This window comes from Coregonus lavaretus, assembly GCF_964263955.1.
Source record: "Coregonus lavaretus genome assembly, chromosome: 14".
NCBI lineage: Eukaryota > Metazoa > Chordata > Actinopteri > Salmoniformes > Salmonidae > Coregonus > Coregonus lavaretus.
In genome coordinates, this window is record NC_140001.1 from 8,306,338 (window position 1) to 8,450,516 (window position 144,179).

Consider the following 144,179-nt stretch of genomic DNA (forward strand, 5'->3'; position numbering starts at 1 on the left):
GGCTGATCCTGTCTGGCAGAAGGCTCTGGCTGATCCTGTCTGGCAGAAGGCTCTGGCTGATCCTGTCTGGCAGAAGGCTCTGGCTGATCCTGTCTGGCAGAAGGCTCTGGCTGATCCTGTCTGGCGGAAGGCTCTGGCTGATCCTGTCTGGCGGAAGGCTCTAGCGGCTCTGGTCTGGCGGACGGCTCTGATGGCTCATGGCAGACGGGCGGCTTTGCAGGCTTTAGGCAGACGGGCAGTTCAGGCCCCGTTGGGCAGACGGCAGACTCTGGCCGTCTGAGGCGCACCGTAGACTTAGTGCGGGTGGCCGGAACAGGCCGGACCGGGCTGGCGACGCGCACCGTAGTCTTGGTGCGGGTGGCAGGAACAGGCCGGGTCGGGCTGGCGACGCACACCGTAGTCTTGGTGCGGGTGGCAGGAACAGGCCGGACCGGGCTGGCGACGCGCACCGTAGTCTTGGTGCGGGTGGCAGGAACAGGCCGGGTCGGGCTGGCGACGCACACCGTAGTCTTGGTGCGGGTGGCAGGAACAGGCCGGACCGGGCTGGCGACGCGCACCGTAGACTTGGTGCGGGTGGCAGGAACAGGCCGGGTCGGGCTGGCGACGCGCACCGTAGTCTTGGTGCGGGTGGCAGGAACAGGCCGGGTCGGGCTGGCGACGCGCACCGTAGTCTTGGTGCGGGTGGCAGGAACAGGCCGGACCGGGCTGGCGACGCGCACCGTAGACTTGGTGCGGGTGGCAGGAACAGGCCGGACCGGGCTGTGGAGACGGATAGGAGGCCTGGAGCGAACAGCGGACACCACCCGTCCTGGCTGAATGCCTACCCTCACACACTCTGTGTGAGGCATCAGCACAGGACGTACAGGGCGGTGTACCCCTGGCCTGGTGGCCTCCTGGATACTCCCCCTTTTCTCCTCCGTCAGCCCCGTCGTCCATGCCGTGTGCCCCCCCCTAAAAAATTTCTGGGGTTGACACACGACCCTCCGACGATGGCCCTGCTGCCGCCGTTGCTCCTCTCTCGCCAGGGCCTTGATCCTTCCCCAAGGTCCCTTGCCTCCGAGCATGTCCTCCCAGGACCACGATGTGCCCACCTGGGCCATCGCCAGCCTCTCTATCTCCTTGCCCGGTGCCTCCTCCCATGTCCAGTCTCCCTGCTCCTGGACACGCTGCTTGGTCTTTCTTTGGTGGGTTATTCTGTCACGACCGTCTTCAAAGGGAGCAGACCAAAGCGCAGCGCGTTGAGTGAACATGACTTTATTTGAGTAAAGACACGAACGACAAAAACAATAAACAAAGACGGCTAGTGAAGTCCACAGTTACAAATACTGAAATACGGAACAATAACCCACAATGCCCACAGGAAAACATGCAGTATAAATATGGCTCCCAATCAGAGATAACGAGCCGACAGCTGACACTCGTTACCTCCGATTGGGAGTCAATGACCAAACCTAGAAATAAACGTGACAGAAATGCAAACATAGAAAATCACCCAAAACCCAACAAAACACAATACACCCTGGCTCAAATACAAAAGTCCCGGAGCCAGTGTGTTACACAAGTATTTGATACACTGCTGATTTTGCAGGTTTTCCTACTTACAAAGCATGTAGAGGTCTGTAATTTTTATCATAGGTACACTTCAACTGTGAGAGACGGAATCTAAAACAAAAATCCAGAAAATCACATTGTATGATTTTTAAGTAATTAATTTGCATTTTATTGCATGACATAAGTATTTGATCACCTACCAACCAGTAAGAATTTCGGCTCTCACAGAACTGTTTGTTTTTCTTTAAGAAGCCCTCCTGTTCTCCACTCATTACCTGTATTAACTGCACCTGTTTGAACTCGTTACCTGTATAAAAGACACCTGTCCACACACTCAATCAAACAGACTCCAACCTCTCCACAATGGCCAAGACCAGAGAGCTGTGTAAGGACATTAGGGATAAAATTGTAGACCTGCACAAGGCTGGGATGGGCTACAGGACAATAGGCAAGCAGCTTGGTGAGAAGGCAACAACTGTTGGCGCAATTATTAGAAAATGGAAGAAGTTCAAGATGACGGTCAATCACCCTCGGTCTGGGGCTCCATGCAAGATCTTACCTCGTGGGGCATCAATGATCATGAGGAAGGTGAGGGATCAGCCCAGAACTACACGGCAGGACCTGGTCAATGACCTGAAGAGAGCTGGGACCACAGTCTCAAAGAAAACCATTAGTAACACACTACGCCGTCATGGATTAAAATCCTGCAGCGTACGCAAGGTCCCCCTGCTCAAGCCAGCGCATGTCCAGGCCCGTCTGAAGTTTCCCAATGACCATCTGGATGATTCAGAGGAGGAATGGGAGAAGGTCATGTGGTCTGATGAGACAAAAATAGAGCTTTTTGGTCTAAACTCCACTCGCCGTGTTTGGAGGAAGAAGAAGGATGAGTACAACCCCAAGAACACCATCCCAACCGTGAAGCATGGAGGTAGAAACATCATTCTTTGGGGATGCTTTTCTGCAAAGGGGACAGGACGACTGCACCGTATTGAGGGGAGGATGGATGGGGCCATGTATCGCGAGATCTTGGGAGCTGAAAGTCTGTATTGCCCAGCGACAGCCCCGAAACCTGAAGGATCTGGAGAAGGTCTGTATGGCCAAAATCCCTGCTGCAGTGTGTGCAAACCTGGACAAGACCTACAGGAAACGTATGATCTCTGTAATTGCAAACAAAGGTTTCTGTACCAAATATTAAGTTCTGCTTTTCTGATGTATCAAATACTTATGTCATGCAATAAAATGCAAATTAATTACTTAAAAATCATACAATGTGATTTTCTGGATTTTTTTTATAGATTCTGTCTCTCACAGTTGAAGTGTACCTATGATAAAAATTACAGACCTCTACATGCTTTGTAAGTAGGAAAACCTGCAAAATCGGCAGTGTATCAAATACTTGTTCTCCCCACTGTATATATTTTTTCATACTGGCTCCCCGTGGGAATCGAACCCACAACCCGTGCTCTACCAACATCCCTGCCGGCCATTGCCTCCCCTACCCTGGACGACGCTGGGCCAATTGTGCGCCGCCCCACCCACCACTGGTGTGTGTGGCCAAAGAGCTCTACAGTGAGGGAAAAAAGTATTTGATCCCCTGCTGATTTTGTACGTTTGCCCACTGACAAAGAAATGATCAGTCTATAATTTTAATGGTAGGTTTATTTGAACAGTGAGAGACAGAATAACAACAAAAAAAATCCAGAAAAACGCATGTCAAAAATGTTATAAATTGATTTGCATTTTAATGAGGGAAATAAGTATTTGACCCCCTCTCAATCAGAAAGATTTCTGGCTCCCAGGTGTCTTTTATACAGGTAACGAGCTGAAATTAGGAGCACATTCTTAAAGGGAGTGCTCCTAATCTCAGCTTGTTACCTGTATAAAAGACACCTGTCCACAGAAGCAATCAATCAATCAGATTCCAAACTCTCCACCATGCCCAAGACCAACAGTTGATGCGATTATTCGTAAATGGAAGAAACACAAAATAACTGTCAATCTCCCTCGGCCTGGGGCTCCATGCAGGATCTCACCTTCGTGGAGTTGCAATGATCATGAGAACAGTGAGGAATCATCCTAGAACTACACGGGAGGATCTTGTCAATGATCTCAAGGCAGCTGGGACCATAGTCACCAAGAAAACAATTGGTAACACACTATGCCGTGAAGGACTGAAATCCTGCAGCGCCCGCAAGGTCCCCCTGCTCAAGAAAGCACATATACATGCCCGTCTGAAGTTTGCCAATGAACATCTGAATGATTCAGAGGAGAACTGGGTGAAAGTGTTGTGGTCAGATGAGACCAAAATCGAGCTCTTTGGCATCAACTCAACTCGCCGTGTTTGGAGGAGGAGGAATGCTGCCTATGACCCCAAGAACACCATCCCCACCGTCAAACATGGAGGTGGAAACATTATGCTTTGGGGGTGTTTTTCTGCTAAGGGGACAGGACAACTTCACCGCATCAAAGGGACGATGGACAGGGCCATGTACCTTCAAATCTTGGGTGAGAACCTCCTTCCCTCAGCCAGGGCATTGAAAATGGGTCGTGGATGGGTATTCCAGCATGACAATGACCCAAAACACATGGCCAAGGCAACAAAGGAGTGGCTCAAGAAGAAGCCCATTAAGGTCCTGGAGTGGCCTAGCCAGTCTCCAGACCTTAATCCCATAGAACATCTGTGGAGGGAGCTGAAGGTTCGAGTTGCCAAATGTCAGCCTCGAAACCTTAATGACTTGGAGAAGTTCTGCAAAGAGGAGTGGGACAAAATCCCTCCTGAGATGTGTGCAAACCTGGTGGCCAACTACAAGAAACGTCTGACCTCTGTGATTGCCAACAAGGGTTTTGCCACCAAGTACTAAGTCATGTTTTGCAGAGGGGTCAAATACTTATTTCCCTCATTAAAATGCAAATCAATTTATAACATTTTTGACATGCGTTTTTCTGGATTTTTTTGTTGTTATTCTGTCTCTCACTGTTCAAATAAACCTACCATTAAAATTATAGACTGATCATGTCTTTGTCAGTTGGCAAACGTACAAAATCAGCAGAGGATCAAATACTTTTTTCCCTCACTGTATTTCCGTGTCATCTGACTATAGCACCGGTTCCAATCCAAGTGCCAATGCCATTTAGCCAACTCCAATTGTTTTAATGTCTTGTTTGCTTTTGTGGTATCGCGTCGAATGCTGGTGGGTATTGCTGTCAATCAAGGAGTCCGCTTAGGCTGCACCGTGATTAGAGGCTTTTATTAATATCACAAGGTTACAGCATAAGTTACAAACCCGCGGTGTCTGGAGAAGCCCCGTCCCAAATTAATCTGAATGCTTCTGACTTCTCCTTTGTCTAGCTCCTACTTATAAACAATGGCAAAAATGGGTTGCTCCCTCTTTCGTCCAATCACCTATCCCCCCTGTCTCCAACACACTTCCTGTCTGTTGTATGTGGCGTTACACTAAAACATTCTCTCTTGATACCAAAATCAACGTCCTCTCTGGTTCCACTTAAAACATTAACAACGTCATAATCTTCATATACGATATTCCCCCCTTCGAGACTAAACAGTCTCGAAAACAAACAGAATAGGATTATGACAAGTGACAATTTATCTTATTGAGTATCTTTAACATTAAACCAAAAACATTCTTCTCTAGAGTGTAAATACCTTTCTATGAAATATGAATAACTGTTTATGAAGTGTGAATACATTACTATGAAATATGAACAAATCTTTATGAAGTGTGAATACATTACTATGAAATATGAACAAATCGTTATGGAGTGTGAGAGCGAAAAACTGTCCGGCAACCTTCGTTCCAAATCCATCCATCCATCAATCAAGACAGTAAAATTCTCTCACGGTCCCTCTGCCCCAGGCAACCACCTAGATACTCCAGATAAACTCATAAACCATGTAAATGCATTTGAAACTATGATGCAATTAAATACACATGTAAGCCCCTGCAAACAAAATCCTATCCAAAAAATATCCACTCTAAGGCTGGTCAACCCATTGGACCCTACAGTGGACCTCTCCCTGCCTAGACTCCCTGTCCCTAAGCATTCACGAAATAAACAAAAACATCTAAGTTCCCCACATGTATTCAATAACATCAAACATCATTCTACAAAAATTAATACCTAAGAATATGACACAATTATGTATTACACATGCAAATATGTCTATATTTCATTGCAGCCACTGGAATGTAGTCCACTACACTTCATCTCCCCGTAGTCTCGACTTCCAATGGATTGTTGATGATGGAATCGGAATCTTTCCACACCTTCTTTGTTTCATCTCCTCCAGTCATTGTCCTTTCACATTGTCCCTTCATATTGTCCTTGTTTGAGTATTTCAATCTCCACATATTCCCCCAAATGCTTCTGGAAGAAAAGAAAAGACCAAACAGTACCTTTTGCAAAACAACACTTTCAAATTAAACATCAATATCAACTAAGAATATAAAAATGATATATAAATGATATCAACTAAGAATATAAAAATGATATATAAATGATGTATGAATCACATTATCCTCTCCCCCCCTTTGATTCATAAAATCATACTAAAAATCACACTAATATTGAAAAAAATTGAAAAATGATCAAATAATCAAAAAGGATATTTATCCATTAGTACTCCATCCAGACCCCCTTGTCCATCTTCATCCAGATCAGGAACAGTCAACAACGGCATCTGAGTGTTGTCTCCAGGCATCACAACACCAACCCATCTTAATATCATAGCTTTTGCAAAGGTCAGTAACAAAGTACAAAAGCAAAACATCACACACAACACTATCAGAGCTGCAACTAAAATCTGAACCATCACTGCTCCTATTGGGCCTAACTGATCTTGCAACCAAGACTTCGCTGACCATCCAGCTCCCTCAGATCTCCCAAATGCATCCCTTATATTCTTCAACGCATCTATAACACTCGTGATATTATCGGAACTATCTGGGATCAAAGTATAACAATCATCCCCCGTCAGATTCATAGCCAAACATAAGCCACCTTGTTTTGCCAAAATATAATCAAGAGCCATGTCATGTTTCAACAGCGTCAGTCTGTGACTTCTTTGAGTATTTGACAGAAGGTTAAACCCTCTTATTGTTTCATTCGCAAACCCCTGCAACGTATATGTAATATTATCAATATGATCTGCCAAAAATGTTACACCATACCATGGAAAAAGACAGAGTCCCCACTTCTCTCCCAGACTTATTCTCCAATGGTAGGCTTCAAGATTATTAAATGTAGCCATGTCTCTTTTCACCCTATTTTCAACTGTAGTTTCAGATTGATCTGTGTTCGGTGCTACCCCTCTTTTAATGGTAAAAACCTCATATGGAAGCTTCAACGTCGACATGTAACAACATCCTTTCCATCCATAGGGTAAGAATATATATGCTTTATCACCACAAACCCACCAAATATCTCTAAAATTCCCAATAGTTACATTGACAGGCAAAAGCTGATCTTTCACCATCAAAGTCCTGCTCTTCTTACTACCTGGTACATAAAAAGTTACATTATATTTGTCCTCTCTAACCTTATGTTCGTGCTTATCCAAAGTCATCATATAATCATCACAATCTGATATTCCCATGAACATACCCTTTACATCATCTGTTTTATTAGAACAAAAACAACTTTTAGCCCTCACTGCTTTCACCTCAAATGCTTCAGGGTTCGCTGTTACCTGACTTTCTTTACCATCCAACAAATTCACATAGGGTAATTCATTTAACCAAGAACACTTATACCTAGGCTTAAACAAATGTTGTGACAACGACATTACCTTATCTGTCAATGCTCGTTGCTGATACAACAGCCATCTCAACGCATAGGACTGACACACACTTGATAGCGGTTGAGCTACCGTCTCTAAAATGGAACCCCACGTCTCTGGTGCTGGAATTCTCAACAGACATGGACCCTCAAGATTCCTCACTGATCTTACAGAATGAGTTAACTGCTGGAACCAAAGATTTCTCCCTGCCCATTGATCTTTAATCTTCAAAACAGACGAATCAAATCCATATGCTTTCCATTTAGCTTCTCTTTTCCCTAACGAGCGGTATTGATCAGATGTATCTTCTGATGTTAGGTTGAACCCAAAGAACTCATCCTGTACCTCCATGATATTATCCTGTACTATTTCAGATGAACCTATATTGTTCTCTACCACTATTTGCTGAGTCATTCCTGTTACATCGTTTAATTTCAGAAAAGTTGTTGTCGGTGTCGGTGTCATACTTCCTACATTTGTTATTGCCGTCGTACCATTAAATCCTTCCAAAGTTACCATTAAAGTAGTTGATTTAGTTGATGTATTAACCTTAATTATTTCTAGTGGGAAAGTTACCGATTTTCTCTGTGTATTATTCATTGTTGGAGTGACTACTGTGATAAACTTATCCTGAACTCCTTTGGTGACCGTGGAGGCTACAACAGACCTCAACTCTTCCATTATAATCGTCACTTTACGAATTACATAGCCTTTTAACCAATAATTCTTAACCGGAACAAATTTTAACGCTTGCACTAGATAAGTACACATATATTCTCCCTGATCTTTCTCTGTAACATTACGCAACATAAGTGAACAATCATTCACAACCCTCTTCCCCTCCATATTGTTGTACAAAATATACTTTCTTTCACTAGGGGGCACCGCTTCTACATCTGGTCCTGATAACAATACTTCTTCTCCATAATTATCTCTCCATGTGGGAGGAACGTCCCCTCCCCCACTCCATCTCTCACAGCTACACGGAAGATGAGCTGTCTCACCCCTCCTAACCTTAATAACAGTCTTTTGTTCTAAAATTGGTGCTGGAGCTATTGGTTCCCTTGTAATCGAATGCGATATATTTATGGCTTTAACAACTGTCAATGTTGAAAGAGTTAAATTGCTTCCCACTGTTGTTATAACAGACTGAAGTGTTGGTGTTATTGTTGTAACTTCATCCCTAGTTTTCGTAACGTTTTGGTCTGACTTTTCTCCTAACTGGTCTAGGCCTACTTTGTCTAACTGAATCACTAGCTTCTCCTGTAACAGAGTTGCCCTTGGTGGTCTCTGCTGCTTCACATCCCACTGAAATATTCCCTGTTGCTTCTGGGACGTATTGAAAATCAATTTCCCCAAATCCCCTTTCCTTTCCATCCCCTGCATAGTCATCTCTGGCATCATCAGAAGTGTCACCATTATCAACGTTAACCCCAACATTGACAATCTCTCCCTCTTCCTGTTCTCCCCTATCTCCATCCTCTCTCTCTGCGCGTGGCACCTCTTCTGTAGGTGCTTTAACACAATGTGACAAATGATACCACGTAGGAGACCCCTTAACCTGGACAGCTGTTCCAGTACTACGAACCACTTCAAATGGTCCTTCACGACGTTAGTTATACCACTTCCTTCTGAATACCTTTACGAATACTTTGTCTCCCGGTTGTACTGTATTCCTCTTATCCTCATCAAGCGCCTTCTGCACCTCTTCTTGTCTTTGCCTGTCAGAAACATATGTGGACAACTTTTTATGAAAATTGGCCATATATGTAACGTACGCTCTCATTTCATCTTCCAACAGAGCCAAGCTTGGACCCTTTCCGCTTGTTCGCAAACAAGGCGTAGGCATCCTTCTTCCTGTTACCAACTCATGGGGTGTCATACGTAGATCACGTAACTCACTTGAGCGACACACCATTAGTGCTAAAGGAAGCGCCGCTATCCAGTTTAGACCTGTATGTTGACAAATTTTCACAATGCGATTTTTCAAGACACTGTTCATTCTTTCACACATCCCTTGACTTTGTGGGTGATAAACTGCTCCAAGACGTTGCTTAATTCCCAATTTTTGCAACATCAATTTAACTGATTTATCCACAAATTCCCTTCCATTGTCCGAGGATATTCGATCGGGTAATCCCCACCTGCTTATGACTTCTTTACACAAGAACTTGGCAACCGACTGAGCATCCTTACGCTTGGTTGGACAAGCTTCCGTCCATCGTGAAAATCTATCTACAACCACCAACATGTATCTTTTCCCATCAACTGGTTTTATCATATCAACAAAGTCAATAACCAACTCACGCATTGGACCCCTTGGTGTAGGAATGTAACCTGGATGAACAGATATCCCTCTTCGAACATTATTTTTAAGACAGATAGTGCACCTTCCTATCATATAATCAATTTGTTCAAACAAATATGGAGCCCAAAAACCATATTCCTTTGTGATCGTTCTGTTAACCTCCACCCTTGCAACATGAGCTAACCCATGTGCTTCCTGAATCATCAGACCTAAGAGGTCTAAAGGCGCTACTATCAACCCCTCATGGTTTCTCCACAGACCAGTAGCATCTTTGACCGCTCCTCGGTCTAGCCATAGCTGTTTGTCGATCATAGAAGCAGCTTCTTGCATCAAAATTACATCCCGAAGCGTAATTTTGTCTTCTAAGTCCACTACATGAGTGACCAGAAAAACCTTTCCCAATTTATCCGCTCCTGCGACGGCTTTTGCAGCTTCATCAGCAGCTTTGTTCCCTTGTGTCACTCTTGACATATCTGTCTTGTGAGCTGCACACTTAGCTATCGCTATCTCTTTAGGCTTCATCATAGCATGCAACAGTTTCATTATTTGCGCATGATGTTGTATCGGAGAACCATCCGTTTTCTTAAACCCTCGACCTTTCCATACTGCCCCAAACAAATGACATACACTATGTGCATATGCTGAATCAGTGTATATGGTTACTCGCTTTCCTTCTGCTAACAAACATGCTTCTGTTAGCCCCACAAGTTCAGCAAGTTGTGCAGACGCAGGCTGTGGTATTACTTCAGCCTTTTCCACAACAAATCCCGTTCATCTGCCTCTAACTACTGCATAACCAGCACATAATTTATCTCCCACCCGATAGCAAGACCCATCAGTCCAATACTCCAGGTCTGTCTCACGTAATGGAAAGGCTTGTAAATCTGATCTAAGCCTCGAATATCTCTCTGCTTCTTGGACACAATCATGTGGCTCACCATCCTCTGAAGTTGGTAAACTCTCGGCTGGATTTACTGTATCACACCTCACTAGGGTGACATCTTCCTGCTCTAAGAGCCTATGATAGTCTCTGAGCCTAGGCATAGTCAATGTATATTTCCCATAGTTCAGAAGATTTCTGAGACTATGATGGGTAAGAATTGTCACTGGGTAGCCCATCGTGACCGATGATGCTTTGTCATACATTGAGTATACTCCCACCATTGCTCTGTAGCACAGTGGTAACCCTAATTCTACCTCTGAATAAGCAGTAGAGTAGTAGGAAATAGGCTGAGGATTCGTCCCCGTGCCTGTCGGTTGACAAAGAACCGCACACGCATATCTACCTCCAGTAGAAGTAGACACATATAACAAAAAGTTCTTCGAGTAATCTGGCAGTGCAAGTGCAGGTGCCTCCTGCAACCTCTGTTTGATCGTTTCAAATGCCACATGGCCTTCCTGTGTCCAGGAAAGATTGCTATGGAGTTGACCACTCTCAGTACCCCTAACCATAGCTCTCAAAGGTGCCATCAAACTAGTATAATCCTCTACCCAAGCTGAGGAATAACCAGCAATACCCAGAAATGTCATCATCTCTCTGACTGTTCTAGGCTTTGGAGCCTTACGAATAGTTTCCACTTGCCTGTCCGAAATGTTTCTGTGGCCATGAGTTATGTTTTGACCTAAATATACAACTTTCTCCTGACAATATTGCAGCTTTTTCTGTGAAACCTTATGCCCCTTTTCTGCCAATACCTGTAGTAATTTAATTGAGTCCCTATGACATGTTTCCTTATTTTGTGAGCAAACCATTATATCATCCACGTACTGAATGACAGTGCTCTGCAATATCTGATCTATCCCTACCAAATCCTCCTTCAGTACTTTATTGAAGATATGAGGCGAATGCCGGTACCCCTGTGGCATTCTACTGTACTCATAGAATTGTCCCTTATATGTGAACCCAAATAAATTCTGACTCTCTACACTAAGTGGAACACTGAAAAATGCTCCACATAAGTCTAGTACTGTAAAATGTGTCGCATCAGGAGGAACTTGGGCTAACAAGGTATGAGGGTCTGGCACTTCTGCTGGAAAGTCAGTCACTACCTCATTTACTGCTCTCAAATCATGAACTACACGATAAGTTCCATCTGGTTTTTCCACAGGCCACAAAGGCGTGTTACTCCGAGGGTTTTTTGTTGTCCTTAAAACCCCTGCTTTCGAAAGTCCTTCAATTTGTGGTTCAATCCCTTGGATTGCTTCATCTTTCAATGGATACTGATTTTTCCATGGAGGTCTGGCTCCTGGTCGAAGTTCAACTTTCACAGGTTGGGCTGATTTCACAAGTCCAATATCGGTACTATGTTGAGACCACAACCCTTCTGGAACTTGTTGCAACATCTCCTCTTTCATAGAGTCTGAATCCATCTTCATATTGCAAATAGATTCATGTGTCATTCCTACAGCCTGTGGCTCTCCTTGTCCTTGAGCCGAAATCATTATTTTAAGAAATCGTTGATCTTCACTTCTCCAGATCGCCAAATTCTCTTTCATTGGTCTGAAACTAAGTTTCTCTGCTTCTGTCATAATTTCTCCTATTTGCTTTTGCTCATAGCCTTCCGAAACCAACAAGGTAACATGTGGCACACTCTTCTCAATATCAAATTCTTTATTCAGATAGTCGTCTGTGTTTATCTTCATAGCTGCTCCTTGTGGTCCTAAAATAATGCAACTTGAGCTAAGTTGAACATTCTTCGGTTGATGACTCAACCATTCCTCTGAGTGTGGTTGGGCAGCCTTCTTGAAATACTTGAGCGTACAATGGAATGGATATTCCGGAAGCTTCGCATCCGGCATATTTGCAACAATAAATCTTTCCCATATCTTAGCCTGCTTCATAAAATCTTCACTGAGATTTCCAATCCAGAATACTGAAGACGAATCCATCTCCGTCATCATCGACAATTGGTAAACCTTTTCCTTTGGCATTTCTATCAGACAGCCGTCTGGTGTACATCTTATTGTACAGTTCAACTTACACAATGCATCTCTTCCCAATAATGCAACAGGTGTATGTTCTGATACCAGTATGGGTATTGTAATTTTCTGATCTTTATAGCAGAGCTCAATTGGTTCCGTAAGAGGAATCAGCTGTTTTACTCCCTCAAATCCGATTGTCCTAACGAGTTGATTGGACATAGGGAGATGTGTAGCATCTTCAGGTCGAACACAGGTGAACGCAGCTCCGCTATCCGCCATCACTTCCAATGGTCGGTTGTTTATTTTCACCTCAATTGTTGGATCTTTTTCCGGTCCTGATGCTACCAGCTGACACCCCCTTTTCGGATCATCTAGGCACCTCTAGAATCCTTGCTCCGGACCCCTGTAGGGGTTCACCGGTCCTCCAGATGATCTTGACTGGCCCCTGTATCTTCCTCTGAAATTCCCTCTGATGTTTCCTCCTGACCAATTGCAGTCCCTGACATAGTGACCACCCTGTCCACAATTATAACACACATCTTGAGATTGCTGGAAGTGTGGCTGAAACCTTCCTCTTCCTTCGAAGCCTTCTCGTCCTCTTCCTCTCCAATTCTGTGTCTGTCCAGAAATTGGCTGTGGATATGAAACAACTGGTGCCGCCATTAGTGGTTGGTACAATTGCGGTTGGACCGGTTCTGGTTGAAGCTGTGGCAGTGATTGTTGATTCTGCATAACCAAAGCTTGTTACTTATCCTTTTTATTCTCCCCCAGTTGTATTTGATTGAGTTTTCTGAGAGTTTCTTCGTCCTGTTCTTTTTGATTATGTTCCTTTTTCCTGTACAGATCCACTTGATGGGCTATATGATCGGTATAGACGCCTTTTGTCATGCTTCCAAGTCCAACCACTTCTGCCAGTTTGCTTCTTACTGGTGAGGGCAGTCCCATTTGCAGTTTAGCTCTCAAAATTGACTGCTCAATTTGACTCACATCTGGATCATTTCCAGTAATATTTCTCCACACTTGATGAACTCTTGACACATAGGCTCTTGGATTTTCTTGTTGTCCTAGTGGGTCAATCAGAATATTATCAGGATGCACATTTGTTGGAAATGTATCTTTCAATGCTCTCCACAGACGATTCCTACTTGCAGCCAACAATTCAGGATCGTTCACTGAAATCCCTACATATCTAATGAGTCCAGCTCTCTGAAAGACTCTCTGAAAGGAATCCCAATGAGATTAGCCAACAGTCTCTTAACGTCTCCTATGGCTGACTGTGTTCCCACCGTAATTTCTTCCAATTTCGAAATCCAAGGATAGGCCCCATTTTGAAGAATAGGCAGCTTCTCAAGTATATTTGACATATCGGTATTTTGCAACGGCTTATATTCAAAGTTTTGACCTCGAATGATAACTGGTATCATTTTGCTCGTGGTCTCTTTCCTTGGCCTTAATGCATATTTTGTCTCACCTTTTTTGGATTCTTTTTTCAGCTGTTTCTCCTTCTGTATGGTCAGCGTCTGGAGTTCTTCCTCTAGCTCTCTTACCTCTCCTGCAGTCCTCGCGTTCTCCAGTTCTGATAAGCATCGGTCTATATCTCCTTCTATTTCTTCTGTGCCAGTCTTTGCAGGATAAACTCCTTTCGAATACACAGCACCTTTAGTCTCCTCTTTATCGCTGTCTTCATCTTTGCTTTCCTCAGAACTCGAATATATTGTATCCTTCTTCTTCAAACCTTCCTCAGCCCTGGAATATCTTGTATCCTTCTTCTTCCAACCTTCCTCACCCCTTCTCTCCGTTCTGGCCAACCTCCGTTTGATCACAGGATCATATCCACCCATGATCCCCTCTAAATCACTCTGATCATCATCGTCCTCATCCAGTTCCATCCTACTTAACCTCATTCCACCCTTAGTTTTCAGACTTCTCGTTTTCTTTTTACCTTTGGAGCTTGGATGCATTTTTATGGTCGTTTCTGCTTGTCCTCTCTCTATTATTTGTTCATCTTCATCTCTGATGTAATAATCACCCTGCTGGAGGATCACTGGAAGCTGAGGATAAGCATCCCTAAGCTCTACTTCCTTCTCATAAGGTGGGGGTCTTTTCGCCGAATCCGTATGTGAGAAAGGTATACCGACTTCTACCCTTAGTTTCTCTGTCGACTTCTCTTCCTTTAGCCTTTTCTCCATACCTTTGCTTCCCTTATCGTTGGTATCTTTCATCAGTTTTTGTCCTTCATCTTCAAACAGTTTAAGAACACCCAGCTCCCTTTGTCTCTTTTCTTTACGTCGTTCCTTTTGTTTTCCCTTCTTTTGATCTGCCTTGTAAATTGACAGAAGCACTTTCATGATGTTGATGACGTCAGGGTTAAGAGTCCCTTCCACTGGCCATGGTTGTTCAATGTCAGGCCAACGTTTGTTCCATTTGCCGGATAACCTCGCAATACCCTTAACTAAAGGATTACTATGTTCAACTATATCAACCGGTGTAATAACTTTCATAGCCTTGCTGTCCTTTCTCCCCATTGTAACTACTCTTTTATATTCCTTTATTGTGAAATATTTTATTTTAGCCTATATAGCCTATGGCTTCCCCCCTTTAATTATTAATATAACCTAAACAACCCAAAACAAAAAAAATAAATCAATAAAAATATGAATATCAAAAATTCAATAAAAAATTTTATTCAAAAAATATTTTTAATTAAAAAATAAAATAAAAAATCAATCAACAAAATCAATTACAAATTTTATTCAAACATTATTTTTAATTTAAAAAAAAAAAAATCAATTAAGAAAATCAATTAAAAATCAATTAGAAATTATGAATAATTAACACCAATCTTTTATTTCTACACCTATCTTACCAATTTATCAATTAGTGGCCCACTTACCTTAACCCATCCGGAAAGTGAATACCAGTAGTCAACTTCACAGCAATCCCAAAAACAACGACTTCCAATCTACAACCTTACCACACTAATAAATTCCATTGTTTAATATGCATCCAAGTATCTTAATTTCACAGAATAATGTCAGTACCTGCTTTCCAACCGAACCCCTAATCAAGCCAAGTAATGCACAGAGACTCCAAAATGCAAATTTTATTCAAATGATCAGTCTGTTGCCAAGCGTCTGAGAAATTGTCATAACATCAAACATCCTGTAGGGGAAGATTTGTAGACAAAAAAGCACTGGCCTGATTTTGACTGATCCTCTGCCTGCGTCACACCTTGTCACGTCACGCACGTCAGCCCCTCCTCTCTCTCTCCTTTGCTCTCGTCCTATCGCCTCTCATATGACAAGGGAACAAAACGGGACAGACAAGCATTTAAAGTTTATACACTTAACCAAGTTATCCACATTCAATATTCCCCCACTCATATTCGCTATAAGACTGAACTCAGGACTAAATAGATCGCTCAAAAACATTTTTATTTTATTTTAATCCGTCATTTAATTTAATTCATTATACTCCGTCAACATATATTTAATTTATAAATTCACTACATCTCAACAAATAGTTTCATGTTCGAACAACAGTCACTTTAACGATTTAGAAGATTCGTGTCCAAATACCTCTTGTCTGTGGCTATTTCTCCCCCTGCAGTGTAACCCCACAGAAATATGACCCTTTACCCATCCCGTGTTGTAGTTTTAGCAAATCACCTCGTGTCGTAGTTTTAGCGCCGTAAAATCAAGCGCATGCGCAAATCCATTTAACCATACGATTGCCACACAATAGAACGCCAGCGTTCTACCTCAGTTCTCTATTTTACACTTATAGTCAGACAATTACACATAACAGAGCTCACATTTGCGTAGAACTCTGAATTCCACACACACACAAACAAGTTTAAGAGGCTTATCCCATCGCAATGAGACCTCTAAGGACACGTTAGCATGTAGCACGCAACACAATTAGCCTTAGCATTTAGCATTAGCCGCTATGTACAATGTAGCATGAAACCCAATCCAGCATTTAGCATTAACATTAGCCTTAGCCTTTAGCTAACTGCGGCCTACCCCACACAAATAAGCATCCCACGCTGCCCTTTTCTTTTTAACATATTTCCCTACCATTTTGTGCTACCGTGGACTTAATGACAATTCACCGAGAAATTAGACCCAACCGACCCCCCGTCGGACGAAAGTCGAGCAATAATCACAAATCAGATAAATTCCATCAAGCCCGAGTTTTTCTTTAAAAAACACACCGACTTGCACATTCTATCGTGCTAGCGGCTTTTCGGCCCATTCTAAATGGCCCACTCCGGGGTCTTTACGCGGTACAGCGCTCTAATGTATGCATATCTGTTTTAATTGTACACCTTCAATACTTAATTCCTACCGTTTTATGCTCTAAAATTCCAATTATCTGCCGTTTACCAATGGAATTACATTTTAGAATATTATTACAGACTCCTAGTCGACCGCAATACCCCACATCAACAACGACCCAAGTACTTTTAACTGTACACCTTCAATGCCCTCTCATGAATCAGCGGAATAACTAATGCCCGAATTTTGTGAGTAATCTCACCTTTAAAGCCGGCTTGGGCAGTAGTCAACTCGCGCCTCAGGAAGGGAACCAAGAACGATGCAATCAGAATCTCGGTAGGACCTCCATTTGTGGTATCGCGTCGAATGCTGGTGGGTATTGCTGTCAATCAAGGAGTCCGCTTAGGCTGCACCGTGATTAGAGGCTTTTATTAATATCACAAGGTTACAGCATAAGTTACAGACCCGCGGTGTCTGGAGAAGCCCCGTCCCAAATTAATCTGAATGCTTCTGACTTCTCCTTTGTCTAGCTCCTACTTATAAACAATGGCAAAAATGGGTTGCTCCCTCTTTCGTCCAATCACCTATCCCCCCTGTCTCCAACACACTTCCTGTCTGTTGTATGTGGCGTTACACTAAAACATTCCCTCTTGATACTAAAATCAACGTCCTCTCTGGTTCCACTTAAAACATTAACAACGTCATAATCTTCATATACGATACTTTCAATAAATGCTTGTTTTTTCTGGCAACCCTTCCAAATAGCATATTGGCATGGAGGTGTAATTGTAGATGTGGAGACTTGGTGACTTTTGTAATTCTCCAATTTTGGCCTTTTACTTTTTTTTGGCCTCCCGAACCATCTTCCTCACTGAACGTGAGGACAAGATACACTTGCGTCCAATACCAGGCAAGTTTACCGGTTTTAAACTTCTTAATTATTGTCCTAATAGTGATACGTGGTATATAGAGTATATGTTTTTTTGGTGCTATTTTTACGTACCCATTGCCTGATTTTTGAAGCCATTTATATATTTTTGTTTGTGAATTCTTTGCCGTTTCCCATGGTGAAGGATGAGAAAGGGATATTACCTCATTTTTATACTCCAGTGAAGGGCACAATACATGAAGGGCACAACACAGCTCCTTAAACTGAGTTGAACTTAAACAAGTAGAATGTTAATGCAGATTTACTTTTGTTTGATTTTATTTAGGAGAATCTTTAGGGGTGCCAATAAGTTTGACACCTATCTTTTTGAGAGAAAAAAAGTATTACTTGTGAAACAAAATCTATTTCTCTGAGCATACAATATAGCTCAATACTGTATTTGTATTATTTATTTTATACAGTCTTTTTTGCTAATCTTTATCAAGGGTGCCAATAATTATGGATGTGACTGTACGGACAGTAAGCAGGTTTTATATCAGTAAGTACTGTCAAAAACATTTTGTTAGTTTGAGGGTATACTGTAGGTTGATAAAAAAACACACACACAACAATATCTCATGATTTAAAAATGTAATATTTAATGGTCAACAGTCAAATCAAGGCTTATCATTCACAATATCTTATACACTGTATTATTCATTTTAACTGACAATGCAATCGTGGCACTATGTTGTAAACTATCAACTATCTACAATTAAAACAACATGCAAAATCCTGAGAAAAAGTGAGAGCCTTGTTCTACTGAACATTGTTTTTATTATAATCCAACCGTGGCCCACAAGTACAGAACATCCTTGACAAGTATCCTTATATTTAGGTTGAAACAATGAAACACATTCAAGAGTGACACTGAATAGCTAATGCCAATTAACACCCCTTCTCATCCCAAAAATCAGAACACTCTGCAAATATAAATGACAGGGATCACATTTTAAAATAATACATCTATAAAGCTTTACCTTTTCCGAACAAAAATAATTTAATGTTACATCACTATTTTGACAAGTGTTTTGTAAAAATCAATAATATTTCAATAAAAGGGCCCCATTGAGTGTAAAACTGTTGATCACATTATGTGATTGAATAGACAACCTATTTCCACTCATACATAATACACTTCAACCATATGCCGTAACAGTACAAAAGTGTGGCTACACAGGTCATAGACACATAGGAATGCTGTCATTGGGAAGGGGTCTCCTCAGGTCTATCAAACAAAGAGCAGATTAAATCCATGCTGAACCTATTCGTGCATTAATTCTGCGCTCGTCAGTATTTGCCAAGCTCACACTGGGCAGTGATAAAGCCATTCCAATTACCCACATGTCCTTTTTAACTATCCGCTCCAATATGTGGTCCTCTGTAGCTCAGCTGGTAGAGCACGGCGCTTGTAACGCCAAGGTAGTGGGTTCGATCCCCGGGATCACCCATACACAAAAATGTATGCACGCATGACTGTAAGTCGCTTTGGATAAAAGCGTCTGCTAAATGGCATATTATTGTATTAATATAAACAGGTTGTTTAGTTGTACAGATGTAGGATCTTAATATGATCACCATGTTGCAGGAGAATTTAAACCTTGTAGTGTATTTCAGGTATAAAAAGGCTTCTGGATTTAGTCATTTCCACTTTGAAATTCCAGGCTTGATTTTCCCATACAAAAATGTCCATTCATTATAATCAACATAATAATTTACTATTTCCTGTTGCTGCAGAATAATGTTCCTTCTGTAGCAAACTGGCTCAAATTAAGATCCCCTATATATCTAGGTATTATTTTTGCTTCTTTGCAGTTTCATGTTGACTCTATTGAAAACACTGTCATTCCAAACACAATTGTCTTCTTCAGCGCCTCAGTTGTTTTCTTGTGAGACTGTAGTTTCCTGTAGAATGTGCAGTAAGTTAAGCCATAGCACGAAGCATGATGATATTCATCAAAAGAGAAATATGAGAGGAATCCAGCACTAATATTCAAAACCTGTATTGGCCATTTGAGAAGCTTCATATCATCCAAACACAAAAACAACAATACGAAAACAAATCATTGAGGGGAGAGGTGTTGAGGTCCATACACTTATCTTATCCAACGTACTAGCGGTGTTGTAATATTGCAGACCAGACTGTGGTTTGGTCAAGATAAACTTAAGCAATTTGCGGATTTTAGATAAGCTCCCTGCTGTTGGCAAAGCACCCAGCCAGCCTGAACATTACATTCAGGCTTCCACATGCTCAATAGATTAAAAGCTGTAGCCTTGTGGAACACAGTCTCCCAGTTACACATCTATCAGCCTGTGGGAACAGATTTCTTGAATTCTTAACCTAACTACAAAATGGAACCTTACACGCTTAGGAAATACATTAAATATGTTTTAAAATACTAGGGGCTTCACTGAATTGCTGATTGTACTGGGGTGGAAATGACTTGCAGACTTCCTGCGTAATTAAACATCTGTAAACACTTGGAAGGAAAAGTAGCCTAAGAGTAAGGATGTGTGAGCAGGCAACACAACAGTTAAAGTAGCCTAAGAGTAAGGATGTGTGAGCAGGCAACACAACAGTTAAAGTAGCCTAAGAGTAAGGATGTGTGAGCAGGCAACACAACAGTTAAAGTAGCCTAAGAGTAAGGACGTGTGAGCAGGCAACACAACAGTTAAAGTAGCCTAAGAGTAAGGATGTGTGAGCAGGCAACACAACAGTTAAAGTAGCCTAAGAGTAAGGATGTGTGAGCAGGCAACACAACAGTTAAAGTAGCCTAAGAGTAGGGACGTGTGAGCAGGCAACACAACAGTTAAAGTAGCCTAAGAGTAAGGACGTGTGAGCAGGCAACACAACAGTTAAAGTAGCCTAAGAGTAAGGATGTGTGAGCAGGCAACACAACAGTTAAAGTAGCCTAAGAGTAAGGACGTGTGAGCAGGCAACACAACAGTTAAAGTAGCCTAAGAGTAAGGATGTGTGAGCAGGCAACAGAACAGTTAAAGTAGCCTAAGAGTAAGGACGTGTGAGCAGGCAACACAACAGTTAAAGTAGCCTAAGAGTAAGGATGTGTGAGCAGGCAACACAACAGTTAAAGTAGCCTAAGAGTAAGGACGTGTGAGCAGGCAACACAACAGTTAAAGTAGCCTAAGAGTAAGGATGTGTGAGCAGGCAACACAACAGTTAAAGTAGCCTAAGAGTAAGGACGTGTGAGCAGGCAACATAACAGTTAAAGTAGCTAGATGGGCCAGTTGCAAAGTCAAAATTGGCTATATTGTAAAAATGTGTGTAAGGTTAGGGTTAGTCATTAGGGTTAGCAGTGTGGTTAAGCTTAGGGTTAAGGTTAGGGTTATGTTTCAAATCAGATTGTATGACTTTGTGGCTGTGCCAGCTAATGACCACTCTGCACAGCTGCCTCCAGGGAAAGATTCATGACAATAAATGCCGACCTTCCTTTTCACCAATACATTCACAACTTGCATCAATCTCCAGTGGCTTGGGTGATATACTTATGCTCTTAGGTAAAAGGAAGTTGTGATTAGAAATAATACCTAGGGTGTTGACACTTAATAAACCACTGTTTAGAAAATTATATGATGGCTATATAAGTAGGTTTGGTAAGAGCGTTTGTTAATTTAAGAAAATAATGCTTACAGGTTGAGTCTTCTCTCCAAATGTGCTCGAGAACGTCATCTTGACAGTGTTCTTGTGCCCTGTACGCTCGTCAAAGGTCTGGCAGGTATCGAAGGGGGGGCTGTACAGGTGCAAACTGACCGAACCGTCTGTGTGACTGTCGTTCTCTACTCTGTGCAACCCAATGGAATCTAAAACAGACATACACCACACATCTACAGTGGCTTGCGAAAGTATTCACCCCCCCTTGGCATTTTCCTATTTTGTTGCCTTACAACCTGGAATTAAAATAGATTTTTTGGGGATTTGTATCATTTGATTTACACAACATGCCTACCACTTTGAAGATGCAAAATATTTTTTCTTGTGAAACAAACAACAAATAAGACAAAAAAACAGACAACTTGAGCGTGCAGAACTATTCACCCCCCAAAGTCAATACTTTGTAGAGCCACCTTTTGCAGCATTTACAGCTGCAAGTCTCTTGGGGTATGTCTCTATAAGCTTGGCACATCTAGCCACTGGGATTTTTGCCCATTCTTCAAGACAAAACTTCTCCAGCTCCTTCAAGTTGCATGGGTTCCGCTGGTGTACAGCAATCTTCAAGTCATCCCACAGATTCTCAATTGGATTGAGGTCTGGGCTTTGACTAGGCCATTCCAATACATTTAAATGTTTCCCATTAAACCACTCAAGTGTTGCTTTAGCAGTATGCTTAGGGTCATTGTCCTGCTGGAAGGTGAACCTCCGTCCTAGTCTCAAATCTCTGGAAGACTGAAACAGGTTTCCCTCAAGAATTTCCCTGTATTTAGCACTATCCATCATTCCTTCAATTCTGACCAGTTTCCCAGTCCCTGCCGATGAAAAACATCCCCACAGCATGATGCTGCCACCACCATGCTTCACTGTGGGGATGGTGTTCTCGGGGTGATCTGTACTTCTCCACAATTTTGTCCCTGACCTGTTTGGAGAGCTCCTTGGTTGTCATGGTGCCGCTTGCTTGGTGGTGCCCCTTGCTTAGTGGTGTTGCAGACTCTGGGGCCTTTCAGAACAGGTGTATATATACTGAGATAGATTGCACACATGTGGACTTTATTTAACTAATAATGTGACTTCTGAAGGTAATTGGTTGCACCAGATCTTATTTAGGGGCTTCATAGCAAAGGGGGTGAATACATATGCACGCACCACTTTTCCAGTATTTAGTTTTTTCATTTCACTTCACCAATTGGGACTATTTTGTGTATGTCCAAATAAAAATCAATTTAAATTACAGGTTGTAATGCAACAAAATAGGAAAAATGCCAAGGGGGATGAATACTTTTGCAAGGCACTGTATAAGATATGGCACTGGAAGTTGAAACGTTCAAATATCACACAGATGTTAGTTCCACTAATGGTAATTTTACACCAAACACAACACATAGAGTAATACAGTATCCATTTAGAATTTGTATAATATGTAACCATCCTTCGTAACATGTACAACTTGTTTTCAGAGAATCAAATACATGAAAGTAAAGGTATTTACTTTTAAGTGGATGTTTATAATGATATACATGCATATTATGCGTGTAAATCATATGAATAAATGCCTCCTTATGTTGTCTGACACACAATGTTGAGGAAATACTAAAATGCCTTGAATCTTACCATTGATGTAGGCACACTTGTTTTCTTTCAGGATTCTCTGAGATTTCTGAACCATGTTGCCACCGTCATGTGTTTTTTTATCGGGCCATTCAAACATCGTCTCCTTCAGTTCGCCTTTCAGTATCTTCATGAAACAGTGGGAGTTTGTGTGGTCATGGATACTGCTGCAAGTGGTGAAAAACACAGAGAGTCTTAGAATATTCCAGAACAGTGTTATTTGGGGCTCAGCCTTAGAACCTTAGAATGTTCCACAACAGTGTTTTTTGAGGCTCAGCCTTAGAATATTCCAGAACAGTGTTATTTGGGGCTCAGCCTTAGAACCTATGGTTATGTGTCTGTACAGGTTCATTAGTTCTAAAATACAAATCCTGTTTAAGGAGACATTTTCTGCCTTTTGTGTTAAATTGTATATATCATGTGGTCTACTGACATACAGTATAACTTCACCTCTCAAACTACATTAGCTACAATCTGCTATTCTGTACCTTTCTCTCTGCCTCAAGCAATGTAAGGTGACCAATTGTCCATATCTGATTGTTTCAAAGGGGCAAATTATTATATGGTTACCAAAAATGTATTTATCTTTGTAAAATGTACATAACGTTGACTTTAACAAGAACCTTGGACTCTGTTATCTCCATACACTTTCTACCAGGAGCATGTTTATTTTCATTTCACTAGACCGACATACTGATGTTTTACCTGACAAGTCACATAACACATTGTAATTACACTGGTTCTGTCAATACTATTTGACACTGGCAATACACACTCTTATAGAAATAGCACTGGAATAACCACATTCATTCTGAAGTATGAGGGCTTTCAATGGCTCAGATCAAATAACTTTCATCATGTCTAACCTGCCTTGACCCTCTCCCCAACAGAGTAAAATGAGATTGAACTTTCCGTTCCCTTTATCCACCAGGTTCCTTGTGTACCTGGAACACATTCAGAACACAAACAGAGGTGTGGGTTAGAACAAAGATAGTGTTTACACATTCAATTATTGGGAGCATTAATAGCATTTTTGCTTCCATTTAATATTACGTTAGTCAGCACCTGTCCAACTGATGCTTTTAGAACAAAGGTAGGATATCCGATGCCTTTGTTATAGCTACACTGAAATGTAGGACACTGAATCGTATGGTATAGCCACCAACTGATTTGCAACTACCCCAATACTGTACATGCTAATTATCTGGCACAAATACTTACACTAGTGCCAGAATAAAGACCAGAGGAAAAGGGTTTGGACATATGGATTGCAATGGATTTTGTTCTTAGTGGTGTGACTCATTCAGAACACTTTCAAACTATGTTCTAGCTCCAATCTAACTGAAATGTTTTATCCACCAATTTCCATAAAAAGAGCAACAAATGTTATTCCCAAATTCACCACAAAATGATTTAGGCTACTGATAAGAGGCCATTCTTTAGTGATTGACCTAAATAAATGTAATAGGAGTAATGCAAAAGGACTGTTAATATCTGATGATATAGAGATCCTTTCAAACAACCTACTATGGCCCAGTTCATGTCTCTGCTTAAATTATATATAATAGTTGATATGCTGTAAGCAACACGCGCATTAGGTGTATAAAGTAATTTGACCCCTCACATGCATGTTCCCTTGTTTTGCACGCAAGTCAATGGGTACACCTGTCATGTTTTTGGGCGCAAAGAAATTTGTCAGTGTTTTTGTAGCAGCTGCAAGGTCCAGTGTGTGATCATACCGCAAACGCACAGCACGTCCTCAAAGCAACCGGTGTGGATCTGTCTCTAATTCTGATTGGCGAATGGGTTGCCACCCTCCATTTACCCCCCACAAGAACCAAAACAGTCTCCAGTTGATGGCGCAAGCCGGGAAAAACTGTGGATATAGCATTTTATTTTCGTTGAAGCAGACAATGAAACTCACTTTGAAAGTCTCATTCTGTTGTGAACATCTTCAAATGTAACTTTTTAAAAGTTTTAAAACTGAGGGCATGCATGCTAGGCTATATTTTAAAAATATGTCATCTATTGCTTAGACTATTTTACATGGCAAAAGTTTAATTTAATCTGTTCAAATGTGTTTTGCAGTTGAACATTCAAAATGTAGGCTATATTAACAATATCATATTATTAACACAGTGAATAATTGCAAATATCCCACTGCCATTGAATCCTCTGAATAGAAGCCTATGACATGTGTTGAATGTGTAAGCCTATCCAGAGGTCTAAATCACAGGAGGCGGGCTCGTGGTAATGGCTGGAGCGGAATTAGTGGAATGGTATTAAATACATCAAACATATGGTTTCCATGTGCCGTCCTCCCCTCAGCAGCCTCCACTGGTCTAAAAGTAGTTGTTCTAAATTGTGTATATATATCTAGAGGTCTAAATTGAATGTTGCCTGCTGATCACTCATGCTACACCTTTCAAGTTAAAGTTTACACCATATAGCCAGCACCCCACCAATTTCAAGTTAATGTGGTGCTAAACATGCTGGTGTTTTTGCAATTCACTGTAATACTATTAGTTGCAGGATTTCATGATAAGGTGATAACTGCATATATATATATATATATATATATATATATATATATATATTTTTTTTTTTTTATAGATTTAAAATAACAAATAAAAATAGTATGTTTATCAGCAGGGCATAGGATATATTTTAAATTAAACAGGCCTACTCAATAACAACAACAACAACAAAACATAATAATAATAATAATAATAATAATAATAATAATAATAATAATAATAATAATAATAATAATTTCAAAATCGAAATAACAAACAGAATTCTAATATTTTTTACCTCAACGGGTCAAACTTTGCAAATTTCATCCATTCCTGTGGATTGCTGTCATATGCTTCCATTATATTGTTCACCTCAGTCACATTGATATCCTGACTTTCATAGTGTTTATGCAGCAATTTGATCAGGTCATCAAGAGTTTCTGGTTTCATCACTTCGGTTTTCTCCATGGTTAAGAACGTATTTGTTACTGCAAGCTTGCTTTCTAACTAACTAAGTAACCAAGTAGCCTACTTTTATACCCTCCCTCATCTTTTTGTGGCCAACTTTTGTTGGACTGTACCATTATGAAAAAGGGTGAACGTATTATGAGTTCAAATATGAACAACCTTTATGGGAATAACATCACTATTTCCCATAAAAGATTTGTCCTCAATTGTAAATAATAGCAGGGGTTTTATTTATAAGATCGATTTAAGGTAAAGGTGTTGTAACATTCTTAATTATTTACCCCCACATCAAGTACTTGGACCAATCCTATCCTTTGCTGCTGCTGTTAACAAAACCTCTTCATTTCCAGGATTATTTTTGCCTTGACAATCTACAGGAACCCCCTCGACAATGTACAATAACCCCCTTTGAACCTTTTGATGAGTCAGGTCTCAGGAATTTAGTCAACAATATATAAAGAGAGAGAGAGAGAGAGAGAGAGACAGAGAGACAGAGAGACAGAGAGAGAGAGAGAGAGAGAGAGAGAGAGAGAGAGAGAGAGAGGGACGTGATGGTGTGGTAACTGGAATTGAACCATGCACATGCAATCGATGACTAACATATCTGAGACTTGAAGACTTGGGTTACTTCCCTGAGCTATTGCCAAAGCTTAGCTCAGCGTCTTGCACAGTTGCAGCACACGATGACTTGGGTTCAATACCAGTCATTCAGAGAAAGAGGTTTAACTGAGATATTTTAATAGGCAGAGGCATTATTCCTGTTGAAGAATATAATTAGGTTATATAATAGTTTAGCTTATTGTTAACATTTGTCTTTATTTATTGCCATAGGCTAGATCATTTTTCACCCGCTGCTATACTTCCTGCACATCTTCACAGGATCATCCAAAAAGTAACAAGTAGTCTTCAAATCGTGTACGCTAAAGTCAAGACACCCTGTCAAGTTAAACCATGTTTATGGATGCTATTTCCCACCACAAACATATACAGTTGAAGTCGGAAGTTTACATACACTTAGGTTGGAGTCATTAAAACTCGTTTTTCAACCAATGCACAAATTTCTTGTTAACAAACTATAGTTTTGGCAAGTCGGTTAGGACATCTACTTTGTGCATGACACAAGTAATTTTTCCAAAAATTGTTTTACAGGCAGATTATTTCACTTATAATTCACTGTATCACAATTCCAGTGGGTCAGAAGTTTACATACACTAAGTTGACTGTGCCTTTAAACAGCTTGGGAAATTCCAGAAAATGATGTCATGGTTTTAGAAGCTTCTGATAGGCTAATTGACATAATTTGAGTCAATTGGAGGTGTACCTGTGGATGTATTTCAAGGCCTACCTTCAAACTCAGTGCCTCTTTGCTTGACGTCATGGGAAAATCAAAAGAAATCATTGTTGGGAGCAATTTCCAAATGCCTGAAGGTACCATATTCATCTGTGCAAACAATAGTACACAAGTATAAACACCATGGGACCACGCAGCTGTCATACCGCTCAGGAAGGAGACGCGTTCTGTCTCCTAGAGATGAACGTACTTTGGTGTGAAAGTGCAAATCAATCCCAGAACAACAGCAAAGGACCTTGTGAAGATGCTGGAGGAAACAGGTACAAACGTATCTATATCCACAGTAAAACTAGTCCTATATCGACATAACCTGAATGGCCGCTCAGCAAGGAAGAAGCCACTGCTCCAAAACCGCCATAAAAAAGCCAGACTACCGTTTGCAACTGCACATGGGGACAAAGATCGTACTTTTTGAGAAATGTCCTCTGGTCTGATGAAACAAAAATAGAACTGTTTGGCCATAATGACCATCGTTATGTTTGGAGGAAAAGGGGATGGCTTGCAAGCCGAAGAACACCATCCCAACCATGAAGCACGGGGGTGGCAGCATGATGCTGTGGGGGTGCTTTGCTGCAGGAGGGACTGGTGCACTTCACAAAATAGATGGCATCATGAGGAAGGAAAATGATGTGGATATATTGAAGCAACATCTCAAGACATCAGTCAGGAAGTTAAAGCTTGGACAATGACCCCAAGCATACTTCCAAAGTTGTGGCAAAATGGCTTAAGGACAACAAAGTCAAGGTATTGGAGTGGCCATCACAAAGCCCTGACCTCAATCCTATAGAACATTTGTGGGCAGAACTGAAAAAGCGTATGCGAGCAAGGAGGCCTACAAACCTGACTCAGTTACACCAGCTCTGTCAGGAGGAATGGGCAAAGATTCACCCAACTTATTGTGGGAAGCTTGTGGAAGGCTACTCGAAACGTTTTACCCAAGTTAAACAATTTAAAGGCAATGCTACCAAATACTAATTGAGTGTATGTAAACTTCTGACCCACTGGGAATGTGATGAAAGAAATAAAAGCTGAAATAAATAATTATCTCTACTATTATTCTGACATTTCACATTCTTAAAAGAAAGTGGTGATCCTAACTGCCCTAAGACAGGGAATTTTTACATGGATTAAATGTCAGGAATTGTGAAAAACTGAGTTTAAATGTATTTGGCTAAGGTGTATGTAAACTTCCGACTTCAACTGTAGGTTATCCAGACAGGGTGTCATTTGTTCCCAGCTACTGGAAATGAAGTGGGAAGATTGTGTTCCTTGACATGCTGCCAAATATAAGGGTATCAGGCCTGTATCCATGGTGATGTGATGATGTACATTATAGGCTGGCATATACACATGATCTCATAGATGCCAACAATTAGGTCTAGAAGGATATATCCTAGTCGGAAATATATGGAACAACTAATGATTTCTTCCTATCATTTTCATGTTTGTAAGGTAAAAAAATATTGGAAATATCAAGATTGAATTTAATGACCAATTTAATTTCTACACACTTTGGACATACAGATTTAGCGTTCCAGTGCAATTTATGTTTATTGTCATTTTATCAAAATCAATTGTGCTCTTACGCCACCTAGTGTCGTAACCCAGGTGGAACGTAATGTCCAAAATTGAAAATGATGGTACAAGTAGAGAAGTGTGGGAGTAGGCTACCCAGAAGATTGCCGTTTCCAATTTATCAGGTGAATGGGCGTATTGGGGATGTAATTCTCCCACATAGCTATGTCACTACTTTACTAAATGAAAAGACTGGACCAAAAGGGAAATGGGGACAACATAACATGTTATGGATCAGCCTGGCCTCAAAGACTAGACGTAACCTAGTAAACGTATTTCTGTGACACTCAAATTAGTCTCACAGAGTTTCTAAACCCAGAGGCGCAACATCGCGAGACTTCCGGTAACGCTTGCGAAACAGACCAAACAGACCAGGCCGGGGTTTGGTGTTTGAGAAGTCAATGAGAGAAGTGAAAAATTATTCCTTAGTTGTTAATTTTCTCGAAATGTAAAGGTACAACCCAGATTTGAGCCAATGTCTTAAGTAGTTGAACATGTTATTACTTTGTGAAGGTGACAAACTGACACATTTTCATTTTCGTCAAAAACAACTTTATATCGAAGGAGTGCCTTTGATTTGTCTGCCGTTAGACCCGATGACGTGTTTCTATGCATGACCGTAGCTAGCTAACGTTGCCATGACATCGCCTACAAGTGTGATCGGGGATTTCTATTGGAGAAGCAGTTTTAGCCTATCTTCATACTGTACTGTCTTTGCTAGTATCATATGCTACGTTTGGTATGGTTTCATAAGACAGAAGGTTACTTAAGCCAAAAACGAAAGGAGGGAGGATATAACGTGAATGTCTAGCAACCCAAAGGTTGCATGTTCAAATCACATATAACTTCAGCATTTTACAATGTTTTAGCTACTTTGCATGTTAGTAACCCTTCCCCTAACTATAACACTTAAGTCATTTAGCAGACACTCTTATCCAGAGCGACTCCCTGTGGGAATCAAACCCACAACCCTGGCATTACAAGAACCATGCTCTACCAACTGAGCCACACAGGACCACTTAACCCTAACCTTAACCTAACCTTAACCTTAACCTTAACCCTAGCTAATGTTGGCCATCTAGCTAACGTTAGCCACAACAAATTGAAATTTGTAACATATCATACGTATTGTAAATTCATAACATACTGTATGAATTGTAATTCGTAACATATCATACAAAATGGATGATGCACATCAACAAATGAATATATACCATACGAAACATATCATACTAAATAGAGGGAGAAAGTTTGCATGGGTCCAGGTTGCATGAATAGGCCCAATTATTTTATTGTTGTAGCTTTCTATAGGCTATAGCTTGGAGTTTACCCTATTGTTGTAAGAAATATGAAAACAACGTTAGACTATAGCCTATAGCCAGGTCGGGCATTTTACTTAAAAATGGAAATCAGTTACTGACTACAGATTACATGACAATAAAAATAATAAGTAACGTAATTCATTGGATTACTCGAAATGAGTAACTTTCTATTTATCCCACTCTCTCTTTCCGTCTCTCTCTCTCTCTCTCTCTCTCTCTCTTTCTGTCTCTCTCGCTTTCAATCTGTCTCTCTCTCTCTCGTGAATTGGGAGTGATCAGGTTTTCCAATAAACGTTGTTTTCATATTTCTAACAACAATAGGGAACACTCCAAGCTATAGCTTATAGATAACTACAACAACAAAAGTGGGAAGATTGTGTTCCGTTTTCTCTATTGTAAACACACATTTATATATTACAGTTTTTCTCAATTGCTAAGACACATTTCTTGAAAGCTGCTCTCCTTTTCTCTTAACTGTGAACACAAAACCCAATTTTCAAGCTACATTCACAAAACCTCAGACTCTTCTTGCAAAACCAAACTTTCACCTCAAAACAGTTCAATCTGTGCTCAAAACTGAACTATGTTGTCAAATCGTGCCCCGAGTCAATCAAAATTAAAAACACTACTGAACAGTCACTAAACACTACGTAGAAAAATAGAAAACACAATGCTCAGGACATGAAGCTGGAGAAATAAATGTTTATTGTTCACTGTAGGCTAAATGCATGTTGCAAAACAAAAAAAAACTGTGCATTTAGCACTTGTACAAAAAGACAAAACAGAAATCTTGTGCATTTACATGTAGCACTTGTAAAAACAAACAGAAATCTTATGCGTTTGCCACTTGTGTACAGTAAGCCCATGTATAAATAAAGTACAAAAATATACAAATAAGTGCATTACTCAGCCACAGCATCATGTCTCCGTACTAGGTCAGGCCACAGGACTTCATCCACATCACAGGCCACATTTTGTCTGGCCAGGCAACGGGGGAAAAAACCCCTGGCATGCCGTATCCAGGCTTTGCATGCCTCCACACCTATGTCACCACAGGCAAGTCCCATGGCTTGCAGGAGATTTACCCTGGTGTAAGGTTGGCGTTCATATACCTTCCACCGCCATGAGGAGAAGAATTCCTCAATGGGGTTTAGGAAAGGGGAGTACGGTGGAAGGCAAAGATTGATAAAACCTTGGTTCATATTGTACCACTCTCTAACCTGGAGGGCTCTGTGAAAACTCACATTGTCCCAAACAACAACATAGATGGGATGCTCATCCTGCTGCCCTAACAAAGCATATCGCATGTGATTGAGGAAAATGAGGAGCTGGTGAGTGTTGTAGGGCCCCAGGTTGGCATGATTGTGGACAACCCCATGATTGCTGATGGCAGCACATAATGTGACATTGCCACCACGCTGCCCAGGAACACCAACAATGGCCCGATGGCCAATCACATTACGGCCTCTCCTTCTCCTTTTGGTGAGATTACAGTTTTTTTTGATTGCTTAAGCACGATTTTCAAAACAGGGCCCGTGTTTTCAAAACACTACACACAATTAGCACAACCACACACCCAATTAGCAAAACACTACAGATCCTTTGCAAAATTAAACACTCTTGTAAAAACTATACACTTCTTTTTAAAAACCACACTTTGTTACCATATGAAACACACACGTTTCACATTACTATACTCTGTTTGCACGAGTTACACTCTGCTGTGATAAACCTAAAACACTTTTAGCACTTCTACTTCCCTATGATTAGAGTAGGCTACTCTCAACAAAGTACAAATATAATGTAAATTCACCAAACACTACACAAGACCAATGTTGCAGACTGAAGAAACTCATTTATTTCTCAACACGCCCAAAATGTTGACATGGAGATTCATAATACTGTAACCAAACGTCACTTTACGTATTGTAAGTTCAAAAAAATTTTAAAAAAATAACTAGACATTGTCTCTTCGCCTAGCTGGATCTGGCCAGAGAATTTCATCAACATCGCAGGCAATGTTGTCATTAGCAAGACACCTTGGAAAGAAACGTCTTGAATGACGAATCCATCCTTGCATTGCTGCTACCTCCATCTGGTCACAGGCCTCCTCCATGGCTTGGATGAGGGGTACCTCAGCCTGGAGACGGAGATCATATACCTTCCACCGCCATGCCGAGAAAAACTCTTCTATAGGGTTGAGGAATGGAGAGTATGGTGGAAGATATAGGACGGTGAAATGTGGATGTTGCTGAAACCAGTTCTGAACCAGAGCAGAGCGGTGGAAAGACACATTGTCCCAGACAACAATGTATTGCATATGATCGATTTGATTTGCTGCTGTTATGTTGTGCAATTGGTCCAAGAATGTAAGTATGAGTGCTGTGTTGTAAGGGCCCATATGGGCATGGCGGTGGAGGACCCCATTCTGTGTAATGGCTGCACAGAGTGTTATATTACCCCCACGTTGCCCTGGGACATTGACTATAGCCCTGTGGCCAATGATGTTTCTTCCCCTCCTTCGTGTTCTCGTCAGGTTGAACCCAGCCTCATCTACGTAAATGAACTCATGCTGGATCTCCTCTCCATCCATTCGTAAAACTCTCTGAAAAACAGTGTCAGGCAAAATTGTGTAGTTCAGTGTAGATCTAGTATACATATTACAGTACAGTAAAAGATTATGAGACAGTATGCAAGATCACACTGCTAAAGTGAATACATACCTCTGCATAATCATGCCGCAGTCGTTTCACCCTTTCGGAATTGCGCTCGAAAGGCACTCGATAAATTTGCTTCATTTGAATATGTTTTTTTTTTAGGATGCGTGCCAGTGTTGATGTTGAGACCTGATGGATATCGTTGAAAATGGCGTGGTTATTGACAATGTTAGCTTGGAGCTGCTTGAGTGTTATAGCATTGTTGGCCAAAACCATGTTTACTATCTCCCTCTCTTGCTGTTCTGTGAACATAGGAGGCCTTCCCCCTTGTCGTCCCTGACCCTCAATCCTATGTAGAAAAAAAAACAGTATACAATAGTACAGTAATTTCACAGGAAAAGGTAACAGAAGTGCTGATAGTGCATAGAATATAGTACTGTAAGCAGTTACTGAAACCGTGCAGATGTTTTTGATATGATGATATTTTTACAATACCTATTTTCCAGTCGAAATGTTCTCATCCCACTTGCCACTGTATATCGGCTTAGATTTGGCTGTACTCGCAGTCCAGCCTCCCTCAGCGTCAGGCCGTGGTTGACAATGTGGTCAACCAGTGTTGCGCGGATCTCATTTGTCAGATTCGGTCCTCTTTGAGCACCTTCTTGTCTTCCTCCCCTTCCTCCTCCTCCTCCTCCTCCTCCTCCTCCTCCTCGTCGTCTTACTCTTTCTCTGACTCTTTCCATTGTGCTTGAAGACCGATGAACTCACCTGCTGCTTTTTATAGTGCTTATACACCTGATTGGTGTGTCTACAATTAAGCAAACGAGTGTTTGCACACCTGATGACTGTGTTGAACCAATTGGTTGGACGGTGTGGTAATTTGACAGTCAGTGCTTTGGTATTGCAAGGACGTGACTTCATGATAGATTTTTGTGTGTAATGTATGTTAAGTGTGTTTAGTGTTTTGCAAATCACTGTGTGTAGAGTTTTGCAACAAGTGTAAGGTTGACAATGTGCTTATAGTTGTGCAAATATGGGCTGATGTTTTGCTTCTTGAGTGTAAGGTTTTGCTAATAGTGTACTACTTTTAATTTTAGTGTGTAAGCAATCCAAAAAAACTGTAAACCCAGCTTCATCCATGTAGATGTATTGATGGGGTCTTTCCATTGCATCCAGTTGAAAAACCCTCTGTAGAAATAGATATAGTTTTGTAAGTGATACGGAAAAAGTGATTCAGGCCACTACAGTAAATCACTACTTAGAGTAATCAACATTGAATGTGTCTGGATATATGCCAACCTGTACATACTGGAATCTTTGCTCTTTGACTCTGTCTGAGTTGCGATCAAAGGGCACTCTGTATAGCTGTTTCATGCGCAGTCTGTTGCGCTTGAGGACACGATCAACAGTAGAGAGGCTGACACTGTTGATACCCTCAAAATGTAAATGGTCCTCAATGATCTTCTGCTGAATTTCGCTCAGTTTAATGGCATTGTTCTCACAGACCATATCAACAATTAGGGTATCTTGGTGTGGGGAGAACATACCTGTCCTCCCACCCCCATGTGGCAGTCTTTCAATTCTACAAAAAGAGAACATGGAGTTACAAAAAATATACATGGAATACTAGGCCTACAAACAGTTAGACCAACCCTCCATTACAATACTACAGTACATTGGTACAGTGATGTACTGAAACATATATTTACTTACAGTATAATGTGGTACAGTATATAGTATGTCATACAGTAATTGCTGTCAACATTTACATACTGTACTATAATGTCAAAAAAAGGTAATTACCTGTTCTCTTCTCTAAATCTTCGGATTATGGTGGACACAGTGAATCTACTGATGTTTGGTTGTACCCTTTGTCCAGCCTCCCTCATGCTCATACCATGGACAAGAACATGGTCAATCACAGTAGCTCTGATTTCATCAGATATTACTGTTCTTTGTCTTCGCTGACCACCTCGACCTCCTCTCACACGAACTCTTCCTCTCAGATTTCTATCCATTGTAGGGCCTCACAAACCAGTGCTCTCTGAACTGGCTTACTGTATATGTTCCCTCACATCATTAGCCACAAGTGTGATCAATTTTGAGTTGTTGTGTTCAAGTGGTGACACCTGTGCTCTAATTGTGTTTGACTTTTGTCACCTGTGCTCACCATTATGCAGCACGGGTGCATCACAATGAAAATGTGTTGGCAAGTTATGTCTAAACAGGTGAAAAGTGCTTATGGTTTTGCCAAAAGAGTGATTGATTCAATCAGTGGGTTCAGGCAACTGAGCATTTGGTTCAGACAATAGGGTTTAGTGTTTTAGCAATTGAGAAAAACTGTAATTTGTTGATGTCTATGATATGTTACGAATTACAATTCATGCAATATGCCCAACCCTGGCAATAGGCTATAGTCTAGCGTTTTCCCTATTGTAAACAAAAATGAAAAATTTTAATTGGAAAACCTGGGGTATATTCATTAGTGGCACACCATAGCAAAACGTTTTCACCGTAGCAAAAAGTTTTGCAACAGAAACCGTTTACTCCCAACTCTCTGCAACGTTATGTAAAATTATTAGTTAAAGTGCATAGGCGTGTCTCCCTGCTGCCCTGCTTCAAAAAACTACAACTTTGTCTAAGAATGAAACGGAACTCAACAGCTTTTAGGTCACGTTCCAGAGTGTTTGGAGTAAACGGTTTGCTATGGTGCAAAACGTTTAGCTATGGTGTTCCACTAATGAATACACCCCCTGATGACTCCCAATTCGCTCAAACGAGAGAGAGGGATACTTTTCACCCCATATGATCTAGTACACAATAAAAATATAATAAAACATACAAATATGATGGTATGATAAAATAAATTGTGAATGAATAAGCCTTTTCATACTTTATAATATGTCCATATATAGTTATAATCTGTTTTAGGAACATCTACCCAAAATATTTCACCTTCTTTATTACTTTACCAAACATATCATGACATGAGTTAAATCTGTAAAATGTGTGAACAAAATCAACATTTGGGCCATTTAAACAGCGTGCGTCCCTCCTATAGACAATGGGAGAAGGGCTATGTAAATGGGTCCATTTTGTCATTCTGAGAATATGCAATGTGTCTGCCTGCGACATAAAACAAATGTTTGTCTTCCACACAAAATTACTTCTTTACTTATTTTAGGTTTAAGGAAGTGTGTAGGTCGCATTCTTTATCGTAGAGCTATGAAAGTTAAGTATTTAGATCAGCCTGCTCGAGAAAAATTCAGCAATTGCTTTGCCATGTCTGTGCCGTGAAGCAGTCGAGCTTAATAAATATTTTCCCAAGGACGCCCTTTTGAGGTAACGTTGTAGTGAAGTTATATAATAATAATAATAATAATAATAATATGCCATTTAGCAGACGCTTTTATCCAAAGCGACTTACAGTCATGTGCGCATACATTTTTACGTATATATAAATGCATGTAACTATTTTCACGTCTTTACAACACTGTATATAGCCATAATATGACATTTGAAATGTCTCTATTCAAATTGAACTTGTGTGAGTGTAATGTTTACTGTTAATTTTTTATTGTTTATTTCACTTGTTTTTGCAATGTAAACATATGTTTCCCATGCCAATAAATCCCTTTGAATTGAATTGAATTGTAATGATGCAGCCGACCAGCAGAGGGAGGAAAATGCACGTTAATTCGACAGAGGACGTTGACATGATCATAGGAAGGTCTGGATGGCTGTCTTCTGACTTCTAAAACGGTGGGAAATCAATCAAATAAGTCATGAAAACATATACATATTTTTAAAAGTAATTCTAGTGCCCGATTTCGGGGACTGTCAGCTTAAGCGGTTTTAATAGGCGAACTGAGGAGTTTGCTCATCTCCTCGATAGCCTCCTCAAGCAGAGGATGCTCACGTGTATCCTACCAGCCCCCAAAGGCTGAAGCGTTTTGAAATCCGCCATACCCCCTTTGAATCAGCTGTTGTTTTCTCAGAGGAGAAAAGCATGCACACGTTTAAAAACAATATGCTACTCATATTTTATCTATACATCTTGCACCACCATTTTACACATTTATTTTGGGATTCCTCCTCTGAAGAAGGCTGCCTACACACTGTGCCTTTCTGATTGGCGAGGAAGAGTTTCCGCCATTTTGCTTACACTATCCAGTGGTTTCAAATCTAGGAGGGGACCTCTCCAGCTGTCTCAAGTCAAGTGTCTAGAACAGGGATGGGCAACTCCAGTCCTCAGGGGCCGGAGTGGTGTTACACATTCTCCCGAACCCTAGCAAATAAAGCTGATTTAAACTAATTGCGTTCTAAACTGAATATCATGATTAGTTGATTATTGGAGTCAGGTGTGTTAGCTGGGACTGGGGCAAAGGTATGACAGCAGAGACGCGTTCAGTTCGCTTGAACGTTTGCTACGGTTTGCTCCAAATTGTTTGCATAGCCAACGTACACACTGTACAGTGTGGAGAAGCAGTATTTGATACACTGCCGATTTTGCAGGTTTTCCTACTTACAAAGCATGTAGAGGTCTGTAATTTTTATCATAGGTACACTTCAACTGTGAGAGACGGAATCTAAAACAAAAATCCAGAAAATCACATTGTATGATTTTTAAGTAATTAATTTGCATTTTATTGCATGACATAAGTATTTGATACATCAGAAAAGCAGAAGTTAATATTTGGTTACAGAAACCTTTGTTTGCAATTACAGAGATCATACGTTTCCTGTAGGTCTTGACCAGGTTTGCACACACTGCAGCAGGGATTTTGGCCCACTCTTCCATACAGACCTTCCTCCAGATCCTTCAGGTTTCGGGGCTGTCGCTGGGCAATACGGACATTCAGCTCCCTCCAAAGATTTTCTATTGGGTTCAGGTCTGGAGACTGGCTAGGCCACTCCAGGACCTTGAGATGCTTCTTACAGAGCCACTCCTTAGTTGCCCTGGCTGTGTGTTTCGGGTCGTTGTCATGCTGGAAGACCCAGCCACGACCCATCTTCAATGCTCTTACTGAGGGAAGGAGGTTGTTGGCCAAGATCTCGCGATACATGGCCCCATCCATCCTCCCCTCAATACGGTGCAGTCGTCCTGTCCCCTTTGCAGAAAAGCATCCCCAAAGAATGATGTTTCCACCTCCATGCTTCACGGTTGGGATGGTGTTCTTGGGGTTGTACTCATTCTTCTTCTTCCTCCAAACACGGCGAGTGGAGTTTAGACCAAAAAGCTCTATTTTTGTCTCATCAGACCACATTACCTTCTCCCATTCCTCCTCTGGATCATCCAGATGGTCATTGGCAAACTTCAGACGGGTCTGGACATGCGCTGGCTTGAGCAAGGGGACCTTGCATGCGCTGCACGATTTTAATCCATGATGGCGTAGTGTGTTACTAATGGTTTTCTTTGAGACTGTGGTCCCAGCTCTCTTCAGGTCATTGACCAGGTCCTGCCGTGTAGTTCTGGGCTGATCCTTCACCTTCCTCATGATCATTGATGCCCCACGAGGTGAGATCTTGCATGGAGCCCCAGACCGAGGGTGATTGACCGTCATCTTGAACTTCTTCAATTTTCTAACAATTGCGCCAACAGTTGTTGCCTTCTCACCAAGCTGCTTGCCTATTGTCCTGTAGCCCATCCCAGCCTTGTGCAGGTCTACCATTTTATCCCTGATGTCCTTACACAGCTCTCTGGTCTTGGCCATTGTGGAGAGGTTGGAGTCTGTTTGATTGAGTGTGTGGACAGGTGTCTTTTATACAGTTAACGAGTTCAAACAGGTGCAGTTAATACAGGTAATGAGTGGAGAACAGGAGGGCTTCTTAAAGAAAAACTAACAGGTCTGTGAGAGCCGGAATTCTTACTGGTTGGTAGGTGATCAAATACTGATGTCATGCAATAAAATGCAAATTAATTACTTAAAAATCATACAATGTGATTTTCTGGATTTTTGTTTTAGATTCCGTCTCTCACAGTTGAAGTGTACCTATGATAAAAATTACAGACCTCTACATGCTTTGTAAGTAGGAAAACCTGCAAAATCGGCAGTGTATCAAATCCTTGTTCTCCCCACTGTATATACACATGTTCTGAAAGGCCCCAGAGTCTGCAACACCACTAAGCAAGGGGCACCACCAAGCAAGCGGCACCATGACGACCAAGGAGCTCATCAAACAGGTCAGGGACAAAGTTGTGGAGAAGTAAAGATCAGGGTTTGGTTAAAAAAAAAATATATCAGAAACTTTAAACATCCCACGGAGTATCATTAAATCCATTATTAAAAAATGAAAGAATATGGCCACACAACAAACCTGCCAAGAGAGGGCCGCCCACCAAAACTCACGGACCAGGCAAGGAGGGGATTTATCAGAGAGGCAACAAAGAGACCAAAGATAACCCTGAAGGAACTGCAAAGCTCCACAGCGGAGATTGGAGTATCTGTCCATAGGACCACTTTAAGCCGTACACTCCACAGAGCTGGGCTTTATGGAAGAGTGGCCAGAAAAAAGCCATTGCTTACAGAAAAAAATAAACAAACACGTTTGGTGTTCGCCAAAAGGCATGTGGGAGACTCCCCAAACATATGGAAGAAGGTACTCTGGTCAGATGAGACTAAAATTGAGCTTTTTGGCCATCAAGGAAAACACTATGTCTGGCGCAAACCCAACATCTCTCATCACCCCGAGAACACCATCCCCACAGTGAAGCATGGTGGTGGCAGCATCATGCTGTGGGGATGTTTTTCATCGGCAGGGACTGGGAAACTGGTCAGAATTGAAGGAATGATGGATGGCGCTAAATACAGGGAAATTCTTGAGGGAAACCTGTTTCAGTCTTCCAGAAATGTGAGACTGGGACGGAGGTTCACCTTCCAGCAGGACAATGACCCTAAGCATACTGCTAAAGCAACACAAGTCGTTTAACTGGAAACATTTTAACGTCTTGGAATGGCCTAGTCAAAGCCCAGACCTCAATCCAATTGAGAATCTGTGGCATGACTTAAAGATGGCTGTACACCAGCGGAACCCATCCAACTTGAAGGAGCTGGAGAAGTTTTGCCTTGAAGAATGGTCAGAAATCCCAGTGGCTAGATGTGGCAAGCTTATAGAGACATACCCCAAGAGACTTGCAGCTGTAAATGCTGCAAAAGGTGGGGGGTGGGGGGGGGGGGGGGGGGGGGGAATAGTTATGCACACTCAAGTTGTCCGTTTTTTTTGTCTTATTTCTTGTTTGTTTCAAAAACAACAAATATTTTGCATCTTCAAAGTGGTAGGCATGTTGTGTAAATCAAATGATACAAACCCCCCAAAAATCAATTTTAATTCCAAGTTGTAAGGTAACAAAATAGGAAAAATGTCAAGGGTGCTAAATACTTTTGCAAGCCACTGTATGTATGATGTTTTTTTTTACTTATGTAGTTTTGTCCTTGAGCTTTTCTTGTCTATTAATGTTCTGTATTATGTCATGTTTCATGTTTTGTGTGGACCCCAGGAAGAGTAGCTGCTGCTTTCACAACAGCTAATGGGGATCCTAATAAAATAACAAATACCAAATCATGCCCCCCGAGGACTGGAGTTGCCCGTCCCTGGTCCAGAAGTAGGTGGTAGAGGTACAGTGCCCAGTGATACCCCTTGACTTATCCCACATTTTGTTGTGTTGCAGCCTGAATGGAAAATGGATTAAATATATTTCTCTCTCACCCATCTACACACAATACCCTATAAGGACAAAGTGAAAACATGATTTTAGACATTTTAGCAAATTTATTGAAAATCAAATACAGAAATATTCCATTTAAATAAGTATTCACACCGCTGAGTCAATACTTTGTAGAAGCACATTCAACAGCGATTACAGCTGTAAGTCTTTCTGGGTAAGTCTCTAAGAGCTTTCCACACCTGGATTGTTCAACATTTGCCAATTATTATTTTCAAAATTCTTCAAGCTCTGTCAAATTGGTTGTTAATCATTGCTAGACAACCATTTTAAGATTTTGCTTCAGATTTTCAAGTAGATTTAAGTCAAAACTGTAACTCAGCCACCCAGGAACATTCACTGTCTTGGTGAGTAACTCCAGTGTAGATTTGGCCTTGTGTTATAGGTTATTATCCTGCTGAAAGGTGAATTCATCTCCCAGTGTCTGGTGGAAAATAGACTGAATCAGGTTTTTCTCTAAGATTTTGCCTGTGCTTAGCGCCATTACGTAAAAAATGTTTCCTGAAAAACTCCCCCGTCCTTAATGATTACAAGCATACCCATAATATGATGCAGACACCACTATACTTGAAAATATGGAATGGTACTCAGTAATGTGTTGTATTTGCCCCAAACATAACACTTTGTGTTCAGAACAAAAAGTTAATTGTTTTGCCAAATTCTTTACAGTATTACTTTGGTGCCAGGATGCATGTTTTGGAATATTTTTATTCTGTACAGGCTTCCTTCTTTTCACTCTGTCAATTAGTTTAGTATTGTGGAGTAACTACAATGTTGTTGATCCATCCTCAGTTTCCTCCTATAACAGCCATTAGACTCTGTAACTGTTTTAAAGCCACCATTGGCCTCATGGTGAAATCCCTGAGCGGTTTCTTTCCTCTTTCGGCGCCATGCTGTTACGAGATGTCTCCAAGCCAATAGATGGCGCTGCTATTATGTGTCTCTGAGTGTGATCCTAAATAGTACCAGTGAGCCAAATTAGGCATTACTTACTATGCACTGAATGGAGCTGTATGCATTATACAGAGTGATGCTGAAGTAAAGACTTTCTAATCAACATTACCTTGCTCTTGTATAGCATAAACACCATACAAAACATGGTGTCAGATGTCAGAACCAAATAGGTACAGTACCACTCAAAAGTTTGGACACACCTACTCATTCCAGGTTTTTTCTTTATTTGTACTATTTTCTACATTGTAGAATAGTAGTGAAGACATCAAAAACATGAAATAACACATATGGAAAGATGTAGTAACCAAAAAAGTGTTAAACAAATCAAAGTATATTTTATATTTGAGATTCTTCAAAGTAGCCACCCTTTGCCTTGATGACAGCTTTGTACACTCATGGCATTCCCTCAACCATCTTAACCTGGAATGCTTTTCCAACAGTCTTGAAAGAGTTCCCACATATGCTTAGCACTTGTTGGCTGCTTTTCCTTCACTCTGCCGTCCGACTCATCCCAAACCATAGAAAGTCTTTACTTCAGCATCACTCTGTATAATGCATACAGCTCCATTCAGTGCATAGTAAGTTATGCCTAACTTGGCTCACTGGTACTATTTAGGATCACACTCAGAGACACATGACAGCAGCGCCATCTATTGGCTTGGAGACATCAAAAAAAAAGAAAAAAAAAAAAAAAAAGTATAATTGTGAAGTGGTTATCCCACTGGCTATAGGGTGAATGCACCAATTTGTAGTCGCTCTGGATAAGAGCGTCTGCTAAATGACGTAAATGTGCCCTTGAGCAAGGCACTTAACCCTAATTGCTCCTGTAAGTCGCTCTGGATAAGAGCGTCTGCTAAATGACTAAAATGTAAATGTAAATGTAATCTCAATTGGGTTGAGGTCAGGGGATTGTGGAGGCCAGGTCATCTGATGCAGCACACCATCACTCTCCTTCTTGGTAAAATAGCCCTTACACAGCCTGGAGGTGTGTTGGGTCATTGCCCTGTTGAAAAACAAATGATAGTCCCACTAAGCCCAAACCAGATGGGATGGGGTATCGCCGCAGAATGCTGTGGTAGCCATGCTGGTTAAGTGTGCCTTGAATTCTAAATAAATCACAGACAGTGTCACCAGCAAAGCACCCCCAAACCATAACACCTCCTCCTCCATGCTTTACGGTGTAACTACACATGCGGAGATCATCCGTTCACCCATCATACCCCCCTCCCCCCCCCCGCCAACAATGGCTTACCCGGTAATTCAGAATCAGAGCCTATGGACATGAAGAGTACCAGAACCATAGCCTATGGACATGAAGGGTACCAGAACCAGAGCCTATGGACATGAAGGGCGAGACATACAACAACTGGACATTTTTTCAAGCACAATGGGAAAACAATGAGATAGCTACCGGTCTGGACAGAAAGGATGCAAAAGTCCACATAGCAACTCTGCTGACCGTGATGGGAAAGGAATGTCATCTCTTACAGCGGCATCTTCATATGCCTGAAGCAGAGAGAACTGACCCGGTAAAAATTATAGAGGCTCTACAGAAACACTTTGAGCCATCCAGGAACGTGATCTACGAGAGGTAAATGTTTAATGCTTGTCAACAAAGTCAATGTGAAACATCAGAGCAGTACATTGCACATCTGAGGAAGCTAGCAGACACGTGCGAATTTGGCGCTTTACGAGAGGAACTAATCTGTGACAGGCTTGTCATAGGCACTAAAGATATAGCTGTGTGAGCGCGCATGTTCAGAGAACCCAACCCAACCCAACTTCACACTGAACAAAGCCATAGACATGTGTCGTTCAAGTGAACAAGCACAAATGCAAATCAGGAAAATGGGTGGAGGTGAACCAGAGACTGTACATTATACCTCCGGTGAGCGACGTTCAGAATCAAAATGCCAAACATATGGTCGTAAACAGACAGTTTACAGGGGATAATAACAAACATAGAATGCCAAACGACTTACCCTGTCATTACTGTGGTTCAGTACATGCCAAAGCCAAATGCCCAGCATACGGTGTCACCTGTAAAGCATTTGGCAAACGAAACCACTTTGCCAGAGTTTATAAACAAGCACAACACAAACCTCAACTCAGTCTATTAGAGGAAGAGAATGAGTCAGATGACCAAACAACAGATGCAATGTGGAACACCTCACAGGTTAATTCTGTGGAAGATAAGGCAAAAAAAAGGTTAATTAACCTTAAGCTAGCTCCACTCAGTGATGAGCCATTGACATATGACCCCAGCCATACAACTAAATGTCAACTAGACACAGGATCAACAGTGAATGTGATAAGCTATGGGGACCTACAGCGAGTCATGCAAGACGGCAATTGAGTTCTCCTACCCAGCAAAGCTACACTCAAGCTATATGACAGCACACTGATAAAGCCAACAGGAGAATGCAATTGTAGTCTATCGCGTCGATGCTGGCAATTATTGCTGTCAAACAAAGGAGTCCGCTTATACTGAACTTTGATCACAAGTTTTATTCATATCACAAGTTTTCAGCATAAGTTTACAGACCTGCAGTGTCTGGAGAAACAGTGTCCCAAAATAATCTGTCTGTTTCTAACCCCCTCTTCCTCCAGCATATACTTATAAACAATGCAAAAATATGGGTTGCTCCCTCTGCTGTCCAATCACCTGTCTCCCCTGGGGCGTCACCCTACAAATGGCTACTTTTGAACTAACATAAACATCTTTTCATTTCTACATGAAAAACATTAACAAAGACATAATACTAATACACTACACAATCTCAAAGCATGATGGAAAAATGTTTCATATCAAATTTCAGGTCATGGTGACATCCCAGCTTCCTCTGCTGTCAGCTGACACGTGTGAAAGACTCAGCCTGTTAGATCACGTCGACACCCCAAGCACCACATCCACTGAGGTCATCATGACAACTGAGGAGATCATCTCCAAGTACAAGGATGTGTTTGATGAGCTTGGCTGCCTTCCTGGAGAACTACACCTAGAAGTAGACAATGCAGCCCGGCCTGTGAAGCAGCTACCAAGACGGATAACTATTCCACTGAAGGAAAGGATCACAAAGGCCATACATTCAATGGACAATATAGACATAATCACGAAAGTCACAGAGCCAACACCGTGGATCAGCAACATGTAGTCCCCTGTAGGCCTCCTGTAGCTCAGTTGGTAGAGCATGGCGCTTGCAACGCCAGGGTTGTGGGTTCGATTCCCGCGGGGGCCAGTATGAAAAATGTATGCACTCACTAACTGTAAGTCGCTCTGAATAAGAGCATCTGTTAAATTACTAAAATGTAAATGTAATAAACTACGAATATGCATGGACCCCAGTGCACTCAACAAAGCCTTACTGAGATCACACTTCCAGATGCCCACAATGGAAGAGATTCTACCAGAGATATGCAACACAAAGGTATTCTCAGTACTCAATGCCAAAGATGGATATTGGCAAGTCAAACTTGATGAAGTGAGCCGCTATCTAACAACTTTCTGGACACCTGTAGGCAGGTATAGATGGCTGAGAATGCCATCTGGAATCAAGCCAGAAGCTGAAGAATACCAGTGCAGACAGTGTGAAGCACTACAGGGACTAAAAGGAGTGACTGTGATTGCAGATGACATTCTACTCTATGGATGTGGTGACACACACAAAGAGGCGATGGCAGATCATGACAGAAACCTTACAGCTCTCCTGCAGAGAACAAGAGATGTCAACCTGAAGCTGAACGAAAATAAACTCTGGTTAAAGCTACGTAGTGTGACATACATGGGTCATCTTCTCAGCACAGAGGGCCTTCGCCCTGACCCAGAGAAAATAACAGCCATTCAGAACATGGGTACACCGACCGACGTCAAGTCACTACAGCGGCTGTTGGGGTTTGTGAATTGTCTTGCAAAATTCATGCCCCGCCTATCTGATGTGTGTGAGCCGCTCAGAAGACTGACTGACAAGGACATTGAATGGACATGGCTAGCACAGCATGACACAGCAGTTGAGAATATCAAACAGTTAGTCACACAACACCCAGTGCTTAAATACTACGACGATGCCAGTGAAAACAGGTTTGGTCGCAGCCCTTCTACAGAAAGAACAACCTGTTGCATTTGCCTCCAGAACATTGACTCAGACAGAACAAAGATATGCACAGATTGAGAAAGAATGTATCTCCATTGTTTTTGCATGTGACAAGTTTGACCAGTATCTGCATAGCTGAGAGTTCATCACAATACACAGCGACCACAAACCGCTTGAGACCATCTTCAAGAAATCCCTACTCACAGCACCCAAGCAACTGCAGAGAATGTTTCTAAGGCTACAAAGATACCAACTCCACATGCAATACAAACAAACAAGGCAAAGAACTACATGTAGCTGACTTCCTGTCCAGAACATCTCAATCAACCACAGAGCACAGTGTCACGGTTTCGGCCAAGGCTGCCCCTCCTCCTTGCTCCGGCAGGCTTCGGCGTTCGTCGTCACCGGAATACTAGCTGCTGCCGATCTATGTTCTATGTTTCTATGTGGCACCTGTTGTCTATTGTCACACACCTGTTGCCCATTATTGTAATCACGCCTTCCCTATTTAACCCAGTGGCTCCCAATGTGTTTTGTGCGTGGTAGTTTTCGTTTCGTGTGTCGTTGGTGAGCGGGTTAGTTCCTCCCTGTGTGGAGGTATTATGTGTTGTATTCTTTACTTAATTCAGTAAAGTATGTTTCTGAGAGTTCTGTGTCCTGCGCCTGACTTCGATCCACCGCATTACACTGACACTCGTGACAGAACCACGCACCATTCATGGAGTCAGCAGTTACAGCCAGTCAGTCCGAAACGATGGAGGAACGACTTCAACGACGGGAGAGTATCATCCAGGCTCTCAGCACCGCCATGGACAGGGTGATGAATACTATGGACCGTTGGGAGAGAGGTGACCTTCCTACACCTCCTCCAACCACTCTACCACCCATAACACAGTCCACCCCTTCACCACCTGGGCCCAGTGGGATTCGGCTCTCGCTCCCGAGGGCATATGACGGTACACCAGCCGGGTGTCAGGGTTTCCTTCTCCAGGTAGAGCTCTACCTGGCAACCATTCACCCGGCGCCCTCGGGATACGAGAGCGTGTCCGCCCTCATCTCCTGTCTGTTGGGGAAGGCGCTCGAGTGGGCCAACGCCGAGTGGGGAGGAATTTACGCTACAACGGTCCGCTACGAGGATTTCACCCGCCGCATCCGGGCTGTATTCGATCATCCACCGGAGGGGAGAGCGGCGGGCGAGCGTCTGTTCCACCTAAGACAGGAGAGGAGGAGCGCCCAGGATTTTGCGCTGGAGTTCAGGACTTTGGCAGCCAGCGCCGGATGGAATGAGAGGGCCCTGATCGACCAATATCGGTGCAGCCTAAGGGAGGACGTTCGGCGGGAACTGGCCTGCAGGGATACCAATCTCAACCTGGACCAACTGGTGGAGATGTCCATCAGGCTGGATAACCTGTTGGAGACCTGCGGACGTTCTGATCAGGGCCCATTCATTCCATCCCCCAGCACCTCCGACTCTACCCCCATGGAGGTGCTGGGGGATGGAATGAATGGGCCGTCCCCTGCACCAACTGCGGCCGCAGAGGACACACTGCGGGTCAGTGCTGGGGAGGGTCTCAGGGAGTTGAGGCAGTAAGCAGAGCACTGGTCGACCATCTCAGGTGAGTAAGCACCTGACTCACCCAGAGCTCCCTGTTGGTCAGTTGTGTATAGAGGTTGTGTTTCCGGAGTTTTCTCCTCATTCCCAGCATAAGGCGCTAGTAGAATCAGGCGCAGCTGGGAATTTTATGGATCATCAATATTCTCATAGTTTAGGGATTCCTACTGTTCATGTTGATGTTCCCTTCCCTGTCCATGCATAAGATAGTCGCCCGCTAGGGTCAGGTCTAATCAGGGAGGTTACCGCACCACTCTTAATGAGGACGCAGGGGGATCATGAGGAGTGGATTAGTCTCTATCTGATTGATTCTCCTGCGCATCCTGTGGTGTTGGGACTTCCCTGGTTAACCACTCATGATCCCACTATTTCCTGGCAACAGAGGGCTCTCAAGTGATGGTCCAGTCAGTGCTCAGGGAGGTGTGTAGGGGTTTCCTTGGGGGCTACTACGGTGGAAAGTCCAAACCAGGTCTCCACAGTGCACATTCCTTCCGAGTATGCCGATTTGGCTCTCGCCTTCAGTAAAAAGAGGGCAACTAAATTACCACCCCATCGTCCGGGGGATTGTGCGATAAATCTCCAGGTAGGCGCTGCACTTCCCCGGAGTCACGTGTATCCTCTGTCACAGGCGGAGAAGGCGGCTATGGAAACATATGTCTCTGAGACAGGGATACATTCAGCCCTCCACGTCACCTGTTTCCTCAAGTTTATTTTTCGTGAAGAAGAAGGATGGTGGTTTACGCCCGTGCATTGATTACCGTGGGCTAAATCAGATCACGGTCAAGTACAGCTATCCCTTACCTCTGATAGCATGTATGACGGAATCACTGCACGGGGCGCGCTTCTTTACGAAATTGGATCTCAGGAGCGCGTACAATCTGGTGCGTATTCGGGAGGGAGATGAGTGGAAGACGGCTTTCAGTACCACCTCAGGACACTATGAGTACCTCGTCATGCCATACGGGTTGATGAATGCTCCATCAGTCTTCCAAGCCTTTGTCGATGAGATTTTCAGGGATCTGCACGGACAGGGTGTAGTGGTGTATATTGATGACATTCTCATATACTCCGCTACACGGGCCGAGCATGTGTCCCTGGTGCGTAAAGTACTTGGACGACTGTTGAAGCATGACCTGTATGCCAAGGTGGAGAAATGCCTGTTCTTTCAGGAGTCCATCTCCTTCCTAGGGTACCACATGTCCACGTCTGGGGTAAAGATGGAGAGTGACCGCATTTCGGCCGTGCGTAATTGACCGACTCCAACCACGGTGAAGGAGGTGCAGCAATTTTTGGGATTTGCCAATCACTACCAGAGGTTTATCCGGGGCTTTGGTCAGGTAGCGATTCCCATTACCTCGTTGCTGAAGGGGGGACCGGTGCGTCTACGGTGGTCAGCTGAGGCGGACAGGGCGTTCAATCAGCTGAAGAACCTGTTTACCTCGGCTCCAGTGCTGGCTCATCCGGATCCCTCCTTGGCTTTCACGGTTGAGGTGGACACGTCGGAGGCTGGGATAGATGCTGTACTTTCCCAGCGCTCGGGCACACCACCCAAGCTCCGCCCCTGTGCGTTATTTTCTAAGAAGCTCAGTCCGGCGGAGCGCAACTATGATGTGGGGGACTGGGAGCTGTTGGCTGTGGTCCAAGCCCTGAAAGCGTGGAGACATTGGCTTGAGGGGGCTAACCACCCTTTTCTCATTTTGACTGACCACCACAATCTGGAGTACATCCGGGCGGCGAAGAGATTAAACCCTCGCCAGGCAATGTGGTCAATGTTTCTCACCCGTTTTTGTTTCACCCTTTCGTACAGGCCAGGCTCCCAGAACGCTAAGGCAGATGCTCTGTCCCGACTGTATGACACAGAGGAGAGTTCCGTGGAGCCCACTCCCAGTTCACCTCGAGGGTTTGGAGGGCATTCATGGAACGTCTGGGAGTCTCGTCAGCCTGACCTCAGGGTTTCACCCCGAAAGTAACGGGCAGGTGGAGAGAGTCAACCAGGAGGTGGGTAGGTTTCTGAGGTCGTATTGCCAGGACCGGCGGGGGGAGTGGTCGGTTTTCCTCCCCTGGGCAGAGATGGCCCATAACTCACTCCGCCACTCCTCCACTAACCTTACTCCATTCCAGTGTGTTTTAGGTTATCAGCCAGTTCTGGCACCTTGGCATCAGAGCCAGATCGAGGTACCTGCGGTGGATGAATGGTTTCGGCGCTCGCAGGAGACCTGGAACGCTTCCCATGTGCGCCTGCAGCGGGCCATCGGGCGGCAGAAGGCGAGCGCCGACCGCCACCGCAGTAAGGCTCCGGTGTATGCACTGGGGGACCGGGTCTGGCTCTCGACCCGAAACCTGCCCCTTCGCCTGCCCTGCCGGAAGCTGGGTCGGCGGTTTGTGGGGCCATTCAGAGTCCTGAGGAGATTGAACGAGGTATGTTATAGGTTACAGCTTCCTCCTGAGTATCGTATTAACCCCTCGTTCCATGTGTCTCTCCTCAGGCCAGTGGTAGCTGGTCCACTCCAGGAGTCTGAGATACGGGAGGTTTCTCCGCCTACCCACTGGACATCGAGGGGGCACCGGCGTACTCGATCCGTTATATCTTAGATTCGAGGCGTTGGGTGGGAGGCCTGCAGTATCTCATGGAGTGAGAGGGGTACGGTCCGGAGGAGCGGTGCTGGGTCCCTAGGAGGGACATCCTCGATCCCTCCATGTTGAGGGATTTCCACCATAGTCATCCGACTCGCCCCGCGCCGCGTCCTCCTGGCCGTCCCCGAGGCCGGTGTCGACGCACGGCTGGAGCCGCGCGTCGGGGGGGGGGGGGGGGGGGGGGTACTGTCACGGATTCGGCCGAGGCTGCCCCTCCTCCTTGCTCGGGCAGGCTTCGGCGTTCGTCGTCACCGGAATACTAGCTGCTGCCGATCTATTTTCTATGTTGCACCTGTTGTCTATTGTCACACACCTGTTGCCCATTATTGTAATTTAACCCAGTGGCTCCCAATGTGTTTTGTGCGTGGTTGTTTTCGTTTCGTGTGTCGTTGGTGAGCGGGTTAGTTCCTCCCTGTGTGGAGGTATTATGTGTTGTATTCTTTACTTAATTCAGTAAAGTGCGTTTCTGAGAGTTCTGTGTCCTGCGCCTGACTTCGATCCACCGCATTACACTGACACTCGTGACACACAGACAAATGCAAACACCAGCCACGGTCTACGCTTTGGGTCTAGCCACAACTGACCTGGAACAGGTGGATCACACCAGTGATGTCAACATCTCAACTAAGACAATGGAGTCAATCAAAGCACACTGTTCCCAGGACCCACTGTTTCAGGCTCTGTACGCACAAATCAACAACGGCTGGCCTGGAATCAAACAGGCTGTGAGTCACACACTGAAAGATTTCTGGACGTACAAAGAGGAGCTCACCACAGAAAATGTACTGATATTTAAAGGAAACAGGGTCTTCATCCCTGACTTTCTACACAAAATACACTCTGGCCGCTCAGGCATAGAGGCCAGTCTCAGAAAGGCACGTGATGCTGTTTTCTGGCCAAGGATTACGGAGGACGTAAAGATCTTTATCAGCAAATGTGCAACCTACAACTCTATCCAGAAGAGACAACAAAAGGAGACACTCATCCCCCACCAAATCCCTCCCCTCCCATAGTCCAAGATCGGGACGGACTTACTCACAGTCAACAAAACCAACTACCTCATCATGGTCGATTATTACACTGACTACTGGGAGCTCGATGAGCTGACTGACACCACATCAGACACCATCATTGAATGCTGCAAAAAGCAGTTCAGCAGACATGTCATTGCCTAAACTGTTGTTTCTGATAATGCCCCCCACTCTTCTCCGGAATGGACTTTCAAAAATGTGCTGATGAGTGGGACTTTAAACATGTGACGTCATCACTGTATCACAGCAAAGCAGAATCAGCTGTGAAAATTGCCAAAACGCTCCTAAAAAAGGCTGCAATGGATGGATGGTGAAGAGCCATGGAAAGCAGTGTTGGCATGGCGGAATACTCCAGCAGAGGGACTTAACAGTTCTCCGGTACAGCAACTCATGTCCAGACGCACACGCACGATCCTACCCACCTTGAAAAAACTGCTCAAACCCCAAGTGGTACAAAATGTCATTCCAAGAAAACAAGCCAAAGAGCTGACAGCAAAACACCACTATGGCACACATGCCTGTGACATGCCCAGCATCATCCAAGGACAAACAGTAAGGGTTCTTCTCCGCCCCAACAACTCAGCCAACACTTGGACACTGGGCATATGCACTGATCAACTCAGTGACTGGTCGTATGAATTACTAGTGAATGGTAAAAAATACAGCAGAAACAGAAAATACATTAGTCCAGTGACTGAACAACTCAGGATCCCCCCGAATGACCACCAAACAAACATGGATGAAGATGACTGGGGACCATGGAACAAATCTGTCATCCAAGCATGTGGTGAACAACAGGCAGTTGATATGGAAGTAGCCCCACTGCCTGAAAATAGAACTCTGAGACACACCAGAACCAGGGTAAATATCAGGCTGCCTGTGAGATACTCCAGAGACTATGTTGTTTCATCTAAAAGGTTATATATATATTTATTTATTTATTTCTTTGTAAGAGGGAAGAGGGTAGTCTGCTTATTGACTTTAAAGTTGATGCTTATTGAAGGTACTTGATTAAGAACACAGTGATATGCTTTTGTTACCAGTGTAATGTTTTCACTGGCAAGGGTCTAACCCCAGTTCTCCTGTTTATGAGTGGAGGAGGAGTTATCTTCATTTGTTGGGTAAAGGAAGATGTTACGAGATGTCTCCAAGCCAATAGATGGCGCTGCTGTTATGTGTCTCTGAGTGTGATCCTAAATAGTACCAGTGAGCCAAATTAGGCATAATTTACTATGCACTGAATGGAGCTGTATGCATTATACAGAGTGATGCTGAAGTAAAGACTTTCTAATCAACATGACCTTGCTCTTGTATAGAATAAACACCATACAAAACACATGCTCAAAGGGATATTCAATGTCTGCTTCTTTCTTCCTTTTTTTATCCATCTACTAATAGGTTCCCTTCTTTGCGCAGCATTACAAAACCTCCCTGGTCTTTGTGGTTGAATCTGTGTTTGAAATTCACTGCTCGACTGAGGGACCTTACAGATAATTGTATGTGTGGGGTACATAGATGAGATAGTCATTCAAAAATCATATTAAACACTATTACTGCACACAGAGTGAGTCCATGCAACTTATTATCTGACTCGTTAAGCGATTTTTTACTATGGAAAAACATATTTAGGCTTGCCATAACAAAGGGGTTGAATACTTATTGACTCAAGACATTTCAGCTTTTCATTTTTAATTAATTTGTCAAATTTAGGAAAAACATAATTCCACTTTGACATTATGGGTTATTGTGTGTAGGTCAGTGACAAACAATATAAATGTAATCCATTTTAAATTCAGGCTGTAAAACAACAACATTTGGAAAAAGTCAAGGGGTGTGAATGCTTTCTGAAGGCACTGTAGGTGGTAGATGTTGATTTTTGACTAGTCAAAAGAAACGTTTGCAATCTCAGTTTGACCCACCACGGCTGCTGTAGTTGGAGGTAGATTAATGGTTTGACGTGGAGTAAAGTTATTTCCGCAAAAACTGGATGGAGAAACGGCATGTAACGTTAGTCTGTTTGCCGTAATTTGAGCTAGATTGAGACGGATTAGAATCGGGTCCCAGGTAGACTGGGTCGGTGCTGGAGGGTTGACAACAGTCATTCATAGACTGATCCCTTTTTTCTCCTCCTCATAAAACAGAACAAAATGATTAAAGCCATACTAATATTCAACAACCATGGGAAACCTCGGCTTTCTAAATTCTACGAGCATTACGTGAGTATGCAATTGTTTCGAATCTGCTGTAGCTAGCTAGCATGCATATAACAATGTTAAGTTATCTAGCTAGCTATTGTTTGGGCTAATTCATTGCACCAATATTATTGCAAACAAACAAACAAAGTTAGCTAGCTATACTGTTTTAGGTGGTGTAATTTGTGACCTGACTGGCTTGTTTACGTGGCTAGCGATGTCATTTGATCTTGACTTGGGATATCCTATATCAGACTGAGCAACATTGTTCTTTTAATAATTCAGAATGTGTAGGAATAGCTATCGTTTCACACACACAGCCTAACTACTGGAGTTTGCAATAATAATAGTTTGCAATAATAATGGTGCAATGAATTAGCCCAAACAATAGCTAGCTAGATAACTTAATATTGTTATATGCATGCAGGCTTTTCCTGTCTCCTAACAGTCTCATGCACAGATCACTGAGGTATAAATGCTTCGTGTTCGTTCTGTCCTTCCAAAGGTGTTTACGTCACATGACACGCCGATGTTCACGTTATTTACTTGTGCTCCTGCCAATCAATCAATGAATTCCTCATCAAAATAGTTTTTTGTGTATAAAAGATGAACATGTATTACTGGTCACAGGTTAGTAGACAAAGGGACAGACTAGCTAACCATATAGAGTCAGATTATAGATAACGGTAACATAATTGTGCTGAGACTCAGATTTTTCACATTTTGTTACCTTACAGCCTTATTCTAAAATGGATGAAATTGTTTTTCCTCATCAATCTATGCACAATACCCCATAATGCCAAAGCAAAAACAGGTTTTTAGATTTTTTAGAAAATTTATTCAAAATAAAAAACTTTAATCACATTTTCATAAGTATTCAGACCCTTTACTCAGTACTTTGTTGAAGCACTTTTGGTAGCGATTACAGCCTTGAGTCTTCTTGGGTATGACGCTGCAAGCTTGGCACACCTGTATTTGGGGAGTTACTCCCATTTATCTCTGCAGATCCTCTCAAGCTCTGTCAGGTTGGATGGCGAGCGTCGCTGTACAGCTATTTTCAGGTCTCTCCAGAGATGTTTGATCAGGTTCAAGTCCGGCCTCTGGCTGGGCCGGTCAAGGACATTCAGAGACTTGTCCCGAAGCCACTCCTGCGTTGTCTTGTCTGTGTGTTTAGGGTCGTTGTCCTGTTGGAAGGTGACCCTTGGCCCCAGTCTGAGGTCCTGAGTGCTCTGGAGCAGGCTTTCCTCAAGGATCTCTCTGCACAATTGGCCCAGCGTCATCCGGGTTAGGGGAGGGTTTGGCCGGCCGGGATGTCCTTGTCCCATCGCGCTCTAGCAACTCCTGTGGCGGGCCGGACAAACGCACGCTGACGTGGTCGCCAGTTGTACTGTGTTTCCTCCGACACATTGGTGCGGCTGGCTTCTGGGTTAAGCGAGCAGTGTGTCAAGAAGCAGTGCGGCTTGGCAGGATCGTGTTTCGGAGGACGCATGGCTCTCGACCTTCACCTTACCGAGTCCGTACAGGAGTAGCAGCGATGGGACAAGACTGTAACTACTAATTGGATATCACGAAATTGGGGTATACCATTAAAAAAAAAAAAAGGATCTCTCTGTACTTTGCTCCGTTCACATTTCCCTCGATCCTGATTTAGTCTACCAATCCCTGCTGCTGAAACACATCCCCACAGCATGATGCTGCCACCACCATGCTTCACCGTAGGGATGGTGCCAGGTTTCCTCCAGACGCGGGCTGTCATGTGCCTTTTTTACTGAGGAGTGGCTTCTGTCTGGCCACTCTACCATAAAGGCCTGATTGGTGGAGTGCTGCAGAGATGGTTGTCCTTCTGGCAGGTTCTCCCATCTCCACAGAGTAACTCTGGAGCTCTGTCAGAGTGACCATCGGGTTCTTGGTCGCCTCCCTGACCAAGGCCCTTCTCCCCCGATTGCTCAGTTTGGCCGGGCGGCCAGCTAAAGGAAGAGTCTTGGTGGTTCCAAACTTCTTCCATTTAAGAATGATGGAGGCCACTGTGTTCTTGGGGACCTTCAATGCTGCAGACATTTTTTGGTACCCTTCCCCAGATCTGTGCCTCGACACAATCCTGTCTCGTAGCGCTACGGACAATTCCTTCGACCTCATGGCTTGGTTTTTGCTCTGGCATGCACTGTCAACTGTGGGACCTTATATAGACAGGCGTGTGCCTTTCCAAATCATATCCAATCAATTGAATTTACCACAGGTGGACTCCAATCAAGTTGTAGAAACATCTCAAGGATGATCAATGGACAGGGGATGCACCTGAGCTCAATTTCGAGTCTCATAGCAAAGGGTCTGAATACTTATGTAAATAAGGTATTTATGTTTTTAATTTTTTATACATTTGCTAAAATTTCTAAAAACCTGTTCGCTTTGTCATTATGGGGTATTGTGTATAGATTGATGAGGAACATTTATTAAATCAAATTTAGAATAAGGCTGTAACAAAACAAAATGTGCACTGTACATATGAAATGGGTAAAACAGTATGTAAACATTATTAAGGTGACCAGTGTTCCATGTCTATGTCCATAGGGCAGGGATGAGTAACCAGGTGGTAGCTTACTAATTGATAGATCTACCTGGACTTGTTACTTCTGTGAACTTTCATTATCCTCCCTCATGAAGGAGGGAAATTAGAAAATATCTTAAAGATATGTGGGTTTTTGGTCATGGAATTTCAAGGCACAAGGCAATGTTTCTTAAACTTACAGAAGGCAGAACAATTTATTCATAACGAAATATGTGTTTATTAGTTGGCAGGGGTCTTTACTTCAACATTATTGTGTTTTGATGTATTTCTAATATATTTTAAGACTTTTTCTGGTAGATGTTTTCTAATCAGTCCATTTCCATCAGTTTGACCAGAAATCAAAGCCTTTGCTTACTCCAAATGTTTAGGATGGAAAACAGTTGGAAAATGTATATATTCCAGGGCTTGACATTAACTTCTTTAGTCACTTGTCCTTCGCATAAGTAGGACTGATTTTCTCACTTGTCCAGAAATACAACATTTATATATAATTGTATGTTGCAAGGAACCACTTTACAAAATAACATTAATTATTATCATTATTAGCCTATTACCATAGAGCAGGGGTGTCAAACTAATTCCATGGAGGGTCTAGGCCCTAGAAAACCAGGTGAGGGGAGTTCCTTACTAATTAGTGACCTTAATCCATCAATCAAGTACAAGGGAGGAGTGAAAACCCGCAGACGCTCGGCCCTCCGTGGAATGAGTTTGGCACGTGCCATAGAGCAGAGTTTCCCAAACTCGGTCCTCGGTCCAAACTCGGGACCCTCATCAAGCTTTGATTATTTGAATCAGCTGTTTAGTGCTAGGGCAAAAACCAAAACGTGCACCTGGGGGCAGGGGAAAACCGAGTTTGGGAAACACTGCCATAGTAATCAGACAAACATGTAGGATACCCTCTGCCTATTGGCTTCTTTGCATATTCAACCCTATCTCAAAATACAACACTGCCACTTTAAGGATCTCCTGGATGATGGTTGGCCACCCTTAGTAGCCTATAAAATATTGCAACATTACAATTACAACCAAATACTGTTTGTCTTCATAAATTAATTCCCTCATTCAATGAATCAGGGATCAAATGACTAAGGTAGGCTACTTCAAAGCAAGGTAACTAACAAATACATGTTTATCTATAACCTTGTAAGGCTAAAATATTCAGGTTTCAGGGGAGGTCTATTGACAGCATGTGAGTTATTTGTCAATTAGGCTATTCTAAGAATATTTTTAACGTTGTCAGAATTACATGGCCAATGTTGAATAGAAGGGAATCCCAGCACTCCATTAGTGGCAGATTTATGTCTCAACTCCCAATTTTGAGCGCTTGAGTAGCGGTTTTACAGCAGGAGTATGTGTCATTGCTTTAGTAATGCACCCGTTCATCAATTGCACATCGGAGTGCCGGTGAATAGATTTTTAGGACATCGGACGTTGACATTAATACATGCTAAAAGCTGAATAGTTAGCTACCGAAATAAGTAGCCAGGCTACACAATATGTTTTGAATTGGTTATGTAGTTAGACAACAGACTATCATTTTTATAGGTTACTTGCTGCTACAATCTGTCTCCCCTCGGCCCCACTCGCACACACAGGTGATTCACACACCATGACTTTGCACCATGATTTTCATGACCGTACCCTGTTTGCTGACCACAAATGTGCTATAACTGGGTAAAAAAAAACTCACATTATCAATGAATATCAGCAAATGTGCACACTCTCCTGCCTGTCAATGCAATGTAGTTCTACTCCGATGTGCAAAAATTGGGAGAGCAATGCACAAAACATGGCATCCAGAGGACACTGATCCAATTTCTGATCCGATTTAATTGTTTGATGTTGTGATTTTTATTTACTTGACCATCTCTATATTCTGCTTGCCAGACAATATTAAAAACTTGTCCCGGACAAGCGTAAATGTTGAGCCCTGTATGCCTTAATTTCTCCAAAATATAGACTCTTAGCTTTCATTTGACACCCAATTTGACATGCTCCTATGAACCACACATGTTGGTGCTCATGGGTCCTTTCACATGGAAATTACCTATGTTTTTTAAATGTAATTTAGGCAAGTATTTTTTTCTCACTTATTTCAACAGGAGAGTTGCTTCCCCCCCCCCCCCCAATTTTTTTTAAAAATAATAATGAATATTGACAGTAATATATGCTACTGCACAATATTGCCCTTTCGATTTTCAGTTCCTAGAGCGAGGAGAGTGGGTGTCTAGATGTTTAGCGGAGTGAAGAGTAGGTTCCTGATAGCAGGCTAGACCAGAGTTTCTGTGCTTGCATTGGCATGGAGAGCTCTCTGCTATGGGCCCTCCCCCTAGTCTTGTGCTTCATGTCACTTGACTCATTTCACATGATCACTTGAAGGCATTCCCTTTCACTGCAATGACCTGACCTACACATATTTCAGAAAGAACATTTGCATGAATATGTGGACACTGGAAAGAGTATGCAGTGAATGTACTGGCACTTTTTTTTAGGTTATGAGTGGGGAAAATGGCAGTCGGTAAACTATCAGAACAAAAGATTGGATAGTTTTAAGCATAAATGTCGTGAAGACCTGTAGCGAAAGCTTTACATTTTTGTTTTCCCATGCACACTGACTGTATTTGTCATTTCTGTTCCACAGAACGAAGACACGGAACAACAGATCATCAGAGAAACATTTCATCTGGTGTCCAAAAGAGATGAGAACGTCTGCAATTTTCTAGAAGGTGGAATGTAAGAGATTCATTTTAAGACATCATCAACTGTACTGAAATCCATAAGTGTTAAGATGAGGCTTTGTCTTAACATTTCCTGCTCGTGTCACAGTGAAATGCATATCCTTTCAATTCCATGTAGACAAATACAACCATTTGAGCTGATGATGTAGGCTACTCTACAGAACGCTACACGAATAGAATCAGCTTTTCGTGAGGCAAGAACACATGACAAATTGCACTGCATGGGAGAGATATGGGAGAGAGGGAGCCAATCAGATGGTGGCCAGCTGGGGAGAGATCAATTGGATCATTATGAAGAGTTGAATATTCATTCATGAAGCAGTCCCAGGTGTTAGGCTATTGCATTGTGGAACCTCCTCTCATTCAACAGAGACTAATAGAACTGGGGTGTAAAATGTTTTGCAACTAAAAACGTATTAGAGAAGTTCAGGTTAGTCTCCTTCTGTTTCTGCCCATTTTCCTTCTGTTTGGTTCCTAGTGAACACACCCCTGGGATCCCTGCTATATGATTGTTTCTACTGTTGAGTCCCATCAACAAATATGATGTTGCTCAAGCAGCTCGACCTTCTACAGACTCAGGTCAACATGCTTTTATCAGGCCTTACAAAGATTGGTCAAGGCTTCTCGACTTGGCTTGCACTTAAAGGAAAACTCCACCCCAAACTATCCTTTGAAATTTGTTTCGTTAGTCCATTGTTAATGCTGCTGCAGAACTGGTTACTTGTTCATAATACCAGCATGTTTGGCTGTGTTTCATGTCATGGAATGTGTGCATTGAGAAATTAACATCACACTGACTGGTGTTTCATTAAGGATCATTGTGTTGACAACTATCCCATGTGTTGATTGGTGCCATGTGTGAGTGTATTTCCCTTGTGGTGTGGACTGTTGTTGTGATATAGAGGTGAAGTACTAGGAGACTGCTGAAGTGTCAGTTTGCAGTGTAAGCACACTGGGTAGATGGCTTGTTGCATTGATATCTATTAACCAACCTTGGCTCACTTCCACATGCATGCCAGTGTTCACAGATTGCAGGCAAACTCACACCAGCTGGGGTATATTTACTAGACGCCAAACAGACTGAAACGGGAGGGACCTAGTTTTTTTTTTTTTTTTTTTTCCTTTCCAATAATAAACGCTAGTTTTCCTTAAAACGTTTTCCGTTGCAAAAGTTTTGCTACGGTTTGCACGAATGAATACACCCCTGTTCAGAGAACTTTTCGATTGTCCCCTCATTTTGTTTTTGTGTCGTCAGGTTGATCGGTGGGTCTGAGAACAAGCTAATCTACAGACACTATGCCACGCTCTACTTCGTATTCTGCGTCGATTCCTCGGAGAGCGAGCTTGGCATCTTAGACCTTATCCAGGTAATGTTTCTAAAGCCTTGGTGGAAAATGTTTTGTTTTTGAACTATGAACATTTGGTGCCACCATCTTAGATGGGCTAGTTGTTGGTGGACGTGTCATTGGAGTAAAACAAGGGCCAACCTATTACACTGTTCAGTGAATGTGATAGTCTTTCCACAGGTGTTTGTGGAAACACTGGACAAATGCTTCGAGAATGTCTGCGAACTTGACTTAATTTTCCACGTGGACAAGGTACAAAGTATTTTATCAGCTATATCCTATCAATACACCCTTCATTTTAATATTTCCTATATCGAACACCGGCATTTGATGTTCACAATGAATCTGTGACTCCCCGTAGACACTGACTGTGCCATTGTGTAATTTATTTAATATAAGACTGTCTAGGTGACTTGATCTCCCCTGTGATAACGCTCGGCCCTGCTGGCTCGTCTTAAGACAATCTATTGTCAATGTCAATATCTAGCCAAGTCTGTTGCAGCAGAGCAGGATATTGCGGCACTTTCTGCACAGGTTGCCTCGTTTCACGCAGGAAGATGCCATTGATATTCATGTATACACAGGGTAATATGAGCAAAGAGAAAGCAATATAACTGTGACAGCAGCAATCTATAACCTAGTCTCGGAAAACCCAGACGTAGGGCAATGGCACTGGTGTATGCAGGAACATTATTAATGGCCAAAGCAACCCATCTGCCTAGTGAAGCGAAGCAATCTACATAAAACAAACCAATTATAAATGGGACTTGGTGTGATTTATGTTTGTATATTGAATGTTTTTACATGAGATAAGGTTGCATGTATATCTCTCATCAGGTCATCTGTTTTCAAAGGTTGTTTATCTCCTGTTCACATTTGTTTAGCCTCTTTTAATATCTAACAATAATAAATAAGGGATTTTTTTCTTAGACAATGAAATACTTATTGAAATTGATCCTGTAGGTTCCAGAACCCCCCCCCCACGTCTTTGGGTTACAGCAATAGGATGTTTTCTCAGTCAGAGAATAACCTGTTAATTGAACATATTCTATTGAACCTGCAGGTCCACAATATACTGGCAGAGATGGTGATGGGGGGGATGGTGCTGGAGACCAACATGAATGAGATCATCACACAGGTGGACGCCCAAAACAAAATGGAGAAATCGGAGGTAAGAGTGGCAGTACTTCTTTATGACTTCCTATACTCCAGGTATGTGGAGGCATGCGTGTATGCTGGACCCTGCATGCCCTTCCTGTGATGCTCCTGATAGGTGTTTGTGCTCTCTGGCGCTCCACTGCTGCACCACATAGAAATACATTCTCTTCCTACCTACCCCCAAATATATAATCATCATCATAAAACACAGATTGTCTCTTCTACCGAATGTAAATGTACACATTGTCCAATGCATCTGCGTGATCCTGATCCTCAATCGCCTCATTGTTCGTCCCACTCTACAGACTGGAAATGTCCTGTTGGCGCATTTGCTTAAATGAGGGGATGGTAGCGTTTGGATGACTGTTGAATGGTTAGTTGTGGTCATTTTGATAAAGTTGTCCTGAGCTGATCTTTTTAGCATCTGTGAGCTGATATCCTGTAGCTGAGTTGTCCATGATATTAAGACCTAGATATTGCTTGGTTCTCATGCAGCTGTTGTCACTAATGAATTAGCAGATCTCTTGGAATATAGTCTCTAAATTTCACCATTCCTGAAAACAGATTGTTACAGCCAGAGACAATTTCATGGAATCATTGCCATTTGCCAATGGCAGAACAATGCCATCATGACTTAGACTTGGTGTATTTTAAATTGACACACACACACACACAGTTCTCTAGTTAAATAAACGAATATGAAGCGAAATATTTCAGAAAAGCCTAAAATGTTTATCAGTAAGTTCTTTTGATGAGATATTTGGTCAGGTTACGTTTGCTTGGCTGTTATTGTAATGTAGTGCTGCTACACTATAAGGTTACACGGTGAGACTCTAAAGGCCATGGATGTGTAACTTGCTGTTAAGTTATCTTTGTTTCAAATTGGTGCTGTACCATTGGCTAACATTTTACAGATTTTACCTCACTGTAGCAATGTGGCTGTATCTATGGAAACAATGCTTTGGTAACAACTTTAGGCTGCATTTTGTGGTTGATCAAATGGAATCATTCTTGACAGATGTATTGTAAGCCGAGTTTTGACTGTTCAACAAACATCAGATCTGGTCCGTCTTTTCCTTCTTGGACCTACCCTAGACCGCAGTGTTCCTCATAGTCATAATCATTCAAACTTCACCACCAAACCTAATTCAGACACATAAAGAATGATGTAAACTAAATAAATTCCTAGCAGTGTGTAAAAAATCGTCAACACAAATTGGTGAAGAATGGATTTAGTTCACTTTCACATGCTCAACCGGCTCAATGTAAAACATCAGAAGTGTTTCTATGAATTTGGAGGTGTTGAGGCCTCTCTCAGTTGCGTGTCTATGAATGCGGTCTACGATAGGTCTTTTCACGTTCTATTTATACTGAACAAAAATATAAACGCAACATGCAACAGTTTCAACGATTTTACTGAGTTACAGTTCATACAAGGAAATCAGTGAATTTAAATAAATTCATTAGGCCCTAATCTATGGATTTCCCATGACTGGGCAGGGGCGCAGCCATGGGTGGAGCCAGGTCCACCCACTGGGGAGCCAAGGCCCAGCCAATCAGAATTAGTTTTTCCCCACAAAAGGGCTTTATTACAGACAGAAATACTCCTCACTTTCATCAGCTGTCCGGGTGGCTGGTCTCAGACGATCCCGCAGGAGAAGAAGCCGGATGTGGAGGTCCTGGGGTTGGATGTACTACCAAATTCTCTAAAACGATGTTGGAGCCAGCTTATAGTAGATAAATCTCTGGCAACAGCTCTGGTGGACATTCCTGCAGTCAGCATGCTAATTGCACGCTCCTTCAAAACTTGAGACATCTGTGGCATTGTGTTGTGTGACAAGACTGCACATTTTAGTGGCCTTTTATTGTCCCCAGCACAAGGTGCACCTGTGTAATGATGCCATTTAATCAGCTTCTTGATATGCCACACCTTGGATTATCTTGGCAAAGGAGAAATGCTCACTAACAGGGATGTAAACAAATTTGTACACCAAATTTGAGAGAAATAAGCTTTATGTGCGTTTGGAAAATTTCTGGGATCTTTTTTTATTTCAGCTCATGAAACATGGGACCAACACTTTACATGTTGCGTTTATATTTTTGTTCAGTATATACAAACTATAATTACTCTGATCTGCTTTAACAACATTCCTCATTCCTCTTTTTCCCTGACCATTTCTAGTTCTTTGCATTCTTCTCTCTTTACAGATGTTTATCTTTCAGTCTCCCAGACAGGACAGGTAGACACAGGTACTACTACATTTCCAACCAAGTACTGTAACCTCCCAAATTTACACTATATCTAGTTCTCCATAGGCTGACCGCTTAATAGCAAAACGACGTCACTAACATCCAAATCTTTTACAGCAGACCCAACAATTTATCACTGTTAGAGTAATGAAACCCCATATTGCTTAGCCACTGTTAAGGAAATCGGTTAACATGATTCAATGATCATTTGAAACTTCCATGTATGGTGATAGTAAATCGTTTTTAATTAGGATGACAGGGACTTGATATTGCACCAATACCAACGTTTCGGGCAAACTAGGCTTAGCCATACAGAAGTGTTTGTCAATAAATGCAGGTGGGCAGTTTTTTAAAATCTGGTCCCATCATAGCCCATATAAAAACGTTTTTACAGCTGATTTATTACTATGTCATACACTACAACTAGGGTCCAGAGTTGGTTAGGTTAGCCTACTACCAGATCAGGAAAAATGCTGGGCCCCAGGAAAACAATTCCCCCCCACCACTCTGGGACCTGTGGTGCCACCTCTGTAATCACCACACAATGTTACAAATTAAAAACCATATCCTATGTGTGTGATCTACATTTGTTTTTGGTGGCAGGGATGGGCTTCCATAGTTTTACGTGGCTCAGTGCAGCCGGCAGCTACTGCAAAATGTTCAGAATGTAACAGGCTGTTACTGCGATTTCAGGTAACTCAACAAAACTAGTCTCAAATATTAGGAACATGTCAATACATTTCAGCAGTTTCAAAAACATTGCTCCGCTATTACCATTTATACTGTAGGAGTGTTGGCTCAACGAGACAATTCTGTTTACACTGCCCTGCTTCAAGTGGGGGCAACTGTCGGGCGAGTGTCATCTCCAGATGTAGCGCGAGCAACGTAGCAAGTACGCAAGTTTACATGCATACGTGTAGCCGACTGTATTTTTACCAAAAGTCTAAGTGTGAAGAGCAGTGGAGGCTGCTGAGGGGAGGACGGCTCATAATAATTGCTGGAACGGAGTGAATGGAATGGCATCAAACACACAGAAACCATGTCTTTAATGTATTTGATACCATTCCACCGATTCCGCTCCAGCCATTACCATGAGCCCGTCCTCCCCAATTAAGGTGGCACCAACCTCCTGTGGTGAGGCTCTAAGAGGTGCAATTATACTGTTCACCTGTCTGGTCTGGCTTGGTGTTTGTGTCTGTAACAGAGAGGTCTCGTCGCAATTTCGCAGGTACTGAAAATTCAAGCCAAACCTCGCTAGGTTGCTAGATAGCCAAGCACAACTCTGCATGCTCTGCATGTCTCTATTGGTTCTTGTCAACATGTTCTGCTTTGCTGCCCTATAACTCGTATCAGACTGCTTTTATGACATGTGTAAACCACTGTTTACATACATTAAATGTGTGTTTTACCTCTTGGTGTGTGACACATCAGTGTTTATTAATCAACAGACCATATCCCAAGCCAGTCATTTGGTTTCCCAGGCAGTCACAGCTCAGTGCTGACACAGCAGTAATGCCTGTTTGGGGAGATCTGTGGAACATAGTTTTAGTACGGCGTGATTCTTAAGATATATATGTGTGACTGAGTACTAGACCAGAAACCTAGGCAACTGGCAAGGAGCAAGTCTAATTTGTCTCCCTTGAGTTGTTACATATAGTTTAGGCTATACAGTATGAAGTAGTTGACTGGCTGCCAAGGTTAGTAAAAACCCAGGGTTCTTCTCGTTTGAGGACAGTAGCTACTCTGTATTGCCACTCAACTTGAGAGCAGCAAAATGTATGAAGGAGACTTAAACTGACCTCATGTTTTTAATTACAGCGGATGAAATGAGAATCCTGTGTACATCAAGGGTTCGAACCGGTTCAGGGAGCAGAACCGGAAAATAACTATATTTTTCAAGGAACAGAATCAGAACCGGGAACGAAAGTGATCTATACTATTCCGGAACAGAACTGTTATTTTAAAAGCATGGGAACCGGTTAATAATGTTATTTTACGTTCCGGGCAACAACAAAAAACGCAACAAAGCGCCAGTATCTGCATGCCAGCCTAAAATCTTTGCCAGTGTGTGCGCGCGTGTGAAGGCTACCTGTCCCTGCCCCTCTGAAGCATAGCTATAAGCCTACTGACGTTACAAGCGTGATTCAGAAGATAGGGAGAGGTTTTTAATTAGAGAAGAATGGATTTACTTTTCAATGCTAGTTAGGGATACTATAGTTATCACATTTCACATTGGATTTATTAACTACAAGAAGGTAAGATGTGTTTTTAATTATGGTGCTGCTCTGCACACACAAGCTTGTTAGCGATCTAGCATCTCTGGTCCAACGTTAAGCCAACTCTGAAGTTCAAAGACTTTCAAAATTCCTCCATAGAAGACGCTCCTCCGTAGGTATAATTCTTTATTTTGTTGGTCGGAACATTGGAACGGAACTTAAAAAATAAGGGTTCTGTTCAGAAAGAAACCATTGAACAATTATTTTTGAAATGGCTAAACAACTGCTTTAAACAGCTAGTGATCGCTACAGATTTTATATTTGTAACCGGTCCTATGGTAGTTGAAAAGTGAGACCTTGTTTTACTAATTTTCACACCTAGAAAGTGTAGCCTAGTAGCTAGAAGCTGTTTTTGAATTTTAATTTATGGGTCTGACTGTTGAAGATTCTGTGGGTGGATCTCTAACAGCGGTGATTTTCAAAAGCAATCCCTCAAAATCTAGGGATCAAGAAATGTTATTCATAGCAAATGTCCATTACTTATTTTGCTATTGACATTTCAACCAATATGTTTCCGTATCTGAAATTATATTAGATAACCTTTTTATATCGTTTTCTATTGACCAATGCTTTGAAATTCACTGCTTTAGTGTGTTTCCTCCCTCCTTCAGTATACCATAGAGTAGACACCTTGTTGTGACGTAGTATTACACCAATTCCCCACATGGTCCATATCATTGGGTAATACCATGGAAATAACTCACAACATTGAATAGCTGTCGCTTGAATCTTTTATGTACATTTTAATAATCAAACATTAGCCTAGATTGAACAGTCATATTTTGCACTGAACCTTGTCACCCCCCGTTACCAACTAGTAAGTCCTTACCTTACCGTGTGAAGAGTTGTTGCAATTGTAATAAATTACACTATGTCTTTGAAAAAGTTCCTAAATGTTTTAATCAGTAAAACATAGTCTGTTGTTTATTGTACTTCAGGAATGGTCAGAAAAAGGTCTACGAAACTATTATGAATTGTAATAATGATGTTATTTCACTGAGAATTACTTAAGCTGTAAGAAATGTACAGTGCATTCGGAAGTATTCAGACCCCTTGACTTTTTCCAAATGTTTTTCTGTTAAAATGGATTAAAGGAAGAAACAAATCCCTCATCATTCTACACACAATTCCCCATAATGACGAAGCAAAAACATTTTTATTTTTGCAAATAAATAAACTGAAATTACATTTACATAAGTATTCAGACCCTTTACACAGTACTTTGTTGAAGCACCTTTGGCAGCGATTACAGCCTCGAGTCTTCTTGGGTATGACGCTACAAGCTTGGCACAACTGTATTTGGGGAGTTTATCCTATTCTTTTCTGCAGATCTTCTCAAGCTCTGTCAGGTTGGATGGGGAGCGTCGCTGCACGGCTATTTTCAGGTTTCTCCAGAGATATTCGATCGGGTTCAAGTCCGGGCTTTGTCTGGGCCGCTCATGGACATTCAGAGACTTGTCCCGAAGCCACTCCTGCATTGTCTTCGCTGTGTGCTCAGGGTTGTTGACCTGTTGGAAGGTGAACCTTCGTCCCAGTCTGAGGTCCTGAGCGCTCTGGACAAGGTTTTCCTCAAGGATCTCTCAGTACTTTGCTCCATTCATCTTTCCCTCGATCCTGACTAGTCTCCCAGTCCCTGCTGCTGAAAAACATCCTCACAGCATGATGCTGCCAACACCATGCTTCCCCGTAGGGATGGTGACAGGTTTCCTCCAGATGTAACGCTTGGCATTCAGGCCAAAGACTTTCATCTTGGTTTCATCAGACCAGAAAATCTTGTTTCTCATGGTCTGAGAGTCTTTAGGTGCCTTTTGGAAAACTCCAAGCGGGCTGTCATGTGCCTTTTACTGAGGAGTAGCTTCCGTCTGGCCACTCTACCAGAAAGGCCTGATTGGTGGAGTGCTGCAGGTCTGGAAGATTCTCCCATCTCCACAGAGGAACTCTAAAGTTCTGTCAGTGACCATCGGGTTCTTGGTCACTTCCCTGACCAAGGCCCTTCTCCCCGATTGCTCAGTTTGGCCGGGCGGCCAGCTCTAGGAAGAGTCTTGGTGGTTCCAAACTTCTTCCATTTAAGAATGATGGAGGCCACTGTGTTCTTGGGGACCTTCAATGCTGCAGAAATGTTTTGGTACCCTTCCCCAGATCTGTGCCTCGACACAATCCTGTCTCGGCGCTCTACAGACAATTCCTTTGACCTCATGGCTTGGTTTTTGCAAATCATGTCCGATCAATTGAATTTACCACAGGTGGACTCCAAGTTGTAGAAACATCTCAAGGATCATTAATGGAAATAGGATGCACCTGAGCTCAATTATGAGTCTCATCGCAAAGGATCTGAATACTTATGTAACTAAGATATTTCTGTTTTTTTATTTGTAAGAAATTTGAAAACATTTCTAAAAACCTGTTTTCGCTTTGTCATTGAGGTATTGTGTGCAGATTGATGAGAGAATAAAAAACAATCAATTTTAGAATAAGTCTGTAACGTAACAAAATGTGGAAAAAGTCAAGGGGTCTCAATACTTTCTGAATGCACTGTATATGAGTGAGCAGAGTAAATCTTAGCGTAGCGTGATTTCCATTAGGCCGTCTGATATTGCTCTAGTTAGTTTCCCAAGACACACAGCCTATATAAGACATTTTACTTCAGTCACATGCCCAATTTATGTTTTCTAAATTCTATAAACATTCTATACATACCTATAGCTTCATTTCCTCCTCATATCAAAATACATTTTTTCTGCTTTACCCAATTCTCTCCTTGCATTTGTATCCTTATGGGTCCTCAAGAATTCGGTGGGTTCACTTTTCAAGCAATGCTGCCTCTGTCTTTAAAGAAAAGTAAATTTAATATTTGAAGATCAATGAATGTAGCACTGTTCTCACAGTTGATTCATAATTGGCCCTGGTTGTGATGTAAATCATAAATGAACCAAATATTGCATGTGCATATGAAGCTAGGCGTTTGGATGTACATTTGCACATATGTCTGTTAGTAGTCGATGCTTTGCATTTTGTCTGGTGGTGTCTGTGGTGCTGTGTGTTTAGTCCTGTGGGGTTGTGTGTCCCTGTCCATTGTGAGTGTCTGGTGGTGTCTGTGGTGCTGTGTGTTTAGTCCTGTGGGGTTATGTGTCCCTGTCCATTGTGAGTGTCTGGTGGTGTCTGTGGTGCTGTGTGTTTAGTCCTGTGGGGTTATGTGTCCCTGTCCATTGTGAGTGTCTGGTGGTGTCTGTGGTGCTGTGTGTTTAGTCCTGTGGGGTTATGTGTCCCTGTCCATTGTGAGTGTCTGGTGGTGTCTGTGGTGCTGTGTGTTTAGTCCTGTGGGGTTGTGTGTCCCTGTCCATTGTGAGTGTCTGGTGGTGTCTGTGGTGCTGTGTGTTTAGTCCTGTGGGGTTATGTGTCCCTGTCCATTGTGAGTGTCTGTGGTGTCTGTGGTGCTGTGTGTTTAGTCCTGTGGGGTTGTGTGTCCCTGTCCATTGTGAGTGTCTGGTGGTGTCTGTGGTGTCTGTTTCTAGGGATTCTTAACTGCGTTTTATTTATGTTTTGTGTGCAGGCTGGTATTGCAGGAGCCCCTGCTCGTGCTGTGTCCGCTGTAAAGAACATGAACCTCCCCGAAATGCCCAGAAACATCAACATTGGAGACATCAGTATAAAAGTGCCAAACTTACCCTCCTTCAAATAGCCGGCAAGACCCACCGTGCAGAAGTCGACCAATGTTTACCATGCAATTTGTTTACCAAAATCCAAACAAATACCAACTTTTCTCAAAAATCATGAAGGTACTGTGTGAATTTCTTTTTTTGTTTCCCTGTTTTTAAATGAATGTCATCGATGTGGCTTTGTTCTGTTTGAGAAAATTAAGTATTTATTTATTACATTCCTCTACCCTCACTGGAGGTGTGCCCTTGGAAATTCATACTTTAGTAGTGGTTTGTAAAACTTAACAGAATATTCTTATATACAGTATATGATGCACAGGAGGTTGGTGGCATCCTTAATTGGGGAGGACGGGCTCCTGGTAATGGCTGGAGCAGAATATGTGGAATGGCATCAAACACATGGTTTCCATGTGTTTGATGCCATTCCATTTGCTCCGTTCTACCAATTATGAGCTGTCCTCCCCTCACCAGCCTCCATTGATATGATGATGTAAGCTGAAATTGTATATCTTTGTCTTATCTGTATACACAATGGTTTAAACAAATTATCTTGTCTTATCAAAAATGTTTCTCTTGATTTTAATCAGTGCATGTATGTTTTTTTGTTTTGTTTTTTTGCAACTTAATAAAGTATTGAATCATTTTATGCCTATTTGGAATTTGTGTTGGCAGTTAGAGGTTTCATTGTATTCAATAATGGAATAGTGCAGTTAAGTATGTTTGTCTGAAAGAAGAGCAAGTTGGACCGCTGTTTGATCTAAGTAGGTAACATCTTATGGACAGGCATCCCATGATTGCATTCTTGTTGTCGGTAGCTTCTGTGAGAAACCAAACACATTTTGAAGTGATAGGTGCTCCATGCTACTACGTAAAGCAATACGCCATCATAAAGTATATTAGTGGCCAGTACTTGACTAAACAAAAATGCCATTGATAATTGATTGACAATTTACTGCGATATCCAATAAAGTCATGCACAAATATACTATGTGCAGTTTGGTCATCACGCAGGAGAGTGCGAATTCTCACGACCGGCTCGGCGGGGAAAAAATACGATGGAAGTGGATTCTGAATCTAATGGCGGTAGAATCAAGAAGAATTGGACTATTGTCCAAAAGAAAGGGAAACGGAGCAAAGTAGAGTACAGTGATGAGAATGTCACTTCGTATCTTGTAGGAGTACGGTTTGTAAATGAGGAGCAGCTGATTGAATTACAAATCGTGAGGAATCCATTTGAGATATCCAAACTGGTGGAGCGAGTGCAGGGTAGAGTGAAGGCTGTGACGATCAAAATTCGTACAAATTAATTTTTGTGCTTCTTAGGATCAGAAGAAACGTGTGTTGTTAAGTTTGAAGTGTCGTGTGTGTCTCTTAGGAACAGGGCACCCCTCAAGAGGGTTATATCTGGAGTCTCGTGGGAAGTAGATGTTGACGAGATGAAAAATATTCCTGGAGTGATTGATGCTCGTCGGATGAATCGTGTGGTGAATGAAGAAAAAGTAAAGAGTTTATCTGTTCTTTTGTTTTTAGATATGGAGTCTCTCCTTACTCAAGTGCAGTTACGGTATATTAACTACAGAGTCAGAGCATTTATCCCAAGACCAATGTGATCATTGTAAAGCTTTTGGTCATGTAGAAAGTGTTTGGGGGTGGCCGAGATATACAAGATGTGGGAAATATAATATGTGTTATAAAAGTGAAGAAAATGTGACATGTTGTAATTGGGGTGGGAATCATGAAGCCACGTCTTCTGAATGCCCCACAAGGGTAAAGGAGAATGACGTGGGGCAAAATCAGGGTTGTACAGAGCATTTCATATGCAGAAGCTGTGAAAAGGGTTGAGGGTTTGAATGTTGCACCAGAAGAGTCCATTGTTAGTTAAGGGCTGTAAGTAAGCATTTCACGGTAATGTCTACACTATGGAGAACTAAAAGAAGGAAGAAGTGGGAGTTTTGTTTGTTTTGGCAATGTACTGTTTTTATTAGGGTGGGTTATTGGAATCACTATTAAGTATGTTTTTTGGGGGTTTCAAATCGTCCGGTTGGTGGCGGCAATACAACTTTTGGATGTAGTCCGCCATAAAACCCACAGAAGAAGAAGAATAACGTATGACTGCACGTGACTGCTTTAGGCCAAGTTTTGCGCAGCTTTTATGCAGCAAAATCCGTACAAATGTTTATTTAATTGTCAGTTCGTATGCAAACCAGTAATATAGACTTTATTGTTAATTATAACAGCATAGATTACAATCTTATATCAAGTTGATTTGTTATTTGTGTGAAATAAAGTGGTTCAGTGAATGAACGCGCAATGTAGATGGTCGCGAATGCAGTGTTTCACAACAGGAAGAGAACAGAAGGATGACTGCTGTTGCATTTTGTAGTAACAGATTTAAACTTTGAAACGAATAATATATTTGTTAAACATACAGAAGACAGTGATGGCTGCCATAATCACAGAAACACAAAGGTAGGCATTTAGTTTACGTTTATTCTACTTCAAGGTAACACTGATTTTCTAAATGAAACGTTAAGCTAGCAAGTTAATTAGATAGCTAACGTTAGCGACTGTTAATTAGTTTGCAAGAAGCTTAGCTAAATATAAGTCGAAAAGTCATATTTCTAGTCAATCTTTATTAAATTGCACGAGGGTCTCACTCTCTATAGCAATATTTACATGAAAAATATAGCTAGCCATGTTCCAGCCATAAGAATCTGACTTTAGTTCATTTCTTAAGGGGAGATGGAACGAACGTTACAGTACGACCGTAATGTCGGTTATCTTTAGGATAGTCCTACTCATCCATTCATGACAGCAGTTTCATCCATTTCTGTTAGTTAGCTTAGTGTGCGCCACACAATCTGACATTGTTATTCAATCCACAGCATAAAAGAAGCTGTGACTTTCATCAACACAATTGAACTGAATAAGTTATCCAGACTTCTTTCACGAATTCTGCAGAAACTTCACCTGAAGGTAGGTGTCTCCAGAGAGCAAGTCAGGTGGCGTATAATTGGCATAACATAGACATATGTTCCTAAGTACTCTTGCCAACTCCATTGCTGTCATTGTCAAGCCTGACAATTCACTAAGGATTAGTTGGTAAGAGAGACGAAAGACTGGCACCCAGGCTACACAAACTCAGTATCATGCATGATAAGCCTAATTTGGGTTTACTAGAATAGTGCAAGTGCCACTGGTGTTATTGCGTTTCTAGTGCCGTCAAACATCAGGCTTTAGTCATGATATTACTGCAGCCCACTTGAATCATCATTTTTCCAGTGCACATGTTTACGAAGAATGATGCAGTTACTTGTGTCCCTCAGGAAGAGCGCACGTTTAGTGAGGAGGAAGAACAGAAACTGCAGAGTGCTCTGTCATTGGACAAGCAGGATCTCAGTCTGGTGCTGGATACAGCTGCCTTCATTCTAGAACAGGTAAGTAGGCCTTGATGTTTGCCTCAACTCTAGCTACACTACATGACCAAAAGTATGTGGACAGCTGCTCGTCGAACATCTCATTGCAAAATCATGGGCATTAATATGGAGTTGGTCCCCCCTTTGCTGCTATAACAGCCTCCACTCTTCTGGGAAGGCTTATCACTAGATGTTGGAACATTGTTGCAGGGACTTGCTTCCATTCAGCCACGAGCATTAGTGAGGTCAGGCACTGATGTTTGGCGATTAGGCCTGGCTCGCAGTCAGCGTTCCAATTCATCCCAAAGTTGTTCGATGGGGTTGAGGTCAGGGCTCTGTGCAGGCCAGTCAGTTCTTCCACACCTATCTCGAGAAACCATTTCTGTATGGACCTCGCTTTGTGCACGGGGGCATTGTCATGCTGAAACAAGAAAGGGCCTTCCACAAACTGTTGCCACAAAGTTGGAAGCACAGAATCGTCTAGAATGTCATTGTATGGTGTAGCGTTAAGATTTCCCTTCACTGGAACTAAGGGGCCTAGTCCGAACCATGAAAAACAGACCCCATTATTCCACCTCCACCAAACTTTACAGTTGGCACAATGCATTCGGGCATGTAGCGTTCTCCTGGCATCAGCCAAACCCAGATTTGTCCGTCAGAATGCCAGATGGTGAAGCGTGATTCATCAATCCAGAGAACGCATTTACACTGCTCCAGAGTCCAATGGTGGCAAACTTTACACCACTCCAGCAGACGCTTGGCATTGCGCATGGTGATCTTAGGCTTGTGTGCGGCTGCTCGGCCATGGAAACCCATTTCATGAAGCTCCTGACGAACAGGTCTTGTGCTGACGTTGCTTCCAGAGGCAGTTTGGAACTCGGAAGTGAGTGTTGCAACCAAGGACAAACGATTTTTATGCGCTTCAGCACTCGGTGGTCCCGTTCTGTGAGCTTGTCTGGCCTACCACTTCGCGGCTGAGCCGTTGTTGCTCCTAGACGTTTCCACTTCACAATAACAGCACTTACAGTTGACCAGGGCAGTAATTTGACGAACTGACTTGTTGGAAAGGTGGCATCCTATTACTCTGCCACGTTGAAAGTCTCTGAGCTCTTCGGTATGGGCCATTCTACTGCCAATGTTTGTCTATGGAGTTTGCATGGCGGTGTGCTCGATTTTATACACCTGTCAGCAACGGGTGTGGCTGAAATAGCCGAATCTACTAATTTGAAGGGGTGTCCACATACTTTTCTATATATAGTGTAGAATAAAATATATTTAATTCATTGTTGCACAGTTAACCTATCTTTTCCAGTCTAGTGTTTAGTGTACTGTTGCCCAGTTTGAAGCTGATTGAGAATTTCTAGGTGTCACATAAAGAGCAATTTAAAACATGATGTTTGAAGTGTTCACTGTGCACAAGTATCCAAAGTATGTACATTGAAACCCTTTTATGGTGCTATTGGTGATGAGGATATAAAAGCAGTAGGCTACTGCCTGAAAGAAAGGTCACAACATGCTTTGCGGAGCATCATTGTTATAACAGTGTGTTACATAAGCGCCAGATGCCAGCCAAATAGCTGACTGCTAACTAACTACAGAAGCATTGACTTTCATCAATGCAATTCACCAAGAATTCTGCAGAAACCTCACCTGACGGTAGGTTTCTCCACTGAGCAATATGAGTTGAGGTGTCATGTGTAGAATTGGCATAACATCCTAATGGAATGGCCACGTACATGTATATTTTTTCCTCAGTGAAGCTTGGTTGGATGCTCAGTACCATTCAATATGTTTTTTGCAGTCAAGTGACTGCTGTCATGAGAGAAGAGATTTTCCATGTACACCTAGATTTAGCATCTAAACATGTATTATGCGACGGTCAATAAAAAAGTGCCTTGAGTCTTATTGCAGATCCTCTCTCTATCTCTATTCAGACTGTCTATCATAATGTGAAGCCTGCATCCCTGAAGCAGCAGCTCGAGAAAATCCATCTCTCCCCAGAGACGGCGGAGGCCTTCTGCCAGGCCTGGACCACTGTCGGCCCAGATGTCGTGGAGAAGATCAGGCAGAGGATTTTTGCTCCCAAAAAGGTGAGGTGTGTCCATGGCAGTGCGATAATTCTGCCCCTGCAATGCCGTTTAAGCTTTATTTATAACGTACGTACTCAACGCAAGATTGCAATTACTGGAGCTACGAGAAATGGCGATCCTGCGTAGTTGCGTCCAGTTGCAAATTGCGTTGCTGCACACATTTGCATATTTTTGCTACACAAGTACATAGAACGGCTAATTGTGTTATTGCATTGCGTATGTACGCAAGGTATAAATTAGGCTTTCCTGTCTCTGGTGGATATGCAATGAAAGCGGCGAACGTTCTTTGTGCCATTAAACCAGTCCAGTTGAGCCAGAGTCCCGAGCAACATTGGCATGCATAGGAAACTGCCAGATCCAACTGATCATTTGAACATAAAATATTATACAAATCTCTGTGTATGTTAACACCATAGAATAGAGTCAAAGCAGGCATAGCCTGTGATGTTGTCATGATAATCTCAGCGACAGCAGTCTTCGGGGGTGTCCCAAATGTCACCCTATTCCCTATATAGTACACTACCTATGGTCCCTGGTCAATAGTAGTGCACTATATAGGGAATAGGGTGACATTTGGGAAGTAGTTTTAGCAATGTGCCCCTTGGGAGGCTGGAGTGGGTGTCATCACACTTGGTGCTGTGACGTCCTGGGACCACACAGAGAGATCTCCGGGTATATTATGCCACTCTGCATCATAAAACACTTAGCCCACCCCCTCCTCTAAGCACACCTAATCTATTTCACTGTTAAGGCAGATTAATGGAGCGTCCATCTATAAATCTGCCACTTAGCGATCCCCTTGGGCCTCTGCTTTAAATGTGCTTTCACTGTACCATCCAACTGATCAGGGCCCGGTTTCCCAAAAAGCACGTTAGAACCTTCGTAGGAGCATCGTTAAATCTCAGAGCCGTTTCCCAAAATCATTGTTACTAAAGTTGCACTTAAACGCTTGTTATTTACCGACTGCCTCAGCTAAGTCTGTCGTTAGGTGCTTTCTTGCCCTTCCACATTACTTTATACAAGATCTGCGCTAAACATAGAATCAAGATTTTGAACTATGCATCGTTTAAACACTCGTAAGCCTAAGTTCCATCGCTATCGGGAAACCCGGCCCAGAATTGTTTCTTAAGATTTCTTAATGCTAGAATCCTTAATGAGTGAAACTGCCAAGTCCGCTGGGGATATTGCAACAACAATGAAGTTACTGAAAACAACGAACACTATTTAAATTGTTTTTATCATGGTGTCTGTGTGGTTGATAGCTGGAACATGTCGGATGGCAGCTCAACCTTCAGATGGCCAAGTCCACCCAAGCCAAGTTGAAGGAGCCACATGCAGTGCTGGAGCTCGGCGTCAGAAATGAGGATTCTGAGGTAAATAGCCTACTTCACACTGTGGAACACACACACACCTTTGTTACCCGCTCAGAACAGAGGGGCTGTTTACTTAACAGTTCTCAGGGGATCCATCCAATCTTCCAAATGGATGCTAATTCTGCATGTGTCCCTCTTGACACTGAAGCAGACCTGAAACCAGTGAGCAGGGAGCTTGTTAACGATGGCCTCAAGGGCCTGCTTTCCTTTTAGTCCTGTGGAGTCTGTATCTGTACAGTGTCAGTAGACCATGTATGTCCATCCAAATGGACAGCATCTGCAGATTTTTATCAGAAAATGTGAACCTAATGGTTCCATTGGTTGTTATGGTAACACCAGGTTTATCAAGTGTTCCTGTTTATGGTCTATTGTTTAGTATTCTGTCCCCAGAGTGCGCTCACCCTCTCTCTCACACTCTCTCTCACACTCTCTCTCACACTCTCTCTCACACTCTCTCACACTATCTCTCACACTATCTCTCAATATTTAAATTGCATCAGTTCATAACAGTAATATGTGCTATTCTTTATCTCATGCACACTATAGCAGGATGATTAAAAAAATATCTCAATATTTCCTCCCAAGCAAGAAAAACATGAATCAATCAATTTATTTAAATCCACTTACATGGGCCCTGTTGGGAATAGATAGCTACAGGCCTGAGGCAAGCCAAGCTAATGGGAGGAGCAGCCACAATTCATCACAATCATCTGCTGGGAGGCTGTTCCTCTAACGCCCAAGAGGGGGCACTGTTGCCCCACAACAATTTATGGCTTTCCCAGGCTCTGCTGTCAACAGAGAGGAATGGCTTTCTGGTTCAACTTTTTAAACTGGAGATCAAGTGTATGGCTGTACACACAGTTTTTCTTCAAGTTGAGTTCCTTCATTGTTTTCTGTGTTGTAGATAATCTTGTAGGTCTTGTTTGGCTTCAGACTTTCACAATATCATTAATAAACAAAAATATCCAATGCAATTCAATTCAGAAGTTATTCTGCATGCACGTCATAATAAAATAAGAAGTATCTCTGAAACCAATTCAGTATGAGTGTTGATTTGAAAGGAGAAGGTTTGATAATACCCTGATAGCCTTCCAGGTAGTGTGACATTGTATCTCTGAGAGGGAGGAAACAGGAGAGGTGATGGTGGAGGAGGACAGCTGTACATTATTGATTTGGAAGCCAAGCATCAGAGGTAGAGAACTCCCACCTGATCAGTGTCTTGCTTCATCAGGCCAATCCCAGAGGACGAGCAGGCAGATCTCCAGTAGTGTATAGTATGAAACCTGTCTCCTCTCCTCACCGTCCAAACCAGCCAGGGAGCAACTGGAGTTACATATCCCTAACACGCACACGCGCACACGCACACGAACGAACAGTCTCTCAGATGTTACTTGGAGTCTGAGACGGTAAAATCCTTCAACAGTCTGTGGGCCTCCCTCTCTCTCATCTCTCTGTCCCTCAGCATTAGAGGATTCCGTTGCTCACTGCTCTAAATGGACCAGTTCGGGCACAAGCTCATTATACATGTGTTTGTAGACATATCTAATTAAAATAAGCCTACCAGTGTGCTAATTTAATGTAACCTTCAGTATGAGTCATAGAATGGTTATTCATTTATAGATATTTGATCCGATGGTCTAAGGCAGGGAGGGGTATTCAGCTCTTACCCTACGAGGTCCGGAGCCTGCTGTTTTTCTGTTCTACCTGATAATTAATTGCACACACCTTGGTGTCCCACGTCTTAAACAGTCCCTGATTAGAGGGGAACAATGGGGGGGGGGGGGGGGGGGGGGGGCAGTGGAACTGGCTTCAAGGTTGAATTTGAGGGGTCTAAGATATATTATAAACTGGGTGGTTCGTCTGCTCTAATTATGTTGGTAACCAGTTTATAATAGCAATAAGGCACCTTGGGGATTTGTGATATATGGCCAATATACCACGGCTAATGGCTGTATCCAGGCACTCCGCGTTGCTTCGTGCATAAGAACAGCCCTTAGCCGTGGTATATTGGCCATATACCTCACCCCCTCATGCTTTATTGCTTAATTAGGTTGAATGTGTATTAAGTTGATTACTATGGAATTGCTTCGATCCAAGTTGGGTGACTTTTAGAATTGTGTCAGTGTATTGACGGTTCTTGTCAAACGTGCTCGTCTCTTCCTCAGAACGTTTTCATCTCCACCTCAAAACTCTGCCCTCTCGCATCACACCTAACTAATCCTGCACCCTACCCCTACAGACTAGTGTTTTCTGGCGTCCTACTTCATATAGATAAATAGATTATGCCTAATTGTATTTTTCTGTTCCGTCATATTCATGAGGTTACTGTTGTTGGTTGCCATTTCCCTGTAATGCTATTCCCAGCCAGTGAGTGCCTAACTAATTATATTTCGTCAAACCTACTTGTTTTGTATCAAAGCGTCTGACTTGAAAGACTTCTGATTCTAATGTATTTATCCACTGAGGAGCGAAAGCTCTTTGTTGGAATTCTCCCAGTGATGCGGTGACCTCATTTACTATCACCTAGAGATAAAGAATGCAATTAAACATTACATTTTGACTTATGAAGAGGTGATTATCCCTATTCAAAACATCTACGCTCCTTTCCTCACATTTCTGCCACAGATGATTGCTACAAGTTTAAAACACAAAGCCCTGAAAGTTGCACAAAGCTCGGTTTCCATCTCCCCCACCCTTCCCGACCCCAAAAACAGAGCTAACAAGCAGTCTTAGAAATAAAACCTCTTCCTGTTATTTGACGGTTTATGTCAGGCGATCAATATATTCAGATAGCTTAAACCAAAATGGTGGCAGGCAGACTGACACCCCTTCAAACTCCCACCCGTCACATGGCACAATAAAGCCTTGTCTGGGGCTTGTCTTCCTCTTCATGGCCCAGGATGCTTTGTGCAGCCATCTTTTGGGCTCCTTTCTCCTTGGTGATTAGTTTTTTTTCTCCTTTGGGATCCCATTCAGGGTGCCCATTGTTCTGTGATTATCCATTCCTCTGGTGATGTGTACAGCCCAGTGGCATAATAGTACCCATACAATGATGTCACAGCTTTATTTGCTGCGGGGACCATTGATTTCACCCCCTTTTCTGCCTCTCCTAATTTTCTATACCCCAATTCTGTGCTTCTTAAAAAGCTTGGGGGATTTGTGGGAGTTTAGCACACCCACGATACATGTTGGATGCAGATATGAGCGGGGAAGGTGGCAAATCCATCCAAACACACATTTAATTCCCATTTGTTTGTCTTGTTTGGTCTCAGATCTTGGTTCTCAAATCTGAGCTAGTTGTTTTGCCCTGTACAACACGGTTTCTTCAGCAAAATGTAAATTGCCAGATGACAATTGTTTTTCTTTCTGCAGTAGCAAAGTTATTTTTAGGTGTTAGCCAATGTTTTTGTTCGAGGTGTTGTTTAAGGTGGTCTGGGCTCTCTCTCTCTCTCTCTCTCTCTCTCTCTCTCTCTCTCTATTCGTACACGTTTACGTGGATTCTGACATCTCAAACAAGCCCTGTTGATTGTGTAATGGGAAGAAAAATCATAACTTGTCATCTCAATGAAGGCTGTGGCATGAAGTGAGGTGAAATACCTAGCCTCATTTTTATATTGTTATACCATACCCTTTTCTATGTGACTTTTTTGCTCTGTAAGATTACCTTGGGTATATAGTTATTTAGCTGTCTGTCTGTGCTGTGTTGGATGTTGGAAAAACATCTTCGTCCACTATTTCTATATGATAACACATAATGGTTGTGAAAGGGTAGTCATTAGTGTATGGTTTTCCTTGCCAGTCCTGGTAGGTACTGTCAACAGCCCTTTAATGACAGACAAGGTTTTTTCCTTCTATATCAATTAAATGTCACTCTTACAGCATACTCCTTTTGAATGTTTACATCTTTGAGGATTCTGTTGAAAGGTGCTGCATGTAATGCAGGAAAACAATCAAGTATGTACCGCACTACTTAAAGATAGACATGCCCTGGGTAGGCTACATAGTGAATAATATTGCATGGAAATGAAAGGCCTTTTTTTCAGTATTATGTCTTGAACTGTTAAATGTGGCCTATTTTCTTTGTTCTGTATTTCCCCCTAAAGATGTATGACTACGACAATGCTGCGGATAGTTGGTTGACCACTTCACACCATTTATGTCCAGCATCGGATTGGATTTAGTTGATTAAACCTAGTGGATTTGGAGAGGGAGGCAGCTGTAGATGTTTGACCTGGAGGATGCTTGTTTCCCACAAGCCTAGTGTAAAAATGGACAAGGCTCTCCAGCTCTCACAGCCGCAGTGTCTGCATACCAGAGGGCTCAAGCTGGCTGCCTAGACAATCACTAGGGTTGCCACACAGAAGAAGCTCTACAGTAGTGAATAGCAGCCATCAGCCTCGCCTCTCCCTCCTCCCTGGGCCAAAGCATACATTCTACTAAATGTATACAGTTTCAAAATGGAGGCCATGGTGGGTCCATGTATCCCGGCATTTGGCATGCCACTGTTTCTGTCATTTAATTTGAGCACATTGTTTCCAGCATGAGCTGCTCTTGAAAGGGCTGTGGGGTTGGCCCTTGGCATCGTGATAAGTGCATAGTGCCTAGTCCGTAGCAGGCAAAGCTCCCTCTAATCGTTTTGTTATGGCTTATACTTGTCCTGTTTATTGCATGTTCATCTTGTCAGAATTAAATAGTCTGTGCCATGCTTTCCAACCTGAGCCCCTTGTAGCGAGGCTGTAAGACATCCCCAGAGAAAGTTCAGTCAGTGTTGGTTTAACCTATTACATTGTGGCAACCGTGTGGCAATATTCTCCAATTTACACTTCCAAAAAATGAATTGTAGAAAATGAGGATTTGATGAAAGAAATAGTTTTTGAATATCACTCTGCAGCACACTAGCTTTATGTGCTATGTTATTAATGTGTCACTCACAATCTGCAGCCACAATAGATTCTGTGTCAGTCAACCCTTCATCCACAGTGTGACTTCCCAACAGGCTGAATGAGAGATCTGAAATGGAATGCGTGGAAAGTGTTGAATACTGTTTGTGCCGAGCTATTTCGGCCATTCAGAAGATGAGTCATGACATGTGAATAGATGCAGTGAATCCATGCATTGGTTAGAAGAGCGCCTCTCTCTCTGTCTCTCTGTCTCTCCCCCCCCCCTCCCCCCCACACAATCACTGGCATCTTCTTTGCTTGCCTGAGTGTTATTAATGATATAATTCTTGTTAATCGCAGTATGACACTTGCTAGTGCTAAACATTTTGGAGGTCTAATGATAGCCGAATGTTCTATACAGAGAGAAGAGGTGGTGTTAAGACAGTTTTACCTGAGAAAGTAATGGTTTTGCTCCATTGTTCCCACCTGTGTACCTACCTTTCTTTGATCTGATTCAGTATTTACCTGGCACTAGTGGGTGTCTGTGTGTATAACCCTCTTTCTCTCTCTCATATACTGTTAGATATACGTACAAAGGAGTAAAATGGGGTTTGTTTTAGTTGTATTCAGTGGTGTGTGTGGTTGTGGCAGATCCCCATTGCGTGTCTGATCAAACCCCACACGCAGACCTATAACCCCACACGCAGACCTATAACCCCACACGCAGACCTTTAACCCCACACGCAGACCTTTAACCCCACACGCAGACCTTTAACCCCACACGCAGACCTTTAACCCCACACGCAGACCTTTAACCCCACACGCAGACCTTTAACCCCACACGCAGACCTTTAACCCCACACGCAGACCTTTAACCCCACACGCAGACCTTTGTTTAGAGCAACCAGATGAATTATAGATACAGGAAGCAGAACGCAGCATCAGGAAGCAGCATCAATATGTCACTTTCATGCGCAGTTCTTCCCATCAGATTGCTCCATGGGAAATGGCTCAGCAGGCCTAAAGAGATGCCCACAGCATCCCACTCTCTAGAAACCATTTCTGTTTCATGTCTGTGTGCCGTCGGCGTTGAATCGATCCCCACCATAACACAAACAAGCCTTTTCAACACCAAAGCAACATTGTTTAAATTTGAGACGGGGGGCATAAGATGTGCTTGAAAAGCTTTGTTAAAGCAATCACTGCAGTGTGTTGGTTGGTAACGCTACAGTGCATTCGGAAAGTATTCAGACCCCTTGACTTTTTCCACATTTTGTTACGTTACAGCCTTGTTCTAACATTGATTTAAATAGTTTTTTTCCCTCATCAATCTACACACAATACCCCATAATGACAAAGCAAAAGCAGGTTTTTAGAAATGTGGGGAAATCACATTTACGTAAGTATTCAGACCCTTTACTTAGTACTTTGTTGAAGCACCTTTGGCAGTGATTACAGCCTCGAGTCTTTTGGGGTATGACGCTACAAGCTTGGCACACCTGTATTTGGGGAGTTACTCCCATTCTTCTCTGCAGATCCTCTCAAGCTCTGTCAGGTTGGATGGGGAGCGTCGCTGCACAGCTATTTTAAGATCTCTCCAGAGACATTAGATCGGGTTCAAGTCTGGGCTCCGGCTGGGCCATTCAAGGACATTCAGAGACTTGTCCCGAAGCCACTCCTGCATTGTCTTGGCTGTGTGCTTAGGGTCGTTGTCCTGTTGGAAGGTGAACCTTTGCCACAGACTGAGGTCCTGAGCGCTCTGGACAAGGTTTTCATCAAGGATCTCTCTGTACTTTGCTCTGTTAATCTTTCCCTTGATCCTGACTAGTCTCCCAGTCCCTGCCGCGGAAAAACATCCCCACAGCATGATGCTGCCACCACCACCATGCTTCACCGTAGGGATGGTGCCAGGTTTCCTCCAGACGCTTGGCATTCAGGCCAAAGAGTTCAATCTTGGTTTCATCAGACCAGAGAATCTTGTTTCTCAAGGTTTGAGAGTCCTTTAGGTGCCTTTTGGCAAATTCCAAGCGGCTGTCCATGTGCCTTTTACTGAGGAGTGGCTTCCGTCTGGCCACTCTATCATAAAGGCCTGATTGGTGGAGTGCTGCAGAGATGGTTGTCCTTCTGGAAGGTTCTCCCATCTCCAAAGAGGAGCTCTGTCAGAGTGACCATCGGGTTCTTGGTCACCTCCCTGACCATGGCCATTTTCCCCCAATGCTCAGTTTGGCCGGGTGGCCTGCTCTAGGAAGAGTCTTGGTGGTTCCAAACTATTTCCATTTAATAATGATGGAGGCAACTGTGTTCTTGGGGACCTTCAATGCTGCAGACATTTTTTGGTACCCTTCCCCAGATCTGTGCCTCGACACAATGGCTGTAACGTAACAAAATGTGGAAAAAGTCAAGGGGTCTGAATATTTTCAGAATGCACTGTAAATGTTTTTTATTCCCTTAGGCTATATCATAAACAATTCAGGCAAGTTTTTGAAGAATACGGTTGCAGCTCTTTTCAGGTCTCTCTTCAGGTCTCATCGGGTTGATAAAACCTGTGTATTTTTGTACAACGTTGAATTAATGAAAGCATGCCTACGTCAGTACAGTACTGTATTGCCTATTAGGAATACTCTGTGTATCCATAGCTATAAACTGATCTCTGCTACTCTGCTCTCTTGTCCTTGGTCCCTGTGTATCGACTCTTATCATCATCAAACCTGATTAATGGCGACGTGGCTTATAGTGGCACTGAACTTCTTAAAGCATTAACCAATCATTTTCTGCTGCGTTTGCGCATTTTCAATGAAATATGGGATGGATTGGAAAGAACATATAAGCAATTTACTTACGTTCCCTGACAATATCCTCTGCTCTGCCATATGTCTCCATTATTGTTCTATTAATAGCGGGAGTTCTTATCGGTTGTTGGATCATAAAGGCTGTGTGGACACAATACTTGGAACCCACTCCCTGTTGGAGTTTATCTGCTGGGATCTGCTCGGCAGAGATGGGGGCTTAGAAAATCAAGCAAGCTCTACATGATGAGACCAGATGGCTTTATTGCATCAGGGCTTCATCAAAGCAATGCTAAATTCCAATGCATTCTCGGGCGAGCTAGATAGCGAAGGTAGTGCAGATAGCTGGCGTGGAGATATGGCTCTCGCAAACAAAGCTACATGAAAGATGTTAGGGAAACCTTGTTTATTGTTGTGGCGTCGCTAGTTACTTAGCTAAAGACGTGGAGAGAGGTAGAACTTAAGAGGCCCATGTTGTAGAGAGTGACAATCTCGCCGCAAATATCCAGAGTGACTCAAAATTAACATCTAGCGTTTTGTATCAAACACTTCTCATTTCAACTCTAAAACCTCTAAAATGAATTGAAATAGTGTTAAATAAACATGACTGATCAACTATTTATGCTGTATTTCAGGGGAAGCGCGGTTGGAAATTACGCTGTTCAAGCACTGAAATGTATACTGGATTCAGACACGTAGATGGGATTTGAATCAATAGACCTTAGCTTTGCCATAGAAAGAATGAATCAAGCTAGTTTTATTTTCTCTTTGCTGGCTGGCTGGGGCCTGTCATACATCGAATACTTTGTGTGCTTTAAAAAGTTCAGTCAGGTATAAATATGCATAGGATTTAACCTGAAAGTTAAAACAGTCAAACAATCCCTTCTTTGGTGAATTCTACTTAATCATTCAAACATTTTGTAGGTCATGGGCCTGGGGACCCCATAGTCTGCCTGTGCCATTGCCTTCTCCTGATCCAGGTTAGAATAAAGCCCATATCAAACGAAAAAGCGTTTTTTTTATTTGCGTGAACGAGCATGTACACGCTGGAATCAGAATGCACTGTAGTGAATGCGAGAAAACAGACGGGCCGTCATGCGTTCTAATCTGAAGTCTATTTTTCTCGCGTTTACGCTAAGCAATGCTGGTAAAGTGAGAAAATGAACAGTTTGCATTGACATCTGGAATTGTGACATAGTATAGTTAAAAAGTGTCTTAAGTGTTTCTAAGTTTAGCTGCCAGTACCAATAATACACAGGCCTATTTGAAAACAATAACTTTATGCCTACCTTTGTTGATTTCGAGCACAGGCATATAGCCTAGGCAGGCTACGGCCGGGAAACTCGAGGAACTCCGTTCAAGAGAGAATACTGTTATGTAGAAAGAACGAGACTAGCTAAATTCTATATGAAGTGCTCGGGTGCATAAGCTTCCTTCCTGAGCCAACATAACAGGAGGCAGGTACGGTGGCTCCCGAAGGACATATAATGTAGCTCAGTTTGCAACGCCAGGGTTGTGGGTTCGATTCCCAAGGGGGGCCAGTATGAAAAATAAACTAACTGCAAGTCGCTCTAGATAAGAGCGTCTGCTAAATGACTAAAATGTAAATGTAAATATAAGGTGAGTCAAAAGGAGCACGCAACAATCATTCACAAGGGCTACATAGCGAACATCACAAACACAACTGTTTATTATGGATTCTCGTGACAATTAAGTTGGCATACGCTATGCAGTGTATGTGAATTGATGCTCTCTACTCACACGCAAAGTTTGACGCCGTTGACGGCGTCTCTCTGTGTGGTTTCGGCTTAACAGTATACTCACGTTAACCCAGAACCACATTTTGTGCTCTTATTTGCACAATCTTACCTTCCGATTTTAAGTGTCAAAGTTGTCTCTCAAAATGCTAGTCCAATACATTATGTGCCTCTTGAAAAACCGCCCCCCCCAGTGTTTTTTACACCTGGTTTTGCAGACCGAACAGCAACTAGCTAGCCAAGGTGATATTACATGATGTTTCTGTGATTGTCCTGAAGTACCATTCGAGGGTATACACAGTGCTAGAATACTACCCCTTGTCTTCATTAGACACAGTACATAATCCTGTTGTAGGTCCCATACTGCAGTAGGACAAACAGGACAGCACCCCCCTGAGACCCTGACCTTTTAGAGTTGCGTGTTATGGACTCACAAAGGATGAGTTAAGCTCAGAGGTGCTGATAAAGCATGACTGCTCACACTCAAAGCTGAAGACGTTTGACCTTTTTGTTTTTGACCATTCATGCGAATGTGCTAGCCTCATCAAGGTGCTCTGCAAGGTGCTTTGCTGTGCCCTATTTTTAATTATTCAACCCAAATTTGAGGGGAGCTGATTTTAAAACTGCTCCTACTGTAGTTCATCTAACACTGCATCTGTTTTAATGGTCTGGGTGATGGTCCATCCTAAATGTCATAAGAGCAGCAACCGAATATCATCTGGGGTTTCAGATAATCGGCAAGCGATGTGGATGGTGATGGCGAAGTGAACTGCAGTTGACCTGAAAGACTAACAGACATGTCTACGCACCTCAGCCTAGACTTGAACCACTCAAAAATAGTTATTATTTAGGAGCAAATTACATGGCAGCTCTACACACATTGCAGTCGTAATTATAAAGTCTAATTTCTGTATCACTTAATTATTTATGAACTGTTAGTGTCACACTGACCTTTTTCTGTTCACACTAATTATGTACTCATCCTCCAATCCCTACAGCTAAGAATGCTGGATTAATAAAGCAGAACTTTCACACCACACCAAGCAGCTCCTAGCTACAGTGGGGAGAACAAGTATTTGATACACTGCCGATTTTGCAGGTTTTCCTACTTACAAAGCATGTAGAGGTCTGTAATTTTTATCATAGGTACACTTCAACTGTGAGAGACGGAATCTAAAACAAAAATCCAGAAAATCACATTGTATGATTTTTAAGTAATTAATTTGCATTTTATTGCATGACATAAGTATTTGATCACCTACCAACCAGTAAGAATTCCGGCTCTCACAGACCTCTTAGTTTTTCTTTAAGAAGCCCTCCTGTTCTCCACTCATTACCTGTATTAACTGCACCTGTTTGAACTCGTTACCTGTATAAAAGACACCTGTCCACACACTCAATCAAACAGACTCCAACCTCTCCACAATGGCCAAGACCAGAGAGCTGTGTAAGGACATCAGGGATAAAATTGTAGACCTGCACAAGGCTGGGATGGGCTACAGGACAATAGGCAAGCAGCTTGGTGAGAAGGCAACAACTGTTGGCGCAATTATTAGAAAATGGAAGAAGTTCAAGATGACGGTCAATCACCCTCGGTCTGGGGCTCCATGCAAGATCTCACCTTGTGGGGCATCAATGATCGTGAGGGATCAGCCCAGAACTACACGGTTGGACCTGGTCAATGACATGAAGAGAGCTGGGACCACAGTATCAAAGAAAACTATTAGTAACACACTACGCCGTCATGGATTAAAATCCTGCAGCGCATGCAAGGTCCCCCTGCTCAAGCCAGCGCATGTCCAGGCCCGTCTGAAGTTTGCCAATGACCATCTGGATGATCCAGAGGAGGAATGGGAGAAGGTCATGTGGTCTGATGAGACAAAAATAGAGCTTTTTGGTCTAAACTCCACTCGCCGTGTTTGGAGGAAGAAGGATGAGTACAACCCCAAGAACACCATCCCAACCGTGAAGCATGGAGGTGGAAACATCATTCTTTGGGGATGCTTTTCTGCAAAGGGGACAGGACGACTGCAACGTATTGAGGGGAGGATGGATGGGGCCATGTATCGCGAGATCTTGGCCAACAACCTCCTTCCCTCAGTAAGAGCGTTGAAGATGGGTCGTGGCTGGGTCTTCCAGCATGACAACGACCCGAAACACACAGCCAGGGCAACTAAGGAGTGGCTCCGTAAGAAGCATCTGGCCTAGCCAGTCTCCAGACCTGAACCCAATAGAAAATCTTTGGAGGGAGCTGAAAGTCTGTATTGCCCAGCGACAGCCCCGAAACCTGAAGGATCTGGAGAAGGTCTGTATGGAGGAGTGGGCCAAAATCTCTGCTGCAGTGTGTGCAAACCTGGTCAAGACCTACAGGAAACGTATGATCTCTGTAATTGCAAACAAAAGTTTCTGTGGCAAATATTAAGTTCTGCTTTTCTGATGTATCAAATACTTATGTCATGCAATAAAATGCAAATTAATTACTTAAAAATCATACAATGTGATTTTCTGGATTTTTGTCTCTCACAGTTGAAGTGTACCTATGATAAAAATTACAGACCTCTACATGCTTTGTAAGTAGGAAACACTGCCGATTTTGCAGGTTATCAAATACTTGTTCTCCCCACTGTACATGTTTGTTCAATGCAAATGTTTTTATTTTTTATTTTTTACATGTGGTTTTATAAATAGGCAGTGTGTTTGAGAATTCATTTCAACATTGTTTCTACCAACTGGCAAGCAGGCATGACAAATATTTGATATCTTAATTGTTCTTCTTCATAAACGCTTCAGATTTAAGTAAATTTTTCTGTGAGATTGTTTTCCACACAGATTGTGCATTTTACAAGACCAAACATGCTGTAGGAGGTCTCATCTTCATTGTTCTATTTAGTAGCTTATTACAACTGTCAAACCACACTCTTTATGTAGGCGTGGAATATTTCCAAGGATGTGGCCTTAGACGGGATGCTCTAGGTGTACTGCATCCTGTAGGTGATCTATCCTTGGTTCCGCCTACACCCTCTCTCTAGCCCTAATCCCACCCCCATCTGCCCCCCCACACCTCTCTCACCTTCTCATTTTGTTGTGGCTTTGCAAATATAAAACTTAACTGGATGGTAGGCTATCTTAATTGGAAACATGGTGATAGAGGTGCTACAAGGCAATGGAAAAGCATCTCTAGGCAACAACGTGATTACAACATTGTCTAAACTTGGTTCAGGGGATAAGACAATATGGGTATTTTGATTGCATGCTTATCTGGATAGCCTTTGAACAATGGACAAAGAATAATCCTGCCTGTCATTTCTTGTTGAGGATCTGCCTTTGCAGTCATGCATCAAATAGCAGCACTTTAACTGGAGTTTCCCTGCTTTTGTTTTGCAGTGGCATTATCTGATGAATTCCGTCTACTGCACATACTAGATTACATGGTTCATCCATTTGAAAACCATGAAATAATAAGTAATTGAAAATAGATTAATGAGAGGCTGTGACCTAGCTAGTAAAAATTAGCATTTCTATACATGTAAGAATAATATTTTGAACCCTGCGATCTAGTGTGTTATTCAGAGTTTTCTATATGATTTAAGCGTTTCAGGTGCAATGGAACCAATGGAATAGTCCCAAAGCTAGCAAATCTGCATGCCAGGCAAGCTAAATCGTGCTCACCGCCAAGCTAATGTTTCAAACATTTTGCAATGCATATTGGACCAAGGTCTGGCATATCATATCATTAACCTTCATAAATGTACTCTCTCTCCCAATAATTGCCTCTATATTAATATTTTATCTGAAGGATAACGACCATCTCATTTAATTTAGCCTCCTGTCTAGATTGAGATGTGACTATTTCTTGGGTCTGTTCTTAGACTGCTTTTATATACCCTTTTTTTATAGTGTGCCAATTAAGCACAGTGTCTGTTGGAATTCTGTAGAAATGGCCTCCAGTAGACGGCAGATTTTTGTTGGGCGCGATAAACCTGTAAACAGAATGTGTATGTCGGCTTTATTGTGCTGGTGAAGGAATGATACAGGATGGTTTTGACAGTGGCTTCCACTCAGCGTTGCAGGGACCTGGGAATCCTTGATAAGACAGCCAGCTCTGCAGCCCCTAAAACGGCACATTGGTGTGGAGCAGAATGGCGAGATAAGATGCGGAGGAGAGAAAAAAGCCCTCTGCATTTGGCAATTACTCCAACCAGGAAGTTTCCTCACCATTACGTAAAAAGCCCCAAAATCCTTTTAGTCAGAGCTGTGCTGGTAAAAGCATTCCGAAGGAGACAATTTCCCCCCTCTGGAGCTTCCTTATCCCTACAGCTCAGAAACTGAAGTTAACTGTTGTGAAAAACTTGCCACCACAACTCTGTTTATGGTCAGATGCCAGTCTACTATCTGTCTGCTGTGTAACTTGTGCATTTTAGTCCAACTATATAAAAGACTCTGAAACAGTTAGTCTAGGGTTCCCATTTAATATAGGTAGCACTGTGAATTTCAATTTGAAATACCATTCTCGCCCTGAAATAATTTTGTTTTGGAGAGAAACCATCGGACCTCAACATTTGAGACCTTTACAGAGTTTGCATGACAGAAGTCTGATGTGACTGCGCCTGATCTGAGATGGAGAAATGGGGTAGAAAAACAACTCACATCTTGGCAAGGACACAGGTCTCTATCACGTCTTTGTCTCGGTCTGTGTCATGACTTGAGTATGAAAGAAGGGCTCAAAGGTGACCGGAGGGGGGGGGGGGCTGGCTCAAAGGTGACCGGAGGGGGGGGGGGGGGCTGGCTCAAAGGTCACCGGAGGGGTTTTTAAAAATATTGCTGACAGTACATTTTTGTGTACTTTCTGCCAGTGTTATATCACCAAGGGCACAATTCTATAACTCTCCAGTAAGGAGAAAATACAAAAAAATAATATACGCTAATTTCTTGATTTATTTTTTGTTATACAATTCAAAATGAGTTTAGTTTCATTTTAAATCTGTAAATAATTGTATTAATCGTTACATGTTGTATGGCAGAGGAACAATTATGTTTTGAGAGTGAATTCCAACAGAAAACAATGACACAATACATTTCTTTGAAGTGCCTAATAATATACTGAACAAAAATATAAACGCAATGTGCAACAATTTCGAAGATTTTACTTAGTTACAGTTCATACAGTGGGGAGAACAAGTATTTGATACACTGCCGATTTTGCAGGTTTTCCTACTTACAAAGCATGTAGAGGTCTTTTAATTTTTATCATAGGTACACTTCAACTGTGAGAGACGGAATCTAAAACAAAAATCCAGAATATCACATTGTATGATTTTTAAGTAATTAATTTGCATTTTATTGCATGACATCAGTATTTGATCACCTACCAACCAGTAAGAATTCCGGCTCTCACAGACCTGTTCGTTTTTCTTTAAGAAGCCCTCCTGTTCTCCATTACCTGTATTAACTGCACCTGTTTGAACTCGTTAACTGTATAAAAGACACCTGTCCACACACTCAATCAAACAAACTCCAACCTCTCCACAATGGTCAAGACCAGAGAGCTGTGTAAGGACATCAGGGATAAAATTGTAGACCTGCACAAGGCTGGGATGGGCTACAGGACAATAGGCAAGCAGCTTGGTGAGAAGGAAACAACTGTTGGCGCAATTATTAGAAAATGGAAGAAGTTCAAGATGACGGTCAATCACCCTCGGTCTGGGGCTCCATGCAAGATCTCACCTCGTGGGGCATCAATGATCATGAGGAAGGTGAGGGATCAGCCCAGAACTACACGGCAGGACCTGGTCAATGATCTGAAGAGAGCTGGGACCACAGTCTCAAAGAAAACCATTAGTAACACACTACGCCGTCATGGATTAAAATCCTGCAGCGCACGCAAGGTCCCCCTGCTTAAGCCAGCGCATGTCCAGGCCCGTCTGAAGTTTGCCAATGACCATCTGGCTGATCCAGAGGAGGAATGGGAGAAGGTCATGTGGTCTGATGAGACAAAAATAGAGCTTTTTGGTCTAAACTCCACTCGCCGTGTTTGGAGGAAGAAGAAGGATGAGTACAACCCCAAGAACAACAATCCAACCGTGAAGCATGGAGGTGGAAACATCATTCTTTGGGGATGCTTTTCTGCAAAGGGGACAGGACGACTGCACCGTATTGAGGGGAGGATGGATGGGGCCATGTATCGCGAGATCTTGGCCAACAACCTCCTTCCCTCAGTAAGAGCATTGAAGATGGGTGGTGGCTGGGTCTTCCAGCATGACAACGACCCGAAACACACAGCCAGGGCAACTAAGGAGTGGCTCCGTAAGAAGCATCTGGCCTAGCCAGTCTCCAGACCTGAACCCAATAGAAAATCTTTGGAGGGAGCTGAAAGTCTGTATTGCCCAGCGACAGCCCCGAAACTTGAAGGATCTGGAGAAGGTCTGTATGGAGGAGTGGGCCAAAATCCCTGCTGCAGTGTGTGCAAACCTGGTCAAGACCTACAGGAAAAATCTCTGTAATTGAAAACAAAGGTTTCTGTACCAAATATTAAGTTCTGCTTTTCTGATGTATCAAATACTTATGTCATGCAATAAAATGCAAATTAATTACTTAAAAATCATACAATGTGATTTTCTGGATTTTTTTAGATTCTGTCTCTCACAGTTGAAGTGTACCTATGATAAAAATTACAGACCTCTACATCAGGGGTGTCAAACGTACGGCCCGCGGGCCGGATCAGGCCCACAAACGGGTTTAATCCGGCCCGCGAGATGATTAAATTTTTATTTTTTTTAAATAACAATTTGTAAAGTATAAAAATGCGCTGCAATTTTTCAATAAAATAAACTGCTGTTCCAATTGCGTCCACTGGATGGCGCAATAGCAGTTGTGTTAAGCAAGCAAACTGTTTATACCGGGGCAGAGCAAGTAGGTCAAGCACGTGCAGCCAATGAGCTACTTTGTTTTGCCCGCGATATTTATTACGGCTTCTACTTTTAACATTATGTGCTTTGGCACCCTCATTGCCCCAATATGTCTCTGTCAAAAAAGAGAAAAGTGGACGCAGAGTGTTCCAAGAAAAATGGTCATCCTATTTAATCACGGAATTGAATGGGAAAGCTGTATGTTTGGTGTGTTCAGAGCATGTTGCAGTGCTGAAAGAATATAACCTTCGTCGCCACTATGTGAGTCTTCATGCCGGCAAATATGACAACTTTCAAGGACAGCGGAGATGAGAGAAGGTGAATGAACTGTTGGCGGGTCTGAAGAAACAGCAGTCTGTGTTTACTCACAGCCGAGACATCAGTGACGCTGCAGTGAAAGCTAGCTACCTCATTGCTAATGAAATCGCAGTGGCTTCAAAACCATTTAGTGAGGGTGAATTTGTAAAAACATGCATGATGAAGGCAGCGGAGATTGTGTGCCCTGAAAAGCGGCAGGCTTTTGCAAATATCAGCCTGACAAGAAACACAGTTGCAGACAGGATTTCCGATCTTTCAGTGGATTTGGACAGCCAGTTGAAGCAAAAAGTAAAGTCATTTATTGCGTTTTCGGTTGCAATTGATGAAAGCACGGACATTACAGATGTTGCACAACTGGCCATTTTCATCCGCGGAGTTGATGACACATTGACCGTCACCGAGGAGTTCGTGGAGTTGGTGCCGATGAATGATACAACGACAGCAGCTGATATTTTTACCGCACTCGTCGGCGCGCTGGACAGGGTCGGAGTGGACTGGTCCCGCGCTGTCAGCCTGGCTACAGATGGTGCGCCCTCAATGATCGGGAAAAAAGCAGGCGTTGTGACAAAAGTTCAGAGAGAAAGTGCAATCTGCAAATGGAGGACGTGATTTTTTGACTTTTCACTGTATTTTGCACCAGGAGGCTTTGTGTTGCAAGTCATTAAAGATGGATAACGTCATGAAGGTGGTCATCCAAACTGTTAATTTCATCCGATCCAGAAGCCTGAATCACGTCAGTTTGACAGCCTTCTCAGAGAGAAAGACCACATCTATGGCCTGCCATACCACACTGAGGTAAGATGGTTAAGCCGAGGTGCTGTGCTGAGGCGTTTCTTTGATTTACGAGAAGAAATTGAACAGTTCATGGAAGAAAAGGGCAAACCAGTGTTAGAATTTCATTCCGCAGAATGGATGCAGGACCTTGCATTTATGGTGGATGTTACAGAGCACCTGAATAACTTGAACAAACAGCTGCAAGGGCGCAACAAAGTTGTCACGCAGTATTATGACAGCATACGTTCTTTCAAGTTGAAGCTGTCATTGTGGGAGACGCAACTTGCCGGTGGTGATGCAGCTCACTTCCCCTGACTGAAAAATGTGTGCGCGACCCAACATGTGGCAGACATGACGCGGTTCAAAGATAAAATAACGGGACTGTTACGGGAGTTTGAGCAACGCTTTCAGATTTATGTTTATATGTTTTTATGTTGATGTGCTATTGTTTTTAATTGATTTTATTTTATTTGTATATTTAACCTATTCTTGACTCTGTGGTTCTTGCACTTTTTTGGGGAACAGGATTTCATTATTTTTATCTACATTTCTGCCTGAGAAATGACACCCTGATATAGTTCTGTGATCTGTGATATACTTCTGTGAATCACAGAGGCATTGTGTGTTTGTGTGTTCTTTGTCCTCAGAACTTTCAAATAACTTGAGGTGTTTTATGATTAATAGTGATGTTGTGCTTTTGGACACTGTCCTCGGGCTCCAGCTTTATGTTTATATGTTTTTATGTTGATGTGCTATTGTTTTTAATTGTTTTTATTTTATTTGTATATTTAACCTATTCTTGACTCTGTGGTTCTTGCACTTGTTTGGGGAACAGGATTTCATTATTTTTATCTACATTTCTGCCTGAGAAATGACACCCTGATATAGTTCTGTGATCTGTGATATACTTCTGTGAATCACTGAGGCATTGTGTGTTTGTGTGTTCTTTGTCCTCAGAACTTTCAAATAACTTGAGGTGTTTTATGATTAATAGTGATGTTGTGCTTTTGGACACTGTCCTCAGGCTCCAGCTTTATGTTTTTATGTTGATGTGCTATTGTTTTTAATTGTTTTTATTTTATTTGTATATTTAACCTATTCTTGACTCTGTGGTTCTTGCACTTGTTTGGGGAACAGGATTTCATTATTTTTATCTACATTTCTGCCTGAGAAATGACACCCTGATATAGTTCTGTGATCTGTGATATACTTCTGTGAATCACTGAGGCATTGTGTGTTTGTGTGTTCTTTGTCCTCAGAACTTTCAAATAACTTGAGGTGTTTTATGATTAATAGTGATGTTGTGCTTTTGGACACTGTCCTCAGGCTCCAGCTTTATGTTTTTATGTTGATGTGCTATTGTTTTTAATTGATTTTATTTTATTTCTATATTTAACCTATTCTTGACTCTGTGGTTCTTGCACTTGTTTGGGGAACAGGATTTCATTATTTTTATCTACATTTCTGCCTGAGAAATGACACCCTGATTTAGTTCTGTGATCTGTGAAACAGTTCTGTTAATCACTGAGGCATTGTGTGTTCTTTGTCCTCAGAACTTTCAAATAACTTGAGGTGTTTTATGATTAATAGTGATGTTGTGCTTTTGGACACTGTCCTCAGGCTCCAGCTTTATGTTTATATGTTTTTATGTTGATGTGCTATTGTATTTAATTGATTTTATTTTATTTGTATATTTAACCTATTCTTGACTCTGTGGTTCTTGCACTTGTTTGGGGAACAGGATTTCATTATTTTTATCTACATTTCTGCCTGAGAAATGACACCCTGATATAGTTCTGTGATCTGTGATATACTTCTGTGAATCACTGAGGCATTGTGTGTTTGTGTGTTCTTTGTCCTCAGAACTTTCAAATAACTTGAGGTGTTTTATGATTAATAGTGATGTTGTGCTTTTGGACACTGTCCTCAGGCTCCAGCTTTATGTTTTTATGTTGATGTGCTATTGTTTTTAATTGTTTTTATTTTATTTGTATATTTAACCTATTCTTGACTCTGTGGTTCTTGCACTTGTTTGGGGAACAGGATTTCATTATTTTTATCTACATTTCTGCCTGAGAAATGACACCCTGATATAGTTCTGTGATCTGTGATATACTTCTGTGAATCACTGAGGCATTGTGTGTTTGTGTGTTCTTTGTCCTCAGAACTTTCAAATAACTTGAGGTGTTTTATGATTAATAGTGATGTTGTGCTTTTGGACACTGTCCTCAGGCTCCAGCTTTATGTTTTTATGTTGATGTGCTATTGTTTTTAATTGATTTTATTTTATTTCTATATTTAACCTATTCTTGACTCTGTGGTTCTTGCACTTGTTTGGGGAACAGGATTTCATTATTTTTATCTACATTTCTGCCTGAGAAATGACACCCTGATTTAGTTCTGTGATCTGTGAAACAGTTCTGTTAATCACTGAGGCATTGTGTGTTTGTGTGTTCTTTGTCCTCAGAACTTTCAAATAACTTGAGGTGTTTTATGATTAATAGTGATGTTGTGCTTTTGGACACTGTCCTCAGGCTCCAGCTTTATGTTTATATGTTTTTATGTTGATGTGCTATTGTATTTAATTGATTTTATTTTATTTGTATATTTAACCTATTCTTGACTCTGTGGTTCTTGCACTTTTTTGGGGAACAGGATTTCATTATTTTTATCTACATTTCTGCCTGAGAAATGACACCCTGATATAGTTCTGTGATCTGTGATATACTTCTGTGAATCACAGAGGCATTGTGTGTTTGTGTGTTCTTTGTCCTCAGAACTTTCAAATAACTTGAGGTGTTTTATGATTAATAGTGATGTTGTGCTTTTGGACACTGTCCTCGGGCTCCAGCTTTATGTTTATATGTTTTTATGTTGATGTGCTATTGTTTTTAATAGTTTTATTTTATTTGTATATTTAACCTATTCTTGACTGTGGTTCTTGCACTTGTTTGGGGAACAGGATTTCATTATTTTTATCTACATTTCTGCCTGAGAAATGACACCCTGATATAGTTCTGTGATCTGTGATATACTTCTGTGAATCACTGAGGCATTGTGTGTTTGTGTGTTCTTTGTCCTCAGAACTTTCAAATAACTTGAGGTGTTTTATGATTAATAGTGATGTTGTGCTTTTGGACACTGTCCTCAGGCTCCAGCTTTATGTTTTTATGTTGATGTGCTATTGTTTTTAATTGTTTTTATTTTATTTGTATATTTAACCTATTCTTGACTCTGGTTCTTGCACTTGTTTGGGGAACAGGATTTCATTATTTTTATCTACATTTCTGCCTGAGAAATGACACCCTGATATAGTTCTGTGATCTGTGAAACAGTTCTGTTAATCACTGAGGCATTGTGTGTTTGTGTGTTCTTTTTCTTTAGAATTTTCAAATAAACTTGACGTGTTTTATGATTAATAGTGATGTTGTGCTTGTACTATTTTGGACACACTGTCCTCAGGCTCCAGCTTTATGTTGTATGTTGATCGTATTAAAACAAAGAAAACAATCTGAAGTTGTTGTTTTTAAGTTATATATACCATGATTTTTCCGGTCCGGCCCACTTGGGAATAGATTTTCCTCCATGTGGCCCCTGAGCTAAAATGAGTTTGACACCCCTGCTCTACATGCTTTGTAAGTAGGAAAACCTGCAAAATCGGCAGTGTATCAAATACTTGTTCTCCCCACTGTATAAGTAAATCAGTCAATTGAAATAAATTCATTAGGCCCTAATCTATGGATTTCACGACTGGGAATACAGACATGCATCTGTTGGTCACAGATACCTTTAAAAAAAAAGTAGGGGCGTGGATCAGAAAACCAGTCAGTATCTGGTGTGACCACCATTTGCCTCATGCAGTGCGATTTGATTTATTAGGATCCCCATTAGCAACACATCTCCTTCGCATAGAGTTGATCAGGATGTTGATTGTGGCCTGTGGAATGTTGTCCCACTCCTCTTCAATGGCTGTGTGATGTTGCTGGCTATTGGCGGGAGCTGGAACACGCTGTCGTACACGTCGATCCAGAGCATCAGGATTGTCACGGTATCGCTGTGCGTTCAAATTGCCATGGAAAAAATGCAATTGTGTTTCTTTGGCTGTAGCTTATGTCTGCCCATGCCGTAACCCCACCGCAACCATGGGGCACTCTGTTCACAGCGTTGACATCAGCAAACTGCTCGCCCACACGACACCATACACGTGGTCTGCGGTTGTGAGTCCGGTTGGACGTACTGCCAAATGATCTTAAACGACGTTGGAGGTGGCTTATGGTAGATAAATGAACATTCAATTCTCTGGCAACAGCTCTGGTGGACATTCCTGCAGTCAGCATGCCAATTGCGCGCTCCCTCAAAACTTGAGATATCTGTGGCATTGTGTAATGATCATGCTGTTTTAATCAGCTTCTCAATATGCCACACCTGTCAGGTGGATGAATTAGCTTGGCAAATGAGAAATGCTCACTAACAGGGATGTAAACAAATTTGTGCACAAAACCTGAGAGAAATACGCTTTTTGTGCATATGGAACATTTTAGGGATCTTTTATTTCAGCTCTCGAAACATGGGACCAACACTTTACATGTTGCGTTTTATATTTTGTTCAGTGTAGAACCATTAAAACCTAATGTGATTATTGCGTTTAGCATTGCAGCTCCAAATTCAACCAAATCAACCATAATTTCTTATCTCAAAGAATATCTCCAAGACCTACTTTGAGAACCAATTGACGGTGAATAACTACACGAGTGGGAACTGGCTGGTATGGACATTGGGCATGGACTGGCTCCTAATGAACTGGCCAACCTTTAAAAAAAAAAATCATCTCTTGGCCCCCGGGAGCACACATTGGAGATGATTTTCAATGGAGAGCAGAGGGACATGAGCTCTGAGCAACACATGACTAGTATGGAGGCTGCTTGAGGTGCCTGGCCTCGTGGTGCTCTCTCTGTAGACTCATTGTTCCTCCTACTGGAACTCGGTTTCCCTTCACTTCTCACTAATTAGAACGGGGGAAGTTTATCTTTCCTGTCTGCAGTAGCATGCGTCATTAAAACAATATCCAGGCCAGAGCTCCTTTGACTTGGCTAACGAAGGTCTGTCCGACGTTTCGCTCCACGAGAAAGCTTCAGGGTGACATTATGTAGAGCCCGTAACTCCGTATATAGATTTTTTTTTTTCTCCATATCAGCCGAAAAATGATTTTCAATTTTCTCCAAACTATCTCAGTCTCTTTACTTTACTGTGAAGTGGAAAGTAATTATATTGTAGGACCCTCCTGTATGCTAATGCAGTGCTAATCTGGTCCTTAGCGAGTGTCTTAATGAGACCGACATGCCCTCCGTGAGTGCTACATTATGGAAATAACTTGTGTCATGGGACAGCAGAAATGTAGCCTTATTTCCACTTTTAAAGCTTTCCTAACAAGGTATGTTGTCCTTTGAGGCCACAAGCAGAAGATAAACAAACACACTAATGACTTGCATGGGGAGATTTCACAAGTGAGGACTGCTGTTTCAAAGTAGCGGAGGGTGGTAAATAGGCCATGGTGGAAAAACCACTAGGCTGCTGGCCGAGAGAATAAGCCCCATCCATGTACTTTGACTTGTTGTTCTGAAATGAATAAAGATGGTACGTGGTCACTGTTCTATTTCCTGTTCTACGCCTAGTGCAGTGGAACATGTATGTTGATGTACTTGGCTGAAAAAAGGAATCCATTTGTATTCATATTTTCCACCAAATTAGCATGTTCTATTGAGCATGTCAGAGCCTGTCGTGCATAATGTCTAGTGACGATAATTCTCATCTATGGTTATATTTAGGGAAATACTTCAACCAGATTAAAACCAGAAATGTATGTATGGAGCCTTATCCCAATACTTTTATCAAAGAAAATACAACTTGATTCATTTGCATGTATCTAGGCCAGCTTCTATGAATATGAAATGCTCATCGTTGGCTAGGCCTCCGTCCGCAGATTGGAATCAAAGTGTTGAGTATTATTGCAGCCTGTACAGCCTGTGTCACTCTGTGAGTAAACGGAAGGGGGGCCTCACTCTTTCCCCTGACATCTGCTCCGTCCCCTCAAACACTGGAAGCTCCCCGCGTTGCTTTAAGGCCACGGCACATGGAAAACACTGACGCTTGTTTCCAGACAAAATAAAGAGCCTCGGTCGTTACCACAAGGGCCAGTTGATTTCTCATGTGGTAGAGCAGTTACCAAAGTCAGCCTTTCAAAATGAGCTCAGACAGGGAGCGACAGCACCCAACCACAGCAGCCCGAGAGAGAACATTGGTCATGGAAGTAAAGAGGCATCAGAGGCACTGCAAAGCTTACTGCTTGATGAGAATTTATGTGTAGATGTGTTTTTGTTTAAACCGAAGAGATATGTCGACCTCCCCCTTTTTTGGATCTAAGAGGATGAGAGAGATATAGGATCTGGTGGTGTGTTTGAGTTTAAGTCCGGTAATCTGCTTGCGTTGGGTTTCATCCTTTGTAAACGTCTTTGTTGGATTGGTTCAACATAACTTGTCGAGGCCATTCTACAAAAAGAACCAGTGCATGAGTTAACAGAACAGCCGGCTGAGTGATTAACAGGGAGTGTCACAACAACGTTGTACCTCATTGCCCCTGTAGTATTCCTGTTGTGCAGAGGTCAAGGGAACCGGAGAGGAGGAGACCTCATTCCCATGTTGGGAGGTGGTGGGTGAGGGGGTGGGGGCACCGGGAGGGAAGGCAAGACCTAGCTGGTGCCCAAAGATGAGGCCTGCTCTGAAAGAGGCCTCTGTGTGGCAAGGCCTGTCATTACAGCTCTTTGGCTAGGCCACGGCTGGGGACAATCCCAGCCTTTGTGCTCTTTTACTGCACCAGGCTGTGTACTGTACTGAACGGCAGTGGGAGAGGCGTGTGAAAATCCCCTCCGGACCAAAAAGACTAGGCTACATTCAGTCAGCTAAGGTCCAGTAAGACTAGGGTACAGTCAGTCAGACTAGGGTACAGTCAGCTGGAATAGGGTACAGTCAGTCAGCTGGGTTACAGTCAGTCGGAATAGGGTACAGTCAGTCAGCTGGGTTACAGTCAGTCGGACTAGGGTACAGTCAGTCAGACTAGGGTACAGTCAGTCGGACTAGGGTACAGTCAGTCAGCTGGGTTACAGTCAGTCGGACTAGGGTACAGTCAGTCAGCTGGGTTACAGTCAGTCGGAATAGGGTACAGTCAGTCAGCTGGGTTACAGTCAGTCGGACTAGGGTACAGTCAGTCAGACTAGGGTACAGTCAGTCGGACTAGGGTACAGTCAGTTGGACTAGGGTACAGTCAGTCGGACTAGGGTACAGTCAGTCGGACTAGGGTACAGTCAGTCGGACTAGGGTACAGTAAGACAGCTAAGGTCCAGTAAGACTAGGGTTCAGTCATACTAGGGTACAGTCAGTTGGACTAGGGTACTTTCAGTCAGACTAGGGTACAGGCAGTCAGCTAGGGTACAGTCAGTCAGCTGGAGTACAGTCATACTAGGGTACAGTCAGTTGGACTAGGGTACAGTCAGTCAGCTAGGGTTCAGTCAGCTAAGGTCCAGTAAGACTAGGGTACAGTCAGTCGGACTAGGGTACAGTCAGTCGGACTAGGGTACAGTCAGTCAGCTAGGGTTCAGTCAGCTAAGGTCCAGTAAGACTAGGGTACAGTCAGTCGGACTAGGGTACAGTCAGTCTGACTAGGGTACAGTCAGTCAGACTAGGGTACAGTCAGTCGGACTAGGGTACAGTCTGCTAAGGTCCAGTAGGACTAGGGTACAGTCAGTCGGACTAGGGTACAGTCTGCTAAGGTCCAGTAGGACTAGGGTACAGTCAGTCACACTAGGGTACAGGCAGTCAGTCAGTCAGCTGGGGTACAGTCATTCTAGGGTACAGTCAGTTGGACTAGGGTACTTTGTTGGACTAGGGTACAGTCAGTCAGACTAGGGTACAGGCAGTCAGCTGGGGTACAGTCAGACTAGGGTACAGTCAGTCAGCTGGGGTACAGTCATTCTAGGGTACAGTCAGTTGGACTAGGGTACTTTCAGTCGGACTAGGGTACAGTCAGTCGGACTAGGGTACAGGCAGTCAGCTGGGGTACAGTCAGACTAGGGTACAGTCAGTCAGCTGGGGTACAGTCATTCTAGGGTACAGTCAGTTGGACTAGGGTACAGTCTGCTAAGGTCCAGTAGGACTAGGGTACAGTCAGTCAGACTATGGTACAGGCAGTCAGCTGGGGTACAGTCAGACTAGGGTACAGTCAGTCAGCTGGGGTACAGTCATTCTAGGGTACAGTCAGTTGGACTAGGGTACAGTCTGCTAAGGTCCAGTAGGACTAGGGTACAGTCAGTTAGACTAGGGTACAGGCAGTCAGCTGGGGTACAGTCAGAATAGGGTACAGTCAGTCAGCTGGGGTACAGTCAGTCGGACTAGGGTACAGTCAGTCGGACTAGGGTACAGTCAGTCGGACTAGGGTACAGTCTGCTAAGGTCCAGTAGGACTAGGGTACAGTCAGTCAGCTGGGGTACAGTCGGACTAGGGTACAGTCAGTCAGACTAGGGTACAGGCAGTCAGCTGGGGTACAGTCAGAATAGGGTACAGTCAGTCAGACTAGGGTACAGTAAGACAGCTAAGGTCCAGTAAGACTAGGGTACAGTCAGTCAGACTAGGGTACAGGCAGTAAGCTGGGGTACAGTCAGTCAGACTAGGGACATTCAGTCAGACTAGGGTACAGTCAGTTGGACTAGGGTACTTTGTCGGACTAGGGTACAGGCAGTCAGCTGGGGTACAGTCATTCTAGGGTACAGTCAGTTGGACTAGGGTACTTTCAGTCGGACTAGGGTACAGTCAGTCGGACTAGGGTACAGTCAGTCGGACTAGGGTACAGTCAGTCGGACTAGGGTACAGTCAGTCGGACTAGGGTACAGTCTGCTAGGGTACAGTCAGTCGGACTAGGGTACAGGCAGTCGGACTAGGGTACAGTCTGCCAAGGTCCAGTAGGACTAGGGTACAGTCAGTCGGACTAGGGTACAGTCTGCTAGGGTACAGTCAGTCACACTAGGGTACAGGCAGTCAGTCAGTCAGCTGGGGTACAGTCATTCTAGGGTACAGTCAGTTGGACTAGGGTACTTTGTCGGACTAGGGTACAGTCAGTCAGACTAGGGTACAGGCAGTCAGCTGGGGTACAGTCAGACTAGGGTACAGTCAGTCAGCTGGGGTACAGTCATTCTAGGGTACAGTCAGTTGGACTAGGGTACTTTCAGTCGGACTAGGGTACTTTCAGTCGGACTAGGGTCCAGTCAGTCAACTAGGGTACAGTCTTGTCAGACTAGGGTCCAGTCAGTCAGACTAGGGTACAGTCTGTCAGACTAGGGTACAGTCTGTCAGACTAGGGTACAGTCTTGTCAGACTAGGGTCCAGTCAGTCAGACTAGGGTCCAGTCAGTCAGACTAGGGTACATTCAGTCAGACTAGGGTACATTCAGTCAGACTAGGGTACATTCAGTCAGACTAGGGTACATTCAGTCAGACTAGGGTCCAGCCATTCAGCTGGGGTCCAGTCAGACTAGGGTACAGCCATTCAGGTGGGGTAGTCAGTCAGTCAGCTGGGGGGACACCAGTCCTCAATGGGATATTTGTTTTCTTCTATTTCATTAACTGCTAAACAAAATGACATGGAGGCTTCGATCTCAGACCAACATTAACCTCTCAAAAAAGAATTCAGGGTTTTGTGTTGTGGTTGAGCAATGCAGATTAGGTGGGTCAGGAGTCGGATGTGTGCACTGCATGTCGTGGTTGGAGCACAGCGACGGCCTCATTGTTTTGAAGCCACAACAGAGGATGTGGCTTATTGTAATCAAGCACTGACAGGAAGTCTGCCTCTGACATCTTTAGTATACAAACCAATAGGCAAAACTACCATTGGTATTTTCATTTGACCACCAAGGACGTCCTTTGTATCCCAAATACCTGTACCGTTCACAAATATATGCTCATCGTTGAGTACGAGCTTGGTGTGTAGTCAAACCTGGTGTTAAAAGACACAGAGGATGTTTTCTTTGATATCCTAAATCCTGAACGTATATTCTAATCTAGAGAAATCCTTGTCTCTTGCATAGACGCAAGGTTCTGACATCAAAAAGGCTCTTATTTAAACATCCTAATACTCATAATTCTCCAGAAAGCCCCAGTTTCCATTTGTAACAGTCTGATAACCCAATCCTTTCAGGAGTGCTACCATTAGTGTGCAGCAGCGTATTAGGATCGTCTGCTGACTGTGTCCTCTGTCTGATCCTCTCCGTCATTTTTTTGTTGATCTTTCTGCAGTGCTCAAGTCTGGCTGGCCGAGCATCTAGACATATGCTCTCCTATTCTCTAATTGGATCTTTGTATTCATCTGGGGATTGACTCGACTTAGCTTTCAACAAATGTCAATCCAATCTCGCAATGGATGGATGCTTTCCTGGTAGCCTGTTTATATGTGGGCTTTCGAAATGCAGGCAGAGCTAGAGGAAAAAACACCTCTCTGCCTCTGGGCTTCTACAGCAGCGGGAACAAAGGTGTGAAAGACAGGAGGTCAAAGTCCTGCCTCTGCACAGGCTCGGCAGGAGCAACGCTTCACTCCGTCATGCTTCTGTTCTGTGAAGACATATCAAAACAACCTTGGGTCAGTTCTGGTTGTTGCGAAAGCCCATGGTTTCCAGTTAATGGTCATAAACTACGGTGTCCCTCTGTGACTTCTAATAGTCACTCACTTCTCCCTGTACCTGGTCGCTCCATTCAGAAGAGCTCTGAGTGGCAGAATGGCACATTGGCCCCCAGCCTGGGGCCACCTCAGCTCAGTGTGCGTAATCTACACATCTCTCAGGCTGCATGCTGGGGGCCCTAGCCAGGAATTTGCACAAACCCTCCATCTATTTATAACAGTTGAAAATCCCATTGAATTGTAGCGTTGTAAATATCCTACATTTTGGCTCCTGGTATGTTTATGGTGTGGTGGAATGAAGGGGATATAAACAGTAGTCTCTCCCTAGGCTGACCACTCTCTCCGAGACAGACAGGCAGGCAGGCAGACAGACACCTTTCCCCAGGCGTCAAGCCCTCCAGGGTGATGTGACAGGGAAGACTGTTTGACTTGTTTATTAGATCAGAGTGAACGTCGGATGTTTGGAGCCTCCATGTGGTGCTGTGTTGGTTGGCTCAACAGAAGCCTCATTCCATGAAATAACAATGGATAATGGTATGTCAGATTTGGGGACTTTTCATTACATTTGCCATGCAACATAATGGTTGTGTTGACATGTGAGTGAAGAAGTTTGATAGATTTCATGATGACCTAAATGTCCAACATATGATTGTAAGAGATACACATTTGGCTTTTGCCAATTCTACTCCAAGTCAGTGTTTTTCTTCGACTCATCAAAGACTTGTCAATAAGCATTCCAGCAAGCATGAAAATTATATTCTTCTCACCTTCAATTAAAAGACAAATTACATTGACAATGGAGCAGTTTTCATGCCCATGTGTTTGTAGCAAAATATTACAGCTCTCTCCCTTGAAAATATTCATTTTACTGTCACCTGTGAGAAATTATTGACAGAAAGATTCTACTTGAAGGGAAATTTCAAAAAATTACTTTCATATTCATCATCTCCAGCACCACCCCAAAATCAACATATGTGAAAATGGCACCTTTCTACGTTTTGTAGTAAAAAAGAAAGTGTTTCCAATGACATCCTCATCCAATTAGGAGACAATTAGGAGGCAATTGGTAAGCAATGCCTACTCATAATTGGTTAAAATCACACAATGCAGACCGATGATGTCATTGGGAACTTATCTTCCTCTATCTTTTTTACTACAAAACATATAAACACACCCCTTTTCACATGTTGATGTTGGGGTGGTGCTGGACATGATGAGGATGAAGTAGAACATTTCCCTTTAAGAGCATATCCCTCAGAGCAGCTCGGCAAATACACAGAGGGATGTCTGACATTTTGTGCCAAGACAGACAGCACCATACACCTTCAAGCTGGCTTTTTAAGAGCTCTGTGTCCATGGCAACGGTTAACCCAGGAGTTGGGTTTTTTATTCATAATTAAGAATGTTTGGGTAGCTGAGGGTGAGATGCCAGAAACCCAACAGCTCTGCCTCCTGTTTCTGTCAAGATTTCCATCAACAATTCACAAGGCAAAGGCAAGAGCATTCAAAATGGCTTCACTTAACTGTTAAGCCACATAACCCTGCAAAACTTGTATGCCTTGCACATTTATTTAGGGGGTTCATATTGATTTCCAGGGAAATCTGTACATTTCCCAATTAGTCCCATTTCATCGAAAGTATACAGCAAGTATTTAAAACAGTACATAGGTAGGGGATTGTATTGACCAATAAACACGATCAATACGTTGATTAATTGAATTTTAGCTGTTTGACATTCCCCTTCTCTCTATACGTATCTACCGAGGGTTCTCTGACAATGTTTTTAGTCTTAGTGTTTTTTTCTGTTTCTTCATTTTAAATCAACATTTTATCTCTGACATGGTGTGTTTTATTTAGGTCCCGTGGTAATGGTTTGGATGGCTAGGGTGATCTGTCACAAGTGGGAGCACTCTTGGGTTATCTCTCTGTGCTTTTATCACTAATATGAATTCTCCTTTCCATAGCACTTGCTCCATAAAGCTTTGACAAGTGTTGCAAATCAGAATTCTTTTAGTGCACAATAACAAATCATTCATGAAAAGTGCCTTTTAATGTCAACCTTTCCTCACCTGCTGAGATTAGGCGTATCATCAAATAACACTACCTGCTGCTTGAATGTCGTCGGATAAGTTGACATTAAAACATAAAATCATAATGATTCATTTACAAATCATAGATAAAACTCTATGGCAGCACTAGGGCCACTTCAGTGTCCTCTTCCATACCTTGTACCCAAAGGGTTATTTCTCTTCCATACCTTGTACCCAAAGGGTTATTTCTCTTCCATACCTTGTACCCAAAGGGTTACAGTGCCTTGCAAAAGTATTCATCCCCCTTGGTGTTTTTCCTATTTTGTTGCATTACAGCCTGTAATTTAAATGGATTTCATGTAATGGGCATACACAAAATAGTCCAAATTGGTGAAGTGAAATGAAAAAAATAACTTGTTTCAAAAAATTCTAAAAAATAAATAAGAGAAGTGGTGCGTGCATATGTATTCACCCCAACAGAGAAGTGGTGCGTGCAGATGTATTCACCCCAACAGAGAAGTGGTGCGTGCAGATGTATTCATCCCAACAGAGAAGTGGTGCGTGCATATGTACTCACCCCAACAGAGAAGTGGTGCGTGCATATGTACTCACCCCAACAGAGAAGTGGTGCGTGCATATGTATTCACCCCAACAGAGAAGTGGTGCGTGCATATGTATTCACCCCCTTTGCTATGAAGCCCCTAAATAAGATCTGTGTCACATGATCTCAGTATACAGTTGAAGTCAGAAGTTTACATAAACCTTAGCCAAATACAAAAACTGTCTTAGGTCAGTTAGGATCACCACTTTATTTTAAGAATGTGAAATGTCAGAATAATAGTAGAGAGAATGGATTTATTTCAGCTTTTATTTCTTTCATCACATTCCCAGTGGGTCAGAAGTTTACATACACTCAATTAGTATTTGGTAGCATTGTCTTTAAATTGTTTAACTTGGGTCAAACGTTTCGGGTAGCCTTCCACAAGCTTCCCACAATAAGTTGGGTGAATTTTGGCCCATTCCTCCTGACAGAGCTGGTGTAACTGAGTCAGGTTTGTAGGCCTCCTTGCTCGCACACGCTTTTTCAGTTCTGCCCACACATTTTCTATAGGATTGAGGTCAGGGCTTTGTGATGGCCACTCCAATACCTTGACTTTGTTGTCCTTAAGCCATTTTGCCACAACTTTGGAAGTATGCTTGGGTCATTGTCCATTTGGAAGACCCATTTGCGACCAAGCTTTAACTTCCTGACTGATGTCTTGAGATGTTGCTTCAATATATCCACATAATTTTCCTTCCTCATGACGCCATCTATTTTGTGAAGTGCACCAGTCCCTCCTGCAGCCAAGCACCCCCACAGCATGATGCTGCCACCCCCGTGCTTCACGGTTGGGATGGTGTTCTTCGGCTTGCAAGCGTTCCCCTTTTTCCTCCAAACATAACGATGGTCATTATGGCCAAACAGTTCTATTTTTGTTTAAACAGACCAGAGGACATTTCTCCAAAAAGTACGATCTTTGTCCCCATGTGCAGTTGCAAACCGTACTCTGGCTTTTTTATGGCGGTTTTGGAGTAGTTATGCACGCTCAAGTTTTCTGTTTTTTTGTCTTATTTCTTGTTTGTTTCACAAGAAAAAATATTTTGCATCTTCAAAGTGGTAGGCTTGTTGTGTAAATCAAATTATACAAACCCTCAAAAATCCATTTTAATTCCAGGTTGTAAGGCAACAAAATAGGAAAAATACCAAGGGGGGGTGAATACTTTCGCAAGCCACTGTATTACTCTTCCATACCTTGTACCCAAAGGGTTATTTCTTCACCAATACATAATTTACTTGTCATGCTCTAACCAGCATTTTCTCCTGTACAGGAAGCCCATGCAAACAGAGAAATGCAGCACGGTGGTGGATCTCCTGATCCTCTTGTCCTAGCTCCCTCAATGTTTGATGTGCTCTGGAAGTATACCCATTAGTGTTAGCCCAGATCTGTCAAATCCTACTCAGGCCTTGGTGCTGAAACACTGGGCTGGGTTTAAACGTACCTCCCTCCCCATCATCACCAATGCCACGCACACTGACTCCTCACTGACTCCTCCAAACACAGCCAATCCCTCTGTGACTGAGGCAGGCAGGCAGACAGACACATTGATGTTTAGGATCCCCAGTCGATATGTCTACACTGGAGAAGATCACAGACATCAGGAACATCCCTCACCCTTCAGGTCTGTCCTCTGGTTCACCTCCGCATCGCAGGAGGTTTGTTGTTGGATGTTAAAGATCTCAACCAGCACTATGTATCATCCTGAGGTCTCTGCAAACCAACACAAATCTAAGTATTGAGGGATGAAGATTGAATGGGCAATTATAAAGCCAATATGCTCTGGCATTTTGTCATCTTTTGGGATTTCTGTAGATGTTGCTTTCCGGTTCATTCCCACAATTAATTTGCCACAATATAATATTTGATTTGTGTCACATTATATTTGCAATGTGCAAATATGGTTGCACAAAATCTGTTACCTTGTCAAACCTCAATTCAAGTGTGGGTGGGTGGGTCTGTGTGTGCCCTACATACCAAGTGGGCTTTGGTGAGAGACAATATTTCCCCTTCGCTTAATTATGGATGATAATGTTGGGTCTAATTCATATCTGTTTCATTAATGTGCTCTGACACATTCCCTCCCCCATTGGGTCTTCAGCCCCACAGCATCGGCTACTTCGTGTGTGTGTATATACAACCCAACACTGGGACAACCCTCACAGCAAAGTCTTGGTTTGATTAACTTCCTTGGTATCTTCTTATTTATGTTAATTTTGGTTTATTTTTTTCACAATATATTTCCTATCTTATAGTTGCCCTTTTCTGAGCTTAAGAAGTGTCCTTGTATGTTTGGAAATGTGGATACCATCACATCCCTGATATTGAAATTGTGGTTTATGTTTAGGTGAATCATGATAGTTGGAACATTCCGTTTTGGGTGACGATCATTTCAGAGCGAATGCTTGCTTATCAGAGGAGGGGGGTGGGGGTTCTCATTTTGCACTGAACAAAAATATAAACACAACATGTAAGTGTTGGTCCCATGTTTCATGAGCTGAAATAAAGATCCCAGAAATGTTCCATACGCACAAAAAGCTTTTCTCTCTAATTTGGTGCAAAAAGTGTACATCCCTGTTAGTGAGCATTTCTCCTTTGCCAAGATAACCCTTCCACCTGACAGGTGTGGCATATCAAGAAGCTAGTTAAACAGCATGATCATTACACAGGTGCACCTTGTGCTGGGGACAATGTCATTTTAGACAATTTGGCAGTACGTCCAACTGGCCTCACAACCGCAGACCACGTGTATGGCGTTGTGTGGACGAGCGGTTTGTTGATGTCAACGTTGTGAACAGAGTGCCCCATGGTGGCGCTAGGGTTATTGTATGGGCAGGCATAAGCTACGGACAACGAACACAATTGCATTTTATCGATGGCAATTTGAATGCACAGAGATACTGTGAAGAGATCCTGAGGCCCATTGTCGTGCCATTCATCCGCCGCCATCACCTCATGTTTCAGCTTGATAATGCATGGCCCCATGTCACAAGGATCTGTACATAATTCCTGAAAGCTGAAAATGTCCCAGTTCTTCCATGGCCTGCATAGTCACCAGACATGTCACCAATAGAGCATGTTTGGGAGGCTCTGGATCGACGTGTACGAGACAGCGTGTTCCAGCAACTTCGCACAGCCATTGAAGAGGAGTGGGACAACATTCCACAGCAGGCCACAATCAACAGCCTGACCAACTCTATATGAAGGAGATGTCGCGCTGCATGAGGCAAATGGTGGTCACACCAGATACTGACTGGTTTTCTGATCCACGCCTCGATTAGGGCCTAATTAATTTAAATTGACTGATATGAACTTTAACTCAATCAAATCTTTCAAATTGTTGCATGTTGCGTTTATTTTTGTTCAGTGTAAATGCAGTGATGGGAATTACTTACTGGACAGTATGTGTACTTACTTTCAATGGACAGAAGTGCACAAATAATTGATGGGAGTGATGTTTTTATAGAAAGCGGAGGGAGTGTTGGTCGTGACGTTGGTTGTCTCACGGTGAACCTTTCCTTCTCTTCCAGAGTGTGGTGGAGAACGTGTTTGTGGAGTTCAGCCACCAGGAGCTTCTTCAGTTCTACAACAAGGTCAGTGCTGCATGTTGGTTCGGCTTTCCACATGACTGACTCCTTAACACCCGCAGACATGTTGCCTTTCTCCTAATTGTCAAACATTCTCTGTCTCCTTGCAGCTAGAGATGGTCCAAGCACAGTTGGACTCCCTCACTTGATGCGTGTGCCATTCTATTTTTACACGATTACAGCTATGGAGGAAGCCGTGTTGTCATTAAAGTTCCCCATGCACACTGACAGGACACCTATCATAACAATGTGCTGGTATAATGAGGGAGATCTCACATTTCCCTGTTTGTTGAGTGAGAATGATGTGCGTGTGTGTATATAACTGTAATCCAACTACATTTCATCCTTCAATTTAACTATTTTTCTACCTGTGTTTTCCGATTTGCAACATGAATGTTGTTGTTGAAAAATGCAGGCAATGTTATTTTTATGGATGTTTCTATATGACTGCTGATGAAACGTTACTAATGTACAAACGTGTCAAGACATCATGTATATGTAATCTAAAGCACTAGAGGAATATATCCATTTTGTAATCTGAAAAGTGGCATCGTTATTTATTCTCCCACCTGTAGTTTCATCAGATAGGAGTGTAGCGACACAGTTCAAATCTTCGTCTCCACAGTTAGCAGGACAGAGGTTCCTAGATGGAGCACATTATTTTCAATGAGCATTACAAAATGGAGCCATATTAAATGTGCCATTTAAATGAACTGAATTGTCCAACGGTCAAGATTTCACCAAAACAGATAGCTACAGGTTTTTCTCTGAAGGTCTCACATTATTCCTTCCTCCTCACGTAATACCTGTCAAGTCCACATCGCTCTGAACAAAAGAAGAGGAAACCGTTGTCCCCCTCCGCCCCCAATAAAACACTTAACGGCCTTGTATCACATTTATGGAGATTTCTATTGAGCAAAGTTTTCATTTCAATTAGCTGTTTCCTACTAAACAATTATGTAGCCTTTGGTTCTTTTTGTATCAACCTTAGCAGGCAGTGTCTGTGTCAATGTGGTAATAGGCATGTGGAATGGGCTCTAAAGCCGCTGTAAAACGAATGAGTTAGTCACTCACTTAAGAGTAGGTTCTGGCAGCTGCTCCATGCTTCTCTGCCGCAGGCAGGACAAGTTGGAGAATAACTGAAAAAATAAATAAAACCTTTGCTCTACTTTCGTCCTCTTTGAACTCTGGAGTGAAGATACCAGGCGGTGAGCACTCTGAACCTGATGTTGAAATGCAAAAAAGTCCAAATAAAGGTAAAATAAAAATACAAAAATAAAGTCACCTCTCTAGAAAACCTCTAGAGCTCTGTAATGGATGTTATTTTACCCAATTTACAGTTTTGCCACCATGTGAAAACATCACCAAAGTCACTGCCTGAGGGAGCTGTGTATTCTACAGCATGGGGAACAGATGGCTGCTCGCAGCCTGCCGTGGAAAAAGTATCAGTGCTGAGTCTCCAACTGAGAGAACAGAACCGAGTCCTACTCGTGTGTGTGTGTGTGTGTGTGTGTGTGTGTGTGTGTGTCAAGGCCTGCTGGACAGTAAACATGAAGCATTCAGGTTTTTATGGAAAATTGTCAAGGGTGGCCTGAACCAGCCAGCTCAAGTAAGTGGATAATGCACTAATCCTGGATAAGACTAGTCAACTACTGTGCAAAGAGCGCTGGCCTTCAAATAATGGGCTGAGATAACGGCAGCCCTGGTACAAATGGGCCAAGAAGAAGAAGCAGACAATTTAACCCAGTCACAAACTGACGATAAAAATAAAATAAAAACTCAATGGTCTGCACACAGTATTTAGTTGAGACACTTGAGTGTTAACCATAAAGATGGACAATAACATTGAAAATAGAAGGGGTGATACTCTGTAGTGTGCAAGGCCGTCTAAGGAACTCCAGAAGTATTTGCTCTCCAGGCTAAAACTTCACAGAGAAGAATCAACGCTTCCGCACATCAACTCAACTAAATAAACGTCTCATCTTGCTTTTAGTGGCAGATTATAGGGCACAGTTTGCACTGCAGAGCGACAGTGTCTCCCATAGACAATATAACAAGTGTTCTATGTCTATGGCGTCTCCACTGTGATGAATTATGTGATGTAATGGTACAATGGGGTGGGGGTTTCTGGATCCACAGCCAGCTGAAACCATGGGCATTACCAGACCTGAGGACACACAGCCCCAGAACCCCACCAGCCACCAACTTACTGTACTGTCGTGCTCACAGGGTCCTCTCCTCTCAGGTCGAGCCCTGAGCCTCACCAACAATGCCTCCTCCTGTCAAAATCCGGCGATCCCTTATCACATAGGCTCATGTCAGCAGAATGGGCCGAATCAGCCCAAGTGTCTGGAAAACAAGTGTCATTGTTTTGTGGCTCCGCTGCTGCTGTTCTTGGTGCCACCGACCGAGGTCTGAGTGGAGGCCATAGAGAATGATAGAGGCCTCTTGTATTGGGTGCGCCATTAAGGGCTTCCACCATTTTAATGTAGTCAACTGGGTGTGACTTCCAACTTCATTGGCTGGTCCCTCCTGGTGACCCTGTTGGAGTCATGGACCAAACCGGGTCATCAGGAGGGATCAGCCAATCGTGAAGAAGAAAATGTACTACTTTAGAATGGGGGGTATGAAAAATAAAAAATGTATGCACTCACTGGATAAGAGCGTCTGCTAAATGACTAAAATGTGGTCCTCTGTAGCTCAATTGGTAGAGCATGGCGCTTGTAACGCCAGGGTAGTGGGTTCGATCCCCGGGACCACCCATACGTAAAAATGTATGCACACATGACTGTAAGTCGCTTTGGATAAAAGCATCTGCTAAATGGCATATTATTATTATTATTATTATAATATGTAAATGTAAAATGAGATAGCTTCAGTGGCACTGCCCATGCTGTCACAGACGCTATACAGTGGGGGAAAAAAGTATTTAGTCAGCCACCAATGGTCCAAGTTCTCCCACTTAAAAAGATGAGAGGCCTGTAATTTTCACCATAGGTACACGTCAACTATGACAGACAAAATGAGATTTTTTTTCTCCAGAAAATCACATTGTAGGATTTTTTATGAATTTATTTGCAAATTATGGTGGAAAATAAGTATTTGGTCAATAACAAAAGTCTTCACAAGGTTTTCCCACACTGTTGCTGGTATTTTGGCCCATTCCTCCATGCAGATCTCCTCTAGAGCAGTGATGTTTTGGGGCTGTCGCTGGGCAACACGGACTTTCAACTCCCTCCAAATATTTTCTATGGGGTTGAGATCTGGAGACTGGCTAGGCCACTCCAGGACCTTGAAATGCTTCTTACGAAGCCACTCCTTCGTTGCCCGGGCGGTGTGTTTGGGATCATTGTCATGCTGAAAGACCCAGCCACGTTTCATCTTCAATGCCCTTGCTGATGGAAGGAGGTTTTCACTCAAAATCTCACGATACATGGCCCCATTCATTCTTTCCTTTACACGGATCAGTCGTCCTGGTCCCTTTGCAGAAAAACAGCCCCAAAGCATGATGTTTCCACCCCCATGCTTCACAGTAGGTATGGTGTTCTTTGGATGCAACTCAGCATTCTTTGTCCTCCAAACACGACGAGTTGAGTTTTGACCAAAAAGTTCTATTTTGGTTTCATCTGACCATATGACATTCTCCCAATCCTCTTCTGGATCATCCAAATGCACTCTAGCAAACTTCAGACGGGCCTGGACATGTACTGGCTTAAGCAGGGGGACACGTCTGGCACTGCAGGATTTGAGTCCCTGGCGGCGTAGTGTGTTACTGATGGTAGGCTTTGTTACTTTGGTCCCAGCTCTCTGCAGGTCATTCACTAGGTCCCCCCGTGTGGTTCTGGGATTTTTGCTCACCGTTCTTGTGATCATTTTGACCCCACGGGGTGAGATTATCAGTGGTCTTGTATGTCTTCCATTTCCTAATAATTGCTCCCACAGTTGATTTCTTCAAACCAAGCTGCTTACCTATTGCAGATTCAGTCTTCCCAGCCTGGTGCAGGTCTACAATTTTGTTTCTCGTGTCCTTTGACAGCTCTTTGGTCTTGGCCATAGTGGAGTTTGGAGTGTGACTGTTTGAGGTTGTGGACAGGTGTCTTTTATACTGATAACAAGTTCAAACAGGTGCCATTAATACAGGTAACGAGTGGAGGACAGAGGAGCCTCTTAAAGAAGAAGTTACAGGTCTGTTAGAGCCAGAAATCTTGCTTGTTTGTAGGTGACCAAATACTTATTTTCCACCATAATTTGCAAATAAATTCATTAAAAATCCTACAATGTGATTTTCTGGATTTTTTTCCCCTCATTTTGTCTGTCATAGTTGACGTGTACCTATGATGAAAATTACAGGCCTCTCTCATCTTTTTAAGTGGGAGAACTTGCACAATTGGTGGCTGACTAAATACTTTTTTCCCCCACTGTATTTGCACAGATAAAAAGTCCTCTATCTATCTCTATGGTGGAGGCCGGTGTCTGCTGAGGATGTCTCCAGCCTTCTTGGCAGCACAGCGTCATGACAGTCGTGCCACTATACACTAGCTTCTTCTTTCTCCTCACCAGTTTCTTCAGCCGTCGTATTTTCTCTTCCACTCTGTGTTAGATCACCGCTTTAAGTCGTTTGCTCTCTCTCGCTCTCTTCCTCCCTCTCTCTCTCGCTCTCTTCCTCCCTCTCCCACTCTCCCTCTTGTTTGCTGCAGATGTCCTTGTTTTTGTGTTGCGTGAAGCGTGGCGGCGCCCTCACTGAGGTGGCCGTTTTGTTGCAGTACATTGGGCAAATAGTTGGAGACACAGATGGGAGGTGGTGGTGGTACACATGGCAGGTTCAGGGAGAGAGGAGGCCTCTCCGCCCTCTGCTAACAGATTGAGGGGTGGCCGTCAGCCCTAACATACTGCTCAGCCCGCAGGCTCTCCATCAAACAACCCTAGCTTCATTTTGATCTCCTTACTTATTTTGATATTCATTTGTGCCCGTGATCATCCTGTGACCTATTTATCCAACGCTAACAAATTGAAGAGATACACTACTTGGCCAAAAGTATGTGGACACCTGCTCGTCGAACATATAATTCCAAAATCACGGGCTTTAATATGGAGTTTGTCCCCTCTTTGCTGCTATAACAGCCTCCACTCCTCTGGGATGGCTTTCCATTAGATGTTGGAATCTTGCTGCGGGGACTTGCTTCCATTCAGCCACAAGCATTAGTGAGGTTGGGCACTGATGTCGGGCGATTAGGCCTGGCTAGCAGTCGGCGTTCCAATTCATCCCAAAGGTGTTCGATGGGGTTGAGGTCATGGCTCTGTGCAGGCCAGTTAAGTTATTCCACGCCGATCTTGACCAAACCATTTCTGTATGGACCTCGCTTTGTGCATGGGGGCATTGCCATGCTGAAACATGAAAGGGCCTTCCTCAAACTGTTGCCACAAAGTTGGAAGCACAGAATCGTCTAGAATGTCATTGTATGCTGTAACATTAAGATTTCTCTTCACTGGAACCAAAGGGCCTAGCCCGAACCATGAAAAACAGCACCAGACCATTATTCCTCCTCCACCAAACTTTACAGTTGGCACTATGCATTCGGGCAGCTTTCTCCTGGCATCTGCCAAACCCTGATTTGTCCATCGGACTGCCAGGTGGTGAAGCGTGATTCATCACTCCAGAGAACGCGTTTCCACTGCTCCAGAGTCCAATGGCGGCGAACTTTACACCACTCCAGCCGACGCTTGGCATTGCACACTGTGATCTTAGGCTTGTGTGCGGCTGCTCGGCCATGGAAACCCATTTCATGACGCTCCCGACGAACAGTTCTTGTGTTGACATTGCTTCCAGAGGCAGTTTGGAACTTGGTAGTGAGTGTTGCAACTGAGGACCAGTGGCGATTTTAGCATGTAAATGTTGGTGGGGCAAACTCCCCCCAATTTTTTTTAAATGCATGCCAGCAAAGCCACAACCCTACACAACACATTCATTGCACTATAACAGTGAAAAACTGTCCCCACAAACTGTTAGGGCCTACATAAAGCTGTCCCAACAGCAGAGCTACACCTGGCTATCAAAGGAGCCTTGTCTGGCAGCTAAACAGTTCATTCAGCCTCATTTACTGCCTTTTTTAAAAACATAGCTGATATGGTTGACTTGCTTAAACAAATTAGGTTTCTACTGACAATTGAGATGTACAAACTATGGCATAAGGGAACGACGAGCAGATAAGAGGCAATCCGTAATTTCAATTAATACAATGAGCGAGCTAGGATGGACGTAGTCATTATAACTACTTGTTTAGCACTTTTGAAATGTATAGCGAAAGAATTCAGAACATGGGCCGTTCTTACAGTATTCTCCCTGTACACCAAGTCAGAACAATAGGATAAATAAAGGGGTCATATAAGCAGACAATGAAAGCTCTTACAATACTCAATGATTATATTTCTCTACAACAGGCTATAGGCTACATGTGCACCACCAAGTCAGAACAGTAGGCTAAGTTATGAGAGGGAAAGGGACCAAATTATTAGGGTGAGGCACATGGGCTACTAACAGCTTACTACACAACATGCACTTAGTATTACTTTCTTAGCTACAGTATACATACCTCCCTGGCATATTACATCATTTATGCAGGGAGGGGGGGGGGGGGGGGGGGTAGAAGGATTACTTTATCCTATCCCAGATATTTCTTAAAGAGGTGGGGTTTCAAATGTCTCCGGAAGGTGGTGAGTGACTCCGCTGTCCTGGCGTCGTGAGGTTGAGTTGTCTTGAACTCACTGAAGTCTGAGATTTCCCAGTTCCGAGTTTCCAGTTGTTTTAAACGCGGCAGAAGTCATGCTGGATTGACAGCATGGCCAATGTATTCAACCTTTTCTGGCCCATGGTGTGTTGCGAGTGAATGTTGATCCTTTTAAGCTTGGAAAACAGACCCTTAAACACAGACTTGGACCACACACCCTCTCCACTGAATAGCAGGCTAGTGATTGCTTTGCAAAGCTTGCAGTTAGCCACTGATTCCTTCCAAACCACTCATTGTTGAATTTGCGATTTCCAATGGCCGATGAGCACCTATACGTTTTATCTATAATTTGACGTCATTTTATCTGTGGCCAATGACCTTGAACCTTCTTGGATGGGCACTTCTAATGTAAATCTATGGCAGCACCCAAGGGGCTTGAATTTTTGACCTATCCCCGTATATTTTACGGTAACGTAGTGTCCCCATGAGTGACAGAACACTGAGCCAATCACGGCGCAACTAGAGAACATTACCAACCCCTACGCTCCATATTTTCCGCTGGCTGCCCACCACCACAGAGAGCACTGAGCTAGGCTGAAACACCTGCAATTTGAGGCTGAAACCAAAAAAGAGACCATGTTTGTATGCAGCTTTATTAACTGAATTCTTATTATTTTTACATTGTTTGCAAACTGATATGTGACATGTATTAATGCCAAAATAACATGCAAAACAGGCAATGCCAAGACTGTGCAAAGCTGTCATCAAGGCAAAGGGTGGCCATTTGAAGAATCTCAAATCTCAAAGATATTTTGATTTGTTTAACACTTTTTTGGTTACTACATGATTCCATACGTGTTATTTCATAGTTTTAATGTCTTCACTATTATTCTACAATGTAAAAAATAGTCAAACTAATGAAAAACCCTTAAATGAGTAGGTGTGTCTGTCACGCCCTGGCTCTGGGGACTCTTAAATGTTGAGCCAGGGTGTGTAGTTTCTGTGTTGTGTTTATTTCTATGGTGAATATCTATTATGTGTAGATCTATGTTGGCCGGTTTGGTTCCCAATCAGAGGCAGCTGTAGCTCGTTGTCTCTGATTGGGGACCATACTTAGGCAGCCTTTTGGCACCAGTCAGTTGTGGGATCTTGTTCCGTGTAAGGTATGTTGTTTGTATGCTACCTTGGACTTCACGTTTCGTTTGTTGTTTTGTCGTGTGTTTAGTCGTTAATAAACATGAATGCATATCACGCTGCGCCTTGGTCCTTCTCGTCCGTAAACGATCGTGACAGTGTCCAAACATTTGACTGGTAGTGTGTATTTATATATACAGTGAGGGAAAAAAGTATTTGATCCCCTGCTGATTTTGTACGTTTGCCCACTGACAAAGACATGATCAGTCTATAATTTTAATGGTAGGTTTATTTGAACAGTGAGAGACAGAATAACAACAACAAAATCCAGAAAAACGCATGTAAAATATGTTATGAATTGATTTGCATTTTAATGAGGGAAATAAGTATTTGACCCCTCTGCAAAACATTACTTAGTACTTGGTGGCAAAACCCTTGTTGGCAATCACAGAGGTCAGATGTTTCTTGTAGTTGGCCACCAGGTTTGCACACATCTCAGGAGGGATTTTGTCCCACTCCTCTTTGCAGATCTTCTCCAAGTCATTAAGGTTTCGAGGCTGACGTTTGGCAACTCGAACCTTCAGCTCCCTCCACAGATTTTCTATGGGATTAAGGTCTGGAGACTGGCTAGGCCACTCCAGGACCTTAATGTGCTTCTTCATGAGCCACTCCTTTGTTGCCTTGGCCGTGTGTTTTGGGACATTGTCATACTGGAATACCCATCCACGACCCATTTTCAATGCCCTGGCTGAGTGAAGTAGGTTCTCACCCAAGATTTGACGGTACATGGCCCCGTCCATCGTCCCTTTTGATGCGGTGAAGTTGTCCAGTCCCCTTAGCAGAAAAACACCCCCAAAGCATAATGTTTCCACCTCCATGTTTGACGGTGGGGATGGTGTTCTTGGGGTCATAGGCAGCATTCCTCCTCCTCCAAACACGGCGAGTTGAGTTAATGCCAAAGAGCTCAATTTTGGTCTCATCTGACCACAACACTTTCACCCAGTTCTCCTCTGAATCATTCAGATGTTCATTGGCAAACTTCAGACCGGCCTGTATATGAGCTTTCTTGAGCAGGGGGACCTTGCGGGCGCTGCAGGATTTCAGTCCTTCACGGCGTAGTGTGTTACCAATTGTTTTCTTGGTGACTATGGTTCCAGCTGCCTTGAGATCATTGACAAGATCCTCCCGTGTAGTTCTGGGCTGATTCATCACTGTTCTCATGATAATTGCAACTCCACGAGGTGAGATCTTGCATGGAGCCCCAGGCCGAGGGAGATTGACAGTTCTTTTGTGTTTCTTCCATTTGCGAATAATCGCACCAGCTGTTGTGACCTTCTCACCAAGCTGCTTGGCGATGGTCTTGTAGCCCATTCCAGCCTTGTGTAGGTCTACAATCTTGTCCCTGACATCCTTGGAGAGCTCTTTGGTCTTGGCCATGGTGGAGAGTTTGGAATCTGATTGATTGATTGCTTCTGTGGACAGGTGTCTTTTATACAGGTAACAAACGGAGATTAAGAGCATTCCCTTTGAGTGTGCTCCTAATCTCAGCTCGTTACCTGTATAAAAGACACCTGGGAGCCAGACATCTTTCTGATTGAGAGGGGTCAAATACTTATTTCCCTCATTAAAATGCAAATCAATTTATAACATTTTTGACATTCGTTTTTCTGGATTTTTTTGTTGTTATTCTGTCTCTCACTGTTCAAATAAACCTACCATTAAATTATAGACTGATCATGTCTTTGTCAGTGGGCAAATGTACAAAATCAGCATGGAATCAAATACTTTTTTCCCTCACTGTATATATATACAGTGGGGGAAAAAAGTATTTAGTCAGCCACCAATTGCAAGTTCTCCCATGAGAGAGGCCTGTAATTTTCATCATAGGTACACATCAACTATGACAGACAAATTGAGAAGATTTTTTCCAGAAAATCACATTGTAGGATTTTTTATGAATTTATTTGCATATTATGGTGGAAAATAAGTATTTGGTCACCTACAAACAAGCAAGATTTCTGGCTCTCACAAACCTGTAACTTCTTCTTTAAGAGGCTCCTCTGTCCTCCACTCGTTACCTGTATTAATGGCACCTGTTTGAACTTGTTATCAGTATAAAAGACACCTGTCCACAACCTCAAACAGTCACACTCCAAACTCCACTATGGCCAAGACCAAAGAGCTGTCAAAGGACACCAGAAACAAAATTGTAGACCTACACCAGGCTGGGAAGACTGAATCTGCAATAGGTAAGCAGCTTGGTTTGAAGAAATCAACTGTGGGAGCAATTATTAGGAAATGGAAGACATACAAGACCACTGATAATCTCCCTCAATCTGGGGCTCCACGCAAGATCTCACCCCGTGGGGTCAAAATGATCACAAGAACGGTGAGCAAAAATCCCAGAACCACACGGGGGGACCTAGTGAATGACCTGCAGAGAGCTGGGACCAAAGTAACAAAGCCTACCATCAGTAACACACTACGCCGCCAGGGACTCAAATCCTGCAGTGCCAGACATGTCCCCCTGCTTAAGTACATGTCCAGGCCCGTCTGAAGTTTGCTAGAGTGCATTTGGATGATCCAGAAGAGGATTGGGAGAATGTCATATGGTCAGATGAAACCAAAATAGAACTTTTTGGTAAAAACTCAACTTGTCGTGTTTGGAGGACAAAGAATGCGGAGTTGCATCCAAAGAACACCATACCTACTGTGAAGCATGGGGGTGGAAACATCATGCTTTGGGGCTGTTTTTCTGCAAAGGGACCAGGACGACTGATCCGTGTAAAGGAAAGAATGAATGGGGCCATGTATCGTGAGATTTTAAGTGAAAACCTCCTTCCATCAGCAAGGGCATTGAAGATGAAACGTGGCTGGGTCTTTCAGCATGACAATGATCCCAAACACACCGCCCGGGCAACAAAGGAGTGGCTTCGAAAGAAGCATTTCAAGGTCCTGGAGTGGCCTAGCCAGTCTCCAGATCTCAACCCCATAGAAAATCTTTGGAGGGAGTTGAAAGTCTGTGTTGCCCAGCGACAGCCCCAAAACATCACTGCTCTAGAGGAGATCTGCATGGAGGAATGGGCCAAAATACCAGCAACAGTGTGTGAAAACCTTGTGAAGACTTACAGAAAACGTTTGACCTGTGTCATTGCCAACAAAGGGTATATAACAAAGTATTGAGAAACTTTTGTTATTGACCAAATACTTATTTTCCACCATAATTTGCAAATAAGTTCATTAAAAATCCTACAATGTGATTTTCTGGAGAAAAAAAATCTCATTTTGTCTGTCAAAGTTGACGTGTACCTATGATGAAAATTACAGGCCTCTGTCATCTTTTTAAGTGGGAGAACTTGCACAATTGGTGGCTGACTAAATACTTTTTTTCCCCCACTGTACAGTTGAAGTCGGAAGTTGACATACACCTTAGCCAAATACATTTAAACTCAGTTTTTCACAATTCCTGACATTTAATCCTAGTAAAAATTCCCTGTCTTAGGTCAGTTAGGATCACCACTTTATCATCACATTCTTTCATCACATTCCCAGTGGGTCAGAAGTTTATATACACTCAATTAGTATTTGGTAGCATTGCCTTTAAATTGTTTAACTTGGGTCAAACGTTTTGGGTAGCCTTCCACAAGCTTCCCACAATAAGTTGGGTGAATTGTGGCCCATTCCTCCTGACAGAGCTGGTGTAACTGAGTCAGGTTTGTAGGCCTCCTTGCTCGCACACGCTTTTTCAGTTCTGCCCACACATTTTCTATAGGATTGAGGTCAGGGCTTTGTGATGGCCGCTCCAATACCTTGACTTTGTTGTCCTTAAGCCATTTTGCCACAACTTTGGAAGTATGCTTGGGGTCATTGTCCATTTGGAAGACCCATTTGTGACCAAGCTTTAACTTCCTGACTGATGTCTTGAGATATTGCTTCAATATATCCACATAATTTTCCTTCCTCATGACGCCATCTATTTTGTGAAGTGCACCAGTCCCTCCTGCAGCCAAGCACCCCCACAGCATGATGCTGCCACTCCCGTGCTTCACGGTTGGGATGGTGTTCTTCGGCTTGCAATCGTTCCCCTTTTTCCTCCAAACATAACGATGGTCATTATGGCCAAACAGTTCTATTTTTGTTTCATCAGACCAGAGGACATTTCTCCAAAAAGTATGATCTTTGTCCCCATGTGCAGTTGCAAACCGTACTCTGGCTTTTTTATGGCGGTTTTGGAGCATTGGCTTCTTCCTTGCTGAGTGGCCTTTCAGGTTATGTTGAAATTGGAAATTTTGGAAATTGCTCCCAAGGATGAACCAGATCTCCCAAGGAGGTCTACCATTTTTTTCTGAGGTCTTGGCTGATATCTTTTGATTTTCCCATGATGTCAAGCAAAGAGGCACTGAGTTTGAAGGTAGGCCTTGAAATACATCCACAGGTACACCTCCAATTCACTCAAATGATGTCAATTAGCCTTTCAGAAGCTTCTAAAGCCATGACATCATTTTCTGGAATTTTCCAAGCTGTTTAAAGGCACAGTCAACGTAGTGTATGTAAACTCCTGATCCACTGGAATTGTGATACAGTGAATTATAAGTGAAATAATCTGTCTGTAAACAATTGTTGGAAAAATTACTTGTGTCATGCACAAATTAGATGTCCTAACCGACTTGCCAAAACTATAGTTTGTTAACAAGACATTTTTGGAGTGGTTGAAAAACATGTTTTAATGAGTCCAACCTAAGTGTATGTAAACTTCCGACTTCAACTGTGTGTATATATATATATATATATATATATTTTTATAGCTAAACAGGTGGGGCTCAAAACAGGTGGGGCTTAGCACTCAGCGGTCCCGTTCTGTGAGCTTGTGTGGCCTACCACTTCGCGGCTGAGCCGTTGTTGCTCCTAGACGTTTCCACTTCACAATAACAGCACTTACAGTTGACCGGGGCAGCTCTAGAAGGGCAGAAATTTGACGAACTGACTTGTTGGAAAGGTGGCGTCCTATGACGGTGCCACGTTGAAAGTCACTGAGCTCTTCAGTAAGGCCACTCTACTGCCAATGTTTGTCTATGGAGATTGCATGGCAGTGTGCTTTATTTTGTACACCTGTCAGCAACAGGTGTGGCTGAAATAGCCGAATCCACTAATTTGAAGGGTTAGGTTGTCCACATACTTTTGGCCATGTAGTGTAGCTTGTAAATGGGCCTTAATACCAGGCTGTGTCCGTATGCCGCAAAACAAGACTGTTGATATCACTAGGAAATTGTGTTTTTCTAGATAGCACTTGTGAGTTACGAGCTAAGCTGCTATTTCCCCTGTAATAGAGGAGCGAGATTGGAAAACATGAAAGAGTGATAACTGGCTGCCATGATTCTCCTGTGTAATTTGTAGCAGAAGTTGTCTTTGTCTGGGGATGTACTGTAATCTTGTCAGTACTGCCAACGTTGTGTGAGAGGGCCATCCCAACAAAACCTGCTCATTCATATTTCACCACAGCCAGAGTCCTAAAATTAGGACGGTCACATAAATTCTTAAAACTCTGAGAAAACCCATTTCATCCTTGAGATCTTCTAATCCCTACCACTACCTCCTCAACCCCCATTTTCTCTCTCTCTCGCTCTCTCTTGCTATCTCTGTCTCTCTCTCACACACACACACACTCTCTCTCACACACTCACAGTCTCACACACACACAAACACAAACAGCAGAGTATAGCAAGTCTACCCCCACAGCATCCATATTATTACACACCACCTAATCCTGTTTCACAAATCCAAGTACCTACGGTTCCAGAGAGAAAATCCTATTGCCTCTGCACATTTTCCCATCTGTTTACCACAGAACAATCCTTCACTCCAGACACTGTCTTTCTGCAGCTTCCTAATGCACTCTGAAATCCACCCCATTCATGTTGTCCAACTTGACTTGTTATTTGTCCTGCTGTTCAGTGCCTGCCTTGAGTCTGTGTGTTTGCTGTAACTAACTTGCTTGTTTATTTATTTCTCTGTTATTTTTATTTATGCATTTAGTTAAGTATTTACGCATCTTTATTCTGTACAGATTTTTCAATAGCCGTCCCAACACTTTTACATTTTAGTCATTTAGCAGACGCTCTTATCCAGAGCGACTTACAGTTAGTGAGTGCATACATTATTTTAAAAAAATTTCATACTGGCCCCCCTGTGGGAATCGAACCCATAACCCTGGCGTTGCAAACGCCATGCTCTACCAACTGAGCTACATCCCACGATTGATTAAGTAGAGTGTGTGTGCGGGCGGGCATGCATGTGACCATGTAATTGTGTCTGTGTGCGCCAGTCATTGTCTGCCTGTTTACCTGTGCGTGCATGCGTGCGCATGTGTGTGCATTTGCTTATACAAGTGTCTGTACTGTATGCTGGCATTCACTTGCATGCATCCTTGTTTGCGTACGTGGAAGGGAGGCTATTGTGGGAAGAGGAGCAGTGTCATTGATTCTAGGCGGGGAGGGAAGTGTGCGTGTGAATGTGTGTGCTAATGAGATTGACGATGCTGGTTAGGAGCCATGCCGCTTGCTGAGCTCACACGCACGAGACACTACCTCCCTCAGCCCAGCCCTCCCCCTCACTAGCCCACACTCTCATCCATCTTAACCTCATTTTACTAAGACTTCTCTGAAACAGGCAATTACAACTGTATTCATCTCATTACACTTGTGTAGACTTGAATGTTAGACCATGCAAATAATATATAGTATATCAGTACTCAAATTAGGCCTATAACTTGATGACTTTTTGGCATAGTCTATAATAGGCATGGTCTTTAAGTGTTACGACGGTCATGGTCTTTAAGTGTTACGACGGTCATGGTCTTTAAGTGTTACGACGGTCATGGTCTTTAAGTGTTACGATGGTCATGGTCTTTAAGTGTTACGACGGTCATGGTCTTTAAGTGTTACGACGGTCATGGTCTTTAAGTGTTACGACGGTCATGGTCTTTAAGTGTTACGACGGTCATGGTCTTTAAGTGTTACGACGGTCATGGCCTTTAAGTGTTACGACGGTCATGGTCTTTAAGTGTTACGACGGTCATGGTCTTTAAGTGTTACGACGGTCATGGTCTTTAAGTGTTACGACGGTCATGGTCTTTAAGTGTTATGACGGTCATGGTCTTTAAGTGTTACGACGGTCATGGTCTTTAAGTGTTACGACGGTCATGGTCTTTAAGTGTTACGACGGTCATGGTCTTTAAGTGTTATGACGGTCATGGTCTTTAAGTGTTACGACGGTCATGGTCTTTTAAGTGTTACGACGGTCATGGTCTTTAAGTGTTACGCAGGGTCTTGTATCAGTATTTCACAGAGGTTATAGCTGTTACACATTTTCAGTTGAACTCTTCAACGCTTTGCCTATAGTACTAATAATAGACTGTGAATTATGGTAAATAAATTGCTTCTAAAGTAAGCTATATTGTCTGCTGAATATTTTTGTGCACCATGTTGACTTAGTGGATAAAAGAGCTTTGTTGCTGCCGAGCTTAAGTAAATTAGTTATAGCTTAGCTTGCTCCCTGTACTGCGGTGGCGATCATGATTCAATATTTGCTGTGCAGCAGTAAAAGGATAATTTATTAACTGCAGAAGAGTTGATAGTTTTTTCTATGGTGCTACTGTGCTATGATCACCTCATAGACATGTCACAATATGATCACCTCATAGACATGTCACAATATGATCACCTCATAGACATGTCACAATATGATCACCTCATAGACATGTCACAATATGATCACCTCATAGACATGTCACAATATGATCACCTCATAGACATGTCACAATATGATCACCTCATAGACATGTCACAATATGATCACCTCATAGACATGTCACAATATGATCACCTCATAGACATGTCACAATATGATCACCTCATAGACATGTCACAATATGATCACCTCATAGACATGTCACAATATGATCACCTCATAGACATGTCACAATATGATCACCTCATAGACATGTAACAATATGATCACCTCATAGACATGTCACAATATGATCACCTCATAGACATGTAACAATATGATCACCTCATAGACATGTAACAATATGATCACCTCATAGACATGTCACAATATGATCACCTCATAGACATGTCACAATATGATCACCTCATAGACATGTCACAATATGATCACCTCATAGACATGTCACAATTTGATCACCTCATAGACATGTCACAATATGATCACCTCATAGACATGTCACAATATTTACAGGTTTGGAGTATGTGTGCAAGACTAGAGCCACACTTCTCTGCTAAACGAGTAGGTCTGACAATTCATACAGTCTGACAATTCATACAGTCTGACAATTCATACAGTCTGCAGTGCTTACAGTCTGCAGTATTTACAGTCTGCAGTGCTTACAGTCTGCAGTGCCTACAGTCTGACAATTCATACAGTCTGCAGTATTTACAGTCTGCAGTGCTTACAGTCTGCAGTGCCTACAGTCTGACAATTCATACAGTCTGCAGTGCTTACAGTCTGCAGTATTTACAGTCTGCAGTATTTACAGTCTGCAGTATTTACAGTCTGCAGTGCTTACAGTCTGCAGTGCTTACTATACATAATTCCATAATGTGCTTGGCTGAGGCACGGCAGTTATGTGAGGTGTGGGAGTAACTTAACGTGCATGGTGGTGAATCCTTTTCAGCATCCATGATTACGTCTTATTCAGCCAATGAAAATGACCAGTGATACATTATGTAGCATGCATCTTTAGTTAAAGACACAAGCTTTTCCAGTCGTGCGGAACAACCATTATTCAATCTGCTTAGATAGCTCTAGTCTACGTTGTACAGTTGGGTCATTTTGATGCAGAATTGAATTAGAGATCGAGAGAACCAGATTGAGACATATATAATCGTAATGGTGTGATAATTATAGTCTTACATCATTTTCTAACACAGAAGTAACAAAAATGGATGATACCGGTATTAATTGACTGATTATGATAAAGTTTAACACCAGTAATTCACTGTGCTGACGTGTTCATTGCATTATAAAAATAAGAAAGTGGAGACGATACAGAAATACCGGTGATATTCTCTGACGGCTTAGAGAAGTTGATTCCATTGATGAAGACATGTTTTTTTTACGATGCACGTCAACATGGAATTAACCAGGAGTCACATTGTTCATGCTTCATTCATTCATACTGTGTAGTGGTTTTCATGTATTTAGTTGTTTTCAGGGAAAAAAAGCTCCAGTGCTTCAGCATCTGCAAGGGGGGAGGAGGGGCAGATTGACCGCAGGGGGCGTTGACCCAGTCTGGGCTGCAGGGCTGCCTCTAAGGCCCCCCACCAGACATCATCCATTGGCCGCTGTAGACCAGTCTAGAGGTAGACAGAAGGGTCTGGATCTCCAGTCCACCAGCCGAGACAGTCTCCTGGCCACACTATAATCACAGCTGTGATTGTGGCTTCATTATGCAAGGCTGTAAGCCTCACCAGATAGCCCCATTAAAAGGCACCCCTCTGTCGGTCCCATCTAGTTAAGGCGGAGGAAAGACATAACATTGCGTGGGCGTATTAGGAGATTTACTGCCAGCCTGCCTGCCTGACCTCATCATGTATCTGTAGATGTTCGTGGATAGCGCCTGATCTCCGGAGGCAGTCAGAGACGGCCCATTACCAGATGATCTTTCCGGTGCTGTGCCATTTTCAAGGTACACTACTTCACTTCCATAAAGGGAGTCAGTTCAGGCCTCGTACCATACAAACCATAAAAGCCCAGTGATAGAGGCTGTGATGTGTGCTTTTCAGTGGCTTGTGTTGTCAGAATAATGAATGAAAGTGGGCTAGCATGCAAATGGTGGACCTGGCTGAGAACAGATGGGGAGGAGGGAGGGAGATGAGGTTGGGAGGGAGATGAGGGAAGGAGGGAGGGAGGGTGAGGGATGGAGATGGGGAGAGAGGTGAGGAGGGAGGAGGGAACCGACCCCCTGGGAGGCCTCATCTATTATGGATGAAGCGACTGGGACAGTGGGCGAGACCGAACACTAGATAGCTCACAGTTGGGAACCAACCAACGCGTGCACTATCATGTTGTTCATTCAGCCCTCCTCCTCCTCCTCTCACACGTCACACGTCATCAGCACAGAAAACCGTCTGAACCCTCAGACATGGCGGTTCACCTGGACCCACGGTAGTGCATGGAGAGGGATGTGTTTTCGTCTGACATGTTTAGAAGAAATCCGAAATTATTTATGAAAAAAAAGTTATGTGTAGATATGTGACATCTATGTGTTTAGAAATAATTGTTGATTTTTTGCTCACTTGATATTTCAGTGTGAGATAGGAACTCATCATGTAGCACGATTCGTAGTACAATTATTTTCGACAACTGATTCCGTATAAATCAATGGAATTGCGGTAATAAATAATTATCCCTGTATCTATCAATGATCTGTCACTTTAATGGGTTGTAAGCAAACAATGAACAACCCTTAACAACATAATAATTACAACAGAAAAGTGATGAGTTAAACGTCTCCAATGGGTTTGGTTCCCGAGGATGAGATCTCACAGGCACCCACTCTGTTCTCTTTAATGTGCCTCAGACCAGGCTGTGTCCCAAATGTCACCCTATTCTCTATGTAGTGCACTACTTTTCACCAAGGCCCATAGGGCTCTACCAAGCAAATAGGCAGTAACTGTTAATTTGGTCAAAAACGAGTTAATGTCATTTTTGCTACATTAAATACCTGCTTAATCACGTGGACAAGTATCCTGCCTCTGTTGTATTGTGTTCTGGAGAAAATGGGGGTCATGTTAGCAGTAACTGCATAAGGTTACTGTGAAACCAAGGTAAATAAAAGCAATTTTTCTCAGTTCCACGCTATGAGCAGCTACTGCCTTTTTGCTTGGTAGGGCAGCATAGGGCTCTGGTCAAAAGTAGTGCACTACATTGGGGAAAGGGTTTCATTTGGGACGCAGACAAGGCCTCTTAAAAGGGGTCAATATTAAATGTCAAGAGTGACTGATGTGCTGTCTGGCCCCTTGACCTCGGCTGTAATGACATGAAATAGATTCGTCACAGAAATGACGATAAAGACTTGGTACGGTATATAAACACTCCTTTTTATATTTACATTTACATTTTAGTCATTTAGCAGATGCTCTTATCCAGAGCGACTTACAGTTAGTGAGTGCATACATTTTCATACTGGACATTTCACATTCCCAAAATAAAGTGGTGATCCCAACCGACCTAAAACAGGGAATTTTTACCAGGATTAAATGTCAGGAATTGTGAAAAACTGAGTTTAAATGTATTTGGCTAAGGTGTATGTAAACTTCCGACTTCAACTGCATTTAGCCATGGAGCACGTTCTGATTGGCCAGTGAGGGGTCAAGCCTCGACACACCTTCAACTTGCTTGCACCTTTAACTTGTTTATTCAAGTTGAATGTCCACCACCAGCTACTGCGCCCATAATTCTGGTTGTGAAAATAGCAAAAATATTTCTGACACACCCCTGAACCTATAGCGCTACCGCCAGCGCTTACATGTATGCGGTATATAAACACTCCTTATTTGCAGTCCGAAAATCACAAATTAGGCTTAAGAGGTTGATTTATTCATGAAATCCTTTATTCATGCATGTGCTGCAGCAGATTATTTCACATTGTCATTTTCATTGAGCGCTTGAATTTCTGCCCTGTGATGATTTGAAATTCAGTCATGTCTCCATATTCAGGAATCAAAATAATATTCTAACAGGTGACTGCAAAGTCTTTCATCGGTTCCGGAAATAAATACATTTCATCCATGAATTGCCATCCTGTGTGACACTGGGAATGCTCCATGCTGGGCCACCTCTGGCATATAATCACGACACTGCTGACCTTCAGCTCCTCAGAGCGCTGTCATCCTCCACGAGTGATCTCTTCAGCCCTGGGTGAGCCTCACCACAGCTCCTCAGTGCTCTGTGATCCTCTCTTCAGCCTTGGGTGAGCCTGGCCACAGCTGGGCCCCCTGATTATAGCCCAGAGAGAGAGCGAGCAAGAGAGAGAGAGAGAGAGTGCTTGTATCTGTGTCTGTGTGGGTGTGTGGGGAGGGGACAGATATGACAGTCGTGGCCCAAACCCTCAGGATCAGGTGACAGGGGTGGTGGCAGGCAGGGAAGGAAGCGGGGTGATGAGCGAGGAGCTTTGTCTGTCTGGGTGTCCAGAGGGGCTGTATTCCAACAGAGGGCAGGGGGCCAGATGGCTTTTAGTTTTTGTTCATGTGATTACCTCCAGGTTATCCTTGGAAGTTGGAATGATGATTAACATTGAGTTGTAATGTGTAGTAAATATAGCACGACAGCACCAGGCAAGTCAATCAGATTTGTGAACATGGTCCCTAGCTGTGTGTTGCCGCTTTCCATGTCTGTTGTCTGTAACTTGTGAGGTGTGGAAACATTTTGTTGCTTTTATGAATTTTGTCTTGCTGCTTTTTGTTCTATGTTGCTCGGTCTGTATGCTACGTCTTGCTTGTCCTATGTTGCTATGTCTGTATGCTATGTCTTGTTCTATGTTGTTATTGTCCATATTGTAATTGTTTTTAATAACCTGCCCAGGGACTGCGGTTGAAAATTAGCCGGCTGGCTAAAACCGGCACTTTTACTGAAATGTTGATTAATGTGCACTGTCCCTGTAAAAATAAACTCAAACTCAAACTCAAACTCAAGGTAAGTCAGGTACCCGGTATAGCCATGAAAATATCAGCCTTTGAACTGAAGCCAAGTTTAAAATAATTTCCCAACATTGAAAAACAACAAGTCTTGACAAATAAGGTTTTTGCAAGTTGATGTTGTTGAAACTCTTCATACCAATGTTTCATCTCACTTGCTTAGTCTGAGAATTTAATAGGAAGCAAAACAAGGTGATTGAATCCAAGGCCAATGATACAGTACCTTTCCACAATACACCTATGAGATAAACGCAGTATACCTGGAAACCTTTGGCCATGAAGAGACTCTGGAATCGATTTACAACATTGTGTCATGTCAGGGCACACGGCTGCTGGGCTGGTGAATCACTCTAGCCTATGAAAACCTGCTGATTCTGGCTAAAAGCAAGCTTTCTTCATTGTTTCCCCAGAGAGGGGGAAAGACGACCTTGAACACGTAGACTCTCCGGCCCAGCTGAGTGATAATGTCTGGAGCCCAGTTAGAAGGCGCTGGAGCAGGACTGGGGACAGCCCACGCCGACCCATCTGACAAACACCACACATCCACAGCAGGTCTGGGGACAGAGACATCAGACAAGGCCTGATAGCAGAGGGGATGTCATGTGTGAAGATGCAGTGAGTGATTCCCATTCATGTGGGTCTGTTTATACAGGACTCTGCGACTGGGAGACTGAGAGTGCTGGACAGATGATTTATGACTCTGTTCGTTGTTTTGAAATGTCTGTCAGTTTCACATAATTACACCTTATGTAAGTTCAAACCACAAGTGTCTGACCATTGGCCGTGTGCCGTATTGGGTATTGTGTAAATTGTGGAGTTTGTTTGTGCCAAAACAGTTTCCTATCTAACGATCTAAGGTTCGGCAGTTGTGAATAGTTTTATATCTGATTCAAGGCAAGATGTTTCTCTGTGTTTGTGTCAAATCAATCAGACCAGCTCCAACTACGTGTCTGAATCTCAAATGACATCTGACGTCTTTCAATGAACGTCTTTCGGACAAGACAGGTGGATGAATGACCAGTTCTCCTTGACTTTAATACCATGCCAGCTGATGTTAATAGTCCTTTGTCACACCTTCCATTTCACCTTTTGCCACCATGGCCTTGAAGGCACACACAGCCACTGTGCTGGTGACCCGTTCATTAATAATTTCCATGGGTGTTTGTCAGTGTACCTTACCCTTCTATCTGATGTAACTCTGTGAAAAATTGTAAGAGCAGGGCAACACATTGTAAATATGAAATGGTACTTCATATAATAAAAATAAACCATAGAACAACGAAGCCATAGACAAAAATACATCTGGAAATCAGAGAAATGTGGCTTTAGGAAATGGAACTTTCGCAACCAATTTGCAGTTATGTGATAACTTTCACACTTAAATGTGCCACTTTAGTGTTGTGTTAGTTATCCCGTGGTGTAACAGTGAGGTGAGACTTTCTCCCCATCGCTTCTTTGATCTCTCACTCTCCCTCTTCTATACAACAGGAGTCAGTGGTAAACTGCTTCTTCTAGCCATGCAGTACAAACCCCTAACAACACCTAACAACATTCAGTCACACTTTATCTGAGTGGTCATCATAATGCCAACTGACATTGGGATGACTGACAATAATCCCAGTCACGCCAGATGACAACAGAAATTATATTTATATTTGACTACAGATACGGTCAAATACACTGAGTGTACAAAACATTAAGAACACCTGCTCTTTCCATGACATAGACTGACCAGGTGAATCCAGGTGAAACCTATGATCCCTTATTGATGTCACCTGTTAAATCCACTTCAATCAGTGTAGATGAAGGGGAGGAGACAGGTTAAAGAAGGATTTTTAAGCCTTGAGACAATTGAGACATGGATTGTGTATGTGTGCCATTCAGATGGTGAATGGGTAAGACAAAAGATGCCTTTGAACGGGGTATGGTAGTAGGTGCCCAAAGGTCATCCAGCCAACTTGACACAACTGTGGGAAGCATTGGAGTCAACATGGGCCAGCATCCCTGTGGAACGCTTTCGACACCTTGTAGAGTCCATGCCCCGATGAATTGAGGCTGTTCTGAGGGCAAAAGGGGGTGCAACTCAATATTATGAAGGTGTTTTGGCACCCTTGCACATTTCACTATTTCTTCTAAGGTAAGTTGAAATTGAAAAAACTTTAGGTGTTCATGCATGTATTTGTTTGAATTACAACTGCACAGGACCAAGGAAAGGAAACAAATCTAAACTGAAATTTTGATTTTTCACTTCAAAGTCAGAAATGGCCTTGAATAAATTATTCAACATTCAAAATAGCCTAATGTGGTCGGAGTCAAGTGATTATTGTTTACTGGTAGGGTGAGTATTGGTAAAGTGGGACACTTTCTGAAAATGTGTTTTCCGGAACACCTTACAGAATTATTCCATTGTCAGAACCCCCAACATTATATCATTCTAAATAGCTTAAGAATTCTACTACACCATACAAAATAAAAAATTTAGAAATATTAAACACAGAATGGATGACTCTTCTTCAAACACAAATTGTGCTGAGACCACATTTTTAAAGTCGATACTGGCAAATTGGGACACCTTGATTGGCAAAGCGGGACACTTAATTCTTTATTGTAAAGAAGGATAAATTAGAGTATATGAGTAATTTCAATATTTTAATGATAAACTTCAATTATTCATACAAAAGAAATGTATTAAAACATTTTCTATGTATTTTTGTGGAACATTAATTATAATTAATTATTATCATTATTATTATCATCATACTTGTTTATAATTATATGATGTAGCCAATATGTAATTGTATAGCCTATCAATAAAATAAAATGAACTTAATCTAGTCGTATCAGCTCAACATTCTCAACACTACACTCTAACAGACATTTTGTAGAATGAAACCAGAAAGACCCTCTCACCCCTCAACAATTTCACTGACTGTTTTATTTCAATGCAATGCTTCAACCACTAAGAACAGTCTGGTCTAAAGGTAGGATAAGCACATTCTCATGTCAAGTTCAGTTTTTATAAATGCTAACTTTTGAGTGAAAACTGGCGCACCCATGTTTTGTGGCATATTTTGTGCATATGCAACTTTATATCAAGGACAAAATATAAACCCAAAATATACATGCACCAGTTTTCACTCAAAGTTGGTATTTCATTTTTTTTACTTGATGTGAGAATGTGCTCACCTCCCCGCAAGTTTTAGACCATGCCTACGGACATCTGCTACTGGTTAAAAATTGTATTGCAAGCTGGCAGGTAAGTATTTTGTGAATCTAGTAGCCTAGTAAACAGATAGGCTATGTACAGTGGGGAGAACAAGTATTTGATACACTGACGATTTTGCAGGTTTTCCTACTTACAAAGCATGCAGAGGTCTGTAATTTTTATCATATCAATAAAATGCAAATGAATTACTTAAAAATCATACAATGTGATTTTCTGGATTTTTGTTTTAGATTCCATCTCTCGCACAGTTGAAGTGTACCTATGATAAAAATGACAGACCTCTACATGCTTTGTAAGTAGGAAAACATGCAAAATCGGCAGTGTATCACATACTTGTTCTCCCCACTGTATTTCAAGTTTTGCAATATCATAGGCAGCGTGGTTTATAATACCAGGATACAGTCAAATTTAACAGTTGATCTTTTACATCAACCTGGTCTAAGAGCATGTCGTATTATTCTGTATGTAAATCCGGGACACTCCATTTAGTATGATATCTTACGTTTGGTATGGTTACATGAGACAGATGGTTACTTAAGGCAAAAACGAAAGGAGGGTGTCGAGGCACAGATCTGGGGAAGGGTACCAAAAAATGTCTGCAGAATTGAAGGTCCCCAAGAACAGTGGCCCCCATCATTCTTAAATGGAAGAAGTAAAAAATCTGCTCCAGAGCGCTCAGGACCTCAGACTGGGGTGAAGGTTCACCTTCCAACAGGACAATGACCCTAAGCACACATCCAAGACAACGCAGGAGTGGCTTCGGGACAAGTCTCTGAATGTCCTTGAGTGGCCCAGCTAGAGCCCGGACTTGAACCCGATCGAACATCTCTGGAGAGACCTGAAAATAGCTGTGCAGCAACGCTCCCCATCCAACCTGACAGAGCTTGAGAGGATCTGTAGAGAAAAATGGGAGAAACTCCCCAAATATATGTGTGCCAAGCTTGTAACTATTTAATCAATTTTAGAATAAGGCTGTAACGTAACAAAATGTGGAAAAAGTCAAGGGGTCTGAATACTTTCTCGAATGCACCGTATACTATAGAAAAAGGGCCTTCATTTAATCACGACAGTGTTGCGAGGACATTGTTCTGCTCCCAGATAGGGTTTCCATTCCCAGAGGATTATCCCTGCTCTCTTAGATTCAGTCAGTCAGTTACTCCCAGTCCCAGGCAGTGGCTTTTGAGTGATTAGGAGATCTCTAGTCTCCCGAGTGGCGCAGTGGTCTAAGGCACTGCGTCGCAGTGCTAGCTGTGCCACTAGAGATCCTGGTTTGAGCCGCGACCGGGAGACCCATGGGGCGGCGTGCAAGTCGTCCAGGGTAGGGGAGGGAATGGCCGGCAGGGATGTAGCTCAGTTGATAGAGCATGGCGTTTGCAACGCCAGGGTTGTGGGTTCGATTCCCACAGGGGGTATGAAAAATAATAATGTATGCACTAACTGTAAGTCGCTCTGGATAAGAGCGTCTGCTAAAATGACTAAAATGTAAAAATGTAAAATGTTGTAGCGTCATACCCAAGGTGCTTCAACAAAGTACTGAGTAAAGGGTCTGAATACTTATGTAAATGTGATATTTCAGTTTTTTATTTTTAATACATTTGAAAAAAAAAAAAAAATATATATATATATATATATATATACAGTGAGGGAAAAAAGTATTTGATCCCCTGCTGATTTTGTACGTTTGCCCACTGACAAAGAAATGATCAGTCTATAATTTTAATGGTAGGTTTATTTGAACAGTGAGAGACAGAATAACAACAAAAATATCCAGAAAAACGCATGTCAAAAATGTTATAAATTGATTTGCATTTTAATGAGGGAAATAAGTATTTGACCCCTCTGCAAAACATGACTTAGTACTTGGTGGCAAAACCCTTGTTGGCAATCACAGAGGTCAGACATTTCTTGTAGTTGGCCACCAGGTTTGCACACATCTCAGGAGGGATTTTGTCCCACTCCTCTTTGCAGATCTTCTCCAAGTCATTAAGGTTTCGAGACTGACGTTTGGCAACTCGAACCTTCAGCTCCCTCCACAGATTTTCTATGGGATTAAGGTCTGGAGACTGGCTAGGCCACTCCAGGACCTTAATGTGCTTCTTCTTGAGCCACTCCTTTGTTGCCTTGGCCGTGTGTTTTGGGTCATTGTCATGCTGGAATATCCATCCACGACCCATTTTCAATGCCCTGCCTGAGGGAAGGAGGTTCTCACCCAAGATTTGACGGCACATGGCCCCGTCCATCATCCCTTTGATGCGGTGAAGTTGTCCTGTCCCCTTAGCAGAAAAACACCCCCCAAAGCATAATATTTCCACCTCCATGTTTGACAGTGGGGATGGTGTTCTTGGGGTCATAGGCAGCATTCCTCCTCCTCCAAACACGGCGAGTTGAGTTGATGCCAAAGAGCTCCATTTTGGTCTCATCTGACCACAACACTTTCACCCAGTTCTCCTCTGAATCATTCAGATGTTCATTGGCAAACTTCAGACGGCCCTGTATATGTGTTTTCTTGAGCAGGGGGACCTTGCGGGTGCTGCAGGTTTTCAGTCCTTCACGGCGTAGTGTGTTACCAATTGTTTTCTTGGTGACTATGGTCCCAGCTGCCTTGAAATCATTGACAAGATCCTCCCGTGTAGTTCTGGGCTGATTCCTCACCGTTCTCATGATCATTGCAACTCCACGAGGTGAGATCTTGCATGGAGCCCCAGGCCGAGGGAGATTGACAGTTATTTTGTGTTTCTTCCATTTGTTGTCACCTTCTCACCAAGCTGCTTGGCGATGGTCTTGTAGCCCATTCCAGCCTTGTGTAGGTCTACAATCTTGTCCCTGACATCCTTGGAGAGCTCTTTGGTCTTGGCCATGGTGGAGAGTTTGGAATCTGATTGATTGATTGCTTCTGTGGACAGGTGTCTTTTATACAGGTAACAAACTGAGATTAGGAGCACTCTCTTTGTGCTCCTAATCTCAGCTCGTTACCTGTATAAAAGACACCTGGGAGCCAGACATCTTTCTGATTGAGAAGGGGTCAAATACTTATTTCCCTCATTAAAATGCAAATCAATTTATAACATTTTTGACATGCGTTTTTCTGGATTTTGTTGTTGTTTTTCTGCCTCTCACTGTTCAAATAAACCTACCATTAAAATTATAGACTGATCATTTCTTTGTCAGTGGACAAACGTACAAAATCAGCAGGGGATCAAATACTTTTTTCCCTCACTGTATATTTACTTTGTCATTTTGGGGTATTGTGTGTAGATTGATGAGGGGGAAAAAACTATTTAATCAATTTTAGAATAAGGCTGTAACGTAACAAAATGTGGAAAAAGTCAAGGGGTCTGAATACTTTCTCGAATGCACCGTATACTATATAAAAAGGGCCTTCATTTAATCATGACAGTGTTGCGAGGACATTGTTCTGCTCCCAGATAGGGTTTCCATTCCCAGAGGATTATCCCTGCTCTCGTAGATTCAGTCAGTCAGTTACTCCCAGTCCCAGGCAGTGGCTTTTGAGTGAGTGGGAGGACCATGTCCACGTCCCCCTGCTCTGCTCCGCTCTGCTCCCTCACGTCACCCTCACTGCCATGCATTATGCTCAGTCACCTCTTAAGCCCTCTGTGTTCTCAAGATCTGTCCTCTCCTCTCCTCATTCACACAGCACATTCCCCTCTTCCCACTGCCATGACCGTGGAAGGATGTCTTTGGGTGGGGGTGCTATCGATTTAGGGGGGATTTTTCTCCCCGCTCTGCTGACAAGTATTTTTCTCCGCTCATACAGGAGTAATAAAGGCCTAGTGCACTAATGAATTTTATAGATATTTTTTTTTTATGATGATTTATCAGGGGGTGCTGCAGCAACTTCGGCACCCCTACTTCCTTCAGCTATGCCCACCACCACCATGGATTTATACCATGGAACAGTCCAGCTATGCCCACCACCACCATGGATTTATACCATGGAACAGCCCTGCTATTTTATTTTATTTTATTTCACCTTTATTTAACCAGGTAAGCCAGTTGAGAACAAGTTCTCATTTACAACTGCGACCTGGCCAAGATAAAGCAAAGCAGTGCGATAAAAACAACAACAACACAGAGTTACATATGGGGTAAAACAAAACATAAAGTCAAAAATACAACAGAAAATATATATACAGTGTGTTCAAATGTAGCAAGTTATGGAGGTAAAGCCATAGTAAATAAATAAAAAAAGTAAATAAATAGGCCATAGTGCAAAATAATTACAATTAGTATTAACACTGGAATGATAGATGTGCAAGAGATGATGTGCAAATAGAGATACTGGGGTGCAAATGAGCAAAATAAATAACAATATGGGGATGAGGTAGTTGGGTGGGCTAATTTCAGATGGGCTGTGTACAGGTGCAGTGATCGGTAAGGTGCTCTGACAACTGATGCTTAAAGTTAGTGAGGGAGATAAGAGTCTCCAGCTTCAGAGATTTTTGCAATTCGTTCCAGTCATTGGCAGCAGAGAACTGGAAGGAATGGTGGCCAAAGGAGGTGTTGGCTTTGGGGATGACCAGTGAGATATACCTGCTGGAGCGCATACTACAGGTGGGTGTTGCTATGGTGACCAATGAGCTAAGATAAGGCAGGGATTTGCCTAGCAGTGATTTATAGATGGCCTGGACCCAGTGGGTTTGGCAACGAATATGTAGTGAGGACCAGCCAACAAGAGCGTACAGGTCACAGTGGTGGGTAGTATATGGGGCTTTGGTGACAAAACGGATGGCACTGTGATAGACTACATCCAATTTGCTGAGTAGAGTATTGGAGGCTATTTTGTAAATGACATCGCCGAAGTCAAGGATCGGTAGGATAGTCCGTTTTACGAGGGCATGTTTGGCAGCATGAGTGAAGGAGGCTTTGTTGCGAAATAGGAAGCCGATTCTAGATTTAACTTTGGATTGGAGATGCTTAATGTGAGTCTGGAAGGAGAGTTTACAGTCTAACCAGACACTTAGGTATTTGTAGTTGTCCACATACTCTAGGTCAGACACATCGAGAGTAGTGATTCTAGTCGGGTGGGCGGGTACCAGCAGCGCTCGATTGAAGAGCATGCATTTAGTTTTACTAGTGTTTAAGAGCAGTTGGAGGCTACTGAAGGAGTGTTGTATGACATTGAAGCTTGTTTGGAGGTTTGTTAACACAGTGTCCAATGAAGGGCCAGATGTATACGAAATGGTGTCGTCTGCGTAGAGGTGGATCTGAGAGTCACCAGCAGCAAGAGCGACATCATTGATATACACAGAGAAAAGAGTCGGCCCAAGAATTGAACCCTGTGGCACCCCTATAGAGACTGCCATAGGTCCAGACAACAGGCCCTCCGATTTGACACACTGAACTCTATCTGAGAAGTAGTTGGTGAACCAGGCGAGGCAGTCATTTGAGAAACCAAGGCTATTTACTCTGCCAATAAGAATGCGGTGGTTGACAGAGTCGAAAGCCTTGGCCAGGTCGATGAAGACTGCTGCACAGTACTGTCTATTATTGATCGCGGTTATAATATCGTTTAGGACCTTGAGCGTGGCTGAGGTGCACCCATGACCAGCTTGGAAACCGGATTGCATAGCGGAGAAGGTACGGTGGGATTCGAAATGGTCGGTGATCTGTTTGTTAACTTGGCTTTCAAAAACTTTCGAAAGGCAGGGCAGGATGGATATAGGTCTGTAACAGTTTGGATCTAGAGTGTCGGTGGCTAGTTTTAGAAAGAAAGGGTCCAGATTGTCTAGCCCAGATGATTTGTAGGGGTCCAGATTTTGCAGCTCTTTCAGAACATCTGCTGTCTGAATTTGTGTGAAGGAGAAGCGGGGGGGGGGGGGGGGGGGGGGGGGGCATGAGCAAGTTGCAGCGGAGGGTGCAGAGCTGGTGGCCGGGGTAGTGGTAGCCAGGTGGAAAGCATGGCCAGCCGTAGCAAAATGCTTGTTGAAATTCTCGATTATTGTAGATTTATCGGTGGTGATAGTGTTTCCTAGCCTCAGTGCAGTTGGCAGCTGGGAGGAGGTGCTCTTATTCTCCATGGACTTTACAGTGTCCCAAAACATTTTGGAGTTAGTGCTACAGGATGCAAATTTCTGTTTGAAAAAGCTAGCCTTTGCTTTCCTAACTGCTTGTGTATATTGGTTCCTAACTTCCCTGAAAAGTTGCATATCACTGGGGCTATTCGATGCTAATGCAGTACGCCACAGGATGTTTTTGTGCTGGTCAAGGGCAGTCAAGTCTGAGGAGAACCAGGGGCTGAATCTGTTCTTAGTTCTGTATTTTTTGAATCGGGCATGTTTATTTAAGATTGAGAGGAAATTACTTTTAAAGAACAAAAAGTATGCCCACCACCACCATGGATTTATACCATGGAACAGTCCAGCTATGCCCACCACCACCATGGATTTATACCATGGAACAGCCCTGCTATGCCCACCACCACCATGGATTTATACCATGGAACAGTCCAGCTATGCCCACCACCACCATGGATTTATAACATGGAACAGCCCTGCTATGCCCACCACCACCATGGATTTATACCATGGAACAACCCTGCCCTGCACATGTCACATCAGCCATCTCTCTTTTTATAGTCTCCTAAAATCTCAATACCACAGTACCTCATTGTCAAGGGTCCCCAGCATAAAAGGAATCTGCTCAGATTCTTTTGTGTGATTCTGATAGAGATTTCTCATGGATTTCGTGTCTTTAATATGTATGAAATAGGAATTCATATAAACAATCATCGTTTGCCAGACACCAACATCAGGAATTCTTTCATTTACATTCCATTCTCAGGTTTGCTTTGTGTCAGGTTGTCCTCCTGTGGGTTGGGCTATGAGGAGGAGGTAGAATATGGTAGGGTACTAGGGGCTGCAGAACTGTAGATCAGTGTTAATGAAGTTAATGATCAGGGTAATTATATTGACACAGTCTGGGCCTTGTGAATTAAATAGTGTATGGTCTCCTGTGTTAACAGTTGGAAAATATCAAACCCACAACCTGACTGCTATGCTGATTGTCTGCTATGCTGATTGCATTTCTGTTTCTTGCACTCTACAAGGATGAAACAGTCCTCAAATTTTGAGTAAAGTTCAGGGCTATTGAGATACCCTTACCAGCCAGTAACGTTCAGGGCTATTGAGATACCCTTACCAGCCAGGAACGTTCAGGGCTATTGAGATACCCTTACCAGCCAGGAACGTTCAGGGCTATTGAGATACCCTTACCAGCCAGGAACGTTCAGGGCTATTGAGATACCCTTACCAGCCAGGAACGTTCAGGGCTATTGAGATACCCTTACCAGCCAGGAACGTTCAGGGCTATTGAGATACCCTTACCAGCCAGGAACGTTCAGGGCTATTGAGATACCCTTACCAGCCAGTAACGTTCAGGGCTATTGAGATACCCTTACCAGCCAGGAACGTTCAGGGCTATTGAGATACCCTTACCAGCCAGGAACGTTCAGGGCTATTGAGATACCCTTACCAGCCAGTAATGTTCAGGGCTATTGAGATACCCTTACCAGCCAGTAACGTTCAGGGCTATTGAGATACCCTTACCAGCCAGGAACGTTCAGGGCTATTGAGATACCCTTACCAGCCAGGAACGTTCAGGGCTATTGAGATACCCTTACCAGCCAGGAACGTTCAGGGCTATTGAGATACCCTTACCAGCCAGGAACGTTCAGGGCTATTGAGATACCCTTACCAGCCAGTAACGTTCAGGGCTATTGAGATACCCTTACCAGCCAGGAACGTTCAGGGCTATTGAGATACCCTTACCAGCCAGGAACGTTCAGGGCTATTGAGATACCCTTACCAGCCAGGAACGTTCAGGGCTATTGAGATACCCTTACCAGCCAGGAACGTTCAGGGCTATTGAGATACCCTTACCAGCCAGGAACGTTCAGGGCTATTGAGATACCCTTACCAGCCAGTAATGTTCAGGGCTATTGAGATACCCTTACCAGCCAGTAACGTTCAGGGCTATTGAGATACCCTTACCAGCCAGGAACGTTCAGGGCTATTGAGATACCCTTACCAGCCAGGAACGTTCAGGGCTATTGAGATACCCTTACCAGCCAGGAACGTTCAGGGCTATTGAGATACCCTTACCAGCCAGGAACGTTCAGGGCTATTGAGATACCCTTACCAGCCAGGAACGTTCAGGGCTATTGAGATACCCTTACCAGCCAGGAACGTTCAGGGCTATTGAGATACCCTTACCAGCCAGGAACGTTCAGGGCTATTGAGATACCCTTACCAGCCAGGAACGTTCAGGGCTATTGAGATACCCTTACCAGCCAGGAACGTTCAGGGCTATTGAGATACCCTTACCAGCCAGGAACGTTCAGGGCTATTGAGATACCCTTACCAGCCAGGAACGTTCAGGGCTATTGAGATACCCTTACCAGCCAGGACTTTGCTGAACATTAAAGGATACAGAGAAGCAAGATCCAAGAAAAAAAAACTGTTGGACGTTTAAAAACAAATCTGTCAGATACATGACAATGTACAAAAAAAAGTTAACTTTAACACCATTTGACAGGATTCATCATACATTGTCTGACTGTAGTACGAATCCAATTCAGTAGGACCCATTTCGATTGAGCAGCATGTACTGTATTTTCCCCTTGTTATTGCGCTTTACTGAGTCCAGGATTAATGGTCCTACCAGGGAAGAGAGCTGCTGTGCTGCAGTCCTTATTGCACATTGTAGCGTCAATGTGTTTATCACCCAGGAGAACGTTAAGTAGGATGAACATTAGAATGTTAAGTAGGATGAACATTAGAATGTTAAGTAGGATGAACATTTGTCCTCCATCCAGCTTGCTTTTGATTATTGACCACAGCAGACAGCAGATTGTCACCTTATTCCCTATATAGTGCACCACCAGGGTCCCTAGGGAAGCCCATAGGGCTCTGGTCAAATGTAGTTCACTATAGGGTGCGAATTGGGACACATCCTGTGAAGCGCAGACACGCTGTGAAATAGACACAGAATACCAAGATGATACATAAACCACAACAAACCAATGGTCACGACCATCAAAGGGGTCATTGGTTGTTAATGACCTGATGAACTGTGCTAATTCAGAGGGACAGTCAGAGAGACCTTCTTGGACTGTACAGTCTTTTGGCTGAAACGGTGGACCAGTGGCAGGGAGTGTCACATATAGTAAGAGGATGTGGGTCATAATATGACATGTATCAGTAGTGGGAACTGGTGGCTGGATGAGGGGTGAAGGATTACTCCACTAAGCTTGTTGTGACCACAGATTGTGGGGCAGCAGCACTCAAAATGAGCAAAGAGCCTTGCCAGTAGGGATTAGAGAGAGTCGTGGTGGGGAGGGTGCAGGTCTAGCTGTGCTGGTATGTTTAATGGTAGACACTGGAGCTTTCCAGTAGTCCCGTTGCTATGTTACTGTAGATCACTATCCAAACAGGATTCCCATTGATTTTTTATAACACGTGGCGAATGTCATTACTGTGCCTATTTTTGGTTGTCCATTATCAGATGAATATACTGTACATTATCTTACATTATATTTGGATACATTGTCATATTGTATCCAGCAATGGGGCTGTGAGCACTTTGTGTTGTTTATGAGGTCCCACTAATACTGACAACTCTCTCTCTCTCTCTCTCTCTCTCTCTCTCTCTCTCTCTCTCGCTCTCGCTCTCGCTCTCGCTCTCGCTCTCGCTCTCGCTCTCGCTCTCGCTCTCTCTCTCTCTCTCTCTCTCACACCGTGTCTGTTTCCCAGAAAGCTTTGTTGTCCCTGAACCAACATGTATCTGCTTAAGTGGTTTAACAAAGACATGTAGTACATACACAAGATACTGTTGGCTGCGAACTTGTGACGTAATTGAGCTTTTCCTGTCTCTTTTTTAACCTACTGCGGAAATGAGCTTAGTCAGTGGTCAATGTAAAACTAGCTATATCATGATTGTGTACTTATTC

The 144,179-nt window shown here is 42.8% G+C and overlaps 3 protein-coding genes across 4 annotated transcripts; 2 read left to right on the forward strand and 1 right to left on the reverse strand.

Annotated features, from left to right (window-relative positions):
- Positions 1–18,362: 18,362 nt before the first annotated feature.
- Positions 18,363–26,083, reverse strand: LOC311141590 (cysteine dioxygenase type 1-like). The gene is made up of 5 exons (XM_084176962.1): positions 25,879–26,083; positions 23,931–24,008; positions 23,068–23,231; positions 21,436–21,605; positions 18,363–19,691 (listed from the first exon to the last, which is right to left on the reverse strand). The coding sequence occupies exons 1-5, from the start codon at positions 26,046–26,048 to the stop codon at positions 19,662–19,664; spliced, it is 612 nt and encodes a 203-aa protein (XP_084033088.1). The 5' UTR covers positions 26,049–26,083; the 3' UTR covers positions 18,363–19,661.
- Positions 26,084–52,984: 26,901 nt separating this feature from the next.
- On the forward strand, positions 52,985–69,823 carry LOC311141482 (AP-3 complex subunit sigma-1). Of its 2 annotated transcripts, none has more exons than XM_084176827.1 (6): positions 52,985–53,214; positions 58,398–58,489; positions 59,750–59,861; positions 60,021–60,092; positions 60,904–61,011; positions 69,075–69,823. In XM_084176827.1, the coding sequence occupies exons 1-6, from the start codon at positions 53,146–53,148 to the stop codon at positions 69,201–69,203; spliced, it is 582 nt and encodes a 193-aa protein (XP_084032953.1). In that variant the 5' UTR covers positions 52,985–53,145; the 3' UTR covers positions 69,204–69,823. The 2 variants fall into 2 exon arrangements, with proteins under 2 accessions (XP_084032953.1, XP_084032952.1); XM_084176826.1 differs by lacking the exon at positions 52,985–53,214 and adding an exon at positions 55,453–55,539.
- Positions 69,824–71,267: 1,444 nt separating this feature from the next.
- On the forward strand, positions 71,268–111,576 carry commd10 (COMM domain containing 10). The gene is made up of 7 exons (XM_084176257.1): positions 71,268–71,649; positions 72,066–72,156; positions 72,507–72,617; positions 74,531–74,686; positions 75,949–76,059; positions 110,352–110,414; positions 110,519–111,576. Exons 1-7 carry the CDS (start codon positions 71,621–71,623, stop codon positions 110,555–110,557), a joined length of 600 nt encoding a protein of 199 aa, XP_084032383.1. The 5' UTR covers positions 71,268–71,620; the 3' UTR covers positions 110,558–111,576.
- Positions 111,577–144,179: the final 32,603 nt, after the last annotated feature.

What these genes read in the sequence shown, in the direction of transcription:
- LOC311141482 (XM_084176826.1), top strand. Translation starts at nt 55,462, where the DNA reads ATGATCAATGGACAGGGGATGCACCTGAGCTCAATTTCGAGTCTCATA. An exon ending in TGAATACTTATGTAAATAAG is followed by an intron (nt 55,540 to 58,397) that starts GTATTTATGTTT and finishes TCTGTTCCACAG; the next exon opens with AACGAAGACACGGAACAACA. An exon ending in ACAAAATGGAGAAATCGGAG is followed by an intron (nt 61,012 to 69,074) that starts GTAAGAGTGGCA and finishes TTTTGTGTGCAG; the next exon opens with GCTGGTATTGCAGGAGCCCC.
- commd10 (XM_084176257.1), top strand. Translation starts at nt 71,621, where the DNA reads ATGGCTGCCATAATCACAGAAACACAAAG. An exon ending in TGCAGAAACTTCACCTGAAG is followed by an intron (nt 72,157 to 72,506) that starts GTAGGTGTCTCC and finishes TGTGTCCCTCAG; the next exon opens with GAAGAGCGCACGTTTAGTGA. An exon ending in TCAGAAATGAGGATTCTGAG is followed by an intron (nt 76,060 to 110,351) that starts GTAAATAGCCTA and finishes CTTCTCTTCCAG; the next exon opens with AGTGTGGTGGAGAACGTGTT.
- LOC311141590 (XM_084176962.1), bottom strand. Translation starts at nt 26,048, where the DNA reads ATGGAGAAAACCGAAGTGATGAAACCAGAAACTCTTGATGACCTGATC. An exon ending in GCAAAGTTTGACCCGTTGAG is followed by an intron (nt 24,009 to 25,878) that starts GTAAAAAATATT and finishes AATGTGTTCCAG; the next exon opens with GTACACAAGGAACCTGGTGG. An exon ending in TTGGAGAGAAGACTCAACCT is followed by an intron (nt 19,692 to 21,435) that starts GTAAGCATTATT and finishes CACATTCTACAG; the next exon opens with GAAACTACAGTCTCACAAGA.